Raw genomic sequence first — 137,089 nt, forward strand, 5'->3', positions numbered from 1 at the left:
TAAATAGCGCAGCCACACGAGAAGTGAATGGCAATTCGGCATTGTCGATTATGTCGATGATGGAGCGAACGAGAAAAGGCATGTACCCGTCGAGGAAGTTCGAGACGATTTCGAGCAAGAAGAGCGTTTCGTGAAGATACCCTCTCTTTTGGATGTTGGAGAGGAGGAGGGGGATAAGGGCAGGCATTGTCATGCGCATTTCCTGATAGACAGAGAGGAGCTGCTCCACAAGCGGGGCAATGAAGATGAAGTGTGTGTGCCACAGGCGCTGGATGAGGCTGAGGATGCGTCCAATGTGCTCCCTCATCTCCAGTTTGAGGTGCTTCACTAAAAGAATCAGATTATAGCAAACGTATTCATAGATGCCAGCACACTCATCCGAGTCAGCGATGCGGAAGAGGAGAGAGACCAACTGTGAGAGGAAGACAGCAACGGCTTCTGGGTGGGAGTCAACGTTGATGGCAACCACGCGCAGCAGCTCTCCCACACGGTCGACACTGCCATTTGCTCTCTGCTCTTCGATCTCTTGTAACAGCAGTGATAACACAGGTCGTGACACATCCCCCCTTTTCGGTCTGAGAAGGAGCATGGCTGTTGTGGGTGGGGCTGGTATCTGCTGTTGTTGTGGCTGTTGTGGTGGCTGTTGTGTCTGTTGTTGTTGTTGATTCTGCTGTTGATTCTGCTGCTGAGTAGCAGTGTTGTTGTTCTGTCCAGGTGCGTCAGACAAGACACGGTGGATCTCAAACTCTGTCTGTTGCGGATGGAGCACTTCTGCTGCATAGAGTGGGGAGATTGCACCAATAATGCCCAAAAGGTGGAGGGTCTCTCTGAACACAGGCAGAGAAGAGGAGTGCAACAAGGACATGATCGATTCCAAGAGTGTCTTGAATGTGCGATACGGAGTGACAACACGCCCAGATGCCCGCACAAGCAGCCCAAACGTCCTCAGCGCAGATTCGACCAAGAACGGCTGCTTCTGAGCAGCGTATGGAGTGAGGCAGGCGATGATGGGCAAGGCGAATGCCTCAAAGTGCTCATTGATGAGGAAGCCGGAAATGCGTGCGAGTTCACCAGTGATGTCAAGGGAGATGCAGATGAGCTCTGGCAAGCGGTAGTGGATGGGAGGAAGAAAAGAGGCGAGAATGGCTTTGATGTATACGACAGCTATGTCTGGGCAACTGCGGATAAGGTGGAAAACACGGAAAGCATACATACGCTTCAAGTCTGTGCTTCGATGAATGCAAAAGGAATCCAGGCTTTCATTGAGCAGACTTTGGAAGATTGGGTATATGGATGCACAGTTCTTGGTGGAGAGGCGAGAAAGAAGAGAAATGCATTGCAGACAAACTTCAGAGCTGCGGTCGTACAGCAGCGGGAAGATGAACGATATGAGGTTCGACTCGAGAGAGAGGAAGAAGTCATACTGGGAAGCGAGCGAACGGATGAGAGTGATGCGCACCTCTTCTTCGGGGTCAGTGGCCATCATAACGAGCAGTTTTTTGAGTACCTCCCTTGCCATTTCCGAATGCTTCCCATTCACTGGCGGCTTCTGCCCGGTTGTTATTACCAGCTTGCAGCACGCTTTTGCACATGCGATTCGGACATCGCGTGAGTGGTGAGAGAGATAAGGGCAGACAACATCGTGCAGATAGTGAATGAGATAGCGTTGGGAGAAGTCAAATTCAGAGAGAATGCGAAATGCCTCACAAATCTGGTCGGATGACGCCTCTTCGTTCATTAACGCTGGATGCTGTGGTTGGTGGGCAGATGAGGAGGATACAAGCATGCTCGATGCAGAAGCAGAAGCAGAGGAAGAGGAAGAGGAAGCAGAAACAGAGGAAGCAGAGGAAGATGCGAGTAGTGAAGCAAGCGTGCTTGGTGTTGTCACTGTGATTGCAGGTGAAGGCTGCTTATTATTGATGAAGAGCTGTTCAGTGGAGAGGGCGTAGCATCTGACGTCGGGCAGTTTCTTCACGTTGAAACCGGTGCGGCACATGACTATTGGAGGAGAGTTGCGGATTACGCAGAGGATGCACAGCTCGGTGTCGGGGGTGCTGTTGGAGGGGATGCAGATAACAGGGGAGATGGAAGAGGAAGAGGAGGAAGAGGATGAAGAAGAAGAGGCAGAGGAAGAAGAAGCAAAGGAAGTGACAGGTGCACGAGCAGAGGATCCGAGACGAGTGACTGGAAAAGAGACAGATGAAGGGACAGATATACGGGAGACAAGTGGCATGGCTTCATTCTTCTTCTTCTTCTGAGAAGCAGATGCTGGCACGAGGATTTCGTATTGTGCGATGAGCAGCCTTGTCTGGAAGGAAGGGAGGAGATGAGGAAACACGCTGCAGATGACGCTGATAGTGCGGCAGAATGCGGAAGATAAAGGGAGCTTGAACAATGACTCAAGGAAGGACTCTGACAGATCCATCTGAGTGCGCAGGCAGAGCAACATCTCGCACAAACAGTCAAGCACACACACGATGATAGAAGGGGATTTCGATGTCTTGATCGTCTTAGCCATCACATCAGTCAGCCCTTTCTTCAATGATCCAATAGACAGGCTGAGTGATGTATCTGAAGAGGGAAAGCTCGCCCGCTGGTTGGTGAGGTTCTTGATGAGGCGGGCAGCGATGGGGAAGGAGAGCTTCTGTGTCTCGTGGTCAGACTCGCAGCAGGCTACGACGGCGTTGATGCATCTGGGCAATGCTTTGGCCACACTGGAATGGTCCATCTTGACAAACGGGGGAAGAGTTGCGATTGTCGCCTGCCGAACAAGATTGTCTGTGTTCGACGTTGCATAGAACACAATCTCAAAAAAAGATTGGTATGTTGATAGAGTATTAAAACATTAACGAATAATTGAGATTATCCCAAAAGAATAAGGTATCTTCAAAATTGAAGAAGACACATACAATTTCAGAAACTTTCTGCTGCAGGAGTTGGCTGTACATCGTGTTGAGTGTAAGCATCTCTGCCACCTCCAACAGCAGCCCGTGGCTCTTCGCAATCTGCTTTGTAGACGACTTCTGTATCATCTCCAGTTCATTCAGACATTTCTCGAACTCGTCCTGAAAGAGATGGTGGTTACGCAGCATAAGTTGCCCGATGCACTCGCCGAAACAGCGTGCGGCTTCTGAGTGGAAAGCCAAGTCATCAGACTGCAGAATGCTCTGAAGAGATGGAGATGAAATGAAATGAAGAGGAAGTAGTTGAAAGTGGATTGTGGAATAGGATCAAAAATAAAAAAGAAGATATTGTTGTCATATGAGTTAATGTTGTTGAAATAGAAGAAAAGAGATGAAGGAAGGGAATTCCACAAATCATTCATATTAAAAATAAATGAAAATTGAATCATAATTATTTTTCAATGAAACGATTGATTCGTCAAAACCTTCATGATGCTTATTGTTTGTGGCAAATACTTCGCAAACTGCGCAGGTGATTGTCTTGAACATTCTTCCAACAAAAAAAGTGAAGATGAACATTTTCGTTTATCTTCTTTTTGTTTGAAATTCAGCTCCTGAGTTGAAGTGTTAGAAGATTTTGTTCTATTTGAAAAATTAATATATTAAGCATAAAAGAAAGTGGTAAAACCATTTCTTGATAACAAAAATTAAATTAGCCATACATAATTGATGCTTGTGTTTGGAAATAGTTTTCAAAATTTATAAAAGCTTCAGATACTAATTGGTCAATAAACTCTGCAGCTCCTAAAAAATTCTTTCCAATATTCGCTTTTATTTTTAAAAAGCATTCATTCAAATAAGATTAGAAAAGAAAGAAAAAGAAAAAGCATATGTAATTTAAAGGTTGATGCATGAAACTCATTTTTTCAATAAAAAATATTTATGCTGACCAATTACGTTTGCAGCTATTTTTGGAATTTCTTTTTGCGTTGAATATAATGAACTTCGCAAATAATCTTTGATCTTTGTGAATGAAAATGCAGCCATGTTAATAACCAAGTGTTCTTAAAACATGTATCATAAACATGAGAAAAGGTATCGAAAAACAAAACAGCATATTTTAAATATTTACTTTTAGCAATAGGTTTCAAAATTATAAATATCAACAACCGGTTGCAAGAATGCACGCAATATTAAAGTTTATGTTATTGGATTTTATAGAAGCCAAAATGACAGGTAGAAAGTCAAATGTTGGATGCTTGTTTAACAAATAGACAAAATTTATCAATAATTGAAATGAAATAAGAAATGAAATGTTGAAAATCAGTGAATCCATAAAAATATAAAAACACAAAATTGCAATTGCAATACCTCTCTTATAATTTTTTCAACTTCTTCGCGCATTTCCGGAAGAGAACTTAAAACCACCAAAATTTTCGTTTCTCAATAATTGAGAACACAAAACAAAACAATTACACCCCATTTTAACTGTCAAATGAACATTCTCTTTGCATTTTTCATCCATCAACAAAATATGTAATGGGTAATAATTTATAAATAAATAAGGGTGCTAATTATGATCCATAACACTTTCCATGTTTGAAACAAAAACGAAAATGAAAAAAACAATAGAATGGAGACTGCTCATCATTATATATAGTTTGTTCGTTCAATGAGAGGTGGTTAAGAGCTTCTTGATCATTCATTGAATATTTACGTTTTTTGGCTGTGATTATCGTGAATTTATTGATTTTGAAAAATTTTGAAAATATCGAGTTCAAATATATATATATGTGTGTGCATATTTGATTATTCAAATTAAATCAAGTATTTTCATATCACTGTATATATTTATTCAAAACATTGAAGATAGAAAAATTTGATAATTCTTTTCATACAGAAAAATTACGTTAGCTTTATTGGATCCTTCATTGATAAAAGATTGCTTTGTGAATTCTGGATTTATTTCATCACTTTTTTTTGAAAATTGTTATGCAATTTATTTTGATGCATTTTTTTAATTTTCAAAATCACAAAAAAAATATTCCCAAAAAAAAAAAAAAAAAATAAAATAAAATAAAATAAAATAGAACTATACTAAATTTATTTAAGTATTTCAATTTGAATATATTCAAAATAAAATATATCGATTTAATTCTATTTATCTGCAATCAAATCAGTTTTGATTGACTCAATTCATAATTCAGAAATTCGGGGATAATGATCATTTAAGAAGAAATAAAATAATGGTCAAAATTGTTATTAATAAATATTTATAAAAATATATCATGTCTCAAAATCCTTTATTATCAATTTTGGAACATTTAGAACAAAGAAATGCCATTCCAAATCAATATCATGATGAAGAAGATACAGTTCCTCGAAGTATTATTGACTTAGCATTAAAAAAATATGAAGACCCATCAATTGCATTTTTTCGACTGACGGGCTTTGCTCGTTCAGAATTCAACATTCTTTTATGTCTTCTTTCCGATTATTCACACCCACAACGAGGAAGAACAAAAGCAATTAATACTCTTGAAGAACAGCTCTTTTTACTTCTCAACTTTCTTCATCATGGATCTTGCACATTAACTCATCTTCTTGCAAAGCCAAGACATTCATCTCAAACATCAACAGTTCGTCTTCTTCATTCTTCTGTTGAAAAATTGAAAAATCAGCTTTCACAATTGTTCATTTCATTCAGACCTGAAAGAATAACAGGATTTGAAAATGTAGGTGTTGTTGTTGATTGCACTGTAATTCCAATTAATCGTCCAGGAGGAAAATTGGAATATGGAAAAAAATATTTCAGTGGAAAACATCACATGTATTGCGTAAAATCGGAGGTGGGTGTTAATCCCAGATTGGGAACAGTCAGCACTGTTAGTTCTGTGTACACAGGTTCAACTCATGACTTCACCATATTTAAGGATCATTATCCAACTTTCCAATCTCAACTTGGAGGAGCAAAAATTCTAGCAGATTCAGCATACATCGGTGCAAAGCCCGAACTAGAAGCGATTATAACAAAACCTGTTGGCACTCCAGAGTTGGCATCTCATAGAGTAGTTGTTGAAAGATTTTTTGGAAGGTTAAAAACTTTGTTTACAATTTTTCGCCGTCCGTTTGTTTTTGATGAATCGAAAGTTTCTGACTATTTTTTGGTTGCATGTTGTCTTGCAAATTTTCATATACTACATAACCCACTAACATTAAGAGATTCTGAAGCAAACAGTCGAATTTTGAACGATATTTTGAGGGAAAATGCTGAAAGGAAAGATGCAAAAAGAAAAGCGAATGAAAGATATATGGCCAAATTGAAGAATAGACTTAATCCTGGAACTTCCGTGGAACCCAACATTTCTATAAATTTCGAGGAAATAAGAGGCTTATTTTTCGTTCTTTTACCATTATTGAATTTTTCATTTTGTTAAAAAAACTTTTTTCCTTTTTCATTTAACCATATTAATTATTTTTTTGATTCTGTTATAGATCATTTAGATTTACAGAGGCAGCGAGCGAAAGAAAGAAGAATAAACGAAGTCCAGAAAATAACATGTGAAAGAAACGAGAAAAGAGCTGAAATTTTGGATAAAGAAAGACAAAAAGAAGATAATGAACAACAAAAATCAGATTGTTTACACTCCTGGCATCTTCCGATGCAATGGGACTCTGTAAATCTTTCTTCAGACGATTTAATTAATATTTTATCTTCGCAACCGTCATCTTCATCGATTTCTTCTGTTTCATCATCATCATCATCATCATCATCATCATCATCATCAACAAACTCAACAAACTCAACAAACTCAACAAACTCAACAAACTCAACAAACTCAACAAACTCAACAAATCCTTTTATATCATTTTTATCATCGTCTCCAAATTTTGAAACAATTCAATCTTCTTCTTTTTCGATCTTGGAAGATTCTCCTCGATCAGCATCAACAATATCATCTTCATCGTCAATTCCTTCATTAAATTCAACATCTTCAAATCAATCACCCTTTAAATCTCAAATGAACTCCGAGAACGAAAGAAGCTTTTCTTTTGGTTCTTTAGCTTCATTTGTAACTCCGTCTCAAGATAGAATACAATTTCCTGTTTTCAATTCACAATAAAATACGTTGAATCTTATTCTCAGTGCTTTTATATCTTCATATCATTCATTCATATTTAATGACATGTTTCAAATCATTCATAAATAACAATTATTCATATTTAACAATTTTTTTTTCTTTAAAAAAATTCTGATGTTTCAAAAAATTATGAATAAAAATCATATTAGTCCATATTGCAGTTTTGATGTTAAATCGAAGTGATATTCAAAAAACCAAAGTTGTAAAAGCTAAAACGAGATAAAAATAAATATATATTGTTGGTTTTTTTCTTTGGCACAATATACTTCGTTCACAAAAAATTGATTTTGTCCAGCTGATTCGATCCGAATCAGAAGCAGTTATTAAATTTGATAGTTAGCAAAAATATCGAAAAAAACATTAATAATAAGTTTAAAGAAAGTCTTAATACCCCAAAATGCAAATATCAAACTATAAAGGACAAACAAAATATTGTCGATCGAAAGTGGTATATAACAAAATTTGAAAGTGATCAAGATTCTGATTGAGTAAAATCATATTTGACTTAATCAAATCAAATTAATCCTTTCCAATTCACAATCACTCATTCTTTGCAAGTATCATAAATTGAAACGAAAAAGGTCTAATAAAAAAATAAAAACAGACAAACAGTTGAACAGCACATGAAGAAAATTAAAAATAAAAACTTTTTTCAATGTATTTATGTCTTTTTCCAATTTTTATTTCCTTTTCTTATCATTCCATTTCATTGCTTTTTTTAAATTTCTTTTAAAGAGAAAGCACACATGAGTATTATTTTTATTTTTTCTCTTGGAAATTTACAACAGAAGAATTTCCTGAGGTTCAGAATAGTTAATGCTATGGGTATATTTGAAATGCTTTTTTTCTATTTATTCTAATAGGAAAAGGTAAAGTTTTTATATGAATGAAGAAATTGTAAGTAAAACAAATGTATTAGTGATTGGCGATCATTTTGTTGGAAAAACTTCACTCATTTTGGCAATTGATGCAAAAGAATGTTCAACCATTGAAAGTGGTTTGCTATAATAAATTTCAAACAATCATAAATGTCTGTTCTTTTTATGAGATTTTCTGAAAAACATCAAAGAATTTAAAAACAATTTTCTAATTTGGAAGCTATTGATTGGAAAAGAATCAATTTTTTATTTTTACGAGAATTCCGATGAAAATTTTTCGATTTTAAGTCGGTGTGGTTATTTTATTCTTATTTTTTATGCAAAAGTCATCACTTATCGATATTTAAGCATTCTTCCTTTCATTGATATAATTTTGTTTCTTTTTGATTTTTCGAAAAAATCTTCTTTTGATTCATTGAATCAAAAATGGTTCAGCATTCTTGAAAAATCAAAAGAGTCTTCGTGCATTTGTTTTCTGGTTGGAACAAAAACAGACTTGGCTGAAATGTGTCAAGTTTCTCTGAAAGATGTTTGTAAATTTTTTCAATTTGTCTTTTATGAAAAAGAATATTTAGGCAATGACAATTACGAAGCAAAAAAAATTAAACTTTATTGAAGTTTCCGCTCTTGATAATTGCAATATACCGTTGCTGAAAATCTTTTTACTGAATGCTGCCAAAACATCTGAGCTTATGAAAGAAAAAAAAGGCACCATCGAAAAAATGCTGCTTGACTCGCAAAGTAGTGAAGAATACGAAGAAGATACTGAAGACAAAGAAGTAGATGATAGTTCTGAACCGCTTGTGATTAGAAAGATTAAGAAGAAAAAGAAAAAGAAAAAGAAAAATAGAATTGCAATTGAGCAAACTCCAAAAGAATTAATCCTTGTTGAAGAAACTGAAGACAATGACAACGACAACGACGATGCAGAAGAAGAAGAAAATGAGAAAAAAGCATACAGCAATAATGATGAAAACCTTGAAAAGGAGATTTCTAAAAGACCAGTTTTCGTGACAACTGCGAAAAAAATTTCAAACATTCAGCAAAACAAGGGAAAGAAACAAAGCTCACACAGAAATGCCAGTGATGCCAGAAGCAGTGTGCAGAAAAGTAACCAACCGGAGCAGACACAACAGATGGCAGAAGAGTCCAGTCTGAGCGATGGCTGTGAGTCAAGCGAGGAGAATTCTGAGGTGAGAAACGAGCCAACCAGCCAAATTAGCATTTTGAAGAGGAAGAATCGAAAAGAAAGGAAAGACGAGCTCGAAGAAGCATCGCAAATGGAGCTGGAAGAAGCGTTGATCCGACTGAAAATGAATATTGAAGAGTCATTTCAGAGAAATCCAGATGTTGTAACTTACAATAACGTTGCAAAAAACAATCTTCTTCACATTCCTCAAAATAAAATGAAGGAAAAGGAAAGCAATGCTGATTTAAAGTCAGAGCAAAAGCATTTGGATGAAGAGCCAAGCCAATCTCTCGATGAAACAGAGCAAGAAAAGCTGTTCAAATCAGGTCATTTGCTTCAAGGTGATGGAAACAGCCATCGTTCCATTGAAACTGCTTGCGATAGCAAAACAACAAAAACAGAGGAAATGCAAAGTGATAGCCAAGAAATAAGGAATATTCCCACAGCAACAACAAGCGAAGCAATCAGAGAAAAGGTTGGCTGCTTATACGAGAAAGAAAAAGAAGATGCTGTCGATGAAAGCAAACATGACACAGAAGCATCGACTGAAGCTGAAGAAAGCAAAAACAATAGAATTGCTAAGAAACCAAAACCAAAAGCGAAAGCTAGACAGATGAAGTCAAAAGATTCATCACAAGAAGCAGATGCAGTTGAAGAAGAGCTTCAAAAAGAAGAGACAGAAAATGAAGAAGATGACAATTTATCGATAAAGCAAGCTCAAAGCTTTAAAATGAGAGCAAAACCGAAATTATTATCAAAACAAAAGCCGAAACCCAACAAAAAGAAGCATTTAAAGAAAGGAGAGCAGTTAAACAGCGCAGACAGAAAACTTATTGAAGAAGAAAAGCAGCCAAAGAAGATGACATCTTTACCATTGCAAAAGCGCAAAAGGAAAGGAAAAAAACAAAAGTTATCAAACGACGCAGCAGAAGAAAACGAAGACACCACAGAAATTACTTACAGTTTTGAAAAGCAAAGAAATGACAAAGAGGAAGAGGATCCAGAAAATCAGGCTGAAGACGAGAAAATGGAAGAATTTGAGCTCTCAAGCGAAAGTTTTATAACATCAGATGTTTTTGCAACAGATGAGGAAAAAACAACTGAAGGAAGCAGACTTTGCTTGGATGCTGTGCTCAAAGAAGAAAAACCATGCGAAAATGCTGAGGATTCCATTGAACCGTTCAATGATTCAGGAGAATTGAGTGAATGTGAATGCAAAGAATCAGATGATGGCAAACATGTGGGAAATGCCTGTGATGCAGAAGAGCCACAAACAGAAGAGGGAATTTTCTGTTCAAAGGAATTCGAAGCCGCTGGTGAAGACGATGATTTGTCAGTTCATTTTCAATGTGATGTGAAAGAAAGCATGAACAGCGAAAGAGAATTCGAGAAGGCACAAGAAAGCAAAGATGGCCAAGAAGCATCTGAAGAGAAAGAAGAAGAAGATGATTTTGAGGAAGATTGCAGCTTGAAAGAAGTTAAACGAAAGAAGAAAAAGAAAAAGAAGAAGAAGAAGAAGAAGAGCCTTTTGAGCGAAAAAACAAATTGTGAAGAAGAACTGATTGGTCAAATAGTTGACAATGAAAATGACGATATTCCTGTTGAAAATGACTTGAAATCACAAGAAGAAAAAATGTTGAAAGCAAAAAAGAAGTCGAAAAAGAAGAAATTACTAAAAAAGAAAGCACGTTCCTTGAAAGAAAACGATCAGCTTTCAGAAAAAGAAGGAAAAGAGGGAAAAGAAAAGGATGAAAAAGAAGAAAAAGAAGAAAAAGAAGAAAACAATTGTGATGAAAAAGAATCTCAATCTCAAATTTGCAAAGAAAGCCAATTGTCAATCGCAAAACGAACAAGAAAAAAGAAAGCTCGCAAAAAGTCAGATTCGAATGTGATGCAGCAGCCAAATTCAGCTGATGGTCTGTTAACACAACTAAGTTCTCTGGATTTAACCTCGACTTCTTCACAACCATCAACGCCTTCATCAGTCAGAACACAACAACAACAGCAGCAGCAGCAGCAACCTCAACAAAAAAATACTCAACCTTCTTTTTCGTCGATCAGCCCATCGTTTTTCCTGACTCCGAATCTCCGAATATCGAAGTTCAGCCGCTACCCCAACGGAGCAGTCGTTCCAGTTGTTGATGTCCCGTTGGCGTCAATCAAAAGCAGCACGCCAATTTCTTTGAGAACAAAATGCCAGCTGAGAAACTCCTCGAAATCGTTGGCATCGCAGTCGCTTGTGGCAAGCAATTCTACCAGTGACAGCCGTTCGAGTGGATTCGCACAGCAATCATCTTCTGATTTTTCATTGGGAAATAATCAGCAAGAATGTGACATGCAAACTTCATGGCAAAGATTTGAAAAAGATCATATGCCAAATGAAGCGACAGGGAAAGATAAAACTGGAACAGAAACAAGAAAGAGCATATCTTTAAATGACTCACCTTCATCTTCAGCATCTGCTTCTGCATCTGTGTCTTCTTCTCAATCAACAGCCATTCCATCACCTTCTGTGCTTCCTTCGTGCTTTGATTCAGCCTCCTTGTCAACCATTCCTTCCGAATCAACAACAACTCCAACGACTCCAACAACCCCGACTCATTTTCCGAAATCATTTCACGGTTCATCTTCCTCTTCCTCTTCCTCTTCCTCTTCATATTCTAATCCAAGTTCCTCTTCCTCTCTCTCTTCATTCCGATTCAATTCATCATCATCATCACATACATCACATCCATCACATTCAACACACACACCATACTCGCCACACACCACACCAAAGCGCTCTTCACTTCAGCAGCGCCACACAATGCCGTCGCCGACTCCTCGTCTCACAACCATCTCCTCTGAAGTCATCAGAGCATCGATCAACCATCCAACTTTGTTCCGCGAGCCAAACGAAGGATATCGTGTCTCGTCAGCTGAGACATTCAGCAAAGAAGACAGCGAGTCTTCTGTTCTGCCTTCGTCGCCTGCTTCTTCAATGCTCAGAAACACTTCATCGTCATCATCTTCATCATCATCATCTTCTTCTTCATATTCTTCTTCTTCATTTTTTAATTCTTCTTCTTCAAATGAAACAAGCTCTTCACCCACTGGAAATCTTCTTTACAGCCCCTCACGCCTCCACAAGAGTTCCATTCAACGTTCATCGCTTTCTCCTTCAGAAGCTGCGATGGTTGCTTCTTTCTCGGAATCTCCCTCATCTCGCACACTTTCAATTGCACAGAGGACGAAAATGAGTAGAAAGGGGCATCTGCTCACTCCTGAAACTGACAGGTTTTCCTCTTTGAAGAATAAAAATGATGTCAATTCAAATAGAAATTTGCCTGTTTCATTGCAATCTCCATCATTATCACCATCTTCCTCTTCCTCCTCTTCTCTTTCTTCTTCTCCTACTCCTCTTCCTCCTCCTCAAAATTCGTCACTTTCTTCTGAAGTGTTTCAGTCTTCGCTTCAGTCAAGTCCTCATTCCGTGCCTTTCTTCCCTCCTTCTTTCAACATCTGGCGCCCTCGTCACTCGAAGATCTCAGCGACGCTGCTTCCTCCAACAAAAGGAGAAATAGTAGAAAGGCAAAAACTGATGAACAAGAAGAAAGGGAAGGGGAAAGGGAAGGGGAATTATTCATTGAATCCAACACAAATGAGTCAAATTGAGACTTCTTCTCTTCCCGAAGAAGGTTATAAACCGTTTCCTGAGCAATCAAGAGAAATGTTCAATGAAGAAGGCGATGATAAAGATGAAAAGGATATTTCAGATGAAAAGACAGAGAAAAATGAAACAGAAAATTCGAATGCTCAAAAGAAAGAGGAAGAAGGGGACGAAGGTCAAGACGAAGAAAAATTTGAAGAAAAAGAAGAAAGCGAAGAAGATGAAATAAAAGAAGAAGAAAATGATAATGAAGAAAATGAAGAAAAAGAGAATGTGGAAGAAGATGGCAACGAAGACGATGAAGGTGGAGAAGAAAAAGATAAAGAAGACACTGAACAAGAGTTAGCATCAAGACCAATGCCCAGTTCTGCATCCACAAAAACGATTTTTCAACCAAACGACACTCGAAACGCTGAAACATCACAAACACTCGAGAAACAATCAAAAATTACAGAAAGTGCAATAGCTTCTCCTTCAGCTAAGCCACAATTCTCTTTTTCTCATCTGTCACCCTCTTTGCTTCCTCCTGCTTTTCCATTCAGTCCTTCTTCTCACTCACAATCACTTCTTTCCTCTCCTTCTCGTTCTCTCTCTCCTTCTCCCTCTCTTCTTTTTTCTCCTTCTTCCTCTTCCTCTTCCTCTCTTCTTTCCTCTCCTTCCCTTGTGTTCTCTTCCGATCCGTATCCCTTTGTGCAGCCAAAGACGCGTGACGAGTGCATTGGATTTATCACCATTCAGCTGTCTGCTACGAGATCAACCACACTCCGCATCACAAAAAGCACTGACCCTGAATTCGCAGCACATTCGGTTGCGCAGACGTGGGGGCTGAAGCAGGCGGAACAGAATGTGCTGCTCGAAAATGTGAAGTTGATTAAAAGGAGATGGAAGGAGAAGGAGAATGGACAATTGGAGTTGAAGGAGGTTGGCGAAAATGAAAATGAGAGTAAGATTGATGATAAAATCGAGGAAAGCAAAGAAAGCAGAGAAAGTAGAGAAAGCAGAGAAAGCAAAGAAAGCAGAGAAAGCAATGATGAAATGTGTGAAGATTATAAAAGCATGGCGGAAAAATCTGTTTTTTGTGAACAAAAAAGCGATTCACAAAGCATTGTATCTGAATTTACCAATGAAAATTCGAGTTCTTCGAAGCAGAATCAAGCTGAAGAAGGGATGAGCGATGCATTGAAGACTCTTTCTTCGAATGAGACTTCTCCAATGCCTATTCAAACACCACCATTGCCATTGTTAGCAAAGCAGTCAGACGCTTCATCAGTCAAAACTCGCACTTCTTCCTCTTCCTCCTCTTCTTCAAAAGGCGCTCTTTTTTCGCTAAGTTTGTCGCTTCCAAATGGATTGACAGAAATTGTTCATGTCAAACCAACCGACACGCCGAGGTTTCATGCAACAAAAATTGCAGTGAAACATAAACTGACTAGCGAAGAAGAAGAGTCGATTGTATCTATCATAGATGGATATCTTGAATTGTGGGCAAATGCTTGCCTTTGAAAATTCATGAAATATTTCTTTTCATTCAGTTATATGTTGATCTTTTTCGTTGAACTGGCTTCAGTAAGTTTTATCTGACATTATTTAAATACAAATGAATATGAAAGCATTGCTTATGGAATGGAGTTTGCGAATTTTAAAAATGAAAGATGTTATTTTTTTGGATTAACAAGAATAAAAATACTTCTCATTTCTCCATATTTTAAATAATTTGTTTTCATTTTTCAAAATAAGTGAATTATTTTTTGTTCTCCAAATATTATGTTTTCCTATCAAAAGCAAATAACATTCTTTGTTATGAAGTAATTATAAAAAGTTGATAAGGAAAATTAACCTAAATGAAATTTGATAAAATAAAACTCAACAAAAGTTGTATGTGAATGACTGTCGAAAATCAAATTCAAATAAACATCCAAAGTTGCAGTTATAATATTACTTGAAAAATTGTTAAAAAAAAATGAGTCGGAAATGTTGTCGAGCAATTATTTCTTTCTCTCATTTTAAATGCTTCTTTCTTTAGAACATTTTATTCAAAGCTTTGGATTGAATAAATAAATGCAAATGTTTATTTTCTTTTTTGATGAAAAACACTTCATACATAAATTGGTATAGTTGATCATTAATGGAAGGTTTTCCTTTTTTATTGCGTTATGCAAGTTTTATAAACAATTTATTTTTTAATTATATTTATATAAATGCATTTTCAATATGTTTGCAACAAATGCTTTTTACGCAGATTCATCTTGGAGCCCTGAATTTGTCACGCTACTTCGTGAGACTGGAACAAGAGAGGAACTTGTTCAACTATTTTTACAATTTCTTGGTACTCAAACAAACTTATGTAACGTATTTATCCAACATAAAAAGAAAGAACTACTTGTTACAAACCTTGCTGACGTTCTTGAAATTGATCGAGCAAAAGCACAGGCTTTAGCCGATGCAATATTTGCTTTGGAACTCACACCAACTGGAGTTGATGAAGGTGTTATATTAGTCAAGAATTTGACAACTGCACTTTGTGGATCCGATGAATCTTTGATGATACTTCATTCAATGAAATTCCTAATGTATTTTCGAGACATTTCAAAATGCGCAAAGCGAACATGCCTTGACTCAAGACCATTATATAAAGCTTTGTGCAGAAAACTTCATACGTTTTCTGTCCAAGAAAAAGAACACATGATAGGCTTACTTATGGCAGTTCATGTAAGAGTTATCCAACGTCGTATGTTTCTTCTTGTTAATATTCTTTTTTTAACATAACTTTTTTGTGATTTTTCATAATATATATATATATTTAAGAATCAAATCAGGAGTTGGCTGCGGATTGTGATATAATTCCTGTTATTATTCACCTCATTAATAAACCCACTTCACCTCTTACTATCTTAAAACCTGCTTGTCATTCACTGAATAAACTTGTCGAAAGTGATGGTTTGAAATGCTGCGTAAACGTTTAATTTTGTAAAAATTTGAACTTTCCTTTGCTTTTGTTTTTCAAAATTTATTTTTTTTTTTAAATTCCTTATTTTGTTTTTGAAATTAAAGAACAAAATCGTAGCGTAGCTCTAAGCGAAAACGGAGTGAGCGTGATGATAGCGACTTTGAGCGCTTGGATGCCAACAGAACCTTCCATTGCAAGCGATGCCATGTTTGTGATGGGGTCGCTGCTTGAAGACAACAAAAAAGCGCAACAGCAGTTTCTCAGCGGAGGAGGTGTTTTATTGGCAACACAGGCAATGCAAAAGGCAAGCGAAGAAATCAAAATGACCCAAAAAAAAGAAAGCACTAAAGAAGACAAGAAGGAAAATGACAGCGAAAAAGAAGAAGAAGAAGCCAAAGTGACAGAGGAAAAAAGCGAGACACAATCGAATGAAACTGAAACAGATGCTCCGAAAGAAGAGGAAAAAGAAAAAGAAAGCGAAAGCGAAAACGAAAATTCCTCAGAAGAAAAAACATCAGAGGAAGAAAAAGCTGAACCTAAAACTGAAACCGAAACTGAAACAGAAGCCAAAGAGGAAGACAAAGCCGAAACTGAAGCCGAAACTGAAGCTAAACCCGAAGACGAAAAGAAGCCTGAGGCAGCACAAGAAGAGCAATCCGAACAAGATCTGAGCAAGTTCATTCCGAACATCGCTCTCCAGCTGCAGCGCTATCTTCTGATCTGTGCCTCGAGCTCCGTGCTGTCTTTGTTTGTGAGACAGGAAGGCGTGCTTTCCTCAGCCAACCAAACACAACTGGCAGAAATTGTGGCAAAGGCAGTCGATGTTGTGCGCCCGTTCCACCTGCCGTGTGTGGTTGAAGGAGATTTACATCCAACTTCATCATCATCATCATCATCATCCTCATCTACTGCTTCTGCTTCTGCTTCTTCCTCCTCTTCTTCTTCAACTTCTTCTGAAGCAACCACCGACGATGAGGATATTCTTGATGAAGACAGTGCGATGTCCTTCACTTTATCTGAGCGTGTGTCTCTTCAAATGCGCTGTGTCCTCTGCTTGTCTCTGCTCATCCAGCAGATCCACTCTTCCATCCTTCCGCTGCTCATCAGCCGCATCAAAGCCAACGCGTCCATTCAGCCAGGTCTCGCCATGGCGTCGCTGGAGGCGCTGCGCTTTGTGCTCTCCCCGCCAAAGACGGCTGAGGCGTATCGCTCGCTTATCCCCAGATTCATGTCTGCACTGTGGAGCGAGGGATCGAATGAGTCTGAAGGAGCTACTACTTCTTCTTCTTCATCTTCTGCGTCTGCGTCTGCTTCAAGCTCTTCCTCTCAGGAATCGTCTGCAGAAGGCAGTGAAGAGGCAGAGCAGCCGAAGAAGATTCTTCCTCTTCCGACATACGAAGCACTCTATTTGCTGTTTGTGAGAGAGAAAGGACTCGACGCCCTGTTCATGTGCCTTTCGGTCTTTGGCCTCCCATCTTCTCCTCTGTTTGATGCTGCACAATGCTTCTATCTGGATTCTTCATTGTTGACTTCATCTGCTTGCTCATCAGCATCAGCGTCTGCATCTTCTTCTTCTTCTTCTTCTGAATCATGCCATTCAGAAATATGTCTGAAAAGCAAGCGTTTCCCCACCCCCTTCCGTCCGCTGCGCCAAATAGCAGCGATTCTGCGTGGTTTGACCACCAAGCGTGAACACGCAGCACCGATGGCTGCAACAAGAGGATGCCCCTCAAAACTTCTGATGATCCTGTCAGAAATGGCTTCGTATGTGGAAGAAGAGGAGAAAGAGAAAGAGAAAGAGAAAGAAACAGAGGAGCAAGAACAGAGCAAGTGTATTGTTCCAATCAGCTATTCGTATTTGAACTCTGCGCTGGTTGATGTCAAGCTGGCTTTGATTGCTGTCTGTTTTGTGGACGACTTCATCAGCACAGCACATTTTGTGCACGAAGGCGGAACTGTCCCACTGGCTGGCCTGATCGAACGATGCACCAAACGCATTTGGGATCAAAGAAACAAACAGTGCAAAAAGGAATGCGAAGAAGACAAAGAAGAAGAGAAAAAAGAATGTGCCAAAGTGAAATGCGCATCAAACACCGCACTTTGTGGAGTGTTCACTATTTCCCTGCTGCATGCGCTTATTCAGCTGGGCATCACAGTCACTCGCCCATCGCTGGATGATGAGACGCTGCAGACGACTGTTACAAGCTCACAGAACTTGCTCATCACAAACGGATGCGTTGATATGCTGTCAGTGCTGGTGGCTGATTTCCCAGTGTTTGCATCAGAGAACGGAAAAGATGAAGAAGAGGAAGGGAAGAAGGAGGGAACAGATGAAGCAAACAAAGAGAGTTCAGAGGCTGAGAAAACAAATGCCTCGTCATCTGCATCAGCAAAAGATGAAGAATACTATGAAGATGAGAAGGAGCTTTTGAACGAATTGCAATTTGACCCACAATTGGAGCCATTGAACGAGATGTCTGCTGCTCTTCTGCAGCAGCTTGGGTCGAAATCGATGCCTTCGCTTATTGCAATCCTCCAGTTGCACAATAGAGACTGCAAGGAATGCAATGAAAATGGAGAAGAGAAAAAGAAACAAGGCTCTTCAAAGTGCTCGTGCGCTGAACAAGAAACAGAAAAGGGAGAAAGCTCAGCAGAACAAGAGCAAAGCGCCTCAGAAACTGTTGATTCATTTGATGATATTGGTGTCCAGGAGCAATTTGCTTCCTTTGTGGTTCCATCGCTTCCCAGCGAGATCCCATCTCCTTCTGAGTTGCTTCGTGCTGCTCCAATGGAAGCTCTATTGATGGTATTTCCAGGTGTCTTACACACACTCTCCACACTTCTGAGTGATGTTGTCACAAGAATCGCCTTTGTTCGCTTGGACGGTGTGAAAGTTCTGCTTTCATTGGCTGCTGCTCTGCCACCAGAACAGACACGGTTCATTCCACCTCTGCCTGTTCATCAAGCTATCGCTGGGTGGAGCACCTCGTTCTCCTCAACAGCCACACTCATCCCGTCATTCACTCCATCTTCAGCATCCGCTTCTTCATCTTCTGCGAGCTCTGGATCAGAAGCATCGTTCACTCCATCCTCAGAGAGCGCATCTTCAACGTCTGCACAGCCAAACACCAAAAAGTCCGTTGCATCAGCAGGAACTCGCATCCACCAGCTGTGTGCCTCACTGTTCGGTCTTCTCTCTGCACAGCTGATTCCTCCGCTGGTGTCACACTTGCGCAGCCTTCCTTCCACTCAGTCATTTTTGGATGCTGTTCTCCCTCTCTTCTTCATCGCCAAGTCTGCCCAGAACAACGCTACACACTCCTCTCTGATGATCTGCGGTGTGTCGCCTGTGTTGTGCAAGGGCCTGTGTGATGTATCAGACGCCTGCTACAGGAACGCTGTCTCACTGGCTGTGCCTGCATCTGCTGATCCAGCCACTTTCATTGACAGGAAGTACTCAACATTGTCGTTTGTGTGTGACACACTTCGCTCGCTCTCTGTGTTTACTCCATCTGTTCTGGATCATCTCGAGTCACACAATGGAATCTCAGCACTGTTCTCCTGCTTCTTGTCTCTTCCATCTCTTCCAAATGAAGATCTTTCTATTTCTTCATCCACCTTGCTTCAGATCGCCATCACCTCTGGCTCGTCCTCTCTGTCAGCCAGCGTCCAATCTGCTGCTGCATCCGCTGGAGGTGTGTCTTCACAGTTCACCACACCCGCCACCACACCAAAGTTTGGCGTTGGATTATCACCTCGCTTGAGCGTGAGAGGTAGATCGCAGCGTTCAGGTACACAGACACCGAATTCTCCTCTTGCAGCATCTCGCAGAAGACTCTCTGTTGCGCAAAGGGCAGACATCATGCGCCTTCCACAGAGTGTGTTTGGCGGCAATGCTGAGGGACAGATGACACAGCTGATGAGCACATCACTCACATTCCCTGGCGCATCATCTGAATTGCTGACTGCTCAGCTGGCTGCGTGCCACGTGGCTGCCTTGCTTTGCCGCTTTGGCTTGCGCTTGGCGCCGTTTGTGGTGAAGGAGCTGGAAGCAGAAGAAGCGAAATTCTCACAGACAACTCAGAATGGAGCGTACTATCTGCCCAGCAAGAACTTGATCTTCCTCTGCTTGATTCTGGCTGTGAATGCACTTCCTGCAGAACCACAGAAGCACTCTTTCTTATTCCCCTTGCTGCACTTTGTGTTTGCTACCATCAACAGATGCCGAGAAATCATCAATGCGGACTGTTCTGCCTCATCTTCCGAGGAGAATGGAAAGGAAACAACGTGTAAAAGAGAAGAACCGCGCGAGATTGTTCTGCTATGCTTTGATGTTGTGCATTTCCTGTATGCAAACGAAGGTGTTGTTGATGTGCTTCAGTCTGTCTCGCTGAATGCAAATGGACCAGAAGCGCTTATTCCGTTTGCTGCTGGTGCGTTTGCGTGTGTGGATTGCAAAGCGGGAAAAGAGGAAAAAACGGAGCCAGCTGAAAAAGAACAGGAGAAGCCAAAAGAAGAGGAAAAGAAGTGCGAAGAGAAAGAATGCGAATCAGACAAAGTGATTGAAGAGGAAAAGAAGGAGACAGAAAATGAAACTTCTGGTGAAGCATGTGAAAAAGAACCAGAACAGGAAAAAGAACAAGAAAAAGAGCCAGAGAATGAGCAAGAGAGCGAAAAGAGTCAAGCTGAAAAGGAGAAAGAAGAATGCTCTGCATCTTCATCTGCATCAGCTTCTGCTTCTGCCTCTTCTTCTGCTGCTGCTTCATCAACTTCTTCTGAATGCCGTGCGAAACCCACATTTAACTGCACCAGCTGCAACGAGCTGGTGACAAAGGCCTTTGAACTGCTCTGCTTCTTCCGCTCTTCAACTGTTGCACCTCTTCTGATGTGGATCCGCTCTCATCCTTTGGTCAGCGACGGCGTGCGTCTGAGAGAACTGGGCTGTGCTGTGCTCAACAAGATGCTCAGCATCGAAGCTGGCGAGGGAGACTTCGCTATTCGTTCTTTGTCTCCTCCACCTGCACGCAAGTACAGCAGTGCTGGTTATGGATTGGGCAGCTCCTCATTGTCTCCAGTTGGGTCGCCTTTGTCTGCTGGACGTGGATCAGAGTCGCCAATGGGCTCTCCCAACAGCATCTACCGCGGTGGATCAGCTGCACAAGTGAATGACACTCCACTCGATGTAGCTGTTGCAGCCAATGGCGGACTGAATGACATTGCAGAGACGCTTCTTGTTCCATTTGAGGATCTCAAGGCACTTTGCCACACGTCTGCTTCTTCAGCTGCTGAGTGCAAGCAAAGACCATCCGGCCTTCTCTTCAACCGGTTTGGCGCGCGCACCCTGGCTGCTCTGTTTACGTTGTTGCAGCGCCATTCAGTGCACAGCACAGAGACTGACAACAAAACACAGTGCGCAACGATCTTCAAGATGATTAATCAACATAAGAAGGATCAACAGTTCGAGAAGATGGCTATTGAGGCTGATGGCCCAGCAGCATTGCTTGCATATTCCACGTTCTTGTTCTCGTTGTGTGGAATTGGTGCTTCTTCTGCATCAGCATCGTCTTCTTCATCTTCATCTTCAGCAAATGCATCTGCTTCTGAATGCTCTTCTGATGCTCCCTTGAGTGCACCACCACAGCCAGAAGAGGAGATTGTGGAGTATTTGTCCTCTTCTCTCAGCATGCTTGCTGTGTTGGCGGCATCATCAGCGCCTGTCCAGGATGATCTGTGCAACAGCGGAGCTATTCTCACCCTTGTCACTTACACCAGCCATCTCAGTGCATTGAAAGCAGCTTCAGGAAATAAAGGTGATAAGACAAAGAAGAATGAAAAGAAAAATAATTCGATTGCAACTGATGCGATCTCAGAAGAGGAAGGATGCGTTATCAAAGAAGTGGACGAGACAGAAGAAGAGACAGAAGATAAAGATGACAACGACGATTCAGAAAAGGACGAAGAAGATACGTTTGACGACAACGAGTTTGTGGTGGAGCTGTTCAAGCAGAATCTTCTCTACCACATCAACGCCTCTCAGCTGCAGACATCACACAGAATGTCTCCGCACGGCTCATTGCGCTCACCGAACTCGATGCGTGCTGCCTCAAACACATCGCTCTTCTCTACTCATCGTTCATTCCTGTCGTCCATTTCCCCATCTTCTGTTCGCTCTGTCATCCTCTACGTGGCTGCTCTTTGCCAAGTGTGCGGTTCAAAGGCCATTGCATCTTCAATCGCCCTGATTTCGAACTCTGCCTCGTATGACACAAACTCCTCGTTCCTGTTCACTTTGGCTGACTGCAACGCATCTCGCATGCTGAGTGAGTATGCTGGACGCTGCAGTCTCCGCTTCTGCCTGTCATTCCTTGATGCGAGTGTGAATGGGGCAGAGGAGAAGATGGAGGCTGTCGGGAGAGGCGGAGGTGTGTCTGCTGCTGTTGCATCACTTGTGCAGGCAGCACAGACAGCTCATTGGAAGACGAAAGGATGGGAGAATGAGAAGGAACTGGCAAGAGAGGAAAGAGAGAGCAAAGCGAAAGGAGAAGAGGGAGATAAATGCGGAGCTGTGCAGGAAATGGAAGTGAAAGAGGATGCGGTAGAAGAAAAAATGATTGAGACCGAAGTCGAAGAAGAGGTTGAAGTCGAGACAGAAGAAGAAGTGGAAGAAGATGTTGAAAAGGAAGTGGAGAAAGAAGTGGAAGAAATGGTCGAGATGGAGGTGGAAGAGGAAGTTGAAGAGGAAGTTCCGGTTGAAAGCACTGAAGAAGAAAAGAAAGAAGAGGACGAAGAAGACGAAGAGAAGAAAGAGGAAGAAACAGAAGAAGGAGCAGAAGAGGAAAAGAAAGAAGAAGAGGAGGAAGCTAAAGAAGAAGTGAAAGAAGGTGAAGATGAAGAGAAGAAGGAAGGTGAAGATGAAACAGAAGAGAAGAAAGAAGACGAGACAGAGGAGGAAAAGGAGGAAAAGGAGGAAGGCGAGTCAGAAGAGAAGAAAGAAGAGGAAAAGAAAGAAGAAGAAGAAGAGAAAGAGGAAGAAGAGAAGAAAGATGAAGAAACAGAGGAAAAGAAAGAAGGCGAAGAGGAGAAAAAACCAGCAACAGAAAAGCGGATGGTCAAGAAAATGGTCAAAAAAATAGTTCCACAAAAGAAGATTGTGAAGGAAACAGTTGTTGTTAAGGAGAAAGTTATGAAGCCAGTCAAGAAAATGGAAAAGAAGATGGTTAAAAAGATGGTTCCTGCTCCAGAATCATCAGCTTCTTCATCATCTTCTCTTTCATCTTTTGAAGAACCAAAATCAGAACAGTCATCGTCTCTTCTCTCTCCTTTGGATGTCGCCTCGTCGCTTCAGCTGAGCTCTCTGCTGAGCCGCTTTGCGGAGGCGCCCAACAGAGCATGGGCAGACGAGATTTCATCGAGCAACGGTGTTATTTCTCTTCTAAGGACAGCCATTCGAATGGTGTGTGTCTCGGCAGACGCACCGAAGACAGCGCTGGTTGGTTTGTGTGACGAATCTGCTAATGAAAACGATGTGAAGAAAGGAGAAGAGGGAAGCAAGATGAAGGAAGAAGGCAAAGTTGAAGGAGGAGAAGGAGAAGAATTTGAGGAGGTTGAAGTTACCGAAGAGGTGGAAGAGGAAGAAGAGGTTGAGGAAGAGCAAGTTGTTGAAGAGGAGCAAGAAGTGATGGATGAGGAACACGAAGAAGAGATTGAAGAGGATGAAGAAGAGGAAGTGGAAGAAGAAGTAGAAAAGGAGATTGAGGAAGATGTGGAGGTTGAAGAAGAGGAAGAGGTAGAAGAAGACATATCAGCTGAGAGCGAAGAAAAAGAAGAAGAAGAGAAAGAGAAAGAGAAAGAGAAAGAAGAAGACGAGAAGAGCGAAGAAGAGAAGAAAGAAGGAGAGGAAGAGGAAAATAAAGAAGAAACAGAAGAAAAGAAAGAAGAGGACGAAGAAGACGAAGAGAAGAAAGAGGAAGAAACAGAAGAAGGAGCAGAAGAGGAAAAGAAAGAAGAAGAGGAGGAAGCTAAAGAAGAAGTGAAAGAAGGTGAAGATGAAGAGAAGAAGGAAGGTGAAGATGAAACAGAAGAGAAGAAAGAAGACGAGACAGAGGAGGAAAAGGAGGAAAAGGAGGAAGGCGAGTCAGAAGAGAAGAAAGAAGAAGAAGAGAAAGAGGAAGAAGAGAAGAAAGATGAAGAAACAGAGGAAAATAAAGAAGAAGATGAGGAGAAGAAAGAAGAAGCATCAGAAGAAGAGAAAGAAGCTGAAGACACAGAATCAACAGAAGAAGCAAAAACAGAAGAAAAGCCAACGAAGAGGATTGTCAAGAAGCTTGTGAAGAAGATTGTTCCACAAAAGAAGATTGTCAAAGAGATTGTCAAAGTTAAGAAGCCAACTGGACAGAAGAAGATTGTCAAAGTGAAAAAACCAATACTTGTCAAGAAGATGGTCCAAGTCACAAAAACAGTCAAAGTTACGAAGCCCGTCAAAAAGACAGTCACTCGCACTGAAAAACGCCCAATTCAAAAGAAGCCAGTGTCTCAGCCATCGCAACAAAAGAAAGTGGAGTTTGTCATTCCAGTGTGGAATCCCAAGGAAGAAGAACAGATAAATGCCTCACGCTGCACAGTTCGTGCTCTTTCTGCACTGATTGCAGTTGGCGACTCAGCTGCTTCAGTTGTTGCACCAACAGCAGCCGCCACAGCAATGAAGCTGGCTGCAGTTGACTCTGCAATTAAACAGGGGAAGATGTGTGAAGGTGTGATCAAGAAGAGAACAGAGCTGGAGTTGAGTGTGGCGACGTATGCGCTTTCTCAGATTGTCACACGTGCTGCTTCAGCACCAACGTCCTCTTCATCGAGTGGCTCTTCGTATGGACAGACTGGCCTTTCATCAACGATGGGCTCGCTGAGCCTCCGCTCTTCTCGCCGCTCGACCCACGCGGGATCAAACATTGGTGCACTCCTCTCTGCTTCTGCACTGGACACATCATCAATTGCACCTTTGCCATCAGCCATCGCAAACAAAATGAAAGGTGTTCTGGCGGCTGGCGCAGTCTCTGCACTCATTCAAGTGATCTCTGTCATCTTGCAGTACATCAACATCGAGCAACTTGTAAATGCACAAGCAGCACAGCAAAGTGGAAATTCGACTGAAGAAGTGAAAGAAGTTCTCGAAGCTCCACCAACCGCTGAAAGCGTCCAGAAACTTCTTGTTGCTGTCATGACGAATGTGATGTCTCCACTCAATGAAAGCGGGCCAACTGCATCGCCATATGGACCAGCCTTGTCCGCTTTGCGAGACTTGAAAAATGCAATCTTGCCATATCTTTCTTTTGAACCAGCGATGCTTCTGCCGTTCCCAGCTGACCAGATGCAGCTGACTTCAAATGTCTCCACACTCTCAATTGCGATTCCAGTTGCCACTCCAACACACCAAGCATTCTCGTGGGCATGTGATGCTCTCAACATCCTCCTCCGCTGCCCGCCGTTCCCCAACACAGCACGGTTGACAATCACCACTGGATTTGCCACACTTGCTGCAAGAAAGAGACTGCTTTCTCTCGCAGGAAGAGGAAGAACAGGCGCAGCCGATCCAGACCTCACAGCAAATATTGAAGCACTTCGTGATCACGGAGCGCAGGGAAGTGCTTTGCTGATGGACGGAATTGGTGATTGGTTGAGCGATAAAGAGTCCGAAGAAACTGGAAGCCCGAAGAAGTTAGGAGATCTAGAATTGAGTGATTCCAGCGCAATTAGTGAGGCTGCAGAGCCAGAGCCGATGTCAAAGATGGCAAGAAGTGGACTGAGCTTGGCAATCTCCATTCCACATCAAACGCCACACTGGTCTCCACTTAATGTTGATGGCAAGACTCGCTTCTCGGCTGTTGCACGTTGTCTGGCCATTGACTCAGATGAGGTTATCACTGCTGCCATCACAGCAGACGATGGTGTTTTGTGGCTGATGTCGCAGTCAGAGGAGCCAGAGCAAGCGTTTGTGGAAGATCTAGGCGACGATGTTCGATTTGTGGATGTGAAAGCAGGACACAGATTCTTCGTGGCAAAGACATCAGAAGGAGTTCTTGTGACATTTGGAAGCAACGAACACGGAGAGCTTGGCAGAGGAATGATTGACGAACAGGAAGCAGAGAGAGAGAAACAGAGAGCATCTGCAATCAAATTACTGGCTTCAAAGACTGCAGCTGGTGTGTATCCTCCATCTACTTCTCTCAGCATCGAGTCAGAACAGCACCAGAATCCATTTGAGACTGAAGAAGAGGACGAAGAGGAGCAGATGCTTCTTGAAGCAATTGAGCGCCGCTCGCGTCTTCTTCCATCGGCTGTGCAAACTGGAAGGATGAGATGGATGGATTGGGGTATTGTACGTGGCTTGGAAGGAGAAGTCATTCATCCTTCTTCTTCTGCTTCCTCCTCCTCTTCTGCTAGCGGTGTTCTTTCCTCAGTTTCTTCGACAGCATCACTTTCTTCTTCTCCGACGTCCTCTCTGTTGTCAACTGTATCTTCACCGATGGGTGGGCTTGGAGCTTCATCGTCTCTGGTTTCAACAACTACTCCCTCGCCAACATCGCCTAACATCCGTGATCGTACACTCTCTCCCTCAAAACCCAACCGCACTTTGTCCATTTCGTCTCGTCCTGCCATCAGCGGGAAGGTTATCTCATACTCATGCGGTGCCAGCCACGTAATTGCAGTGACAGATGCTGGACGTGTCTTTGCATGGGGCTTGAACGACAAAGGCCAGTTGGGTGTGAACGACTTCATATCACGTTCACAGCCTACAGAACTGACCGCTGCTTCTTTGCGCGACTTCTATCTTGCAGAGGAGCATCAGGAATTCCTAAAGAAGATCGAATCTGACGCTCGCGCGGAAGTTGATGCTGAGGAGAAGATCATTCGTGGTCAGCAGAACTCGCCGTTACTTCTTCGTGGCTTCAACACATCTTCGCCAAAGCAGCGCATCTCTTACACGCCTCGTGCTTCCACTACACTTGGGTCAACTGCTGGAAGCGAAAGACCGACCAGAACAGCTGCTGCAAAGAGAATGATGCCATATGGAATCTTTGGCCCACATCGCATCATCAACTGTGCTGCTGGTATCTCCCACTCTCTCTTCCTCACCACTTCTGGAGATGTGCTCGTCTGTGGAACAAACTTTGTGTGCCAGTTGGGTATCCCTTCAAAACTCTGCCCATCTGTCCTACCAATCCCAACAGCTTTGCCAAAGCTTTATTTCGACCACACTCCAGTTTCCGTTGTGGTTGCTGGCTCATTCCACTCTGCAGCCATCACCAACCACGGCGATCTCTACATTTGGGGCATGAACGACAAAGGCCAGGCCGGCATCCCATCAGAGCGAGCAGGCCATCTGCCGATGCCCACTCGCGTGCCGCTTGAGGTGTGTGCAGGTGAAACCATTGTCTCTGCTGCACTTTCACATTCAACAACTCTTGCCCTCACTGCATCTGGCAGACTGCTTGTGTGTGGCGATGGGAACATCATGGACTCCAACGCATCTAGCGCAGGGGCAGCCGGCAGCAACGGTCCATTCATAACTCGCACGTCATCGTTTGTGGATGGTACTTTGGATGTTCAAAAAGCTGCCGATAGTGCTATGGTTCGTGTTATGGGTGTAATTGCAAGTCGGTGCTGCATAAGCTTAATGATTGAATAACTTAATGAAAGATGGGAAAACAACATTTTTTTTTAAGGTTAATTTTTTTTATCAATGTGTTTTGAACTTTGTTCTTTGTTTAACTATCTAGCAACTCATAGCTTCTCTCTTCATTCTATTTTATAACTTCTAACCAAGATTCATTCATTCATTTCTAACAATGTACTGCTTTTTTTCAATTATTTTTCTGAAATTATAATCCCAAATGAAAACAAAAATAAAGTTAATTATGCATAGATTTTTTTTCTTCTTTTTATTTCTCGCTATCTAAAGAAAATTTAACTTCTTCGTCTTCGCAGCACTCCGTCCTTCCCTCACCAGTGAAATCAAGATCATCTGATCCATCTGAACTTTCATCTTCTGGTGGTGGAAGTAAACTTTGCATTTTTGAAACAAATTCAGAAGCTTTTATTGCTGAAATAGAATAAAAAAAATCAAAGCAGAAAAAAATGGTTGAAAGACGAATTATAAATATATTTTTAAAAAAATGCTATATTTATATCACTAAACCATTTTCTTTTGATAAAATAAACCAATATAAAGAAGGATCGTTTTTAATTGAAAGATCAGATGGAGACGACGATGTTTCCAAGTTTTCTTTTGGTTCGAACGCATTTTCTTTATTTTCTTCCTTCAAATGTGAATATGTTGGCACTACTTCTTCATCTTCACTTTCGTCATCGTTGAAAATTTGAATAAATAAAGCAGATTGAATTTCAATGTCTTCTTTTAAAACTCCTTGAAGACAAATGTTTGAATAAAAAATTGTTATTGGTTGAATGGTTGTGTGTGTCATTGCTCCGGAATTATCAACTGATTTGTGAAACCAGCACAATTTATCGTTTAATATTGTTAGACAACCTCTACCAATTTTAGATTCTCGATTTCCGTGGCAACATTCAACATCATCAAACTCTAACGAATTTATTGAATCTTTATTATCCAAACTCAATTCAGAGTAGGTATTTTTTTCTATTTCCATTTACGTTTTCATAGATTGGTAAAGATCAAATGACATTTTTCTTTTTGTGCTTGATCTCGTCTGCTACCGCATCGTTATTTGGGTCCAAACCATGGACCTTGGAAAATTATTTAGTTTCATCTTGGGATTTAAAGTTTTCAAAACAGAATTTGAAGACATCAGTTTGATATCAATTTTTCCGATTCTTATTTTTTATTTGTGTTTTTGTGCAAATGGGACCAAATTGTTATCATTTTTTTATTATTAACTTTTACAAAGGAAATTGAACCACTTGAATGGACAGCTAGAATTCGCCCTATCGGAAAAGAGGCTCAGACTTTTAATCTTTCAATCATAAACGTAAAGACAATGGAAAGTTTGTCAAAAAGATTGATACTGAAGCCTGCGAATAATCAGACTGTCGAGCTTTACATGAGCGATATACCATTTGCCTCAGAACAAAATAATGGTAAGGAAGGTCAGTCAGACGAAACAAGTTCTAATGGCGAAGAAGCAAAAGACGCAAAAGATGAAGAAGCAAAAGATGAGCTACAGCTTGAACCAGAATTGGTTCTTAATCTTACAGTTTCTCATTTTGCGGATGGTGATCTTTACTCAACCTTCATCAAACTTCCAAATGTTAATTCTGTTGCGCATTTAATTCTTCATCCAAATAACGTTTTCACAGTATATATTTTACCTTCAAGTAAAGTGCCCTCGGAGCAAGTTGAGAATCTTCAGCAACTCAGCGTCCATGTTGAAGATATTATTGGTTGTTTTGATGATTTAGATGAACAATCTGCATTTATTGTTACCGGAAATAAATTTGTTATTCAAAAACCAAATCCATTTAGTACTATGTTACCTCTTATAATGATGTTTGTGTTCAACTGAATTAAAGTTGAAGTTAATAATTTGTTTATTTTTATCAATTATTTTGCAAAACTTATTTATTTGATATTCATTTAGGATGGTAATGCAACATTTAACAAAAAAAATGCCAATGCCTCAACAAATGGCACAGGGAGCTGCAGCTCAGCAAGACGGGCAACCACGTCGCCAGCAAGCAACTGTTGAAGAAATAAATGATGATGAAGAAGGGGAAGAAGAGGAGGAAGGAGAAGAAGAGGACGAAGATAAAAAAGATGGAGATGAAAAAGATAAAGTTGATTAAATAAATTTACAAATGTTTTTTCAACAGCATTTCACTTCGCACATACATATTGAACAAAATAAAAGTTGAAGATATTACAATAATGCTCTCAATTTGTTTTGAGATATTTATTCATGTTATTACTTCTGAAAAATTGAAACGTAAAAAAGGAAAAGATAATTTTTTTTTTGCTTGGACAAAAAATAAATTTGAAAAATAGAAAGTTATTGTTGCATCATTTTCAGTTGCGGCAAATTAAAAGAATATCGGAACTTTCAAATTATGATTATTCTTGTTTCTATTGATTTCTTTTGTGTTTATAAAGTATACCTCTGTGACCTGACAAATAACTTGAAGCCTCGTCTGTCACAATAAAAAAAAAAATTTTTTTTTCATAAATTAATATAAAATAAACTATTGCTAAAACTTTTAAAGACTTTTCAAAGCACTATGGAAAAGATTTGTTGATAGCATCCGTAATATTTTGTCGATTTTTCTCTTTTGTCAGCTACCGTCAGTGACCGTCAGTGACTGTCAATGACAAATTGTGACAAAAATATTCCTCAACTGACATTTCGTGACAAATTAAATAAATATTGGGAACCTGATCATTTTATTTTTATTTTAATTTTTACAAAATAATAAGAATTATTTCATGAAGATTTTCAAATTAATTATTATAGTAATTAAGAATTATGAAATCATTATAAATAACCCTTTTTGACAAGTCATAAATATCTTGTCAGTCATTTTGTCATTTTTTCAATTTTCTTTTGTCATGTCACAGAGGTATATTATAAAGTATTGAAATGTGAAAAAAGTTGTCGGAAAACGTTAAAAAAACTTTCAATAATTTTTTATTAAAGCTGATCAAATGAAAATTTCTGCTTATTCATCAGAATAATTAGAAGCATCCTCTCCGTCATCAACGCTATTTGAATCTTCTTCTTTTTCATCATCACGCGGCCCATGCAGTATATCGTCAGCATCAGGAATTTCTTCATTTTCTGAAAAATCAATTTCTTCATCAGCAATAATGGATTTTTCTTCTGGAATAAAATGAATCATTTTTTGCAAAATATCAGCAAAACTTGGTTTAAGATTCCTTTGAACAAGCCACATGGATAAACAATCAGCAATGAATGTTTTCCTTACTCCATGCTTTGGAAAAAACGCTCTTCAATGACTCCACAACCCTTTAACGGAATTGGTGCAAGCACCTGTTTCTGGGTCTTTGAAGTTCCTTTTATGACAGACCGTTATATGTTCATAACCAATATCTTTCAGACAATTATAGCTTTTCCATTCATCACTAATAATTGTTGTGCCTGCTAATATCCTTTCTTGAATAATAGGGATCAATGTTTCTTTTTTCCTGTCTGGCACGATGATAACAAAATTTGTTCCAGCTCCTCCTCCTTCCTTCCTCTCAACTCCTCCGAAAATCCACAGCAAATCCTTCTTTCTTCCTCTTCCATATTTCCTTCTCCTCCAAACAGCCTCATCTATTTCGACGTATTTTCCTGGTCCTCCTAATTTCGGCATCGTTTCGTTCCAAATTTGTGTACACGCACCTCTCACAACGCTTGTCCAGTAACCAATAGTTGGATATGAAACACCCGTCAGCAAATGAATTTGTTTTAATCCAATTCCAATCCAATAGTATAATAGAATCTGCAAAACTATATTTATTGGTAGTTTCATTTTGGAAGATACGGAATTTTTAAATATTGAGGTTTTTTTTCGGCAAGTTTGACACCAAAGATATTTGTAACCTTCTGTTTCCTCCCTGATTCTCCTTTTGCTTCTGCATTTAGGGCAATCCTTGGTAGCGAACTCTTGAAAACGTTTGAAAAACCAATTCCACGTTTCTTCTTTATCATGGAAGATCATTTTCAATCGAAATACTGTTTGACTATTTTTTTCCTCTTCAGATCTTGCCATTAAACTTTTTTAATCATAAACCATAGATTAGAATTTTTTTGACTTTTCCATGTTTTTTTAAACTTCTAAAAAAGACTTTCCGTTAGCTGAAAATTTGCATATTGAATCAATATATAACGTAAATGACTTTCACTATTTTATTGTGCAAAATTGAGAGTTCCGATACACTTTCATTTTGCCTCAGTTGCATTGATCGTTATTATTTGACTTTTTCACAATAGTTCCCCTCTCATTGATGAAATATTCATAGTTTTTTTTTTGATATGGTTTATTCTTCTTTTATTTATTTTTGAATTCCTTTTGATCAAATTTTTAAGATGAATGCAATTGGAAAACTTTGTTTTTAATATGTGGAAAAAAACTAGAAAATATTTTTGAAACTTTTAGACTTTTTTTCACCAATATCTTTTTTTGCATTCAAACTGAATTTTTTCTGTTTTTGTTGAATTCCTGTTTCATTCCTGTTTCCATTAAGAATATCATCATATATATATATTGATGTTGTCGTTTCTTTCTTTTTGTCTTTACTTGAAAGAATTCTCTTCTTTTTAATGTTTTAAACCTTCTTTTTGTTGATGTGGTGATAAATCCGGCATAATGCTACTTAAAGGGTACCTAAAAAATTAAAAATAAGCTTTATGAAAAGGCTAAATGTTTTCGAGTGAACTATCATTAACACTCTTTGGTGTAGACTATATGATTAATTTATCATTTTTCTTTATTAGGGTATTCGTTCTCAAAAACAACTGTACCCTAATTGAAATTTTAATTAAATTTTTTTGATAAATTAATTAAATAACAATAAAAAACATTTTTAGGTTTATAAATTTGAATATTAGTGCTATTTGCAATTGTTAGGGTTGCTAAAAACTCAATTCAAGCATTGAAATGAGAATTGAAAAAAGCCTCATGAAAGTTATTATGTGAATAAAAAATCACTCAGTCATTTTTTGCTTTGATCAATTTGTTATAATAAATCTATTGTATTTATAATATCTTAACATTGTTTTTTTTAGCTATTTATTCATGGATTTAACGAAAAAAACGGGTACACTTAAAGTAGCATCTTGCCATAAATCCTGGAAATTATAGTGTGATCAGCTCAACATTATTTGTGGCAAAATTTTTCCAATTATAAAAAAAACTGGGAATTGTTCTAAACTTTTTCTACAATCTCTTCATTATAAATCAACCGAAACTACGCAAATAATTGCAGAAGAATTTAAAAAATTGAGAAAAATATTTGAAAGAGAAGAATGGAACAAAATTCATAAAGCAAAATATTTCGCCCCATTTTTAAACATCAGATCTTGATCATGTTTATCCTTGTGAAGTGGATGTGGTTGCTTTCTGTTTATTCAATCTCAAAAAAATATTGTGAAATCTGCTTCGAATAAAACGTGCAGACAAACTACAAAAACTTCAACCACTAAAAAAATCTCACAAAAACATGGATGTACAAAAAAATAGTCAAAAAATAAAAATATCTTCAAAACGTTGCTGGTATTAAAATAAGAACAAAACAAAAACAAACAAAACGAAAAAATGAAAATGAAATTTGATCCCCAACCAACAAAAACAGATTGCAACCATGAAAAAAAAAGGAATATGCAAAATATAAAAAGAAGAAAGTGAAAGAGAACTTCAGTGAAAGAACAGCATTCAATTATTGCTCCTCCCCAATTGTCACAATGATTGAAAATGGTGTTCAGCAAAAAAATCACAAAGTTAATACGAAACAAAACAAAATGCAATAATATTAATAATAAATACACAGCTCTAACAATTTGTTTGCCAATCCAATTCGCATTTTCTGCAATCTTTCAGAAGACCACAAGTCTCGAAAGATTCAATCCAAAATTCATGAACATACACACAAAACATCATACTCATTCAATTTGGTTTTCACTCCATTCCTTGAACAATCTCTCCGTTTTCAACTTCCAACTGAACTCTTCAAAAGAAAAAAAAAAATAAACAAATGACTTTATCAAATGCCTCGAAACATCCCGTTCTTCTCCACTCATCGAATCAACGAATCTCCACTCTCAGCTTCACTATCCCCACTTCCATCTCTATCCCCCGACCCAACCTCCAACCCAATCGCATCAGTCACTGTGACCATCACAGCCCCGGCCGGGAAGTGCCCAAACAGCTCCCGCTTCACATCCATCAGCCCTGGCCTCTCCTCTCCATTCTGCGACAAGCACGCTTTCACCCCCTTGCTCAGCTCGCATCCCTCAAGCTCCTCTGGCCCAGGCCTCTCCCCATTCGCAATCTTCTGCCCCGCCACCTCCGCCTCATACTCCCCAAACGGGATCTGGAGCGTCAGACACTCCCACGCCATCATCCCAATCGAAAACACCACCGACTTCTTTGTCGCTCCCATCTTCTTGTTCATCAGTAGCTCAGGTGCCTTCCACCTCAAACACTCTTTTTTGAAATCATCATCATCCTCAAACGCTGATGAAGGAAGAGAATCATCATCATCATTGTCACTGGCAGATGTCACAACGGTCGATGACGAGGTTGAGGATGAATCTGAATCTGAAGAAAAGTCGGAGTGCATCACAATACAAATGACCATGTGTTCTGAGAATAGAACAATATGAGGACTGAGATTGGAAAGAGATTGAAGAAAATTTTCCATCTCATCAAAGGAGTGAAGTGCGAGATTTGCCACCCAGAACAGGATTTGGGAAGCTGTCTGCTCCCTCTCCTGCAAACTCCCAATTGCCATCTCTTTTTTCTCATTTCTTCCATGAAGAAGCATGAACAATGAATCTCTTAAATCCACAATCAGCTTCTCATGAGGAGACGAGCAGGCCATTGCATCCACCAGATTCGACATTGATGATGTGGTGGGGCACAAATCCTCCCCTCGAACAAAAATTGAATCTGAATCAGTTGTTGAAGTGGATGAAATGGAAGGTGAAGGGGATCTCTTTCTCACCTCTTCTTCCTCAACCTTCTCCAATGCCCATTCAGGAATCTTATCTGAATCTTTCCCCAGAATGTATTCTGTGGATCCGCTTTCAGATAGAAGATGCTCAGATGACTCTGAATGCTGCATATTCGTATCATATATTCTCTTTTTCATTCTCTCATCATTCTTCCTCTCTGCCTCTCTCTCCGCTCTTCTCCATTGCTCCTCGGGAGACATCTCCATCGTAGTCATCTCAATCAGCTTCGGATCCTTTTTCACTGTGTCTTCCACAATGATTTCCAACTCCTCTGTTCTTCGCTTTTGTTTTCTCCATCGAACAGCCAAAACAACAGACACAATAAGCACAATCATGAGAATGATTGCCATGATGATCACAATGATCAGCCAAAATGATTTTTGATCTTTTCCTCCTTCAACAATCCTTTCGTTTCCATTTCCCTTTGTTTCACTTGCATTTTTCAGAACAAATGGATTTGTTGATGAAGGAGACTCTGCATTTCCAAAGAGGATGTGCACACTCACTTCTATTTCGTCTCCGCAATTGCAGAGGAGATCCTTTGCCACACTCCCTTCAATTTCTCTTTCTGATAAAAATCCATTTGAATCAAAATCATGCTTTTCGATCTCTTTCTCTTCTCCCTTCCTCTTCACAACTGAGAATGACAGATTACAAGGAACAAGAAGCATCCCTTTAAATGTCAGCTTCATTCTACCAGTTTCTTCTTTTGCTTCCACACACTCCAGAACAGGAATGAAGAATGATGAATCTCTCTCTGAAACAATCCCTTCAAAACTGCACCCATCATTCAACATCCAAAGTGAAGAGTGATCCTTCAATCCATCTCCTCCTTTCAAACTCAACACATTCAATGTTCCTGAATCTGAACAAATGATGTTTCTTCTCAGTGATGAATATCCTTCAATGGATGGATTATTGTTCAAAAACTCTCCTTTTTCAATATTCACATTTCCTCCACTCATTGTAATTCCACCATCTGGTGAAGTCGATATTGTTGTGTCTTTCATCACCACAGAACTCTTCACAACATCCACAAGAGATTCTAACCATCTGCACATCTCTTCTTTTGTATTCAAATTCTTTTCATTTCTTTCCTTTGTACTCCCATCAAAAATGCAATTGTCCATTTTCACATCCAAACAATCCTCCAATTTCATCAATTTCCCTTTTGTATTGTTTGTACTGACTCCACCCATTGTGCAATTTGTCAATTGCATTTCCTTTTTCATTGTCAAGCAAGATATCAACGATTCTTCATCTCCTTCAACTGTGATATTTTCAACCTTTAATTTGTCCATATTCAATTGACCACATTCAATAATTTCTATTAGAGAAGTTTTAATTGTTGAATTGCAAATCGTTAATGAATCGATCAATGATGGAAGAGAAGATGAAAGATGCAATGCAGATTCATGAAGCACAAGATTTGACGCTGTGCATCCATCAAGTTGCAATTCTCCTTTTTCCATTTTTATAATGTGAAATGGAATATTTGCAAATACTACATTTTCTCCATCCGCCGATTGTTTTGCAGTGAATGAACAATTCATCACTTCAAGAATCCCTCCTTTTTGTGACATCAGTGAATCATGTCGAGAATTGAAATTCGAATCAAACACAAAGTTCACTCTCAGCAATGAAACTGTTCCACTTGTTGTAATCAAAGCCTCTCTTGTTTTTTCAATCTCTGTTTCAACTTCAACTTCACACATCTCTCTGTTCTTTGAGCTCAAACTCATCTCCTCCAAATTCATCTCTTCACCAATCACACTCCCCTCAACAACGAACATTTGGCTAATGAAATTTGAAGTCAGATGCACCAGCCCATAATCAATCGAAGCACATGGAAGTGTGTTGGTTCCACACTGCCTCTCATTCGATCCATTCACTCTGCTCACAACAATTGTATCGCTCTGATGGATCGTCACAAAATCAATCAGATCTGTATCATTTGTGTGCTCACAACTATCAATTCCATATATCGCATTCATTCTGGTGTAACGGCCTTCTCGAAGATCAAATCGAAACTGGGTTTCATTGATCTGCGATGTGATGTTGAAGCATTCAATGAAAATGTCATTCCCCACACTTGCTGTGTTTGCGTTGAACTTCATCTCCATAAATGTGAAATTCAAATCTCCTCTTTCCTTTGTTGCCAGATACACCCCTCCTCCTCTTCCCGTGCTGTCGCTGCAGCTGCAATGGCTGATTGCTGAGTCAATCATATTCATCGATCCAGATGCACCCAATGTGAAGAATATTGCTCCTCCTTTTTCACTCAATTCTGCTTTGTCTTCTGTGATGTTACTCTCATTCACAACCAAACAAATCTTATTCTCACTCGCAGACTCCAAAATGCTCGCTCCATTGTCACTTCTCTTTACTCCTGAAAATGATGATTTGTTAATCTCAATATTTGTCCATTCTTCATCTTCTTCATTTATCTTCAATCTTTGTTCTGATTTCTTGGTTGACAAAATGCATCCTCCACTTTCATTCAACAATTCCACTCGAACATTCACCAAATGGCAAACAACTCCAGAATCGCGAATGGTAAATATACTGTTTCCAACATTGCACGATTCCATCGACAAATCATTCACTTTTACGCTTCCTCCAATCACATCCACAAACACACAATCATATCCATTGTTCACTTCTGCTTCTGAATGGAATGCACATCCAGTTATCACTAAATCTCCTTCTTTGTTTGAAATAATCGTTTTGGCTGAGTTGTCAAATCCAGATTTCAGTTGAAGTTGGATATTTATCAATTCAAGATGATTATCATTTTCCATGAAATATTCCAGTTGACTTCCAATTGCCTTTTCAAAATTCAATATTGCTTTTGTATCTTCTTCTCCCATCTTTACACTCTTTTTGATCTGATAATTGGACACATTGAATGAATCTCGAATAATTGTTGATCCTTCGATTTGTATTGTTTTCATTTCATCTCCCTCTTTCATGTTTTCCATCCCTTTCCACATCGTGAAGCATGGTTCTTCTTCACTTCCACAGCGTTCCACATCAAATCCACTCGATGAGATAAATATCTCAATTGAGCTGTACGGAACGAGGAACATGAATAAATCTTTTTCTTGATGAAAATCATCACTTCCAACAAACAAAGTCTTATCATCCTTCATTGATGAGTAATCAAACTTGAATGAGTCATTCGTCACAGAACTGTTGAAATCCTTTCCCAAAATGAACATATTCTTTCCAATATCTGCTTTGTTGCTATCAAACATTACACCTTCCAAAAGAAATGGTTTTTCAATCAAACAATTTTGACAATCCAAATACAAGAATCCTCCTTTTCCATTTGTTGTTAAAAGCGAACAAGAAGATGCATTTGTCGATTTGATCTCCAGTTTTTCATTCCCTTTCAAAATCACTTTTGTTGAACCTCCTTCACTGCTTCCAGTGTTCACAATATTTGTAAAGTTGCAGTCTTCAAGCAAAACAGAAGAAGACATCATCATTGGGGATTTGACAAACGAACAATCTGTCAGACTGCATTCTTTCAATGTGCAACTTCCGCTTGTTGTGGTTATCAAAGAGTATTGAATGATATCTGATGACTGATTTTCAAAGGAACAGTTTTTGAGTTGAAGAATCCCACTCGATGAAATCAACGAATTCATGTTTGACACAAATTGACTTGGAACCTGCAACTTCAAAGACAACAAGCTGAATGAAACTGTTGATGAAATAACAGATGAAGAAGATGCAGAATCTCCATTGATTGTCCCTTCAAAATAAACTGTCTTGTGTTTGATTTCATCTCCCTCATTCACACATCCATCAATTACAAGTGTATCTGTGAAAGAATAAATATCTTCAATTGTCCCTTCATCTTTAACTTTCATTTTCATTTCTCCTTCTGTCTCACTTCTGTCAATGTGGTCAATTCCACTTTTCATCGATTGACATGGGAATATTTCACTCCCACATCCCAATGTGTCATGCCCATCCTTCGACACAGACACAACCATCCACTTCAAAGAAACAAGAAACACTCGGAGATCCATTTCTCCATATTTCCCATCTTCCCCAACAAATGCATTCCCATCATCCTTATATTCCGCGCAATCAAATGCAAAACGCTCTGTATTCACAGTATTCACCAGATTGTTGCTCTTCACAAACATGTTCTTACCAATTGCTGCCCTGCATCCAGAAAACGATATTGACGAAAGTTGAAATCCTCCTTCATTCAGGCTGCAATCCAGATATATCCCTCCACCTCTTCCTCCGGAACTCGCATCCTCACTCACACAACAGTCGGAGAAGGTGGTGTTGCTCACTGAAAATGCATTGTCAGAGGCGGATGAGGCGAATGAGATGCATCCTCCATTGGTTGCAGTTTGTTGGTTCAGCTGTGATGAGTGGATGTTGACCATGGTGCAGTTGGTAATGGAGAGGGAGAGGGCAGGGGAGGTGGTAGAGGAGAGGACACAGCTGGCGGGGGTGGCAGTGGAGGTGATATCGGTGATGTTGGAGGAGTTGAGGGTGAGGGGAGCGGTGAGGGAGGTGAGGTGGAAGATGCTTTGGCTGTTGAGGGTGAGACTGGTGATTGCTGTGTGGTTGAGGGCGAGGGAGCCAGCAGTGAGGAAGAAGAGGGGGGTTGTGATTGATGATGAAGATGGAGTTGTTCCGGTGATGATGGTTGTGTTGAGGTTGAGGGAAGGGGAGTTTTGGGAGAGGTGGAAGAGGATGGGGGCGATTTGATTTGTGGAGTTGTGTGCGATGGCGAGGGCAGAGACTGTGAGAGAGCCCTGTGTTTGTTGGAAGAGGGCAGAAGTGGCAGATGGATCTGGTGAAGAAGATGCAGATGAAAATGATGAATATGATGAATATGATGATGATGACTGTGATGACTGTGAATGTGAGTTTGGTTGTTGAGGAATGCCACTGGATGCGATGGTTGTGGTAGTTGTGCTATTTCCTGTGATTTTTGTATTTGGTGCACGGAACGTGAGTGTCTGAGCTGGAGTGAAAGTGGAGAGGAGGAGAGTGAGGGAGGCATCGCTGAAGGGAGCAATGCATCCGAGTGCATACTCCATCGTGGCACATGGGTTTTGCTGTGTTTTGCCACAGGCATCGACATCATTTCCACCATTTGCAACGATTTTGTTCTGGTTGATGATTGGTAGCCAGCCATTATATTCAGCGTTGTCAGCAGTTCCATTATTCCACACTCTTTTTGTTGGAGCTGTTGAACCACATTGCTGGAAAGGAGATTGGGTGATTGCACTTCCGCTGAAGAACACATCATTTCCTTTGCCACTAGAAGCGGAATTACCATCAAAGAAGCAAAATACTATGAATTTTGTTCCATTCATCCAGACATGTGTTGATGCAATAAAAATTGCTGCCCCACAACTCGATGTAGGAGCTGTCAATTCATTATCAACAAATGAACACTCTTCGAGTAAAAAACTATTTGGCTTTTTGACTGGAGAATAATTAAATGTTAAAGAACCTGTTGAATCAACTCCTGAATTTGCAATACACTCACATTTTATAAATAAGAATTGTGCATTTTCTGGAATGCCACCAATCCCAAAATACCAACCTGTTCCAAAGGTGCTTGTTATTTTGCAATATTCAACTCTGTTTTCTTGGAACATCCAAACAGAAAATGATTGAGGGCTCCAAGCCGTTAGTGCTCCTCCATTTCCAGCTAAACAGCTTGTGAAATTGGATTTCGTGATGTTGATATTTAACGAATAATCAAAACATATCGCTCCTCCATGATCACTTGTTGAGCAATTATTAAATATGCATGATGCGATTGTGGAACTCGCATTCTTACAAAAAACATAAAGTGCACCTCCTGCAGAAGACGCACCATTTGAATCTTCCCATTCGCACCATTCGAAGCGATGGCTGTTCAGATCAAATGAATCCATTCTTTTCAGTTTCACTCTTTGAGATTCTGTTCCTTCATATATAACAGGATTATTCGGAGAAGAGCGAGTTTGATGGATGAAAGAAGCATTGAAGGTTGAGAGAGAAGTGGATGGACTGTTGAGGGAAGGGAGGATGGCACCATCAACTGGGTTGTGAGTGTGGATGAAGATGGTTGAGTGAATGGAAATTGATGAGTGAAGAGAGTGGAAGGGGATTGTGTTTGAATTGGTGTTGGTGGCAGTGGTTGTGGTGAATGAGTTGTGCTGGTGTGCGGTGTTTGTGGTGGTTGGGGTTGTTGTGGTGAATGTAGTGATTGAGTGTGAGGAAAGTAATGTTTGTGTTAAATGTGGTGAGAGAGAAGAGATGTTGGAGAAGAGCGTGCTTGAGAGATGGAGATTGAGGTGGATTTGGGGGTGAAGAGGGGAAGAAGGGGAAAAAAGGAAGGGCTGGTGGAAGGAGACGAAAGAGGAGAAAGAGGAGTGGGAGATGGAGAAGGAGGTGGAGACTGGGGAGTGAGAAGAAGAGAAGAGATAATTTGGGGTGGAGAAGAAGGGGAAGGAGAGAATGGCCGGTTGAGGGACGAGGAGGGAGAAGTTCGTGAGGGAGAGAGAGCTGTGTGCAGAGAGGAAGAGTGGGTGGTGTTTGTGATTGTGATTGTGGTGTGTGTGGATTTGGCAGGCAGAGGAGAAAATGGTGGCAGCTGAGTGCTTGTGGGCAGTGACAAACGCACAGCCGCTGAGAGGCACCATGGTGAGGTGGCTCACGCACAACGAGCTGTTGACGATAACAAGACTTGTTTCAGCACAACACAACCGGTTCCCAGCTGCATTCCCAATAACTTCCCTTCGAATGAAATAATTATTGTTATCCGCTCCTTTTTCATCTGATATATTGATCTCGCCTTTTGGCATCTCCTCATCGCATATTTGTTGAATATGCCTTTCTTCAATGCCTCTGCAACTGCAGCTGTAAGCAACCAGCAACAACAATGCAGCAAAATGGAATGCAGTTTTTATGCTGGTGGAGCACCTCACCATGGATGTGTATGGAAGAAAAAACGAAAATCAAAATTGCCTGCACCCCTTATTATTTTCTTTTCAAAGAAATTAAATATTTTGAAAAAGTGAAAGATCACTTCTAAAAAAATATTCCATATGTTATTCATATAAAAATATATATTTTAATTAATTTTATTTTTGTTTTTGATAACTTTTAAAATTGATATTTAAAAAATACTGAATTAAAAAATGGAAAGGATCGAAAAAGAAAATTTTCTGCAAATGATAACTTATAGCGGAAGCTCAAATTTTGTTAATTGTTTATTTTTTATTATTATCGTATATTGGATGATTTTTATTAGAAATTATGTTCGAAAAGTTAAAAAAAAAACTTTATGAATACACCATTTATTATTCAAATTTGGTAAACTTATTATTTGAAATTGGCCAACTTATTATTTAAAATAAATAAACTAATTATTCGATTTTGGTGAACTAATTATTCGAAATTGGTTAACTTCTATTTAAAATTAATAAATTTGAGTATTTTTTGAAAAAAAATTTTTTGTGAAAAATTGGTTTTTACTTAATATCGGAATGTGATTAAAATATAATATATTTTTTCATAATTTATTAAAAAAATGAGAACTTGAACCCCGAATTTTTTAATTTGTCAACAAACATGAAATTTTCTGATTTTTCTGAAAAAAATCATCATCATGATAATCGGATAATTTTTGAATTAATACACCTAACATTGTTTTATTATGAAAAAATCAATCATGAAACGTTATTTGAAATTGAAGATCTTAAGATAAACAATAAATAACAATAGAAGAATTCCGAAAATGCAATCATGGATTTATGAAATTGTGAAAAATATTGGAATTTTGTTAGAAAAATTGATTCAAAATTTTTTTCTTGGTTGAATTATGCATTATTAATCGATGTGAGGTGAATTCATTTGAAAATTATTCTATTTCCATGATGATGATTTTTTTTCTATAAAATTAGAAATTTTCATGTTTATTCACGAACAATAATATTCGAGGTTCAATTTCTCATCATTTTGATAAATAATAAAATGAAATAATATTTTAATCACTTTCCAACACTCAACCAAAAACCGATTTTTCTCAAAAAATTTTTTTATAAAAATACTCAATTTCATGAATTTCGAATAAGTTTTCCAATTTCAAAAAAAATGTTTTACTATTATGAATAATTAGTTTAACAACTTCGACTAATTGGGTGATTATTTTTGAAATCATAACTTTTTTCGGGATTTGCATAATTATGAAAATTTTATGAATTTGAAAACAAAATTTTTGTTGAAAAGTTTTGTTCATTTTATATAATCTTAATTCATAGTTTGATGTGAAAGAAAGACAGAAATGATATTAGATGGAGTTATTTCTTTTCTGTGTTCATTGACAAAAATGGAAAAGGAAAAATTTAAACAATAATATTAATCCGAATTATTTCTTCGAAGAAATATGATTTCGAAAATAATCACCCAATTTGTTAATTAATTAAGAATATGTAGTCGACCAATTTCGAATAATGAGTGGACAAAATTTGAACATTAAATGGTGTATATGGGTAATCATTTTTGAATTCGTATTCTCTCTATCAAATTTTCGGTTTGAATATTTGTTTAGAATATTCATAAAATAACACAAAAAAGTGTTGGATCTATTCAATGACGTTTCTGCTATTTTTTGGTATCAAACTCTTGCTTTTGTTGTTATTGATATGCATTCAACATTTAAATGAAAAATATTTAACTAATGACGAAAAACATTTGGATATAACTGATAATTTTTGAAATTACATTTTTTTATACATATTTTTCTGTACAAAAATTTCCTTTGAATAAAAATTAATCATCACTGAAGAGTGAAAAGGCTCAATAGAGAAATGTTTATCTTCATTTCAGCTGATTCACTTATTCTTAAAATATTTGTGATAAATAAAGCATTTGAATTCATAAGCTTCACGCAATGATAAACAGAATTTGAAAATACAACACACCGAAAAAAGAAATGATTTGAAAAAAAATCACCCATTTATTTTTCAAAATATTTCAGTTCAACTTGGTTATTGGATCATCTCCACTTTTAAAAACTTTATATGCATATTCTCCCTTTCTTTTTGAACAATTGTCACATAAAAAATTAAATAATATAAAATTAAATAAATGATGGCACCTTTTCCATTCCGCTATTGAAAGAATTATCCGCAAAAATTGGTAAAGAAAAGAGTGAAGGGCAAATGCATACTTAACGGCAATTTTAAAATTAATGAAAAAGCAGTTTATATATATAAAGCAAGTTATTTAGTGTATATATTATGAACAAAATAAGTGCGGAAACCATGATTTTTTGATTTTTGAAATCTATCGTTTTCACATATTTATGGGATTTTTGATCACTCAAAAATCAAAAATTTCATGGAAGAAGTGTCTGATTCAGACGATTCACTTGCTCTGCCTGGAAAACCTACAAACAAATTATTCAGATTGTTTCTCAATTCGGAGAAATCTGAAAAATGGATATTTTAGAAAAACATCAAAAACAAGCCAGAATGCAGAAGGCACAGAATTGAAATGGATTTACGGCGTTACTATGGGAAGATGATGTGGGTTTGCAGAAAATGCAGCAATTGGAAATCAGTTTGCAAGAAAACATCCTTTTATCGAAGCAGGATATAAATAAATGTGATTTTGTTAATTATCCTCTTTATTTGGAATGGTGCTAGTGAAAATTTTTGCTCGGAAATGTTGGGAATTCATAGGAACTCTGTTGCATATTGGTCATCTGTTATGAGGTGTTGCGCAATGGACATCATAAATCAGAATGAAACTATTCTTTGATGTTAAAACATTAGTGTTAAAATAGATGAATATGTTTAAAGGAGAAGAAAATAACATAGAGGAAAAAGAAAGAAACAAATGTTGGTCTTTGGTGCAGTGGAGCGAAAGAAAGATAAAATGGATGAAACAAAAAACTTTTTTGTCATGACTGTTCCAGACCGTTCAGTTTCGAAGTTGATTCCTATCATTCATAAGCACAATCTTCCGCATTCAACAATAATGTCAGATGAATGGAAGGCATATTCATCTCTTTCTCGTCTTGGACACAACCATCAAACAATGTTCCATAAAAGAAAATTTTATGATGAAGAAACTCACGCATGCACAAATACAATCGAAGGATTATGGAGCCATATGAGAAGATTTTTTCCTCCCCATGGAATTCGAGAAATATTTGTTGCTGATCAGTTTGCTTTTTGGATGATTAATAAGAGAAAGATTGTGACATTTAAAGTATTTGTATCAAAAATTATTTTCAACAAAGAAAAATAAACAGAAGAAGCTGAAGAAGATGAAGAAACAGAAGAAACTGAAGAAGAAATACCTGATTTAGATGATTTACTTATTTCTAATGACAGCGAAACAAGTGAAACCGATAATATTGACCCAGGCGATGGTTTATCTGCCTCTGAGTATTCAGAAAACTCATAAAGATAAACTTTTTCATTTTATTTTGATTTTTTATTTTGTTTTTTTTATTTTTTAGAAAAAAATTTGACCCATTTTCATAATTTTTGAAAAATTAAAATTTTATTTTAACGAACTTCCGCATGTTTTTATCTACTCAAAACATCACAAATGATGTTTATAAGCAATAATCAAACGAAACGTGCAAGAATTAGAAATTGCTGTTAAGTGTGCATATGCCGTCCAGAAAATAAAATATTTATTTTTATTGGGACAATAAAGAAAAATGAACAAATAGAATACAACCCTATTCATATACGTATCTATATTAAACAATAAGCTTTTTGTAACATGCTAACTTTTGATGAGAACTTATTGTTCTTGGATATACTTTACAATAATTTTTCTTAAAGTTACCGAGGGTTAATAAGAATTTTCATCCAAAAATGAATAAACCAATCTTTCTAATTCTAATTTTTTTTTATTTTTTCATTCATCTTTGACTTTGTTATCAATAATAATTTCTTTTATAAAATCATTATATCTTTAAAGCAAGGCTAACTCTCTTTCAGATTAAATTAAATTATGAAAAAAGGAATATACTCATCAAAAGATACACTCCTCGAATCATAGGTATCGAAGTGATAAAAAAATGACGCAAATGAACGAGTTTAAAAATCTGATATCATTGTGAAGTCTTAACTTTGATCTGTTATACAGCTTGTATCTCAGCTGCTTTCAAGATCATACAAAGAGAGTAAACCCAATAATCACTCCACAAGTTTTTCTTGTTAACATCCTCTTCATTCACTACTCAACTCTTCTTCCCTCAATCTCTTCTCCTTTTGTCATTCGAGGAATCAGAAGAATGGAAGACCAGAATCTGCGCCTTCCTTAACAATTGTCTCAAAGTATTGATAAATTGTTGTCACGGCAAGTAAGATACCAGTGCCTGAACCCATGGCTCCCAAAAAGTCCGCCAACACAGTCAGCAACCCAACGCACATACCTCCGAAAGATGCTGCAATGGGAATGTAACGATTCAATTCATGAACAGTCGATTGTTCACGATGTCCGGGGAAGAAAACTTGTTGTTGCTTCAATGTTTCCGCAACGTCCTTCGCTGATGAGCCAGAAACATCAATCCACAACCTTGAGAACAGAGCAGTAGTTCCCAACATGAAAACTATATACACAATAGCATGAAGGGGATCTCTGATAACATCGCCAAATGAACGAGGTGGAGAGATAAAATATACAAGTCCTCCTACTGGCGTCATCTGTGATGATCCTTCATTAGATTGCCATTCTCCGATCATTTTGATCAAGAAGCTTTTAGGAAGTGATTTGTACAGCATTTGAGATAAGAAATACACTAACGACACGAGTGATGACTGAAGGATGATTGGTGTATTTGAGGTGTAGAACAGTTTAATTGGATAAGAACCTTGATAGTTACGTGATTGACGATGCTTCAATGAAAGTTCGACGCGAACACCCTGGAAGTAAACAACTACCAAAAAGACTATAACCGTTGCAAGCAATGACGAGACGTTTGGCAAATGTTGACGAGTGAATGCTTCGGCAAGAGCTCTTCCTTTATCGGAACGCGTGATTAAAAGATGTATCAGAGCAATTATGCATCCCTCAAATTCAGTTCCTCTTCCATAGTTTGCAGTATTTGGAGAAAAGCATTGCCATACAATATTCTCGCAAATGTTTGTTGCAATAAACAAAGAAATACCGCTTCCTATTCCATATCCTTTCTGCAAGAATTCATCCTAAAATAAATAATTACATTATTTGTATTTAAAATAAAATATCATTTTTATCTAATTGCTTTAAAAAGCAAACCAATAGGGTAATAACAAGTCCTGAAACGCTCAACTGAACAACCAAAATAAAAGCGGTCCAGAATCCAATTTCTCTAACTGGTCCATACATTCCAGCCAGAACATATGCGAGTGCTTGCACAATGGTAAAAATTAATCCAGCTAATTTTTGAACTCCATTAAATAACGCTCGTTCGGATTTAACGCTTTGATCAACGTCAATCAGTTTTGTTCCGGCAAGCAATTGGATGATCATTCCCGATGTCACAATCGGTGAAATGCCAAGCTCCATCAATGTACCTGATGAAAGTTATTTAAATATTAAAATCATCAAAAAAGCGAATAATAAATAATAATTTAAATAATAATAGAATGTAAAAAAATCACAATATGAATGATTGAAATTATTATTACAATACATTCAACAAAGTCATGTCTATTTTCATTGAACACAATCTTAAATCTCCAAACGTACACGCGTCACACCTCTGTTTGATGCCATGATTGAACGCAACCAATAAAAAGGATCTGATCCTTTTGCTTTAGTAATTCCAACAAGTGGAATTCTTGAGTAAAGCAAAAACAGCAACAATGTCAGCAGAGTGTAAATTATTTTTTGCTTGAACGGTACCTGTACAATGAAAACAATACAAAGAAAAGTTTACAATGTAACGATAGGTACAGTCACCGAAAATTCCGGTTATAAAAGAAATGTCAAACAATTTTAACGGGCTGTGTCACTTCAGGCACAAATTGAACAAAAGGCTTGCAGAAATCAAGAAACTTTCCTTTATATACACAATATATATATAAAATTATCAATTCAATTCATAAGACAATCACATTCCAAACCCATCGCGTCTTTTTGATCAACCCTTATTTTGTCTTTTCAGTTTGAAAAGATGTCAATGGAATTTTTGTTGACAAATAAAATTCATACAACAATATGCAATAACTTATCTTTGTTAATAACATAATCACACTTTCAAAAAGGGAACCATCATATATATATTTTTATTTTTCTCTTATTTATTAATTTTTAAATATGTCTCAAATGCAATCACAAAAATCACCCAAAGATATTTTGCAATTAGTATTATCATATAAAGAAAGAGGAAAATCTGCTAAAGATTGTGTTGCTGAGTTAACCAACGATTTTGATGAAGATTATAAAACGGATAATCTTGAATCAGACAACATGCAAGATGATGCAGACGAAAACAATCTTATGAAATCCTTAGATAATTTATCAAAAAACATTAATGATAAAATTCATCAAGTTGTAGACGACGCTCAACACTCTCCGGAACACTCTGATAATAATTTACCTGCTCAACAACAATTGTCAAACATACTTGATAAGCTGTATTTTTTTATGACTTCTATATGCGTTATTCTTTTTGAGGTACTCTTCTTAATGTACAGTTTCTGTATCAAAAAAGAAAGCGGAATGGATTCACGCACAGTTATTTTAATGAATATATCATGCATGTTTTCATTAGTAAAGATATTTTCATTCTCCGCACAGATTTTTGAGCAGCTTACACACCACATCGTAAATCATGAGGCGAGACGAACTCTTTGGCCAGTTTACACATATCTGCTGTGTATCATAAATGACTTCATATCTATTAAAACAATTATTAGCTTGTACAAGCAGAAGCACCTCTATGAGAGCAGAATATTATTTAATCATAAGTTGCTCCAGATATTTAGAATTCTTGATATTTTGTTTAGCATAAAACAAATAAGGGATCTGGTTTGTTAGGTGAATTGTATTTTGTAGCATCACTTAAATTATTCAAACTCTCAGTTTAATAGAAATTATGAAAGTAGTCTATTGAAAAGAATTATTAAACGTTTGTCAGATGGGATTAGAAATCAATTACAGCTACGAAATGTTTCACTTCTGGAATTAAGAAAATGTTTGCCATCATCTTGTATTTTTCCATGATTTTAATTTTTTTTCATCATTACTCTTTTTAAAAATTTCCCCTTCATCTTTCTTCCAATGTATTTTTCTGAATTTATAATGACATTTATATATACATTTTTTCCTTTCCTCATAAAAAGTCTTTTTCGAAATGACATTTCATCTCATATTTCTTGTGATACTGTACAAGAAATTATATCCCACTCATTTCATTATCAAACATCCATTCCATTGGGCCAATTTATTGCTATACACCATTTTTATTTCAGATTTATTTGTGAGAATATCACTCTTAAGAATGAGATCTGGATTGGTCTGCGATTCTTTTTATCAATTTTTTTCAAACTGCTTTTTCCTTCTTATTTATTAATATGTTTTAGGAACCTTTATTGATTCCAGCTATCTTTTGCAAAGGCATACCTGGAACTGTCTTTGCTTCCATTATTTCATTTTTCTTATCGCTTATACCAGATTGGGAACCCGAATTGACGTTCCATCCCAGAGTTGCAAATGCTCCTCAACCCACTGTTCAAGTGAACGATGAAGTTCAGGAATGAATCCGCGAATATCTGAATATTTGTTGAACTTATTTCAATTCATTCACACTTGAATAGCTTGTCTCATCTTTCTCCTTCTTTTGAAACATTGTTGAATAATACCTTTTTTACACAAAGAAATAAAAAGGGTACATTAACTTTTTGTTTTGTTTGCGTGTGATTTTTTTTATTAAATTGAATAATATATTGATTTTTTAATAATTTATTTGTTGTGAATTTTAGAATAACTTTCAAGTCATTCCTCTTGAACCATGCTAAATTTTAATAAAAATAAAAAAAAGATTATGCGAAAATCAAATTCAAAAATTTTAACATACTATTTTTCTTTCATAAAAGTCATCTGCCTTACTTGTTCCAATATTTATTATTTTGGGGCATCCTTCCCTGTCTTTTTCTTGCATCGTGCATTCTTTGCAATAATATGCATCAGCAACACCAGGTCCACCACAAATTACGCATCTGCCAGCATATGATCCATAGTTGCATTCATCGCAAATATGAACCTAAATATCGAAAAATACGTTCAACACATTTTAAAAAAATATTTGTAAAACAAATACCAATGTAGTTGGTCTTGAGTATGAATCACAAATAACACAACGACCGTCACATCCTTCGCACAATCTCCCAATAGCCGTTCCAGTTTGTTTTCTGCAAAACATTAAATCTGGATGATGTTTCTATTTTGAAAGATTAAAAATTTGTTATGTCAACAAAACATCTACAATTAATTCAAAAGCATACAGCCATTTTCAATATAAATATATTTAATAAGAAAATTTGTGTTAACAAAATATATTACACATGTTTCTGATCAATTAATTCAATATCTTTGTTGATTTTCAAATATTCTGCATATGTTTGTGCTGTTTTCATTTCAATCAAACTTTTGCATCAATTAAGCAGAAATGTGATCTGAAAACTAATTTAAAACAGAACTTGAATTTTATTAAAAATTCATGACTAATACCCCAATTGGAAAATTTATTTTACCTCCAACAGAGGTCCAGACTTTGATTGAAAAAACAGCGCAATTTATTGCAGAAAAAGGAGCTTCATTCGAACAAAAACTTCTTGATGATCAAAAAGATAATCATCGTTTTGAATTTTTGAAACCCGAGTCTCAATATCATCAATTTTATGCGCACACGCTTCATCAAAAGATTGTCGAAGGAGGTATGAAAAATAGATTTATTTATTTGTATTTTTTACGAAATGATTTCTTCATTTTATATTTGATATCTGTTTTAAAGCTTACAAGAAAGCGGGGCTTGAATCTGAAATTGTCAAAAAAGACAAGCAAAAAGTTATTTATTTTTATTTTTATAGGTTTAACGAAGCTTGTTGTCATTTCATTTTTAGGAAAAGAAGACAAGTCACACTGTTGAAAGGGCAGCTCAAATTAGAAAAATTCCAAAGGAGGCACCCCCTCCATTTAGATTTGCTGTAGATCCTCCAAATCAAATCACTACTTTAGAATTGTTTGTTGTAAGTTTATTTTTTGACTTTATCAATATTATTTTTGATTGTGTTTTTTAGAGAACAAATAAAGTTAACTGCCTTGTTTGCTGCAAAAAATGGAATGCAATTCATTCAAAGCCTTCCAGAAAATGTTAAGGCAAGCCCTCAATTCGAATTTCTTCAGCCAAGCAGCACAAGGTACTTTTATTATCAGTCGCTAATTCAACAATACGAGATGTGTCTTCGCCCATCTCCAGAATGCCTCAAAAAAATAGACCTAGAAGCAGATTCAAAGTTTGCTTCTCAATTATTGTTCATTTAAAGAAAAGTTGATATTTTATTCCATTGTGAAAAAAATATTTTTTTTAATTTTAAATTTTAATTTTGAAATGAATGGTTATTTTTACAGATTCGCAATTTTTAAACGCATTCAAAAGCGAGCAGCGTGGGAGCGCTGGGCGGAAGAGACGAAGCAGCGGGACGCGCTTGCTGCGGAGGCAGAGCGAGACAACGAGGCTGCGCAGATTGATTGGCACGACTTTGTGGTTGTGGAGAGAGTTGTGTTTGACGACGACGAGGATGAGGATAAGGACAGGCAAAAAGAGAACAGCGGGCTTTTGAACTTGGGCGCTTCCACAGATGACCACAACGCACACATAGGTGTGAAATTTCAAGCTGACACAAATGTTTTGTGCATGAAGGCAATGACTGTTTCGATGAGCCTTCTTCTTCTTCTTCTATTTTTTTATTTAAAAAATCAATTGCGTTGTTTCGAATGCAAATTTATTATTTTATTTTATTAATATTTTCTTTCTTTCTTTTTAACATTTTTTTTAAAAAAAAAACACATAATTCTATCAACTGTATTCATTTCCCCCCCCTATTTTTCACAGATTTCCTCGCATCTTCACTCGGAGGAGCGTCTATTGAAGGGCCGACATTTCAGCTGGGGCACGGCCGAGACGAGTCAGAAGACGTCGATATGGACATGGACATTGAGGAAAACGACGAGCAGCACCAGACAACATCCACTTCACACCCACACACAGCCACATCATCATCATCTTCTTCTTCTTCATCTTCTGCTTCTTCTACTTCTGCTTCTTCTGCTGCAAATGCCACTCCTCTTTCGCGCGCCCACACGCTCGCAGCAGCAGCCGCTGCGTCGCTGCGGATGGTGGTGTGCTCGTTCTGCGGGAAGGAGATTCCGGAGTCAGAGATCGACCAGCACATCAAAATGGAGATGAGCGACAGCACAGCCAGGCAGAAGCGCATACAGGCAATGAACAAGACAAAGGCCCTCTCTGCCTCGACGGGGGACGAAATCGCCATCTCGCTCCAGCGCTTCGCAGAGCGCAGGCCGGATATCTTTTCGAGCACAGGGAAGGAAAGCGCAGAGGAAAAGGCAGCGAGAGAAGCGAAGCTTGCTGAGGAGAGGAGGATTGCACTGCAGAGAGAGGCTGGTGCCTGGGACGGAAGATTCGCTTCAAAGGCCACAGCCTCTTCAATTGCTCAATATCTTCCACAATCGTCTTCTTTCACTCCAGATAAGCAGTTTGGACCGCAGATGGATGAGCAGCAACAATATATGCAGGAACCTCAAAAAAGACTGTTTGGAGATGGAATTCATCAAAATGGAATGAATCCTCAGTTTTCAAATTTGAATATGTCCAAGCGTACAAGAACAGAATGATATATTTTGATTTAATAAATTTATTATTTATTTTTAAGTGTTTATTTTCAAGCATTTCAATAAAAAATTATCAGTTAATGATATTTTAAACTTTTTCATGGGATGATCAAAAGACAATTATTTTAATGTCTCATTTGAGGGATGAAGAAGATGAATCATTAAATTTACCAGAAGGGAAACAAGGCACGCATTAAGAATTTTATTTTTAGATTTATTATATATGTGCTTTCTTTGCAACAAATATGATACTCATATTTCATCGAAAAATATTTTTTAAAATTCAAAAGAGCGGATCATCGAATGTCCTTATATGGACACTATAAACAGATCAATTTTAAATTTTGATTTTGAAAAGTGTTGCTGTGTTACGTTATCTACAGTTAATGTTTATGCTTGTCTTGTGTGTGGAAAATATTTCCAAGGTTTGACACTATTTTTTGTTTATTAATTATTTTTTGTTTACTATTTTGTACAACAGGAAGAAGCGAAAAAACACCTGCCTACTCTCATTCGCTACAAGCGGAACATCATGTTTTTATGAATATGAAAACTTTGAAGGTTACATTTTTTTTTACATTTTTGGAAATTAAACTCTCTTATTTTTATACGATATTTAGGCTTATTGTCTTCCAGATGGATATGAAATCATTGACGATTCTTTGAATGATATCAAAGTTTGTTGCAAATCATTTCGATTATTTATCTTTTTAACTTCAAAAATATCTGTCAGAGAGTTATACGCCCCCAGTTCAATATCGCATACATAACAGGATTGGAAAATGACATTCGTACGTGTCGTGCGTTGGATGGAACATTGTTTTATCCAGGTTACGTTGGCTTAAACAATATTGATGGAAATGATCATGTTGCATGTGTAATTCATGTTTGAAATCTTTTTATTTCAAAATCCAATTGAAACAATCTTAATCATTTATATTGTTTGCAGGCATTAGGACAGATTCCCCTATTTCGGAATTTTTTCTTGGATAATGATGTCTTTCGAATTGTATGCACTTGAGCAATATCCAAAACCATTTCAATATTTTCAATTTTCCATGTTTTTTTTAATTTTAAATTTTTTGATAACAACTTCTTTGTCTCAACCAACGTATCGCAACATTCAGTTACATTCTCGGGCACAGCTTCCAGCGAGTGCACCCACACCTGAAGAAGCCGCGACTCGCCCTTCGCCCACCGTTGTATCACACGCCCTCTCAACGCTCCTGCGGCAGATGTGGTCTCCCTTCAACTTCAAGTCCCACGTCTCTGCCCAGACATTCATTCACCTCGTCTCTCTCTTCCAGCCGTCTCTGATCACTTCACACTCATCTTCAACTTCATCTTCATCTTCATCCTCTTCCTCTTCCAGCTCGTCTTCTCGTGCCTCTTCCGCTGGCTTTGCTGCGATGTCCTCATCGTCAATTGCTCGCTCCTCCATCGCAGCGTCGGCAGACGAGCACCATTCACTTCCCCGTGACGCCCTTCGCTTCTTGCTGTGGCTGCTCAGCATTGTTGACTCAGAATGTGGGGATGTTATTTCGCCACAGATGCAGCAGTCGTCCAAAGACGATTCTTCAAAACATCCAAATGAGAAGAAGAAGAAGAAGCAGGGTTTGTTGTTATTATTATCATTAAGGAATATTTCATTTTTTCCCACTTTGTTTAATGATAATAACAAATCAACTTTTTCTTCTGTGCGTTTGTCGTTGATTGTTGTTTAGGCATAATAAAGTCCAGCTTCCAAGGCTCATTGAAAATAATAACACAGACACCATCCTCCTCCTCCACCTCATCTTCACCAGAATCTCAATCATCGTCATCATCTCCTTCTTCTTCTCCCTCTTCTTCCTCCTCTCCCTCTTCCTCCTCCTCTTCATCAACTGACACTTCGACCAAAACCACACAACACAAGCCATTTTTAGTGCTCACCCTCGATCTCCCTCCCATCCCTCTCTTCCCAGTCGACGAGGACGACGAGGAGAGCCACAGCGGCGTGACGTCCACGCAGGCCGGCATTCAGCAGGTGCCTCTTCCCATTCTGCTGGAGAAGTACTCAGGCAAATTCATTCCTGTTGTCCCTGTGTCTGCTGTGGGGACGTCGGCTTCTCTTCCTCTCGCAGAAACACCCACGAGGTCAATGAAGATTACGAAGTTCCCTCCGTTTCTCATACTCCACTTCAACAGATTTATTAAGAACCAGTTTTTCTATGAAAAGAACCCGACGCTTGTGACTTTCCCGATTTCTGGGCTTAATTTGGCTGAATGTTTGATTAATTTTATTTTTTTAATCTTCAAATAATTTTTTTCATTAACATAATTATTATTTAGATGGACTGTGCAATGAACGAATTATATACGATTTAATAGCTTCAATATCACACGAGGGCTCAATTCAAGATGGTAAATATATTGTGCATGTTTATAAGCCAGTTTGTTCAAAAAGCTAATTAAATAATTTTTCACAATTTTCTTTTAAAAAAAATTAACTTTTGAATAGTCTGTAAAGCAATGGTTTTCGATTGAAGGACTTGTTGTTGAAGAAGTCTTGCCACAAACAGTTATGCTATCATCTGCCTTCATTCAGATATACCAAAAAAGACCTTTATGAAGAAAGAAAACTTTTTCGATTTGCGAAAAAGATTTATAAATCTTTTTTATTATAAATTTAATAAGATTAAAAATAATTGAAAATTTATTTGCATATTTAAAAATTCAAAATACTTTTCATTTTGATCACAACCATATTTTGATTATCAAAAACTGAATATAAAAGAAAAGCGTTGGAAAGATCAAATTTATCCTTGCGCTTGGGGCAATTGTTCGGCTATGATCTTGTTGAGCCTTACATATTGCTGGTTGAAAACTATACCCAATGCCCGCGGTACGACACGAAATGTGTCGGACTGCAATTTTTGGAAGCTGTCTTTCATGGCAGCATAAGCTTACGTTCTATCTGTTAATAGAAATTGCTTTGAATGAATCAATTTATTTTATTTAAAAAAAAAAATAATGATAATAATAAAGGAATTATCAATCAGAATAAACAAAATCTTTGTTGAAGTAAAGTAATAAAAACACTAACAGAAATTCTCAAGCAATTTTTTGTATAAGAATCAGAAGCGGATGTATCGTCATCTTTATAAATAATGTTTAATAACTGCTGAAGGACCAATGACACCCTGAAATGAATGTATGGGTGGATGGTATTTCTTTTTGTCCTCTCAGCAATTTTGAAGGTATTAACAGAAGATTGGTGAGTAAGATATATGTTTGAACGAGATGAAGAATTTGGTGGGAGAAGAATGAAGGGAAAAAGTGATATGAATGTCAGAAGGATCACGTTTTGAGACAGAAAAGGGGAGAATATGACTGAATGAATGGAGATATTGCCTGAAAAATGATGCATTTCGCTCCAAAATGGCCAAGTCACAATGTGAAATGCTGCCGGATTGTTGTTACTCAGCCAATTTAAGAGTGAGAACAGGCAAGTCGGACACAGAGTGTTGTGAAAGAGAGAAGAAACAGTCACGTTCTTTGCGTCCAGGCATCTTTGCATGCACTCACACGATTCTTGGAATAGAGTTGAAGGAGGGTTGATTGGCTGAGGAAGTGGACGATCCATTGAAGATTTATCCTTCTCTTTGGGTTTTAATAGCTCTGCTGGTATTGTTGGAGGAGCAACAAGAATTTCCAAGCTCACACCAGGCGGATTGAAAGAGTTGATAACGCCTCCTTCCCCAGACACCCTTCCTGCAACAGCTGACCCTCTGATAAATCTTGACTTGGCTTCCACAATTCTCTCTTTCGTCACTTTTTCATCGTTGCTCTGTTTGTCATCTTCTGTTGAATCAGCATTAATCTCTTCAATGAGAGGTCTTGTCTTCACAGTAATAGCTTCATCTTTTTTCTCATCTGACACAATTTTCTCTTCTTGTTTCAAGCTTTGCCTATCCGCAATTTCATTCAGCGTCTCTGCATCATACTCGAATATAAACTTTTCCCTCTCTGTCTTCTCATTCCTGCAGATGGCTCTTTTATTCGCTGTGATGTTGTCTTCACGCATCGGCCCGCCAGCCCACGTGAACAGCCTCTCATTGCAGAAGAGATGGAGCGAGCGAATGCGTTTTTGAACGAAAGGACACAGACGCTTTGAAAGAGGAAGAGAAGAAGCAGCACGCGAAGAGGAAGGAAGGCTGAGTGGGAAGTGTTCTTGGCAGTCGCAGAGTAAGATGGGGCAGTGTGTGCTGGATTGGGAAAGGGAAGAAGAAGAAGAAGAAGAAGAAGAAGAAGATAATGAGGAGGAGGAGGAAGAAGAAGAAGACAAAGAAGAAGAAACAGAAATAACTTTCAACACATTTCTATCCTTCCCTCTTCCTCTTCCTCTTCCCTTGCCTCTGCTAAGAGCTCCACAGTGCAGCGACGACGACGCCACCTCAAGGAACAGGATGTGCGAAGGGTGTGGAGGGATCTGCGGGTAGAACAACTTCTGTGTGAAGAGAGAGGAATTACTATGGATAGACTCAAGAAGAGACGCAGAGTCAGCCAGCTTCTCGTTCAGCAGCAGGAACAGGATATTCAGCAGAAATGCGACTGACTTGTCGGTCGAGGAAAGCGGAGGAGAAGAAGAGGAAGGGACGACAAGAAGAGGTTTCTTTGTCATTTTCAATGCTCCTCCACTTTCTTCTGTTGAATACATTTGCTCCTCTGTCATTTCACTTATCTCCCTCAATCTCTCTGATACTTCCATTGTTTCGTCTGGCACACTTGAAACATCACTCAGATCGGGTGAGTGAGCAGCCAGCAGTGCGAGAAGAACAGGAAGGAGCTCTTCTTTCAGGCGGGCGAGGACGAAGGAGCTGCAGCGAGTGATGAAATAGTTAAGCAATTGAGTGAGAGAGGAAGAATATTGAGAAGAAGAAGGAAGAGAAGAGAAGACAGAAGAAGAGGAGGGAGAAGAAGAAGATGATGATGATAAAGAAATTGATGATGAACCACTCATCACGCCCAACCCTCCCTGCCCTGCATCTCCACCTGACACAAAGACACCTCTAAACAGCAGAGAAAGAGGAAGAGCTCCTCCGTTGAGGTCACACCCAGTCTGCACTGCACCCGACAGCATCATCCTCAGCGTCGATATCATCGGTGCCCACAGCAAATGGACGCTGTTCAGAAAGAGAGGGTGATGCGGAGGCTCAATTATCTGCTCTGATGGTGATGGTGTTGATGAGCTTTTGGTTTGTTCTTGTTTTTCTTTTTCTTTTTCTTTTTCTTTTTCTTTTTCTTTTTCTTTTTCTTCCTCTTTGTTTCTTCTGCTTCTGATACTTCCACTGCTATTTCTACTGTTACTGCTGTTACTATTATTGCTATTGCTTTTATTGCTTCCATTTCCCTCTGGCAGATTCAGCTCCATCATCTGCAGCGCCCAATATGCCGTGCTCAGTGCTGCTCCTTTGCACCTCCCTTTCATCCTTCTGTTCCGATCGTCCTCTTCCATCTGCATCTGCCGCTCTGCTTCTTCCTCTTCTCTGCTCCTCTCTTTCTCCCACGGCTCTCTTCCCATCATGCCTTCATCTCTTCCTCCTCTTCCTCCTCTTCCTCTTCCTCCTTCTCCTTCTCCTTCTTCTCCTCTCAAAACCAACCTCTGTCTGCTGGATGACCAGCTCCCACAGAAAGGCACAGCCATCTTCACAACATGCCTTGCTATCGTCGTCAGCTCCACAAGAAGCGCATTGTGACGACAGAACTGCTTCACTGACTGCTCTTCGTCTGTGTCTTTGGAACTAGACGCGGCTAAGAGACGACGTTCTTCTTCTTCTTCGGATTCGTTGTCATCTTCTGATGCTTCTTCATCTGGTTCTTCTCCTTCTTTCTCTTTCTCTTTCTCTTTCTCCTTCTTTTTCCTCTTCTCTTTCTCCTTCTTTCTTCTTCTCTTCTTCTCCTCTCTCTCCTTCTCCTTCTCCATCACCCGCACACTGATGCATCTGGTGATTAATGCAGCAAACTTTGTGATTGACTGCAATGCTGACAGAATTGAGAAGACAATCGTGTGGCGCATTGAAAAGGGCACAGAAGAAGAAAGACGCTGTTTGGGAAGCAGAAAAGAGGAAAGCGGGAAGTTGCTTCGACGTCTGAATGAAGAAGAAGAAGAAGAAGAAGAGGGCATTAAGAAGGAAGAAGAGGAGAAAGAAGAAGAAGCTAATGAAGAAGAAGTAGAAGGCGAAAACGAAGGAAGTTGACTGAGAAGTGTCTGGAAGCAGTCACGCAGCAGAGGCACCATCACACCAAACGACGCATTCAAAGAAAATTTCTTCTTTTTCTTCTTCTTCTTCACTCCTCTTTCACTTCCTTCACTTCTTTCTCTACCTTCTTCTTTACTTCCTTCTTCACAGTCTTCTTCTTCTTGTTCTCCTTCTCCTTCCTTCAGATGCAGCTGAGGGTACAACACCGACGACTTCTCCATCAGAATCGCAAACACAAGTGCAATCACATGCGGAGCAGTGGCAATGTCCTCAGCAAGCGACGCATTGCGCAGCTCTGCCTGCCTTTGCTCAATGAACTTCTCTTTTATTTTCAGCTTCAGCCCCAATTTCTGCCTCTCCCGCTCTTTCTCCTTCGCTTTCTCCTCTGCCGCGTCCTGTTCTTTGCTGCTGCCTCCTTTTAATTCTGCTTCTTTTCTCGCTTTCTCCACTTCCCTTTTTAATCTGTTCTGCTCTTTCATCAGTCTCTTCCTCTCTCTCACTGCATTCTCCACTTCTCTTCGCTCAGCCTCAAAGCGAACAGCCGTGTCTGCTTGCTGGTCGAGTAAAGAAATGTTTAAAAGAGCACAGTCGGTTATGTAGTCGATGTTGGAGAGGAGGAAAGAGGAGAGGAGGGAGAGGAGGGAGGAATGGAGGGAGAGAGCAGATTGGATGGAAGAGCGGGGAGGAAGTGAAGGTGAAGGTGAGGGTGAAGGTGAAGGGAGGATGGATGAGGATTCTGAAGATGAAGGTGAAGGTGAAGAAGAAGAAGAAGAAGAAGAAGAGGAGGAGGAGGAGGCAGAAGAGTAAGATGAAGAAAATGATGATGACGACGATGAAGACGATGCATTCATACACAACTCCATCGCCTCTGTCATCTCCTGTTCGAGATGCGCCATCACCATCAGAGCAATAGAGCTTGCTTTCTTCACATGCTGCGTGCTCTTCTGTGCTGATGCCAGCGACAGGAAGAAGAAAAGAACCTGCTGTTTGTACTGCGAAAAGCGCTGGGCGAAGATGTTGAGGCAATCCTGTGGAGAACAAGTGACTTCTTCTACGTGGGATGCAAACATCATCTTCTTTCTGTTCATTAGCATCATGTCTTCTTCTTCATCTTCTTCTTCGTCTTCCTCCTCCTTATCATCATAATTACCTCTATCTCTTTCTCTATCTTCATCTTCATCCCTCTTCATCTGCTTCTCCACCCCCCTCACCACCACTTCATCTAACTGCATCAGCTGAGCAGAGCACAAACACAGAAGAGCATGAAAATGCTGCACGGAAGGCGCAAAGCCGTCGAGCCTGGTGAATGTGAGTGGATCTGCTGTGCGTGACAGAGTGGATGGAGTGATACGGCGCAAGGTGTCGAGAGTGAGGTCGAGGAGATCGCGGAGGTGGGATAGAGTGGTGGAGGAGAAGAGGGGGAGAGAGGAAGAAGAAGAAGAAGAAGAAGAAGCGATATAGTTTTGACCAGTTATTGATTGTTGAGTGTGCTTATCATCATCACCATCATTATCAGCATTAGATTTGCTGAACAAATATGACACAACGCCTGCAAACAGATACGGCAGTGCCACAAGAGCAGTGGCAGACTGCATCAGAATAGAGACAAGAGACTTGTTGCTGTGTGATGCTATCACGTCTTCCTCATCTTCTTCATCATCTTCTTCATCATCTTCAACCTCGTTTTCATCTTCATCTTTATTAATATTGATATCGAAACCTCCATCTGTATTTGTGCTTATATTGCCATTAATTTCAATAGAATTCACAATAACTGAATCTTCATTGCTTCTGCTAACTCCTTCATCGTCCGCTCCATTTCTTTTCTTTTTCTTTGCCTTTTTCTTTTTCTTTTGCATTGAGCTTCCGCCAATCAGATCAGAAGCAGCAGCATAGTCACTCGAAGGATCGTCCAATGAACTGACGGTTTCGCTCCAGCTGTCTGCCACAAGAGAATGCTTGTTGGCAAGCTCAACAAGCAAATCAACAAGAAAACGAAGCAGAAATCCTCCGTCTCCTAATGATGCCTCGTCAGCATAGCCAATGAACTCTGCTTCTGCTTCTTCTTCCTTTAATTCTTCCTTTAATTCTTCTTCTGCTTCTGTTTCTTCTTCTTCTCCATAAATAGACATCATTGACTTCTTCTTATCTCTCCTTCTCTTCCTCTCCTTCTCCTTCTCCTTCTCCCCCAAATGCTCGTCCATTGTGAGTGCAGCTATCCTTCCCAGTGTGAAGAAGAACAAAAGCACCGCATGCTGCAGCGAAGACACATTCGGAGTGGAAAACAGGCGCTGCAGGCGGCCAGAGGAAAGGAAAATGCCCAGCTCGGTCTGTGTTGTGGAGGAGCAGTGGAGGAACTGGACTTCAAAGACTGTGTAGCTCACGAAGGAGGAGAAGGAGGAGAAGGAGACAAGGGAAGAGAAAGAAGAAGAAGAAGAAGAGTTATTTTCCCTGGATTGATATGAGGATCTGGTTGTTGAGGGAAAGAAAGGGGAGTTCCATCCATATGCACCTTCTCTCAAAATGAGCTGGATGAACTCAGAAGAAGAGGAGGATTCAGAAGGAGAGGCGCTGGTGATGAAACTGGATGGGGTGGATGAGTTGTCTGAGGAAAGAGTGAGTGGCATTGCAGAAGAAGAAGAGGAGGAGAAGGATGAAGAAGAAAAAGAAGAAGTATTAGAAAATAATAGTGAGCTACCTGAATTCAATGGAACCATCCTTCTTTCGTCTATACCAGCTGGCAGAATAAGACTAGACGAGCCAACAGGCAGAATACGAGAGGGCTCTTCAGAAACAGAGGGAGAGGAAGCGCTTGTGAAATCACGTGATCCGAAGATGGAGTGTGAAGAAGACGAAGAAACTGTTTCGAGCAGAGAGAGGCAGATGGGAAGAAGAGCAGGAATGCACTTCTGGAGGAATGAGGAGATGGCGAACTGGTCGAGACGGAAGCTGCTGACTGAAATGTTGAATGGAGAAGAAGAAGAAGAAGAAGAAGAAGAAGAAGAAGAAGAACAAAATGATGAAGTTAATGAAGAAGCAAATGAAGAAAGTGACATGTCAGAATCTCGCTGATTGCCTGTAACTGACAGCAGAATCGAGAACACGGACAAATAATTCGTCAGCACGCGAACAGAAGCCAGCACATCATCCAGAGGCGCGGTCTGGTTCTGATAGGCGACAGACAGATAAGTCGTGATGCAATGCGGGAGAATGCCTGTGGAGATGTGCTGAGTGCGGTCGAGGAGCGAAGGTAGGAGAGAAGGGGTGGTTAAAACTGAAGTGTGTGGGCTGACAAACCACTTGTGCAAGAGGATACCTAAAGAGGCGGATGAGTACATGGAAATTGAGGCCTGTGTGTTGGATGATTCGTCTAAAGAGCGTTCGGAGGGGAAAACGAGCTTGAGATGGGACGTAGGTACTGTGCTTAATGCAACGGGTCCGGAAGGAGGCTGAGAAAGCAGAGGGATTGATAGCGAAGAGATGATGTCCAGTGAAATAGGAGAAGATGAGCTTGAAAGTGCTGCAGTGAGTTGGCTGTATAGGTCGTCTCCGCATTCGTTGAGGATGTATTCAAGAAGCAGAAGAACAATTGAGAAGGATGCTGAATGCTTTGGTTGAGGAGATTCTGGTGAATCAGAGTTGGCATTGGAATAGGCCATGGAATGATAAAAAGCAAACATCTTTTCACATGACATTAATAGCTTCCATGCACTCCATATCTTCATTTGCCGAATGGCTATATGATTGCTCTGAACATAGTGCTTTGAATGAAGGCTGATTTCAGATCCAAAAATTGTTTTGATTTGTTCATAGATATGATCGAAACTATTCAATAGCCATTGTTTGCTTTGAGAAAGAGACTCTTCATCCGAAACCTTGTGCTCTTCATCACGGCTTGGAACTGATTCATCACTCGAGATTCTAATTTTTTGTACGAATCGTTTAATAGCAGGATTTATCTCATTTCTAGATGTAAGATAAGTGTTTGAGAGATCGGAAAAGCAATGAGAAACAATTTCAGTCCATATACGTATTGAAGTTATTATGATTTTTGATCCAAGTTTGCTATCTCCATTGATCAAGGAACAAAGAGCAGTCGAAACACCAGGAAAAAAGTTCTTTGTTATTTTTATGTCAACCAAAGTATGGACATAATACAGGCACTCCAACGATCTCAGTTGCAATGACTTATTTTTCTCGTGCATAGAAAAATCGATAAGAATATAACTCATGTTTCCAAGTGCATTTATGACATTTTCTGGAATCTGTTCCGATTGTGAATGACGAAAGAGATTTCGAGCAATTGGATCTTGCAGATATAGTAATAATTTTTTTGTTGCGTCATCCTTCTCAATTTCTGATTGATTGTTTGATTTACACAAAGAAGAATAAACTTGAACGAAATCCGTCATTTTGAAATGATAACACAAATAAAGAAACTTTATTTTTTTTTTCTGAATTAACTTATACTATGGTAATTGAAGTTGCCTCTTTCACAACTCTTAATTGCAAAATTAAAAGAAATTCAGGGAAATAAATAATGGATCTTTTTTCAATGAATGGGTCGGAATATTAAATAATAGTTTCATAAGTTTCGTTATTCTTTGCACTTTGGAAAAAATCACAAATGAATCAATAAAAGATGGAGATAGTTTATTTCCCATATTTTGATTATTTATTATCATGGGGTTCCCAGCTATCGTATTTAACATCATAGATATCGTTATTGGCGCATACGTCGTGTTCGCTGGTATTTTCTGGATCATAATGTTGTTTATGAACGGATTTTTCTTTGGATGTATGCAGTTTTTTATTTTGATCATATTCAACAAATGTTTTGATCTCAGCATTCATTGGCTCTCTTTTCATGATCCTGTTTGGATTGATTATCATCGTGTACGTGTTATGGCAGCCCACGATAATCACTCAATACTTTGGTCTTGTTAATAGTTGGCTTGGATATGGATTGTTTATCCTTTAGTTTGTTAAGCGCAGTTTCTTTTTATATTTTATGAGAACTAACTATTTTTTTTCAATTAGCTTGGGTGTGGCTTCTTGGGGAAGCAATCACATCGTTGTGTGGATCATTGGAGCGCTCACTGTTGTGATGGGATTCATTTACATTATCTTGCACTTTGTTAAATGTGTGGACAAGCCAGGTCCACTTCTTGGAAAGAAGTAATTTTGAATTTATTTACAAATTCTTTATCGTACTTTTTTTCAATTTCGTTTTCACCACCCTATCAAATTTGTTTATTTTCAAATAAATTTATCCATTCCCTTTTTTAAAATTTGGAATAAAATGCCGTCGTGTATATGCAATGATTGATTATTATTTTTTAAAAGAAAGATAAAAACAAAAATTGAGAAAGAAACAACTGTAGATCATCCCATGAGAAAACATAACATGAACGATATTATAAATCATTCGAGTTCTAAATGTTGTGGAAGAATAACAAAGGTAAATAAATATCAAATTGGTCCTACTCTTGGAGAAGGAACATTCGGAAAGTTTTGAAACATCTTGCTGAACATTTTTCAGAATTTTTTATTCCTTAATATTTTTCAAGAGTTAAACAAGCACGTAATGTTTTTACTGGGGAAATAGTTGCCATGAAAATTCTTAACAAAGAACGCATTTTGAAAAGACGTATGGCTGATCAACTTAAGCGTGAGGTTGGATTTTTTATTTTTTTCATTATTAGAAGAAATTAAATATTCATTTGTAATATAATTTTAAGATATCACTCATGAAGAAATTGAGACATGAAAATGTTGTTCAATTAATCGAGGTCTTGACGAGCAAAACAAAGTTATAGTGAATTTTTAAGAAAAATCATTTTCAAACATCTGTTAAACTAATTTAGAATTTTTATTGTGCTTGAACTGGCAGTCGGTGGAGAGCTATTTCAAAAAATTGCACATGCGCAACATTTTACTGAGTCCATTGCAAGATATTACTTTCAACAATTAATTCAAGGAGTTGAATTTTGTCATGAATGCGGAATATGCCACAGGTATATGACATTGAAGTTCCTTCACAAAAATTTAATGATTAATTCATGATGATTTTGTTGCGTGACAGAGATTTGAAGCCTGAGAATCTTCTTCTGGATGATATGGGAAGGCTGAAAATTTCTGATTTTGGTCTTTGTGCACTTACCGGAAAAGATGACGTGTTACTACGCACTCAATGCGGAACTCCAAACTATACGGCTCCAGAGGTAATGAAATATTTTTGAAAAATTTGTGAAGTGCATCTTTTATTTAATTTTTTTTAGATATTATCAGGAAATCCCTATGATGGAAAACCAGCAGACGTGTGGAGTTGTGGAGTGATATTATTTGTGATGCTAGCTGGATGTGTGTTCAATGCATTTTAATAATTTCAATTTACATTACATTTTTTTCCTCCAAATTCATTCATATATATCTGACATTCCTCAATGATAATAACATCAATTTGAACAACAATCATTGTTTATGTCAAACATTTATTACTTTTTTCAATAACTTCAGATCTTCCCTTTGAAGAAAACGCGACCACTGAGCTCTTCAACAAAATCAAAAAGGCACAATACGAGTTCCCACCGTATTTCCCAGAAGCGCCAAAATGTTTATTTCTATTTTGTTTTGTTTTCTTCTTCTTTTTAAGAATTAATTGCAAATTTTAATCACATTCAATTTTATTGTAATTAATTTTTTATTATTTTCCCAATATATTTCCAATTAACCCCGTTCACAATTACAATGACAGCGCTCATCAAAGCCATTTTGGTTCCCGATCCTTCGAAGCGCCTGACCATTCCACAGATCAAAGAGCATCCTTGGTTTCGTGGCGAGCGACAAGACACTACAAGTCAGAATGTATCTTCGCTGCAAGTTTCAACTGGAATGGCTAACTCTGCTATCGGTTCATCTTCATCTTCATCATCTTCTTCTTATGCTCCTCCTCCTCCTTCTTCTTCTTCTTCTTCTACTTCTGCTCTTTCTTCCTCATCTGAATCAAGCAATCCCCCTTCCTTTGAATCCAGACCTGATCCCTCATTCCCTGTGTCCCATCCACTTATCTCCAAAGTGACTGATGCTGAAATGGCTGCAGCGTTCCAGCAGATCGACGAGGCCGACGTAAAATTCCGCGAAGGACTGAAAAAAGAAGGTGCAACAGCTCCTCATTCTTCCCCATGTCAATCTACACCTATTTTTACCTCGCCTTCTGTTCCTGCTTCAGTACAAAGCCCAGCTTCTTCTGTGATCCCAGGCAGAAGTCCTAAACGTTCCATGCCTTCATCTCGTGTGCTTGCTTCAGATGATCCTCACGCGTTGCAGTCTTCTTCTGCTGCTTCGACTTCTTTTGAAGTTCATTTATCTGAACCTCGTACCGCTCAAATGCTGCCAATTGATTCATTTCCAAAAGCACAGCCATGTTTCATGGGTTTTTCAAACAGCCCCCGTTTTTGTCCTTCTTCAAGACAAGGGCACAACTTCGCCACTACCTCGTCTCCTTCTTATCCTTCTCCTTCTTCTTCTTCTTCTGCTTCAGCCACCTCAACCACTGCTGCTCCTGTTGATTGTAGTCTCCAATTTCAATCTCCATATTTCCAACCTCCTTTTCCCCTTTCTTCTTCTCATGATCCTTCTGCTCTGCATCAAAGCGCTGTCCCCAAACCTGCTTCTATGAATGTCTTCGACCTCATCTCAGCAAGCGGTGCCCTCGACATCTCACCAATTCTGAAAGAACCCAGAAAAAAGAAGAGCAAAGAATCACTGGACGACTTCAGCCTGCCCAGTGAGACGATTTTTTCATGTGCTTCGAGTGTCCCTGCATATTATGCATACTTCATCGGCAGCGGCAGCATTCCTTTGTTTCCTTCGGACTCTTTGTCTGGATTGCCTGGATTGCCTGCATTGTCTTCTTCTTCTGCAGCAGGCAGTGACTCTCTTCTTTGCAGAAAGCGCATCCCAATCACAGCAGACATCATCATGCAGCGTGTGGCAGACGAGCTGGTGAAGTTTTCACAGAGCGAAGTGAAGCTGTCAGCGCACTCGCCGTTCAAAGTGCGGTTTGCGATGCCCGGCGCGGCTGGGGCGATGACGGCAACGGTGGAGCTGCTGCGGGCGGCGGAGCAGGTGTTTCTGGTGGAGGTGCGGAGAGGGCGAGGGGGCGTGCTGGACTTTATGCGGTGGTATAGGCAGCTCCGCATCGGGCTGGGCGACATTGCACCGTTCGACGGAGAGGAAGCGGGTGGGCTGGTGAAGGGGGTGTGCGAGTCTGGTGTGGGTGCTTCAGAGGGGAAGTATATGCATCCAGCATGTCCTGTGCAGGCTGTGGATCGTGTGCCGTATGAACATACAGCAGCGGCGTCTGATGTGGCGCTTGCTTCGTGTCAGCACCCGTCGCCTTCTGCTCCTTCTCGTTCGGTGCATCACATGCCATAAATGTTGATAATTATAAGAATTAGATGAATTTTTTCTTGCAGCCGCAAGAATTTTATAAAGAGAAATTTCTCTGTTTGAAAAGACGATTGTCTGCCATTCTTCTTTCTGTGTGTGCTTTTTTAGTTTTGCCTTCAGTCATTTACACGCATTTGAATATTGTCTCATTTTTGCTTTTAAAAAATAAATATCGTTCTTTTTCTTTCTCTCTTTCGATTTTGTTTGAAAGATTGTTGTATTTTGCTTATATTATTTATGTAATGTTTGCATTTCTGACTGTTTGAAATGTTTGTCTTGATTGCATCTGTCGTTTCATTAACCCTGTTTTTGTTCAAAAGATTGTTTCATTGTTTTATTTCTCCGAACCTTTCGTTTTTTTTTTCTTTCTTTCCGTTCATTGGCTTTGTCTCAATTTAAGTACTACCTATCTCTTCTTTGTTATTGCGTCTTATTTTTCTTTATTCTTTATTTATTTTTTTCTTTATCTTTTAATTTTTACTTTTATTTTATTTTATTGTTGTTAATTGTTTTTTAAGATCTTGTCAAGCATTTTTAGTTCGACGCGGCTTCTTTGTGTGGCCTTTGTGTGTTTTATTCTATCTCTCTGTATTTCAATCCAATCTGCAAATCTGCGCTGCGTTGAAAAAGAATCGCTTGGATTGGAATTATTCATCGCTTTATGTAACTCCACAAAATATAAGAAAATTAATAAGAAGTGATGCTTTTTTTTTTATTTATTTTTCTTTAGGTGAAGTTAAATCAAAACAAAAAAATGAAAGGCAAAAGTTATAAAAAATCAAAAGAAGAAGTGAAGAAATGAATAAAACGAACAAATTACATTTGACACAATGTGACGTTCTACTCCTCTTTGTTGTGCTTTGAATATGAAGAATCTTTTGGAGTCTCTCCAAGCTCGTCTGGTGATTGAACAGAAAACGCACAGCATATTGTCAGTCCAGCAGCAACCATCACGATCAACAACACAAGAAGTCCTTGGAAAATGGCAGAGCTCATCAACAGCCCGTTCTTTATTGGATCCTTTTGAAATGCATTCATTTGAATAAAAAAAAATTGTTCGTTTAAAAATAAATTTTGATATTAATATTGTATTTAAGTTTGCGCAATTTAGCATATTCAAACAATGGTTACTGCATTGCCCAGATAGTAGGCGTCAAAGCTTTGGCAAGTTTCTGTGATTTTGCTTAAATAGTCACTTAAGTCATTTACTGAAAGTTGAATTAATGAACGTTATTTATGAATAATAATTCAAAAGTACAAATTTCCATTTTTTTTGAAAAAGTAACATTGATTTTGTGGTGATTAAAATTGTAATTATTGACACACTATGTAATTCATTGAGATCTTCACCTTGAACATAATCCATCATGATAATGTGAATGGATCCGTTATGATTCACAGAAAATGAAGAGTCAATTGAAATGGAAGTTGTCTGCATCACTTTCTTTGCTGAAATGCATAAATCTCCAGCTTTTGAAATAAAGTTTAAAAACCAAACACAGAATAACTAAAACTTCAAACTTTGATTTCGGCAGTACAGATTAATCTGTTTAAAGTCGGCTTTTGAATCATTATCCGAGTGTGGTAGTGCGTTAAGAATGGAACGAGATTTTTCGTTCATAGAAATTTGTGATGTGAGATGAATGGACGATGCTTTTGGAGCAACTTTCTGAAGAAAGTATAATTATATAAAAATACTCAATTCCAAAATATTTGTCTAAAAAATAAATAGCATACGGATAATTCGACTTCGCTCAGCAATACAGCTGGTATCTTTCAAATTCATAAAAAATATTAATCAACAACGTTCATCAAGCAAATACAAACTTGTGGTTCAATAAATAAAAATATGTCGTGTTTCACATTTGCCTTTGTATAATTTTCGATTTTTGTTTTTAAATCTTGTGAGATAGAAGAGAAAAATTCGTTCTGCTGAATTGGTTCCAATGATTCCGAAATTTGTTTTGAGTTGCTTGGACTGGAAAACGTAAATTGTACAGCTGCTTGATATTCGGTCATTGCATATTTAAAATGAATGAAATAAATTAAAAAATTCCACAAAAACAGCATTTAAAATCTTTTTTGCGAAAAATTGGTGATCTTTAACCTATAAGTACAGTCTTTTCAGATTGATCCAAATACATAAATATTTATAAGAAAATGGCGAACATGGGAGCTGCGGAGCCAAAAGTATTGTTCAGGATATCTATGATCCTTCTTGTATTAGGGTTTCTGTTTTATTTAGGCTACACACTTTTCCCTGAGCCAAGTTTGTATTTTTGTCTCAATTTATGAAATGTGCGTATCTGTAATTTTTCTTTTTCTTTTTAACCATTCGTTCAACATCAAGATCAAGTTGTGAAAAATAATTCCCCAAAAAGCTAAGTTATTGGCATTTTTCAGTTTTCCAACGTATAAATAGCACTCCTTTTTCTAAGAGATTACAAATCTCTCTTTATTTTAGTGGTGACATTCACTTTTTATATATGATTGATGAAGTGATGAAGTGGAGGAAAAATAAAATTATTCTTAATATTTCTTTTCTCACTACACAATTAAAACTGCATTCACGCAGCCATCATTTTCTGGATGATTTGTGATCTGCGCATATTTTCCTGGTCAATGTAAATAATATTAAGAGTAAAAATCAACAAAATTCGTCATTTTGTTATTTGAGAAAAAAATTGTAAAACAGAGATAAATTTCATCTTCATTTAAAAGATTCAAACCCCAAATGACTTTCCCAGATTGTGTAACAAGTGAAAGTTCACTGACGTTAACTTCAATAATTGTTCCTTTTGTAAGAATACCCAAAGAAGTGTACAATGGAGAAGAAGGGTTTTTCTTAACACCAAGAATATCAAGTTGAAATGTCGTTTTAAGTTCTGGATGTGTAACGTTAGCTTTTTTGAACCTTAGTGCCATTGGACGAATAAAGCGTTCGTATTTAGGTGGTTTTCTTGTGAAATCTTGACCAACAAATGTGGGCTTTGTAACAACACGTTTCCACATGCTCTCTATCAAAATACGTATATGCAATGACAAAAAATTAAAAAAATTAAAAATTAACTGTTATATATTGATGTTTTAAAAGCAAACTTCTTCTTTTTCCTGTCTTTAAAACACGGAACATTTCCTGATCTGAAATTGCTTTTACAGATTGGATTGGCATCGACCACTTTCCAGCCTTTTCTTTACGCAACTGTTTCAAAGTATTACTCAAAACTTTACTGCGAGTAACTTCTTCTCTATCCAAAAGATAAGCGGGAAGGGCTTCTTCGTTTGGAGGAGCAGAATGTTCAACTTGTTTTTCAGTTGTAACTTTAATTCTAAAGATTAAAAATATTGGCATAACGATTTCTCAATTTAATAAATATTGTTCAAACTTTTTGCGCAGAGTTGCTTTTTCCTTATAACGTTTTTGATTATAAAGCTTCGCTCTGATCCCGTGAACAGTTTTTGCGAATTTTGCCTGCTTATGGATTTCACGAGCAGCTTTCTTTCGTCTATATGTTTAGATAACAAATGGAAATGATAGAAATGTGTTAGTATATAATATTTCAACATTATTAAATCCAGAAAACTAAAAAGATCTAACTTTCTTTCCTCATGATCAAGACGCAGTCCTTTTCGTTTTTTGTGCAATTCATAATAATCTCCTTGTGCCTATATGCATGTGCATATAAAATGATTAAAAAAACAATTTACATGATTATGAAAAACGCTAAGATACCATTTCTGTTGATCAAATTTACCGATATATAAATATCTTGAAATAATAAAACAAGATTTCTTCTTTGTTTCATAATTTTTAAAATAAATTTTTTTTAAAAATCGCATGCTGAGTTGAAAAATGAAAAGACTAACCATAAACAAAAATTTATATTTATTTGTCAAAAGCCAAAAGATTAAGATTAAAGACATAATTATCAATTGGCAATCATGATGTATCTCATACAATTATTATTGTCGCCCCAAATGAAGATAACAGCCATCTATTTGTTATTGTTGTTGTTTTTCGGATTCTTTTCTCAAGTTATATGCTTTATTCATGACTACATTTTATTTATGCCTGCTGAGTTTGCTTTTCATTTTTGTTTGCAAAAAAAATTATTCGTTTGATTATTTCAAAAAGCTGTTGTTATGACTATTTTTTTATATGGGAATTATTTACTGGACTTTTCAGTTCTCCAACCATTTACAAAGCATTTTTCATGGCTGTGCTTGTTTTATTTTCAGGAAGGGTGACGGAGCCTCAACTTGGAACGAAAAATTATCTGCTACATGTTGTATTTCTTGGAATTGTTTCGAATTATGCAATTGTGATGATTTCACTTTTTATATTATGGATTGGAAACCCTACACTCTTGTTTGTATTGTTCTTTGTAATTATGTGTATCCTGCTTATTATGACTTTCATTTCAGATATACTGATTTTTCAGGCTCCTATTCAATTGCTTTTGGAACAATTGCATTTTTGGCAATTAAACACTCAGATCAGCCAATTTTTGAAGGAAAATCATTTTTACAAAAAGTAACTTATAATGTATGTTCAGTAGTTATTTTTTAAATCATATTTCGATTATTGTTATATAAATCTGCATATTTTTCATTAAACAGGACTTCTTTTTTATTTCACTGCTTTTGACTTTGCCTCTTTCGGTTCACGAAGAATTGTTCGTCGTTCCTATTTTTGCTTTTGTATCTCCTCTCGTTGTTGCTGTGCTTATTGCTATCTTTCCAGAACGATATAATCAGCCAAAAAATGTTTCTTTGTGGAGAATAATAAAATCTTCCTATCATTTTCCATCAGTTACTCATTTAAGATCATTTTTTCAAAATACAGAGTGATTTGCATTGTTGAAAGAATAATTGCGTTTTGTATTTTATTCATTTCAACTAAAATTTTATGGTTTGTTTTGCGACAGCGAATAATTATTCACATCATTATTTATTTGGGGAAAAATTAAACTTAGAAAGGAAAGTTGAAAAAACAAACAAACAAATTACATTAATTTTTAAATATGCAAATTTTTTAAAGACATCAAAGAATAAACAACAACATACACTCAACAGAATTGATTATATTTAACATCACGCAATAAATCAATCCGCAAATGATTTGTAAGAAAATAACAAGCACAACAAATATTTTGTATTACCCTTCTTTCGATTTCGTTTTCTGTGAAAAAGTCAGTATATGGTCTATGATCTGCGATGCCACTTCAGACTTTGAGCATTTCTCAATTTTTTTAATACCATCGTTCCAGATCATTGTGATTTCATTTTCATCGCTTCCAAACGTTAATTCTTTTTTAGACACGTCATTCGCACAAATCAAGTCCAGTTTTTTCTTTTCCAGCTTAATTCTCGCATATTCTTCAACACGCTCTGTTTCAGCTGCAAAGCCAACAACAAACGGCCGACGAGTTGTTAGAGAAGCCACACTCTTCACAATATCAGGATTTTTAACAAGTCTCAATGTCATAATGTCATCCGCTATAACTTCAGAGGTTTGCGATGGTACCGATGAAGAAGATGTCTCGACTCCTTCACTTTTCTTAATTTTTTGTGTAGAAACATGCTCAGGTCGGAAATCTGAAACTGCTGCACATGAAATAAATACATTAACGTCGTTATCTGTTTCAATAATTTTATGAACTGCTTCGTGCATTTCCAGTGCTGTAACAACATCAATTCTTTTCACTCCAACAGGAGTCTCAAGCGTAACAGGACCAGAAATTAGTGTCACTTTTGCTCCCTTTGAGCGTGCAGCTGCTGCAAGCGCAAACCCCATTTTCCCTGAACTTCTATTACTTATGTATCTTACTGGATCAATCGCTTCTTGCGTTGGGCCTGCTGTTATCAAAATGTGAAATGGATTTAATTCCGAAATAGAATTAAAATAATTTTCCACATTCTTAACAAGTTCTCCTGGCTCAAGCATGCGTCCAATGCCAATATCACCGCTTCCAAGACGTCCCTTCTCGGGTCCCCAAATTAAAATGTTTCTTTTTTTCAAAGTCAACAAGTTTTCTTGTGTTGCTGGCGCTCCATACATTTGGAAATGCATGGATGGAGCTACAGCAATTTGCGATGGAGTCGCAAGGCACACGCAAGTCAATAGATCATCTCCCATTCCGCTTGCCAGACGAGCTAGAAAATCCGCTGTAGCAGGAGCAATAAGAATAATGTCAGCCCATTTTCCAAGTGCAATGTGTCCAATGGATCCCGGAGTTGATCTATCAAAAATGTTGTCTTCAACGGGGAAATGTGTAACAGCCTGCATTTGGCCTGAAGTTACCAGTTTCTCAGAGTTAGGAGTCATCACAGCTCTCACTTCTGCTCCAAGAGCTTCGAGCATTCGAGCAAGCTCTGGGCATTTTGAAGCAGCAAGTCCCGCTGTTATTCCCAAAACAATGTGTTTTCCTTTCAAGATATTCTTTTTATCCATAACAGCAATTCTATTTTTCCCACAATTAATTTTTTTAAGAAAAAATCTTTGAAAAAATAGGATTTTTTATAAACACATTTCAGTTGAATGATTATTTTTTCTTAACAAATTGCATTTTCAACAAGACCTTTGTGACAGAACGACATTATTTTTTCTGCTTTATAAGTCGAACGACACTAGACCTATTTTTGTTAGAATCAATAAATTCAAATATGTTAACTAATCCTTTGCGACAATTAAATTTTTTGTGAATTGAGTCGGTCGAATTTGCAAAAGAATGTCGACAAACTTCTAATTAACAAGAACAAATTGTTTTTTGATTATAAACTTTTTTCAGAAATAAATAATTGTCAATTATTCATTTTTTTTTATTTTAATATATATTCCTACATTTTTTCCTCCATTGTTTTGATTGTTCTGATGTCTAATTAAATAAAGGGATGGATCAAAATGCTTTTCCTGAAATAGCTCCATCAGGCTTGGTTTGCACTCTGTTAATCAGTGGATAAACTGTGTGTTCTTTGTTAATCTGCAATCTTGATCAAAAATCGTCTTTGTCTTTCTATTTTCGTTTAATTATTCAAATAAGATATACTTATAATTTTTTCTCTATTGTTCTGCACAATTGTTTTATCACAAGATAAATAAAGTAATTTTTTCAAATTTATCTTTGAAATTGGTTGAATAGTGTTTTTTAATCTTCAAATTTACAAATATGTTTATCTGAAAGTTTATCTTGATATAATTTCATTGAATTAAGTTTTGTTTAATGATTTTCTTATAATAATTGTTTCATTTCCAAATATAATTGTATATTATTAACTTATTTTTTATCATTACAAGGATTTAGTCTAACTTAATTCTTGTTATTATATTTTTTTTACAAACAATAGAAACACTTTTCAAAAAATCAGTGAGCTTTCAGTTGCTGACTCCTTTTTCAAATTTCTGATATTCCAGAATAAGTAATATTAATAAAATGGTTTGAAAAGTCAATTGATTGTGAATTTCTCGTTCTTTGTAAAAGACAGAAATTTCGATCAAGCTTGGTAATGAAAAATTAAAACAAGAAGATATATATGTTGATTTGGGAAAGTGTAAAAAAAAATATATTGCATTGACTATGTCGTATGTGCTTCAAATTTTTTATTTGTTAACTGTTGGTTGAAAGAAGGCTTTTTTTTAAGATTTTAGGGTCAGACAATATATAAGTTTTTGATCAAAAGAGTGGCGTCCAAAGCCGATTGTGTGGTAGCGATGGAGATGATGCTGGAAAAGTTTCAAAAGAGAAAGGAGGACAAAGTGGAAGAGAAAAATAATGAATGGATCGTAGAGAATATGTGAGAATAATGTTAAATATTCAGAGACATCAGAACATCTGTTGAGTGAAATTTTCTCAACAGAAGATATTTTGGGGAATAACTCGGATTAGATCAAAGAATGGGTATTGGAAAAGGAAGAAGATGATGATGAAACAAGAAAGAGAACACCATCGCCATCTATTTCATCCACTTCAACCACAGACACTTCAGACACAGATACAACTTTTGTTCGATCAGAGAGTCTGTGCCCCTCTACTTCATCGATGTCAAACTTGGTGGATGCAATGGCATGTTCTTCGCCTCATGAGAAGCTGATTGTGGATCTGAGGGATTCGCTGTTCATGCTGCTGCATGGGTGGTACAAGAAGAAGGAGATGGCGATTGGGACTGTGGAGGAGTGGATGGCGACAGGGGCGCAGATCCTGTTTTGGGTGGGGAATGTGGCGTTGCACTCGCTTGAAGACGAGGAAGATGAACTTCCCTCTTTGCCGAACCTGAGTCCGCACATTGTGCTGTTTTCAGAGCACATGGTGATCTGTATTGTACTCTACTCGGACTTCTCATCAGACTCAGATACCTCATCTGCATCATCCACCTCCGCCATTGTCACATCTTCCTCTGATTGCTCAGCGTTCAACAAGAATGGAGAAACATACAGTTGCCTTCATCAGCATTTGAGGGAACAGACAATCAATTTGAGAGTTTGCGGTGGATGGCACCGGAGTTGCTGGAGGGGAGGAAGAAGCATTCAACAAAGAAGTCGGTTGTGTTTTCGATGGGGATGATGCTGCAGGAGTGTGTGGAGCTGGCAATCCCGTTTGGGGGTGTGAAACAGGTTGCTGGAGATACGATTCGGAGAAAAACCAAAGAAGATAGTAACTGATGAGCCGTTTCTTGAGATGGTTGCGAGATAACAGAGGGAACTGATATTTCAAAATAATGAACAACGTCAAAAAAGTTATGTCATTTTCAACAGTTATCAAGAAGATTTACAATATTTTCTTTATTAATTTATTGTTATTGTTATTTATTATTAATTTGTATCAATAACAGTACACCTTTTATATTAACATGACATGTCCTGGTGAATTTTCTTTTTTGGTGAAATTATCGAGTTAGAGACATGTTTTCCAATCTTTCTTTTGAACTTGGAGAAGTTCTAATTTTTTTTAATTTTGCTTTCTGACATTAATTTTTATTCAATTGTTCTCACACATTGAAAACAATAATTGCACATATATATATACGTCAATAAACAATTGAAACATATTGCGAAGATAAATTCACAAAAATAACAAAACTGAATGAACAAATGTGTTCTTTGTTGCAAATAAACGTTCGTTTGATTTGGTGATATGAAAAAATACAATATCTCAGAAAATACATGGCTCACAGCAATTATTATCAGTTTTAAAAATCACTTGTCATTCAGAAGAATGAAAAATGTTCGAATTCGAAACGAATGTTCCACGAACATTGTTGAACGCATCGATTTGGATGAATAGCAAGTGAAAGCTAAGAAGATTATTTAAATCAAATAAATAAATATATATTCAAGCATTCATTCACAATCTTCAGATGATTCAATAAAAAAAATTAAGCATGCCTTGTTTTTGTAACTCATTTGTCTTCTTTTTTATTGCTTTATGCTTAAATTGATGTTAAATAAAAAAAGTCAATATAAAAACAATTAATAAGGAAAAAATTCCAAACATTGTTAAAAAAACTGCAATATTTTGAAGGCATTATTATCAGGTTTCACACATTTCTCAGAACTCATCACTGAAAAGTGAAAGGATTGCTTTTGCTATCAAATCTTTTATCTTAAAAAAGGTCCTTTATAAAAGAAGCAATGCGTTAAGTGTTTCTGGTGAAAACGAGTCCCTTCTGTCTCCAATAATTTGTCTTAAGCGAGAGAAAATTCTCTCACAAGATGCTTCGCTACAGGGAAACATTGTTAAAGAATAGCAAATATTGGCAAAAATTGTTGGAATAATTCCTTGCTTGCTGATTTCAGAATAGAAAACTTGAGAATTATAATGTTCCACGTGCAGAGAGTCGTCCAGAAAAATTGAAGAAAAGAATGCTTTGAGGCTCTCAATATAGCAAGAAGCTTTCAGACATGAAATTTTTAGAAGATAATCATTGAATGCTGACTTTAATCTGAGAAACCAATCCATGCTGATTGTTTGTTGGATTTTGAATAGAGATTTCTTGATTTGTTCTGCTGACATTGTGCAATCAATGACTGAAAATTCATTTGCGCCAAGTTCTTCAACGTCTTTGTCATCTTCTGAAGTGTTTTCGACATTATCTGAGCATTTGTCTTCATCTTTTTTTGTTGAATTTTATTGCATGTCATGATCTTCAAGTTGTTATTGGTTTTTTCTTGTTTCGTAAAATGATGACTCTTGCTCACTTCTAACACAGAAAGGAGAATGAACCTCGATTTCATCATCAGCTGCATTATTTTCTGCTTGAATAATGCCTGCTTCATCGAAATCAATATCATAGAGGTTTTCATCTTCATTTGAAATTGCTTCTTTTTCAATAAGTGAATTTTCTGTCAAAAGAGTTAATAAATGTAGTAAACTGTTGTTTGGTGTATAGATTGGTGAAGTCGATGATATGGAGTGCAAATCTTTTGGCAGCGGCTGAAATTGAACTTGTGTTTCAGTAATTGCGTCTGCTATTTTATCTTTTTCTAGGCTTATAAATTGGAGAGCAGAATAAAAAGTCTCAACCGATAACGAAGAAGAGAATATTGGATGAGGAAATTTTGTTGGAAAATTAGTTTTTTCACTCTTTGAAAAAATGAAAGCGCATATTGTTTGTCTGTAAAAAATCCATTTTCGCTGTTCTTATCTTCCATTACATGAGAAAATGTTCGTAACTTTTTCTGTTGATTCTTTGTAAGCACAGAATTTGGGATTTCTTTTGAAGGACAAAGAAAGACAGAGTCACTTGGCTTAATATCTTTTGTGGATTGAATTGATGAACCGCAACGCATCCTTTGAATTTGAGTTTGATCTGAATCCTTTGAAAATGCAGATGAACATTTGAACAGCCTGTATTTTTCTTTCAATTTCATAAGTTCTGTTGAATAAAACTTTGAAAGCAAACCGTTTCTATATTCAAGAATACCAATTGGAGTTAAGGAATGAGCCAAAGCGATTTGATCTCCTCGTTCTTTCCCTAAAAATGAATTGAACAGTTGGATAACAATAAAGCAAACTCCATATTGCCAATCGGGTGAAGAAAATTCCTCAAGATCTTGCAACCATATGTATTGTGCAATGGATTTCAGAACATTGGGAAACACATCGCCAAGTTTTGTTTCATCGTTTTCAAAAAATAACTGCAGTTGTTTCAGAGGTGCAAGTAATAATTCACATCGGATCACATCATCAATTTTTTCTTTGGATAAAAAATTTGTAAATGACGCATTGTGAAGATTTTTTGTTATAAAACAACATATTTCGAAAAGACAAAGCCACCTCGTTTCTATGAAAGAGGGGCATTTCCGTAAAAACGGGTTCTTTGTTGATGATTTTCTTGTTAACTTTGAAAATGATGTAATTTCTTCCTTTAATTGAACGAAAAATGAATAATCCTTTAAAAGGCGTATGACAATTAGATTGATTAAGTGGTTACAACAGTAAACAAATATCGGTGAAATTTTCTTCGGTGTTTCTTCGTCTGAGCACAACTTCGAATGATCTGCAAAGCTTTGAATTGCGAGTTTTTGTGGAAGCAAGCCGTCCGTGCAAAAACAGCGCACTTCTCCTTTCAAATTCGAAACTTTTACAATAATATCACTAGCCAGATAGAAATAATCAGTGGTTGTGAAACATGCCTTTTCAATTTTCCAGAAAAATGGAGATGCCTTTGTCTGCAACGGAACAATTGTGATGACAGTGTATTTTTTTCCAGCAACTATCCCTCCGTCCATCATTACGGCAACCATTGAATTGAATATTTTTGAATTTCGTTCAGAAATTCTTTTCTTTCCTTCTTCTTGATTAAGTGCTGTCAGCTTTCTATATGTGAGAGAAGGAAATATGGTTGTAGGTGAAAGAGATGGATTATGTTGAGATACAATAATTAATGAAGATATAAATTTATTAAATTCATTGGAGTAAGCAGAAAGAAAAGCAATGTTGCAATGACCAATTAAATGTAAATATTGCTCAACCAACGAATCAAATTGAAAATGAGTTGGAACAATTTTCTTTGCTGACGCTTCAGACAATCTTGAAGATGGATGAAACTTGAAATATGGTAAAATTGTTGATGCAGTTGTCAATGCGCATCGATGATTCACAACTTTATCGCATCCTTTTCGTCCGGAGGTGGCACAATTGATTCCTTGTTTGCTTTTTGGACACAAGAAATAAATATGTCCATCTTTTTTAAGAGATCCATCTGTCTTGACAGGAGTATATGCCAGCCAAAGCTTTCCATTACATGTTTCAAAATGAATCTTTCCAATTTCTTCTCCAGTATTGTTTGGGTGTTTGTAGACTTGTTTTAAAGCAGAAAAATGCAAATTAATCTGAGTGATATTTAATAAGAAACATACAATTTCCGCCATTGGATGATTTTGTTCTTATTAATTCCACGAAAGTGCATTCATTGTTCTATAATTCCTCAACTTTTCTTTCAAACGCTTCAAGCTGCAAAGATGAATCATATTTAAAAAATAAATAATTACACATGCTGGGATAAAATGAGATTGCCAAACAATATTTTTCGCTGACATGCATTTTTGTAATTCAATAGGCATTTCTTTGATAAAGTCATTTTTAGTCATTTAACTCATTTTTCAAATGATCTCGACAAACCGACTGATCTCAACAGACGGACTGATCTAGACATGATCAAGTCGAAAAGATCTGTCGATTCGTCAAAAAAAATATTTTTGCATTTTCATGTTTTATTATTCATTTTTGTTATTCATAAAATAAAATAGAGCTAAATAATTTTTTGTAATAAATTGTTTTCCAATTCTTCAAATTTTCCAAATTAATGATTCTTAAAAAAGTTTCGAAATTCATTGTCGGTCAAATTGTCAAATCAATTTGACAGAGTCTGTATGTCGCAAAGGCATGAAAAAAGGTTTCAAACCAAATGAGCTTGTTAAACAAAAACTGATAAATTTTAATTTTTTTTTAATAAACCTTTTTGAGGCCAATTGGAATTTTATTTTGGATTCAAATAAAGAATGCTTTTATTCTGAAATAACGTAAGTTAATATTCCACACTGAACTTTTTGTTTCATTGCAACTTCTTGTAACAATTATTACCCTCATATCTTCAAGATTTTATAAATTCAGTCGTTGATCTGATTCATATAGATGAAAACTTCTGAAAGCATTTCTTCTTATCCCTTCCACAGATTAATTGCCTCATCTGATTACTGCCAGCTTTCATCGCCTTCAAAAAAATTTGATACAAAAAAGAAATATTCAGTTTCGTGGAAGATTGCAGTGTGATCGCATGCTATCTCCAATGGGAGCTTGGGAAAGTTGAATGGCTGATTTGAAGGCAAAGCACCAAATTGGTGAATCGGGTCTGCCTTCGATTATATGTCTAAATATTTTTGAAAAGTTCATTTTGTATAATTTTCAAATGAAATAAAAATTACAAACATAGATCAAAATTCTGTTAAGACTTACGTAACTTCGCTTAAATTGAAGTAATAACATTGTCAAGGTTTTGTTTTCATGACAGAAAATTTTCACAAATGGCAACAGAAATTTGATCGAAATATGAAATTTTACCTTTATTTGGAAATTAAACAAAACAAATTTTTCAAAAAAATTTAGACATATGGGTGATTCTTTTTGAAAAGTCGCAAATGTTTAATTTTCAAATAAATTAAAATTTTCATATTTAACTCAAATTTTCGTTAACATACACCAAACTTCACCAACAAGGTATCTATTTCTGGATAATGCTATTTCATTCGTTCCATAGAAGAATCGTGAGTGGGAACAAAAATTTGATTAAAACAAAAAATATTTTATTTATATGAAAATTAAACATTTGCGAATTTTCAAAAAGAATTACCCATATAACAAAAAAACTTTTCAACAAAAATTTTGTTTTCGAATTCAAAAATTTTTCATAATAATGCACATCCCGAAAAAAGTTATGATTTCAAAAATAATCACCCAATTAGTCGAAGTTGTTAAACTAATTATTCATAATAGTAAAACTTTTTTTTTGAGATTGGAAAACTTATTCGAAATTCATAAAATTAAGTATTTTTATAAAAAATTATTTTGTGTAAATCGGTTTTTGGTTGAGTGTTGGAAAGTGATTAATATATTATATCATTTAATTATTTATCAAAATGATGAGAAATTGAACCTCGAATATTATTGTTCGTGAATAAACATAAAATTTTCTAATTTTTTAGTAAAAAAATCATCATCATGGAAATAGAATAATTTTCAAACGAATTCATTTCACATCGATTAATAATGCATAATTCAACCAAGAAAAAAATTTTGAATCAATTTTTCTAACAAAATTCCAATATTTTTCACAATTTCATAAATTCATAAATGCATTTTCGGAATTCTTCTATTGTTATTTATTGTTTATCTTAAGATCTTCAATTTCAAATAACGTTTCATGATTGATTTTTTCATAATAAAACAATGTTAGGTGTATTAATTCAAAAATTATCCGATTATCATGATGATGATTTTTTTCAGAAAAATCAGAAAATTTCATGTTTGTTGACAAATTAAAAAATTCGGGGTTCAAGTTCTCATTTTTTTAATAAATAACGAAAAAATATATAATATTTTAATCACATTCAGATATTAAGTAAAAACCAATTTTTCACAAAAAATTTTTTTTCAAAAAATACTCAAATTTATTAATTTCGAAAAAGAAGTTAACCAATTTCGAATAATTAGTTCACCAAAATCGAATAATAAATGGTGTATTCATAAAGTTTTTTTTTTTAACTTTTCGAACCTAATTTCTAATAAAAATCATCCAATATACGATAATATTAAAAAATAAACAATTAACAAAATTTGAGCTTCCGCTATAAGTTATCATTTGCAGAAAATTTTCTTTTTCGATCCTTTCCATTTAAATAATCAGCATTTTTTAAATAACAATTCTTAAAGTCCTCAAAAACAAAAATAAAATTAATTCAAATATATATTTTTATATGAATAGCATATGGAATATTTTATTGATGTGATCTTTCACTTTTCCATGCATTCAATTTCTCTTGAGATAAAATAATAAGGGGTGCAGGCAATTTTGATTTTCGTTTTTTTCTTCCATACACATCCATGGTGAGGTGCTCCACCAGCATAAAAACTGCATTCCATTTTGCTGCATTGTTGTTGCTGGTTGCTCGCATCTGCAGTTGCAGAGGCATTGAAGAAATGCAAATTCAACAAATATGCGATGAGGAGATGCAGAAAGGCGAGATCAACATATCAGATGAAAAAGTAACGAATAGCAATAATTATCCCATTCGAAGGGAAGTGATTGGGAATGCAGCTGGCAACCGGTTGTGTTGTGCTGAAACAAGTCTTGTTATCGTCAACAGCACGTTGTGCGTGAGCCACCTCACCATGGTGCCTCTCAGCGGCTGTGCGTTTGTCACTGCCCACAAGCGCTCAGCTGCCACCATTTTCTCCTCTGCCTGCCAAATCCACACACACCACAATCACAATCACAAGCACCCCCCACTCTTCCTCTCTGCACACAGCTCTCTCTCACTCACGAACTTCTCCCTCCTTATCCCTCAACCGGCCATCCTCTCCTCCCCCCTCTTCTCCACCCCAAATTATCTCTTCTCTTCTTCCCACTCCCCAGTCTCCACCTCCTTCTTCATCTCCCACTCCTCTTTCTCCTCTTTCGTCTCCCTTCATCAGCCCTTCCTTTTTTCCCCTTCTTCCCCTCTCCACCCCCAAATCCACCTCAATCTCCATCTCTCAAGCACACTCTTCTCCAATATCTCTTCTCTCTCACCACATTTAGCACAAACACCACTTTCCTCACACTCACTCACTCCATTCACCGCCACAACCACAATCACCACAAACACCACACACCAGCACAACTCATTCACCACAACCACTGCCACCAACACCAATTCAAACACAATCCCCTTCCACTCTCTTCACTCATCAATTTCCATTCACTCAACCATCTTCATCCACACTCACAACCCAGTTGATGGTGCCATCCTCCCTTCCATCAACAGTCCATCCACTTCCCTTTCAGCCTTCAACTCTTCTTTCCTCCACCAAACTCGCTCTTTAGCAAATGCTGCTAAAGTGTATATCGGAAACGAAACTGATAGAAAAATACCAGGAAGATTGTCTGATTTTGATCTGAGCAGCCATTGCTTCGAATGGTGTGAATGGGAAGATTCAGACAGTGGAGATGATTGGGGTGGTGCGCTTCTAGTAAATTGCACAAATGCTAATCTCACAATTACTTCTTGTTCATTCAATAAATGTTCATCCAATGGAGAAGGAGGAGCGTTATATTGTTATTTTTTGTCAAAAGTTAACATTTTAAAATCAAATTTCACAAACTGTTCAGCATATCATGGAGGGGCAGCTGAAGTGTACGGACCGCAATCCAATTGTGTTTGGACGTTTGTAGAAAATAAAGTGGAAAGTTGCTCAATTACAAATTGGTGTGGAACTGGTTGGTATTTTGCTCTTGGAAATACTCCAACAAACGGTCAATTCTTGTTCACCAAATGCAACTGCATTGCAAACTCGGGCTACGATTCTTCTGGTGCTCTTACATTTCGTTATCCTCCAAATAATAAACCGAGACTATTTTTAATTAATGACTGCCTATTTATAAAAAACAAATTGAAAAATACATCTTCATCTTATGGAGGTGCTGCAATCTACTGTAATCTAACTTTCACTTGGATGAGCGGAATGAAATTCATCACTTTTTGCTTCTTTGATGGTAATTCCGCTTCTAGTGGCAAAGGAAATGATGTGTTCTTCAGCGGAAGTGCAATCACCCAATCTCCTTTCCAGCAATGTGGTTCAACAACTCCAACAAAAAGAGTGTGGAATAATGGAACTGCTGACAACGCTGAATATAATTGCTGGCTACCAATCATCAACCAGAACAAAATCGTTGCAAATGGTGGAAATGATGTCGATGCCTGTGGCAAAACACAGCAAAGCCCATGTGCCACCGTAGAGTATGCACTCGGATGCATTGCTCCCTTCAGCGATGCCTCCCTCACTCTCCTCCTCTCCACTTTCACTCCAGCTCAGACACTCACGTTCCGTGCACCAAATACAAAAATCACAGGAAATAGCACAACTGCCACCACCATCGCCTCCAGTGGAATTCCCCAACCAACTTATTCTTCCTCTCCATCATTTTTATCATCCTCTTCACCAGATCCATCTATCTCTTCTGCCCTCTTCGCCCAAACCCAGGGATCACTTACAGTCTCTGCCCTCGCCATCTCCCACAACTCCACAAATCAAATCACCACCATCCTCTTCCACCTCTCCGAAAACTCCCCTTCCCTCAACCTCAACACAACCACCATCACCGGAACAACCTCCATAACAATAAAAACTCCGCTCTTCTTCCTCACTGCTGGCTCCCTCACCCTCAACCACACAGCAATCACCAGTTTCACCCTCAACAGCCAAAGCATCTTCCACCTCACCTCCCTCACAGCACCCCTCACCCTCAACTCCTCCAACATCACCCACATCACCTCCACAGCCACCCCCGCCAGCTGTGTCCTCTCCTCTGCCACTTCCCCTGCCCTCTCCCTCTCCCTCACCAACTGCACCATGACCAATATCGCCTCTCGACAGCTGAACCAAAATACTGCCACAGATGGCGGATGCATCTCATTCGCCTCATCCGCCTCTGACAATGCATTTTCGGTGAGCAACACCACCTTCTCCAGCTGCTGTGTGAGTGAGGATGCCAGCGCTGGAGGAAGAGGAGGAGGAATATATTTGGATTGCAGTTTGAATGAAGGAGGATTTCAACTTTCGTCAATATCGTTTTCTGGATGCTCGGCAACGATTGGGAAGAACATGTTTGTAAAGAGCAGCAATCTGGTGAATACTGTGAATACAGAGCGTCTTGCAATTGTTAACACAGATTACGAGGATGATGGGAATGCATTTGTTGGGGAAGATGGGAAATATGGAGAAATGGATCTCCGAGTGTTTCTTGTTTCTTTGAAGTGGATGGTTGTGTCTGTGTCGAAGGATGGGCATGACACATTGGGATGTGGGAGTGAAATATTCCCATGTCAATCGATGAAAAGTGGAATTGACCACATTGACAGAAGCGAGGCAGAAGGAGAAAGGAAAGTGAATGTGAGAGATGATGGAACAATGGAAGATGCTTGTTTGTTTTCAAAAGCCATTGTGATTGATGGGTGTGTGAATGAGGGAGATGATGTGAAGCACAGACTTGTTCATTTTGAGGAGACTATCAAAGGGGATTCTGCATCGTCTTCATCTGTTATTTCATCAAGCAACTCGCTCATTTTGTTGTCTTTGAAGTTGCAGGTTCCAAGTCAATTTGTGTCAAACATGAATTCGTTGATTTCATCGAGTGGGATTCTTCAACTCAAAAACTGTTCCTTTGAAAATCAGTCATTAGATATCATTCAATACTCTTTGATAACCACAACAAGTGGAAGTTGCACATTGAAAGAATGCAGTTTGACAGATTGTTCATTTGTCGAATGCCCATTGGAGATGAATTCTTCTGTTTTTATTGAAGACTGCAACTTAATAAATATTGTGAACACCGGAAGCAGTGAAGGAGGTTCAGCAAAAGTGATTTTGAAAGGGAATGAAAAACTGGAGATCAAATCGACAAATGCATCTTCTTGTTCGCTTTTAACAACAAATGGAAAAGGAGGATTCTTGTATCTTGATTGTCAAAATTGTTTGAATGAAACACCATTTCTTTTGGAAGGTGTAACATTTGAGAACAACAAAGCAGATATTGGAAAGAATATGTTCATTTTGGGAAAGGATTTCAACAGTTCTGTGACGAATGACTCATTCAAGTTTGATTACTCATCAATGAAGGATGATAAGACTTTGTTTGTAGGAAGTGACAATTTTTATCAAGAAAAGGATTTATTCATGTTTCTGATTACATACAGCTCATTTGAGATATTTATCTCATTGAGTGGATTTGATGTGGAACGCTGTGGAAGTGAGGAAGAACCATGCTTCACAATGTGGAAAGGGATGGAAAACATGGAAAAGGGAAATGAAATGAAAACAATTCAGATTGAAGGATCAACAATTATTCGAGATTCATTCAACGTGTCCAATTATCAGATCAAAAAGAGTGTAAAGATGGGAGAAGAAGATACAAAAGCAATATTGAATATTGAAAAGGCAATTGAAACTCAGCTGGAATATTTCATGGAAAATGATAATCATCTTGAATTGACAAATATCCTACTCCAACTGAAATCTGGATTTGACAATTCAGCCAAAACAATTATTTCAAACAAAGAAGGAGATTTAGTGATAACTGGATGTGCATTCCATTCAGAGGCTGGAGTGAACAATGGATTTGATTGTGTGTTTGTGGATGCGATTGGAGGCGGTGTGGAAGTGAATGATTTGTCGATGGAATCGTGCAATGTTGGAAACAGTATATTTACCATTCGCGATTCTGGAGTTGTTTGCCATTTGGTGAATGTTCGAGTGGAATTGTTGAATGAAAGTGGAGGATGCATTTTGTCAATCAAGAAATCTGAGTCAGGATCAAAATTGAAAAACAAAAATGAGAAAATAAATCTTCAAATTGAGAAATCATCATTTTCAGGAGTAAAGAGAAGTGACAATGGAGCGAGCATTTTGGAGTCTGCGAGTGAGAATAAGATTTGTTTGGTTGTGAATGAGAGTAACATCACAGAAGACAAAGCAGATACAAGTGAAAAAGGAGGGGCGATATTCTTCACATTGGGTGCATCTGGATCAATGAAGATGATTGACTCAACAATCAGCCATTGCGGCTGCAGCGAAAGCAGGGGAAGAGGAGGAGGAGTTCATCTGGCAACAAAGGAAAGAGGAGAATTGGATTTCGCATTTGTGGGGATGAAGTTCAGTGCAAACACAGCAAGTGTGGGGAATGATATTTTCATTGAATGCTTTAACATCACATCGCAGATCAATGAAACCCAGTTTCGATTTGATCTTCGAGAAGGCCATTACACCAGAATGAATGCGATATATGGAATTGATAGTTGTGAGCACACAGATGATACAGATCTGATTGATTTTGTGACGATCCATCAGAGCGATACAATTGTTGTGAGCAGCGTGAATGGATCGAATGAGAGACAATGTGGAACAAGCACACTTCCATGTGCTTCGATTGATTATGGACTGATGCATCTGACTTCAGATTTCATGAGCCAAATGATTGTTATCGGAGAGAGCGTGATTGGTGAAGAGATAAATCTGAAAGAAATGGGCCTAAGTTCGAAGAACAGAGAGATGTGTGAAGTTGAATTTGAAACAGAGATTGAAAAAACAAAGGAATCTTTGATGAAAACAACTGGAACAGTTTCATTGCTGAGAGTGAACTTTGTGTTTGATCCAAATTTCATCTCTTCTCACAAATCATTGATATCTCCAGAGGGAGGGATTCTTGAAGTGATGAATTGCTCATTCGCTTCAAAACAATTGACAGAAGAAGGAAGTATTTCTTTTACTGAAATTCCATTTCACATTATTAATGTAGAAAAAGGAGAATTACAACTTGATGGATGCTCAATATCAAATCTCATTCTTCATGAATCAGCGTTATATCTTTCATCTTCTCTTCCATCAGTGATTTATTTATTAACGATTTGCAATTCAACAATTAAAACTTCTTTGATAGATCTTAATGAATGTGGACAATTAACAATTAAAGATTTCAAAACAGAAAATATCACTGTTGAAGGAAATGAAGAATCATTGATATCTTGCTTGACAATGAAAAAGACGATGCAGTTAACGAATTGCACAATGGGCGGAGTCAGTACAAACAATGCAAAGGGGAAATTGATGAAATTGGAGGATTGTTTGGATGTGAAAATGGACAGTTGCATTTTCGAAGGAAATTCAAAAGAAAGAAATGAGAAGAAGTTGAATATGGAAGAAGAGATATGCAGATGGGATGGATCTTTAGTGGATATTGTGAAGAGTTCTGTGGTGATGAAAGACACAACAATCTCGAATTCACCAAAAGGTGGAATATCAATGAGTGGAGGAAATGTGATTATTGAAATGGGGTTGTTTGAGAATAATAATCCATCAATTGAAAATTATCCATCGTTGAGAAGAAATATCATTTGTTCAGATTCAGGAACATTGAATGTGATGAGTTTGAAAGGAGGAGATGGATTGGAAAGAAACACATCTCTTTGGATGCTGAATGGTGGGTGCAACTTTGAAGGGATTGTTTCAGAAAGGGATTCATCATTCTTCATTCCTGTGCTGGAAAGTGTGGAAGCAAAAGAAGAAACTGGTAGAATGAAACTGACATTCAAAGGAATGCTTCTTGTTCCATGCAATCTATCATTCGCAGTTGTGAAGCGAAAGGGAGAAGAGAAAGAGATTGAAAAACATGATTTTGATTCAAATGGGTTTTTGTCAGAAAGAGAAGCAGAAGGAAGTGCGGGAAAAGATCTCATCAACAGTTGTGGAGACGAAATAGAAGTGAGTGCATGTATTTTATTTGGGAATGCTTATTCTCCTTCATCAACAAATCCATTTGTTCTGAAAAATGCAAGTGAAACAAAGGGAAATGGAGATGGAAGGATTGTTGAAGGAGGAAAAGATCAAAAATCATTTTGGCTGATCATTGTGATCATCATGGCAATCATTCTCATGATTGTGCTTATTGTGTCTGTTGTTTTGGCTGTTCGATGGAGAAAACAAAAGCGAAGAACAGAGGAGTTGGAAATCGTTGTGGAAGACACAGTGAGGAAGGATCCGAAGTTGATTGAGATGACAACGATGGAGATGTCTCCCGAGGAGCAATGGCGAAGGGCGGAGAGGGAAGCTGAAAAGAAGAATGAAGAGAGGATCAAGAAGAGGGTGTATGCGAAAAGCTTGGGACACTCAGAGTCATCAGAGCATCTTCTCTCTGAGAGTGGATCAACTGAATACATTCTGGGAAGAGACTCAGATAAGATTCCTGATTGGGCATTGGAAAAGGAGGAGGAAGAGACGAGAAAGAGAACTCCATCGCCATCTATTTCATCAACTTCATCCACTTCAACGACAGACACAGAATCCACATTTGTTCGTGGGGAGGACTTGTGTCCAACCACATCATCAATGTCGAATCTGGTGGATGCAATGGCCTGCTCCTCGCCTCATGAGAAGCTGATTGTGGATTTAAGAGATTCATTGTTCATGCTTCTTCATGGAAGAAATGAGAAAAAAGAGATGGCAATTGGGAGTTTGCAGGAGAGGGAGCAGACAGCTTCCCAAATCCTGTTCTGGGTGGCAAATCTCGCACTTCACTCCTTTGATGAGATGGAAAATTTTCTTCAATCTCTTTCCAATCTCAGTCCTCATATTGTTCTATTCTCAGAACACATGGTCATTTGTATTGTGATGCACTCCGACTTTTCTTCAGATTCAGATTCATCCTCAACCTCGTCATCGACCGTTGTGACATCTGCCAGTGACAATGATGATGATGATTCTCTTCCTTCATCAGCGTTTGAGGATGATGATGATTTCAAAAAAGAGTGTTTGAGGTGGAAGGCACCTGAGCTACTGATGAACAAGAAGATGGGAGCGACAAAGAAGTCGGTGGTGTTTTCGATTGGGATGATGGCGTGGGAGTGTCTGACGCTCCAGATCCCGTTTGGGGAGTATGAGGCGGAGGTGGCGGGGCAGAAGATTGCGAATGGGGAGAGGCCTGGGCCAGAGGAGCTTGAGGGATGCGAGCTGAGCAAGGGGGTGAAAGCGTGCTTGTCGCAGAATGGAGAGGAGAGGCCAGGGCTGATGGATGTGAAGCGGGAGCTGTTTGGGCACTTCCCGGCCGGGGCTGTGATGGTCACAGTGACTGATGCGATTGGGTTGGAGGTTGGGTCGGGGGATAGAGATGGAAGTGGGGATAGTGAAGCTGAGAGTGGAGATTCGTTGATTCGATGAGTGGAAACGGTCTGAATGTTTCGAGGTATTTGATAAAGACATTTGTGCATTTTTTTTCCTTTTGAAGAGTTCAGTTGGAAGTTAAAACAGAAGGATTTACTTTGGAAATGGAGTGAAAAGCAAATTGAATGAGTCTGATGTTTTGAATGTGTGTTCATGAATTTTGGATTGAATCTTTCGAGACTTGTGGTCTTCTGAAAGATTGCAGAAAATGCGAATTGGATTGGCAAACAAATTGTTAGAGCTGTGTTTTATTATTATTATAATTATTATAATTATTAATTTTATTTTGTTTCATATTGACTTTGTGATTTTTTTGCTGAGCACCATTTTCAATCATTGTGACAATTGGGGAGGAGCAATAATTGAATGCTGTTCTTTCATTGAAGTTCTCTTTCACTTTCTTCTTTTTGTATTTCACATATTCCTTTTTTTTTTCATGGTCGCAATCTGTTTTTGTTGGTTGGGGAAGAAATTTCATTTTTTCGTTTTGTTTGTTTTTGTTTTATTCTTATTTTAATACCAGCAACGATTTGAAGATATTCTAATTTTTTGATAATTCATTTTGTATATCCATGTTTTTGTGAAAATTTTTGGTAATGATAGAAATTTTTGTATTTTGTCTGCATGTTTTATTCGAAGCAGATTTCTCAATATTTTTTTGAGATTGAACAAACAGAAATTATGAATATTTAAACAAAAAAGAGTTTTGGATGATATAAGTGTTAGAAGAGAAAATACACCATTTTTCATCTTTTTTCCTTTCTTGAATTTCGCAATTATCCCATGATTCCAACGTTGAAACAAAATGTCCTTTGAGTTTGTTGAGCCAAAAACTTTATATTTGCGTGAAAAGTTTATGAATAGAATCTTGAAATGTTTCAAAATTCTTGCATTTATGAAAAAAATAACAACTGTTCGAAACATTTTCTCAGTCTTATCATGATAAGTCTAACATTACCATGTTTAACAATACAGAAATTTCTTGAAACTGAGAAAAATATTGGTAAAAAATGAGATTAACAAAATTCATTAAGCAAAATTATTGGTTCCATATGATACCAAAAAAATAAGCCAAATTCTGTACATACATGTCATTTAACAGCATGTTAATATTAACAACCGAGCGTTTTATATTCTATTGAAAAGACAGTTCCTTCTTGAACAATAATAATTTATCATGTTTGAATTTTCCATTCCAAAAAGTTGAAAAAACTTTTTTTCGTAGTTTAAAAAGATGCAACAATTTGAATTGTATGAAATATTGATATAACATCAAAAATTTAGAATATTTTCGAAAAAATAATAAGAATTGCACACCCTTAACAAATACAATATATTTTATTTTTTTTCATCGTTGCGAAAGGGAACAAATTTTGTGTTACATTAGACGAACATAAGATGGAAAATGAAAATGAAGCTCAAAAAACAGAAAATAAAGAATTGACGATAACTCGTGAGAAGACGCAAGTCGGGGAAGAAAATGACAATGTGGATGTTCAACAAGAAAAAGAAACAGAAAAACCATTTGGAAAATTAATGCCACTTGAATACAAAGTTAAAATATTTTTTAGTGATTTATTTTTAACACTGTGTCATTACTCTTTCTTATTTTTTTTATAACAGAATTCTGATTTAATTCCTCTTGTACGAAAGAAAATTATTTTTCAAAGAGGTGAAGATCCAGATAAAAAAATTTATTCAATAACAGATGATGCTCAGATTATCCATCTTGGAAACAATATGAGAGTAAGCGGTAATCATTTTTTTATTGAATATGTTGGAGGGGATGAATGGACGATCACTGATACAAGTACAAATGGGACATTTCTTAATGGAGATAGAATCACAAAAAATGAACCAACAAGTTTGTCTTTATGTTTCTTAATTTAAAAAAAGCTAACACTTATAAGAGTTGAAACAAAACGATATAATTGGAGCTCTGAAGCCAATCAAACAAGCGAAACTTCAGGACAATTCATTATTAACAAAATGGATGTTTATTTTAGAAAATGATAATAATGATGTCAAAACACAGGAAGAAAAGACTGAAACGAATGATAAAGAGAAATCAGCTGCTGAAACGGCAGCAACCTCTACATCTTTACCAACATCTTCTCCACCTCCTTCTGCACAGGACAACAAATCTGCAAAGTTGCAAGCTGAGCTCGAGTGCAGCATCTGCGGACAGGTAATGTACAATTGCGTATCGACCATTCCTTGCCTTCATAGTGCTTGCGCATTCTGCCTTTCTGCGTGGCTTAAGAAAAATCGCGATAAATGCCCAACATGCAGAGGGAAGATCGATTACATCGTACGAAACCATAAAGTTAGATCACTTATTGACGCATATTTGGCTATGAATCCAGCCGAAAAACGTCCACAAGAAGAGATTGACGAAATGGAAAAAGACAACACTTTAACAGAAGAAGTTGTATGTGAAAAAATTTTCGACAGCAATTATTTGCAAAATAAGTATTTTATTTTTCTGATAGCTTATTTTATTGTCTTTGTTGATATCTTTTTTTATTGCTCTTGTTATGTTTTGTGTTAAATGGTATTTTAATGATGAATGCTTTTTCTACCAAATTCTCATTAAATATTACTTGTTTTTTTCAAAACTGATATATTCCGTTTATTATCAAATTCATAAAATGACCTCAGCTTCGTGAACTTGAAGACAAGAAGCATATGAAAAAGCGGAGGCGCCACGATGATTATTCAGACAGCGAAGATAGCTACGATTCTGAGGAAGAATATTCTGACGATGATGGAAATGGCAGAGTCCAAGTGCAGTGCAGGCAATGCTTGGCTCCAGGCCCTGATGGCTTTCAGTGCCCGCCCGCATTAATCGCAGAGCACAACCTCTGTTCCAACTGCTTCCAGTATTTCCCGCGCCGTAACCCCGCTACTACTCCTGGACTGGCGCCATCTGAGTGTGCTTTCTGCCACCGGATCTATTGCAATCTCTACTGGGGCTGCCACGGGCCAATGGGTGCGTCTTCGTTCCGCCTGCTGCGCGACCACGAGGTGGCCGTGCTTCCGAAAAAATGCATCCTGAACAACGAAACAGAGACAACAAACATCGAAAAGATTGTCATCCACCGCAAAACGACGTTGACTGCAACATGGAAGGAGATCGCGAACTTGCTTGACAACGATGCTGGCTGGGCAAATGTGGTGGATGCACTCACAACAGTCGCAATCAAAGGCGACACCCCGTGCTGCAACGCATGCTTCACGCGGATACTTCCGCCACTGTTTCTGAAATGGCGAGAGAGTTTGGATAAGGCCACGCTGCCAGACGAGATCAAGAATAAGCCTGACTGCTATTATGGAAAGAACTGCCGCACGCAGATGCACAATGACGGACACGCGCAGAAGTACAACCATATCTGCGATCAGAAGCGGTTTTAACGGAGACTGTTCTTAAGGTGCTTGCTACCACTTCGCCACATCGCACGAAAATACTGTTGACATTTGAAGAGGAATAATTTTACTCTTTTTTTTTAATATAAAATCCATTGAAAAGAAGGTAATTTGAAGAGAAGCAGAGTGTATTTTTGTTGTTTTTTTCAAGATGTGTGATATTTTTCTTTTTCATCCAACTCATAAAAACACAATTACAATACTTTTTATTTATATTTTAAATCTTGAAACTTAAAAGTTGAAATACAAGCTAATAGAAAAAAAAAATCACAAGATTCTCTTTCAATTCATAGCATCATTCATTCTTTTTTGAATCTGAACTACTTGCTAATTTGCACAATTCAAGGCTTTTGTCCCACAACCACTTGGCAACTGAAGGGTCACGAGATCCTAAAGGAAAAAACATTGTTAGAAAAAAAGGGAAGATAAAGAAAGCATTTCGACGCAACAGCAAAGAAAATTATTAGCAAAAGAAAATGAATATCATAATTCACAACTTAAAATAATGATTCAAAAATTATTTCAAACGTTTCGTTCTCCAAGCTGGTTTTAGCCAGGGTCCTATAAAAACAGTTGATGCCACTTCAGAAGAAGCTGGTGAGGTGACCGATGCTTCGTCTGTTGGCACCTCTGTTTCGGTGACTGTGGCAATGTGAGATGAATCTGATGCAGAAAACGCACTTGAAGAACTTTCAAGCTGCGATGGAGAAGAACTAGAAGAAGAAGAAGAAGATGATGATGATGACGAAGCTGAAGGACCTGCGGTAGAAATCGAGTCAGCTGCTTTTGGTAGCCAAAGAGATGGATTAGCGATCAGATGCAAGGCGGGCTTTGCTGCGTTTGAAGATGACATAAAAAGAAGAGATGTTGCAAAACGAATAGGCTTCGAAGCCCATGCTATCCATTTGGGTAATCTGATTTATCACACAAACAAAAAACCGTAACTTTTGGTGATGTTTCATAATTTTTATTAAAACATACATCGAAAAAATATTGGTGTCTGCGATGCCAGGATGAACTGCAGCTGCATAAACTCCACTCTCATTCATTCTTCTATTGAATTCATCCGTGAAGTATAATAGCTCTAGCTTACTCTTTGAATATGCTGCCATTCCGCTATAGTAAGTCTCAGAATTGTAATCTTCGATTGATCTGGGAAAATAATGCATTACTGAGGACGTGTTAATCACAATAGACGGATGAGATGCTTTCAAAACATCTAAAAGAAGTTGAGTCAACAAAAAATGTCCGAGATAATTGACTTGAAAATGTGACTCAAAGCCGTCATCTGTGTGATGTTTCTCGGGAGAAAAATCGAGGATTCCCGCATTATTTACGAGAATGTGAAGAGGATATCCTTTCTTCTTATACGCATCTGCGCACAATTTGATAGAATTAAATGATGTTAAATCCAATTTTATTACGTCCACATTTTTATTGTTATAAAGTTTGCTGTACTCCTCTGCTAGCTTCTGACCAACTTCAATATTTCTGCAAGCTGTTAAAAAGAATTAGAAATGCGAAAACAATAAAGGTATACCAAAAGTTACGTGATATCCTTCTTTTATAAGTTCTTCAACAATTTTTTGTCCAATTCCATGAGTACATCCTGTAACCATCACATATTTTGCTGAACTTCGAGAATTTTTTTCCATTTACTTTAAAGCTAATTACCCTTTGTGTATCTTTTGAAAATATTTTTTGTATAATCACAAATAGCACAATGGAAAAGAAAATAAATTCAATTACGGGCATGAAAAAATAGAACATAACAAAATAATCAGAAAACGAATAAAATTCCAAGTGATATGAAAAACATTTAGATGGAAACGCGATGTGACACTAGTATTGGTATAGAATCAAGTACGACGACAAAATGGATGATTAAAACAACAATTAATTCAATAAAAGTGAATAAAACAAAATAAGTATACGATTTAAAAAGAAATATAATGAAAGAAATCACATAAAAAACAATGGTCAACAACATGATAACAAATATGTAAGTTTATTATTTCTGTTGTTTCTCCTTAAAAATAAAATTAGAGATAAAAACATTTTGCATAAAAACACACAAGAAATAATGAGAACAATAGAAATGAAATCTCCGTCAACGCAAAACAAACAACGATTTGTCTTTATTTGAACACAGTTGCAATTTCTCTTTTCATTCTTTTTTTGTCTCTTTCTCTGCTCTTGTTTTCAGTTGCTCTTACTAATAGTTCATTTCCTATCTCTTTGTCTTTCTCTTCCCGAATACTTTGCCTTATACTCGTCTCTTCCTTCTCTTCCACTTCTTCCATCTCTTCCATCTCTTCCATCTCTGTAATCTCTGCTGCTCCTGGCGCCTCTTCCAACGCTCCCATCCTCTTCCTCTACCTCACCACTATCACTCTCATAGCTGTCTTCAGACACTGCTGAATTGTGTGTGTGCATGCGATATCTGCTGCTGTGTGCTGAACGAGTGGCTGGCTGCCTTGATGACTTGTGCCGTGGTGTGGTGTTAGAAGAGAACGAGCCAGAAACATGGCGAGAAGAAGAAGAAGAAGAAGACGATGAAGGATTCTTCCGGGCCAACCGCGCAGACGATGATAGACGCTGCCTATCTTTGCGGGTGTGCTGCTCATCCTCCTTCTCATATCTCTTTCTGCCAGCGTCAAAGTCCTCCTCTTCTGCACTGTCGCTTCTATCTGAGGGGCTCTCGCTGTATCCGTGGCGCCTGGACAGCTTCGACAGCTGAGGTGTTCTGGGAGAGTCGCGGCGGTATGAACTGCCTTGGGACGATCGCTCACGTGGAGAAGAGGACTTGTAGGGTGATTCTCTTGAATGATGTCTTTCTTTTGGAGGTCTTCTATCTCTTTCTCTATCTCTATCACGTTCTCTGTCAGCATCTCTTGCTCTGTCATTTGGCTGTTCTCTGCGATAATCTCTGTCTCTGTCTCTGTCTCTGTCTCTGTCTCTTTCCCTCTCTCTTTCCCTGTCTCTATCTCTATCTCTGCCTCTGCTCCGAGCTCTGTTGTCTTCGGAGTTCCAATCTTCTTCTTCTTCTTCTTCATGTCGAGTCCTGTCATATGATGCATCTCTATCTCTGTTATATCCTCTTTCTCTCTCACGTCTCTCTCTTTCTTCTCTCTCCCTTTCCCTTTCTCTTTCCATCTCCTTTTCTTTCTCTATACGTGCTCTTTCTTCTGCCTCTGCTCGTTCTGCCTCCATAATCATTTTTCTTTCCCGCTCCCTCTCCAAGTTATATACTCTTTCCCTTTCTCTCCTCTCCTCCAACGTCTCTTCATATTCCATATAATCACTCGCTCTTAAGGAAGACGACCGCAAAGCTGGTGATACAGCACTCACATCAATTGGAAGCCCAGTATTTTCGTCTATCATCATACTGTCTTCATCTTCCTCTCCAATCAAAATGCTCTCTGTGTTGATTGGAACAGCGCTTTTCCCTTTCGCCCTGAGTGACTGTGCAAGTGTCTGCTTCAGCAGGAGCTGCTGCTTCAGTGCCACTTCTTTCTCTTTTGCTGCTCTTTCCTTCTCAATCGCCAAGTCTCTCTCCTTCTGCAGCAATTGGAGTTCTCTTTCTCGCTCTTCTCTTCTTAGCTTCTCGCGCACTGCTTCTTCCAGCTGCCTCGCCATCTCCTTCTGCTTCTCCTCTTCCTCTTTCCTCTTCTTCTCCAACTCCTCCAATAATCTTTTCCTCTCCTCTTCCTCTGCTTTCAGCTTCCTCTCTCTCTCTTCTTTCTCTCTCTGGATGCGTTCTCTTTCATCTGCTCGGATTCTCTCTTCTTCCAATCTCCTCTCTTCCATCTGTCTCTCAAGCTCTGCTCTGATCTTCTCTTCCCGCAGCCTTTCTTCCTCTCTCTTCATCTCTTCCTCTTTCCTCTTCTCCTCTTCCTTCTTTCTTTCCTCTTCTTTCCTCCTCTCTTCTTCAAGGCGCCTTTCTTCTTCTAATCTCCTTTCTTCCTCTTTCCTCCGTGCTTCTTCCTTCTCCTTCTCTTCCTGCAGCCTCTTCTCTTCTTCCCTCTTCTTCTCCAAATTTCTAATCCATTCTTCTTCAAACCTCTTTTGCTCTTCTTTTCTTCTTTCCTCTTCTTTCTTCTTTTCTTCTTCTCTTCTCTTCTCTTCCTCTTTTCTCCTTTCTTCCTCCTTCCTCCTCTCCTCTTCTCTCCTTTGCTCCTCTTTCTTCTTCTCCTCTTCCAGCTTCTTCAGTTCTTCATCCAATCTTTCCTTGATAATCCTCTCTCTCTCTCTCTCTTCCTCTATCTGCAGCTGCTGCAACAACTGCGACTGCTCATTGTCGCTGTCTGACTGCGAAGCATTCGACATCAAGTCGTCTTTCTTCAGCTCATTCTCTTCCGCATTGTGTCTGCTTCTCAGTTCCCTTAGCCTTCTTCTCTCCAACCGCCGCTCCGCTTTCGCTCTTTCTTCTTTCTCTCTCTCAAACGCTTCCCGCTCGCGCTCTATTTGCAGCTCTTTCTCTCTCTCTGCTCTTTTCCTTTCTTTTTCCCTTCTCTTTTCTTCTGCTTTCTTTTCTCTTTCTCTCTTCTGCGACTCCTTCTCCTTTTCTCTCAACACCTCTCTTTCTTCTGCAGTCACAATCGTCCACTTGTTCTGCACAGGCTTTCCGTCAGAGGTTGCCACCACTCTCACAAGCTGTGCCCATCCTTTGCCCAACAGGCGCTGGCAACGCGGCTTCACAATGCAGCCATTCAATGCCTCGTGGTGTATCAGACGGCGCTGCATCTCCTTCGCTTCTTCCTCTACAAACATCCTCTTCAATTGAATTTCTTTCTGTTGGTTCTCTTGCAAAATCTCTTCTTTTCTGTCTTCTTTCTTCCTCTTCTTTGATTTTTTGTCCTGCTCTCCCATGTCCATGCATCTTCCGATGCCCTGTTCGCCATCAGAAGCCAAAGGATCTGCTGTAAGCCACTGCATCAAAAACTTGTGCTTCTCTTCTTTTGCTTTCTTCATTTCTGCATCCCATTCGCTATCGTCAATCTCGTCGTTGATAAGCAGCGTCATCTTCTTGTTGTCAGCAAAGCTCACTGGAACAGCCACAAACGGAGCAGCTTCCTTTTCTGCCTCCAAATCGAACTCTGTTATTGCTGCCTGCTGCTCCTTCATCTCAATCTGTCGCTGCCTCACCAGCTCTTTGAACTCGTTGCTGTTCTCGTCAACCTCATCCCACTCCACAAACACTTCATAATGCAGCGGATCCAGCTGGTTTTCTTCGATGTCCTCCTCTTCATCTGCGTCGATCATGTGCGACACAAGAATGTCCAATGTCTCTTCGCTCAGCGGTGCATTCAGATTGATGTTCTGCACATTGAACTCCTCTGTGCTGTCAAATGTGATGCCCATGTCCAGCAAAAAGTCTTCAATTGCATCTGCGTCATCATCATCATCCACATCGCTATCAATCTCCAAAGGCACAGACACAACCGTCGACAGCTCTTCGTCTTCCTCCTCACGACGCAGTCTATCTTCTCTCGCCTGCTCACGCTGCACCCTCCTTTCCTCTCTCCTCTTCCTCCGAAGATCCAAGCTCTCTTTGAACTCTGCCAATTTGTCCTTCAGCTCCCGCTTCTTCTCTTCTCTCTTTCGGATCATACGTTCTTCACGTGTTCTTCTAATGCTCGCCCTCTTCTCCCTCACCCATGTCCGAGCCTCTTCTGTCCATGATGCAAGTATGTCTGCCTCTTTCTTCACATTAAGTGTCTCCACTGCTTCACCAAACTTCTTCGTGCACTGATACAGCAGCTGCTGTGGTGTCATCACAACATCGCAGAATGTTAAGTTGTCTGGAGGAATCAGCAACGGTACATCAAACATGTTGTATACAACATGAATACGCTGGTCTTCTCCCTCTTTCGTTCCATCGCCAAACGAAAGCGAAAACAGGCTTTCTGTCTCACTGCGCAGCTGATCTGAAGGCGGTGAACGACGCGACAAAGGTGATATTTGACGTGTTTGCGATTTTTTGCCCAGTTTGGAATCAGCCAATTGCATCCACAGAGGCTGTGCAGGCTTGTTGAGGATGACTTGTGAATATGTGGAGTTGACAAGTGTAACAACCACATCAGAAAACAGTATTCTGTTCTGCACACGCAGCACTTTCTTTCTGTTCAGGATTTTCTTCCTCAGCTGTGCATAGATCTGCTTGTATGTCTCTATCATCCTTGATTGGAATGTCTCATCCACTTTGCTTCGCAGGCCAAGTTTTTCTTCTCTCTCTCTTTCTCTCTCGCTCTCCTTCCATTGTTGCTCATCCTTGGCAAGTTCCTGGTCTTCTTTTTCATCTTCAGCTGATGAAGCATATTGCAAGAACTGCTCTGCTGGATCAGCTGCTGCTTCATCTGGCGGCTGCTCGTCTGACAGCTGATTGGGCTGAGACAGCTCCATGTCCATGTGCACCTCCTTCATATACTCTGTGATGTATTCATACTTGCTGGGATCTTCCTTCGCTAGGGCTGTTCCCACCTGCTTGTACATCCGCTTCATCTTCGCAAGCTCTGCATCGTCGTCTGCTCGAGGCGCAAATGGAATGAATGGACGAAGCAAGTCGATAAATGCTGCAATGTGCTCAACAGCATCTTCTGTGTGCACAAGCTCTGCTCGTGAAAGAGTGATGCGAAGTGTTTCACACACAGGCACCATCTGGATGGGTGGATAAGCTGCCTCGCTGTTCTCTCCCATGCTCATCTGGTAATGCGATGCGTACATTGATGACGTAGTGGCTGAGTTGAATGAGTGTGGAGTTGCTGGATAGTTTGCAGGGCGTGGAGTTGGTGGAACAGACGCCAGTGGAACATTCACTTTTTCTCCTTCAATGAACGGAATGGGCATTGTGGCGCTGCGGCGAGGCAGTAAGACAGACACAACAACCGAAACAGGGTCGAGATTGGGGTTAAATCTGGGTGTTTCTGAAATGACGTGAGTTCCGCTAATTCCGCGAGGAGACACGACAGGCACGCGGGACTGAGCTCTCAGCAGCACAGACGGTGTGCTTGGCTGAGGGAATGGAGATCGCATTGATGAGAATCCAGAGCGCATAGTTGGGTAGAGTCCTCCTTTGATAGAAGGAGTGGAGCCAGGTGTGGAGTATGGCGTGAATGACTGTGCGTGGAGTGTTGAAGCACGGCGAAGTTTGGAAGCAGAGGCGGAGGAAGCAGAATAAGCAGATGAAGAGTTCTCTGCGTATGTTTCTTCGACCTGGTTGTGGTGGATTGCGCAAATGAACTGGTTGGCTGCATCAAGTTGCTCGATGGCGTGAGCAGAGTTTGTTGTTTGGAAGGGTGCCATTGTGAAATTGAAGAGAACATGACGGAGTGACGGCAGCTCCTCTTCCATCGACAGAATTGGCACATCGCTGAGGATGTTGAAGGTCATTTCTTTGATCAAGTTCAGCGTCTTCTTCTTCAGCTGCTCTTCTGTTTCGGTTCTTTTGATTGGATCAGACTGCTGTGAATCAGAAATATACATGCGCTTCTTCAGATCATCGTCTTTCCCGCTTTCTGTGTTGTAGTTCTTTGCAAAGTGTGTTCTTGTCTTCAGAATGCTTCCAATCTTCCGGCTATACTGCGCGAACAGCGAGTCTGCAATGTCTTGCTGGCTACCAGTGAATGAAGCAGAGAACGATGTTTCGGTAGCTGTTGTTGTTGATGAAGGAGACAAAGTAGAAGTGGATGCTTGCAAAGAAGAAGAGGAGGAAGATGAAGAAGTACCCTCTGAACTGTTCTTCTTATTCAGTCCAAACAGCGAAGGTAGTTCATCTTTCCACTCACTTGGGAGTGCCTCCTCTTTAGCTTCTGTATTCTGTGCTTGTGTTGAGTTTCCGTTTGGCTGAACAAGCGATGTCTCTCTTGTCACCAATGGAGCAGAACGCAGATCCATCGAAGACGACTTCACAGTAAACATTGCCGAGAATGTTGGTGTCCAACCAACAGACACAGCCACTTTGTCCAGAATGGCTGTCAGCGGAAGAGGAGACTCACAATGATCCAGCTGTGCTATCACAAAGCGTGTGAAGGTTAAAGTGCACACATACGAAGGTGCCACAACAGGAACTGTGAACTTCGGCTGGTGTGGCTGTCTCACTGCACTTCGTCGAGACACAAACGATGTGACATCAGAATAAAGACTCATCGAATCAAACGAGCTGACATATGACTTCAGCTTTCGTACAGATCGTCCATCGTCCATGATGCCAAAGCCAGCCTGCGATGTGAGTTCGTCCATTTCACTCAGCACCGTTGAGCGCTGTGTCCTGATTTCGTCATTGGCTGCTGATCCTCTCTCATCTTCCTCGTTCTCGTTCGGCTGCTCCTGTGCCTGCAGATACTCTGTTATCATCTCAACATATTCCCCAAGAATCCGATGAGAAACGTGGAACCGTGACACACATGTATCCAAAGTGCTGCTTTCGTTAAGTGCCACCATCAGAGAATCTCTTTCTCTCCTGATTTCCTCTCGGCTCAGTGTTTGCTCTGTGCTGTGCTGGCCATCTGATCGCTGTGATGTGTTTGCATCTTCGTCGTCAACTTCATTGTCGTTTGCCAGCTCTGTTTCAGGATCTGGTTGCTCAGGCCACACAGACCGTACTTTCAGATAGCATCCGCAAACATAAACAGCCTCTTCCTTCGCAGTGAATGCGTTGGATGCCATTCCTGCATCTATCGATGCCAGTTCTCTGTATTGTAGCATTGTCATCAAAAGTGCCTTCCTGACTTCGATTTCTCCTTCGATACGTGCATCCTCTGCAGACATAGGGTTTCCGCTGCTCAATGCCATATTCCGCAGACTCTCGCTGTCCCACACTTTGTCAATGCTGATGGCATTCAGCCCTGCTGCTCTGATTCCCTTTGCTCCGGTTCTGCTGTGTTCCGCAGTTAGCCGAAGAGCTCTGTCAACCTGCTGGCTGACTGTAAGTGGAGATGTGAACGACAACCTGCATCCAATCTCCCTCTCAAGCAGATGATGCAGATGCCGAGGAAGAGAAGAAGCCGGCAGTGGCAATGCAGCTCTGAGGTATGCAACAGAAGAAGGATCAATCTGTTCTTCAATTGCAGTTACTGTGTATGTTGCCAGAGTGAAGCAGGATGTGATTGACGGATCGGGTGATATAACAAATGAAGGCAAGTGTGCTTGGATGGTTGTTTGTGGCTGAGACAGGCAGCGATGAGGATGGTTGATGGAGAGAACAGTGAGTGAAGATACACCAGTAACTGAGCCAATCTGTTTTGTTATCCAAGTCTTTGCAGAGGTTGTTGCGCTGATTGTGAGTCCAGATTGCATCGTGCCATGGAACACTCTTCCGATGTGGAATGAACCCAGCACTGCACCTTCGAGTACAGAGGAATATAATGAAGAGAACAACAACTCAAATGGAGGAAGTGCAATTGTGAAGCATGGGTTGCCTGCAGACCGATATGTCTTCTTGAACTTGTCGTCTGTTGTAATCTTCAGTGTTGCACTATTAGTCAGTGAGACAGTCACCAAAGAAAGAGCCGACGCATTGGTGAGAACAAGAGGGCTCATTCTGTGTTGCATTGATCCTTCTGCTTGTGCAGTGAATGAGTGCACTTTTCTGTCAAATGCGCTTTCTCTGATTATGTCAAGTGAAGTTGACATTGAAAGCAGAGATTTCAAAGTGGATGGAGCAAAGACTGCTGATACAGATGCCAGTTCAACAGCAATTGGTGCCTTTCCAGGAGATTTGCTCTGCACATCTGATTTTGTTGGGAAGTTAATGAAGAACTGTTGTGATGGATCAGTAAATGCAACACTCACAGCTTTGATTGTCGAAGTAGAGCAGAACTCATTTGGTGGGATGAATGTCAGTGATGAGCCGATATCGTAGTCAGGAATTGTGAGCAGTCCCGTCTCTGTTTCTGCATTGCCTGAGGAAGACCTGAATGTTCTGGTTGATCTGGCTGAAGGAAGAGGAGTGGCTCGCATGGTGCCGAAAGTTCCACCAGCATACATTGAAGCGTTGGAAGGTGCATATGTCTGTTGTGGCTTTGCTGTTGCTGATGGGTCTGATACATTAATCTCCAACTCCTTCAGATTGACTGACATTTGTGCAAGTGCAACTTTTGGATTCTTCTTGAGGATAACGTCAGTCGAAAGAGAAGTGACCAGAAAGACCAGCCTTGCTCCCACTTTTGTTTCCACTTCATCCTCTTCAGCAGGTGCTTGCCCAAACCACGTGTTATCTTCGTTATCCAGATCATCCTGCAGATCATCGTCGATCTCGTTGCCGTTGTGTGAGGCAAGTGCAGAAGTGTACTGTGCTGTTGAGTCGTACTGGTATCCGCTCTGAATCATCGTGTATGTTGTGCCAGTAATATACGCACTGCGGGAAACGATTGAACCAACAAAAGAGCTGATTTCAACAGAGATGCAAAGCGATGTGGGCTGTGATGTGAATGTTGGCTGATATGACGCTTGAGCTGTCTGACTGTCACGGTTGTGCCTTGAAACAGCATTTGGTGACCCATTTGGCTGAATTCTCTGTGTGTTGAGCGAGTCTTCCATGTTTGTCTTTGGCAGGCTTCTGGAGAAGCGATGAACAAGTGTGACAGCATCGATATGATCCTGAACAAGATGCGCCATAAACGAGAGAATCGGCAGCGACACTTCAAATTGAGGAAGCGGGCGTTCAGACAGATCAGACGGGAATGAGACAGATGAGAAGCCGTCTGATGCAGCGCCTTGCTCGTGATTGAATGAGCGTGTGAATCCCTCAGCCTGTGTCAATGGATTATCCAGTGCCATGTCTTGTCCTGACTCTGACATCTCTTGTGGCTCTGGCTGCAATGACACTCGCAACGAGCGATGTGGGGCAGAAAGCGGACTGTCTGTTCTGAATGAGGAATACACAACTGTCAGAAGTGGAATGTTCAGAGCGGATTCGTTGAATGAATGAGAATCATGTGTTGACCCGTTCTTCTTTGAAGGGAATGTGACGATGGATGACTGCAGCGGAGGAGCAGAGCGTTGTCTCAGTTTGAACACAGACGAAGACGAAGATGAAACAGATGCTTTCTTTTGTGGTCCACAGAACACTGCGGGCATCTGCTTCACATATGGATGGAGGGCGGGAACAGCCTGTGAAGATGTTATGATAGACACACTTTTCAAGGAAGAAGACGAAGAAGAGAAGATTCTCTTGACCTTCATCGCAGAGTTAGCAGAATTAGAATTAGAGTTAGAAGAAGATGTGGATGTGGATGAGGATGAGGATGAAGAAGAGCAAGAACAAGAAGCGGTTGAAGTTTCATTCATTTCTTGCTGTTGAATTGAAGATGGCTTGTCAGTTGCAACACAGATACCGCAAAATGTGGCTTCTCTGATGTGCAAGAGAGCAGACGTTGGAATAGCAGTGGCAGTAAACGATGACACAGATGAGAGCAATGCAGAGGCAGCTTCCATGTTCTTCATCACAGTGCGGAAGTTCAGGTGCTTGTTAGACACATTTGCACGCGAAAACCCAGATTCGAACCCGAAGCAGATTTCGGTTGCGCTCAGCTTGCAGGAAAGAGAGGAAGAGAGAGAGATACGCAACAGAGAAGACAACAAAGTTGGTGCAGTCGAGTTCTCTTTTGCCTTTTCCATCTGTCTGCTGCTTCTGTTTGACAAGAACTGTGGCGGATGCATTGTCTTTCCGATGTTCAGTGCGAGGCAGAGTGTTTGTGCAACAGTTGCCCATCGTGTGTAATCGAGTGGAGCACAAGAGACACGTGGATCAGCTGCTGATGCGCGCAGTGCAACCAGACTGAGCAGAGGAGGTGTTAATGGAGCAGGCGTCTTTGTTGGACGGGACATGAGATAGAGAAGAGAGATAGGGTCAGAATCAAGCTGGGTGAATCCTGGTGGCAAGAAAGTTCCAGTGGCTTTTTGTTTGGACAATGAAGACAAGAACAAGAAGTCTGGCTGGAACACAGCTGTAGCCGTGACAGAAGATGCAGAGAAGAGTTGAGTTGTGGGGAATGGACGATACAGAAGCGAAAGATCCTTCAAAGTAAATGAGAAAGATATCAGAGACGAAAACGGAGAAGTTCCAGTTATCTGTTGATCATTCTGTTTTGAGTTAGCTTCTCTTTCTTTGTCTTGTTTGCCATTTTGCAAAGCAGATGAAGCAGAAAGAATTGTGAATGGAATTGCACTCTGTGTTCCTGTAAACGATGAGATAGGAGTCGATAAAGGCTCCACAAACTGTATTTGTGAAGAAGCACTTGCATTCGATGCCATCAACCCTTCATCGTTTGATATATCTGACTCCGTTTGTTTTCTGCTGGCTGCATCAGCTGCAGACGGAGGATGCACAACCACAGCTACATTCACATTGTGTGTGATCAGCGAGCAAAGAGGAGGCAGCGCAGAGTCTGCCACAACTGACGATAAAACAGGTTCCACAAATGACCCTGGCACTGTATTGTCGACGACTCCTTGCCTTTTGTTCCAACCACATTTCTCTCTCTCGTTCTTTTCAATGCACGTGATGAAGAGATGGTGAGCATCGTGCTCTTCTTTGTGTCTGATCATCTGTGTGCTCTCTCTCGTCAACCAGGCACCACGATATGCATCAAATCTCGGGTGATACAATTCTTCATCTGTGCTGTCATCGTCTTCGCTGCTGTTCTTATCGCTCTCATCATCATCGGAATAGTCACTCTCTCCTTCGCTGATGCTCATCTCTTCATCGTCAGACTTGTCGTCTGTTGAAGATAAAAGTCCAGAAATTCTTCTGGATCCTCTGTCTGAATGCGTGCTATCACTTTCCTCGTTCTTCTCTATTCCTTGTGATGGATTTCTCGACTCATACTGCTCTGCCAGTTGCTGTCTCTGCAGCACTTTCTCCTTCTGCCTGCGATCAAACACGAAATCTGTCACAGACAACACAATGCTCTTTGCAATGTGCGAGCGGCGCAAGCGAGTGGTGAAGGCGCTTTCAGTAAGATAAGCAGCACAGTGTGTGATAGACAAGGCAAAAGTGATTGGTGCAGGCTCTTTCCCTTTCGCTGCAAGGAGATCGTTCTGAATGAGAGTGTGCAAATAAGCAGAGGTGAAACGATTAGCAGGCGAGCCTTGGTTGGAGGCGGTCAATGGAGATGATGTGATGAATGATGATATTAGCGTCAAATGCTCAGAAAGCGGCTTGTTCAGTTCCAGTTCAGATGGAATGAAAGCTTCAACAGAATCAGCAGATACTTTCACAATGATGCTGTTGTGTTGTGCAGTTGAGCCAGAAATAGACGCATTAAGTGCCATCTCCCTCTGCTTGCCTTCCCAAGAAATGACTGTTTGTTCGATGTTCTGCAGAGTGTCAGCATCTGAATGAGGCTGTTCCATCTCTGAGAGTGTGAGTGATGGCAAGATGGCACATGGTTGAGGCGGCTGCTGTGGATGCACAGGCGTCCGGCTATGGAGCTGAGAGGCAAACATTGCTCTTGTTGGATGCACAGGTGGATCGGTTGCACTTTTTGTGCGGTTGATATCTTCGATGATTGTTCGCTGTGCCTCAGAGATTATCGGAATGAGCGCGTCTGTCTCTTTCTCCACGTTTGCCGAGAGCGACAGAGCAAACGAGACGTCTTGCAATGAGAAGAATGGCTCAGCTTCTGAGTCAGTCACAGCTGTTCGCATAGCTTTGCCTCCTTCTCCAATCACTTCGGATTCTTCTGTGAACTGAATCAGCGATCCGTTTCTGAGAGGTGATTGATTCATTCCGTCTTTGGCTCTTTTCTGCTGGTCTTCGTTGTTGTCGTCCAGCATGTAAACAAGCAGGCTCTTCGGTGAATAGCGATGCACCAGAACTTTTCTGAACAGGATCTTTCGAAGAGGCTCCGTCGACTCTTCATCTGCAGCATGCCAATCGCTCTGTCTGTCCACAGCCACACTTGAGCGAGAAAGGCCAGGTGAAAGAAGGGACACAGACATTGCATCTGCTTGCACAGGTGAATTGAGCAAGCTTTTTGGTGACGACAAAGCAGAAGCGAACGGAGAATTTGCGCTTTGGGTCAGCTTGCGTCTCATTGCGCTGGAGCTGATGAAAGGAGTGGACAAAGCGCCAGTGAACTTCTTCATCTGAACTGTGACGATTGTAAGCTTTTGGTCTTCTTCTTCAGTTAAATACTTTGCAGACTTGATGATTGGAGCAATAGAAGAGGAGGAAGCAGATGAAGACGAAGTCGATGAAGAAGCAGAAGAGGAAGAAGCAGGAGAACCAGAACTTTGTTCTTTTTTAGCTTTATCCTGGCTGCTCTGCTGCTTCTTTCTCTTTCCAGCTTGTTGTGATACAGGAGATAGAGGAGTTGACTGTACTTCCTCAGTCCATCTTAAAGTAGTCACAACTCTTTCACACTCAACACACGGGAACAGATATCCAAGTGCAGATGACAGCTGCTGGGCAAATGAAGGGGATGTGGTGAGTGCAAATGGCTGTGGAAGAACTAACTGAGGCGTCAAATGATAGCGATGGAAGGAATGTCGCAGCAACATGGCTTCTCTGCGATTGTTCAAGATATCCTGAAGGTTCCTTCCTTTCCTTCCTTCTTCGACACTGCCGCTGCCAGAACTGCCAATCTGACTGTTATCAATCAGAACATTGCACTGGTTGGTTTCGAACAACTTGTACTCTTCCAACACAACAGAAACATGCGACACATCAATAGACGATGTAATTCCTGATTTGACAATGTCAAAAGATCCCACAGATATTTGAAGTGGTGGTTGTCCAACAGCAAACGACGACACTTTCAGTGAACCTGTCTTCACATCCATGCTCATTGAGCTCGATGGAGAAGCAGGTGCAGGCAATGACAGATGCAACATTGGAGCAGAGAACAAGTAGACAGCATCGCGCGAATTATCCCACTGCTTCCTCCACTCTTTGCACACAGCAACACTCGCTGCACTCAGAGCTACGTCAGCTGCGCCCACAACAGCAGTGACAGAGAGGTTGTAGTACATCAGACGCGGCTTCATCGTCAGCTTCGCTTTTGGCGCAGTGAAGTCGACAGGGACAATGCTGCTAACACAGCTGGAGGGCATCGAAGTTGGGGCAGTGAATGAAAAGGTGCCTTCAGTTGCTGCAAGAGTGAACAGTGTGATGTGTCTGTATGTCTGCTTCCCTCTGTTCTTCTGGTACTGAAGCAGAGAATATGGAGTGAATGGAGCTGCAGAAACAGCAACAGACAAGCCTCTTGGCATCGACACGGTTGTTGAGTAGAACACAGAGGGAGATGTTATCAGCACGCCTGGTGTTGCCTGTGTGAGAGAAGGAGAGATTCTTCCCTTTCTGCTGACAACTGGAATCGTCGAATGTTGGATGTGAAGCGCAGGCACTGTGATTCTCAGAGGAGGCAGAGGATGTCTCTTCACAACTGTTTCAGAGGAAGGATAGTCGTATTGAGTGGTGCTTGCAATGTCATGGGCAGCAGAGGCACATGTGTATGAGCTGCCAGTGACAGGATACAGAGCGATGCTCACTCCCTTTGAGAACAGAAGACTCACTTTCACAGAACTGAGGATTATTTGAGATTCGCTTGAGGATTCTGACTCGACAACATAAGGAGTTGCAATGGCGAGAGGCGATGTTGCTTGCTGAGTTATTGGTTCTTCTGACAATTGCTTTAGCACAGGCATCTCTGTTCCATAGCGATAACCACATTTACCATCTGTGAGTGCCTGCAATGTTGTCTCCTTCAACGCAGCCCATCCGCCTGAAACAAGATCAGCCACGTCTGATGCAATGGCAAGTGTGCGCACGATTGTTGAGAGAGTGTCGTGGAGGATGACTGTGTTAGACACGACTAAATCAACATCCAGCATACAAAAGCCAACTGGATGCATCTGAGGCAATGCGCGCTGTGAAAGCAAAGGAGAAGGCGAAGTGATTGAGCTGCCAGCTGGTCCAGATGAAACAAACGGTGGAATGGAGAAGAAAACAGAGAATGAAGTGAAGGGAACGCGGATGCTGGCTGACTCAGGGTTCTTGGCTCCTTCCAGATTCTCAACGTATTTGCTATCCTGATTGACATAACCGAATGTGACATCGTCAACCGACTTGTCAAATTCTGATGCGCGTGACCGAAACGCTCCTCTTTTTCTGTCTCTTTTCCTGCCGAATGTGTCGTCTGGTGTGAACGTAAACACGAAAATCGATGAAAACGATGCAGACATCGATGCCACATTGGGTTGCAATTCGTCATGGAATGCTTCTTCCTCCTCTCCTCTGATCATTCCACTCGTATCCTCTTGCCTTCCCAGCCAGCTCTTCTTGCCCCATCCTTCCGCTCCGTCGGGCGGATCATCGTCTGGTGAGATGGCGTCTTCATTGAGATCAACCACATACCCCAGCGACCCAGTCACCATCGTCACACACACATTGGGTATATACACATCCACAATTGGTGGTTCTCCTTCTGGTTCAAAGTCATCGTCTTCATCTTCATCGGGAATCAGCTTCGTTGTGTTCTCGTCTTCGTCAATATCGTCCTCTGCATCTTTTCTCTTTACGCTGTCAAACACCCGAAGCGACACAGCAGCCACACGAATTATGCACTCCACATTTGAAGAAGATAGGAAAGCAGCAATTCTCTCTTGAATTGAATGATGTGAATCGGCTTCATCGTTACTGCCTCCTCCTTCTTCGAATCCTGCACTAAATGGATCGTCGTCAGCGGTTGTGTCTTTGATCCAGTTGGAAAGAGAGACAAATGGAAGAGTGAGAGGCGAGAAGGAAGAAACAGAAAGAGGAAGGTAATCTTCCATTGAAAGTTGGCAGAACAATGTGGTTGTGGAAATGGCAATTGCAACGCCCTTTCGCGATTCTGAGGCTCCAACAGCAGAATCGAACAAGTTGTCCAGATGAGAATCTGATGCTGATCTGCCCATCAAACCTGAGCCAGAAGCAGAACCAGAAGAAGAAGATGATGTTGAAGATGATGTTGAAGTGGAGAAGAATGATAGTGAAGAGCTCTGCCCATCGCCCAGTTCGTCTTCTTTTCCCGATTCAACAGGAACAGTCAGCGTGACGTGTGTTGAGAACGTCTCCACAGCCAGCAGCGTCCCTTTCAGTTCTCCTCTTGTAAGCACTGCGAAGAATGCATCCATCCTCTTCTTGATAGGATGGTTCAGCCCAAAACGTGCTTTTGCGTGTGGATGTACTGACTGGTTGGTCCGGTCTTCGTCGTCGATGTCGCAGCCAACTGGGTAGAGATACTCGTTCGGCAGCACATACAAGTCAAACGGATCATACGCTCGCTCTTTCTCATCGTCCTCGTCATTGTCGATCCGATCTTCCATCCTGTCAAAGGAGCTGCTTCCATTCCCATTGACATCTCCTCCTCTTCTTTCTCCTTCAAACTCATCATCACCAATCTTGTCCTGCATTCCCATCAAATAATCTCTGTTCCCAGTGGTCATCTTTCTCCTCGGTGTGCTTCGTCCCCATTCGTCAACTCTTCCACGTCTTCTCGCTCGATACTTCTGTCGCATTTCCATTGAAGACTCTTCACTTTCATCCTCCTCTTCATCTTCATCGTCCTCACTGCTTGAGTCGTCTTCACTCAAATATGACAAGTCATCATACTCTCCATCGTCCATCTGCCTGCGTCGTTCGTTCTCTTCTTCTTCTCCAGTCAATGAAGACTCTTCCCCCATTACTCCAATCTCTCTCATCAGCCTCATCTCTACTGAAGCATCTGTGATACGCGATGGATAAGGTGCAAGACAGCGGAAAGGTAAAACAGGAGGAAGTTTCCCATTCAGCAGGGCTGATTGAGGAGATGGCTGCAGAGAATGAGGAGCAGACATACCAGAACGCCCTGAAGGTGATGAAGATACAGAAGACATCGAAGAAAACGCGCGGTGGCCTTTCGCAGCACCTGCACCAGCATTAGCGTTGCCAGCAGCACCAATAGAAGCAGCAGAGACAGCTGTACTTGGAGCGAGTCCAGTGGCTGGATAAGCAGAATGAGTGGTTATATGAGACAAAAAGCCCGAAGACTGCGCTGTCAGTCGGGTGAGTGAGGGAGGAAGGAACACGAACTGGTGGAGGAGGAAGTCGCAGTGGTACACGCGGGTCAGCGGGGCAACAGAGAATGCTGCTTTCTCCATCAGCGGCTCAGGCTTCGCGCTTGAAGGGCGGCGGCTGAAGAAGCGGAGAGAAGAGGAAGGAGACATCCGCTGCTCGTCAGTGGCAAAGAGAGGAGAACCAAATGTGCGCCCTTTCCGCTCGAATTCTTCAGAATCTCCCAGTTGTGAATAGCCTGCACCGTAAAAAGCGCTATCGTCTCCAAAATCAGCAAACGGGTCGACTTCTCCGCTGGTGTTGTAGCCGTATTCGTTCTCATCATATTCATCTGCTCTTTCTTCAGACACTCCTGTGTCGGAATCGCTTTTCGTGCTGACGTTGTTTTCACTGTTTTCTCCTTCTGTGAAGAAAGCATTGTCAATGTCTGAGGCATCGTTTCCTTGTTCCAGCATGAAGTCCAATTTGGTAATCAAAAACATCGCTGTGTTCTTTGAAGAGCTCACAGACGATCTCACCTGCTCAATCCACTGTGCCACTGCGCCAGCTGCTGCCGAGATCGTTCCAGTCTTCTTCCTCTGCCCCATCGGCAGCCCAGCTGTTGTGTGTGTTCCGATAGATGCCATCGAAGGTGATGCAGTCAGCACAGGTGTCAGAGCAGGCGTAGAGGGATATCCCAAAGCAGGCGAGCCCAGCGCTGCTGGTGATGGAGATGATAACCTCATTGCAATAGAAGGGCGTCTGGGAGAAGAGGAGTCAGCATCTCCACCTGAGAAACGAGGCGCCAAGGGAACTTTTGCTTCAGAGGAGAGGAGAGTGATGTAGTTCAGCTGGCACTCGACGACTGAAGGCTGCAGACGGAATTGCGTGCGCTTCCAGAAGGATGCCATTGAATGAGAAGATGAATGCTCTTCGGGCTGCATGTTTTGCATTGACAGATTCGATTCTGAAGAAGAAGAAGACGATGATGATGAAGATGATGATGAAGCAGAAGAGAAAAACACAGTTGATTGAACAGGCTCCACTCTTTCATCAACTGTGGGCTGCCGCGATTTTGTAGCTAAGTTCCCGACGATCGCTGCGTCGAACGACTCGAAGCTTGTTTTGATGACAGACTCAGAATATGAAACAGGAACCTGCTGCCTCTGCGACTGCTGCGAAAGAAGCGATTTCCTTGGCTGGCTGGCGCTGCTCGTATCACCACCTGCCATCTGAGCAAGCGCGTTTTTCATCTCTGCAACTGCCTCTTCCTCTTCTTCGTCTTCCGCTTCCGCAAACAGACGCTGCTCAGATTTGTATTCGAATGCTCCGTGCTCCACATTCAGCAGTGTCTTTAAACGTGTCAAAACAGAAATGATCAGCTCCTCCTGGTCTTCGTCGTGCTCTGCGTCTGTGTGCCTGAGCGGATTGCCGTCTCTTTTCAGATCGTGCTGTCTCAACGTTGTCAGAGACTTCAACTGCACTTGGTCTAAAACGCAGTTGATTGACTTTGCCGCGAACGTTAAAGTATGACTGCCTTGATTAAGTATATCTGATTGTGAATTGACATCTTCTTCCGTCCAACGGATTTTGGGATTTGTCGAACGGAACATCATTTCCTTTGTGTTGTTCAAGAGATATAATGGAAATGGCATTCGCTTCGCTGATTTATGTGAAAACGCTTGATCAAGTACCTTTGAGACGCACAGTTGTATTAATGGAGAAACCCATTCCGAAAATCTTTTGAGGAGCATAGATCGGATTTGAGTTTGAGATTTGTTATGAATTGCGCTTGCAATTGGAACTTCGGCTTTTGTTGGATTTGATGATTTTCCTGATAAAGATCTTGTAACTTCGATTGAAGGATCAACAAGAGTAAGGTTGTATGAAATCTGACATGGCTTGTTTTTCAAATATTGTAAAAAGAATATAATTGTTCTCATGACTCCAACTTTCACGGAAACACTCTTAAATTTACATGTTGTTTGATATTCATCTTTCTGAAAATTATTCATCAAAAAATTTCAAATAGAAAGCATATGCATTCAATAAAATTTTCAATTTATCAAGCAAAAATAAAAAAAAAAAGCAACCTTCACTGTGAATGACAATGAGTTGATCGAAGTTGATTCACATGAAGCTGCAGACAAATGTAATTCTGGATTTTGCTTTTGATAATACTGATATATTGAAGAAAGTAACTGATTACTGTAGCAATTGAGAAAATAAAAAATTAGATAACGAATAAAAATATGAAATAAATAACAAATTACCTCATCTCTTTAAGGAAGAGCAGCAAAGCAACAAATGCTCCCACAACTAATAGTGTTAATCCAAGAGTTATAAGGGCATGAAATGAGATGCTTTGCATTTCTTTTGCTGTTTGTCTTTAAGTCTCAAATCACAGATTAAATACAGACTAGTAAAGGGTCATTCCGATCAATGCAATTATTTATTGAATTTGTTTTATGAATAATTTGATAAATGCTCTCATAATAATACAAAATAGTTTTGAGTTATAGTTATTTTTTTGAGAAATTTACAAAAATACGAAAAGAATATAAATAAAATTTTTTCTGAATTAATAACATGAATTGGAAGCAACAGCGAAAGGTGATTGCACTCTTTTAAATAATATTCCACAGCATTTACGAAAGTGAATTGAAAGTTGGAGACACTCTGCAGATAGATGGTCCGTACTCATCATACTGCGCTTTTGTGTGGACAAGTGAGGCGAACTGCCCCGACTGAGCCAGAATCGATCCACCGAAATACACAGCATTCCTCTGGAAATGATGTGAAATCACTTTTGTCTCAATGGGCGTGGGTGCGACTCCAGATTTGCGTTCGTGCTCAGCAAGACGCTTTGTGACGATGGCACTGACATCTTTCTGAAGACGCTTATCAAAGTGCTTGAAGAGAGTTGAGCCACCTGAAAATGAAAAGAGAGAAATTATAGCGGTGAAAAATGAAAATATTTAAAATTTTCAAAAATCCAAAATAGAAAAATGCGTTACAAAATAATTAGTATTTTATAAAAAATATTAATATTAATTTTAATTTTCTGAAAATTTCAGGTATTTTTGAAGTATTATTCATACCAGACAATACAATGTTTGAGTACAGCGCTCTTCTGCAATCGACAGGAGCTGTCTGGATGGCTGTGTCAACCAAGACGGGAAGTGGTGTTGTGTGTTGGGTTGAGTATATCTCTGGGTTGAAGAAGATCTCTGGAGCAAGGAACCTTTCATATCCAATATCTATTGAATAGGGCTGAATTGTTGGTAATTATTGTTAAAAACCAAATGTTACAGTATATTTTTTAAAAGCTCTTATTCAAATCTATGAAGCATACTTTCTTTGTCACGCTGTGTACACCCTCATATTTCTTAAAGTAATCCTGCGGATGTGCATCCCACTTCTCGTACTCACGAACCATATGGTTAGCAACATAACAATAGTTTTCCTGTTATCATTGGGGGAGGCGATTAATGAGAAATCGATAAATTTGTTTAATTTGAATTATTATTATATTTGACGATTTCTGCACACTTTAATATTCCTTGCAATTTGCATGGCTTCATCTGATGGAAGTGCTGGCTCGCGATCACGAATCATTTCGAGAATGAATTTGGTGAAGTCGCTTCCTGCAATTGGAATGTGTTTGATGGCAGATGGAATGACTGCACCGTCAGACTTTAATTATTGTGAAAAAAAGAGTGTTCGTATTTTGCAAGATATTAAAAAATAATATGAACATACGACAGGAATAATATGTGTAACACCATCACCAGAATCAACAACAGTTCCAGTTAAATCCTGTGAAGTTTGATTCTTTGACAGCCATGTTGCGCAAATTGCAAGAACAGCTTGAACAGCGATATACATTCCTTTAACGTTGAACGTTTCAAACATAATCTCTGCGAGATATTCTCTGTTTTCTGGGGAGTTAAGAGGAGGTTCAGTCTGAAAGAGTTTTGAAATATCAAATGCAAATAACATAAAAAAGTGTGTATCAATTATAAAAGGATAAATGCAACAGTTAATTAACTAGAAAAAATGAAAAAGAAAAAAGTCATACAAGCATCACGTTATAATCTTCGGGATTAAGGCGGAGGTATTTGTAAAAGCATTGCTCATAAAATTTTTCCATATGATCCCAGTTGCTGACAATACCATGAGACATAAATTTCTCTGATGGATACGCTTTTGAATTTGTAACTGCTTCATCACCAATGAGAAAATCAAGTTCCTCTAATCCAGTTTTCTTTGTAATCGTTGAAGAGAGCTTTTGATCTCTGATGCCAATGACCGAAGGAATCACATACTGAGGCGTTGCATTTGGAGCAACACCCATCTTTGTGTATCCGGTACCAACATCAATAATAGCAACTTTGTCAGTCATTTTTATTTATAGATATTTGCTAAAAAATGTTCCTTTGATCTGAGATGATGAACAATTATACTTCTGATCAAATCATTGTAGCTGGTTTTGAGCGATGGTAAAGCAAAGAAGATTAAAGTTTCGGGAGAGAACCATTGAAGAAAAGCTTACAATGAGTCCATTCCAAAAATGGAAAAAATATCGAATCTTTCCTTGGAAATTTTTTCTTCATGTTGTAACTTGGATTTTTATTGTTGTTGAGATTGCACTTCCAGTGTATTTAATTGATCCGCATGTTGCAGCTTACAATGAATATTTTGATCAACTTTTTATGCCAGAGTTTGCAATTCTTATTGTGATTTTTCATTTTTCATAATAACCTATTTTCTATGCTATTTGAATGAAATTTGATAGCGACTACAAACGACTCGATTCGCGCGATCAAGATTTTGATATTTTTAGTATTGAAGATTTTATGAATTCTTTAACAAAAACCACAGATTCATTTTTTAATTGGGCAGAGTTTGCATTTTATTCGCTTAATTTTCTTCAATTGTTTAAAAATATATACACATTTTGAAATTGCATTTGTTTGTGTTTAATTTTGAAATATTTTTCTCAACTTTTTTTTGTTGTTTTATTCATGAAAAACTATTTTTACAAATTAGTGATTCGATGGATTTGTATTTTCCAATTGGAAATGGAGCAGAAGCCTCTTATAGATTTTATAAGAACATGGGAGATTTGAATGAAACAAAAACATTTGATCGTGCTCGTGAAACACATCATTATATATTGACAAAAGAGAATCCGCTTGGACCATTCCAGTCAGAGGAAGACAGGATTGCAGCAATCAGACGAATGGACTATTATGAGGTCGTTATTTCTTTTTCTGCATACTACCCAGGCTGGGCAGGAGGAATGGCACGTGATGATTGGAAATTAACTGTGTGCTTCAAACATGATTAATTTGTATTTTGAATACAATATTTTTTTTTCATTTTGTTGAATTAAAACGATTTATTGCTCATAACATGAAACATATCATTTTCCCGCTCGTTTTATTGACTAACAACCAAAAACCAGTACAAGTATGACTTTTCAAAGCACGGATGCGTTACGTTGACGCCTAATTATCTTCGAACCCCTCGATCAATATGTTTGCTGTTTTTTTTTTTTTTTTTTTTTTTATTGCTTATACGATTATTTTCTTTCTTTCTTTCTTTTTTCCTCTTCTTCCTTCAACTCGCATTAATTTTTGTTACCATCATTCTATTCCCCCCCCTCAATATTTACTAAACAACTTGCTCCACCTCCCCTCCTCCTCCTCCCCCATTATCATCTTCTATTTCATTTCCTTCACAGTGGCTGGCGACATCATCCAGCTAGTCGTCGCCATCCTCCTCGTGGGCCTCTCCATCGCCTCCATCGCGCTGATATTCAAAGCCTTCTATGTGTCCTACGCCATCCTCACTGAGACGAAGCGCCTGTACATCGCCGAGTACGAGGCCGGGCGCATCGATCTGCCCTGGAAGAAGATCCCGTTCAAGGCCAAGACTCACTTCTTCGACGGCTGGCACGCCTTCAACCTGGTTGGGCAGCTGGCTGTGCTGGGAGGTGCGCTAATGGACGTGCTGACGCTCTGCCGGGTGACGCCTGCACTGACCGTCATGTACGTCTTCCAGGGCATTGCGGGGTTGTTCACGTCGATCTACTGGATCCGCTGGCTCGAGTGGTCGAAGAAGTACTACCTGCTCATCCACGCCCTCCGCATCGCCCTCCCCGTCTGCTTCCGCTTCCTCGCAGGGGCCATTCCAATCTACATCGGCTTCTCTGTGATGGCAGTGGCGCTTTTCTCTGACAAGAGCGAGAAGTTTGAGAACCTGCTGCAGTCGATGGTGACGCTGTTTGCGCTGATGAACGGGGATGTGGTGCTGGAGGTGTTTGACGACGTGTATTCGGCAGAGCCGGTTGTATCGCAGGTGTTTCTGTTCCTGTTCATCCTCTTCTTCATCACGGTTGTGCTCAACATCTTCATCTCGATCATCGAGGAGTCGTATCATTCGGCGAAGAGGCAGACGTTTCCTGAATTGTATGCAGAGGAAGAGGAGAAAGAGAAAGAGAAGGAGAAGGAGGAGAAAGATAAAGAGAAGAAGAAAGAAGAAGAAGGTAGTAAAAAGAAAGGAGAAGAAGGAGAAGGAGATGAAGAGGAAATGAAAGAATTGGAAGCAAACAAACATTTGAGTTACAAAGAAAGAAGAGCCAAAGAAAGAGAGTTGGCTAAATTGAGAAGGAAAAAGAGAAGAGAAAATAGAAAAGCAGAATTGAAGACTTCATCAGGAAAAGATGAAGATGAGTCTTCCTCTTCCAGTTCTTCTTCTTCCTCATCTTCCTCCTCCTCGTCTTCCTCTTCCTCATCTTCTTCCTCTTCCTCCTCCTCATCATCTTCTTCTTCTTCCTCTTCTTCTACTTCCTCTTCTTCTTCTCACTCATCTAAGCATCCACCAATGGATCCTTCTGCCAAGCCAAAATCTCTGATAACCAAACCTGTCTCTCCTTCTGCCTCGCCAATTCTGAAATTCACACCTCAATCATCATCTCTATCGCAAGCTTCGCTTTATCCTTATCCTTACAACTCATCAGATTCCTCTTCCTCTTCAACTTCAACTTCAATTTCAATTTCAATTTCATCCTCTTCGACTTCTCCTTCTTCCTCCTCCTCCTCATCATCATCTTCATCTTCTTCTTCTTCTTCTTCTTCTTCTTCTTCTTCTTCCTCTTCCTCTTCTTCCTCTTCTTTCTCTTCTTCCTCTTCTTCCTCTTCTCCTTCTCCTTCTCCCGTTCCTTCCAAATCTGTGTCTCCGTTTTCTCCCTCCAGCTTCTCCACTCCTCCACCTGATATTATTGCTGCTGAGAACCAAAAAGCTGCAGCCACATCCTTATTGTCATCATCTTCTTCTTCTTCCTCTTCTTCTTCACATTCAATTCCATCTTCTGCTTCTTCTGCTCTTCCCATCTTCGCTCCTTCTCCCCTCGCTCTGTCTTCTTACTCATCTGCAGAACAAGAAAATAACCTTCCTGATTCATCATCATCATCCTCCTCCTCCTCCTCTTCTTCTTCTTCTTCTTTTCCTTCTTCTGTTGCTGCTTCTGTTGCAGATATATCCAGTTCTGTTCTCTCTGCCACGGGGCAGCTGGTGATTGAAGACTCAACGACTTCACAAACTCTTGTCCCGCCTTCTGTGCCTATTGGCGGCAGTACTCAGACTTCTTCTGCAAAGGGAGATGGAAATACAAGCTCTTCTTCATCATCTTCTTCCTCCTCTTCTTCCTCTTCTTCTTCCTCTTCCTCAACTCCATCTGCCAGCGACGACATCGCCCTCTCCTCTGTCCCTGCCTCCTCTCTGATGTACATGCTCACCCCTCGTTCTCCACTTGATGCTCCATCCAAAAAGATCCGCTCAACCATCGCTAAGACAGGTGCTACACCAACTGCGTCAAGTCCTCTTGTTTCTCTCTCTGCGTCTGCGTCGGCTGCTGCCATTGCTTCTTCTTCTTCTTCTTCTTCTTTTTCTTCTTCTCCCCACCCGACTGCCCCTGCGCTGCACTCCAGGCAGAACTCACAGACGCCGTCCAGAAACTCCCTCCAGCCAGCTCTCAACACACTCACCACACTCGCTTCTTCTGTCACAAGTTCATCGTCTTCTTCTTTCTCTTCCTCTTCTTCTTCCTCCTCTTCTTCATCGTCTTCTCTTTCTCTTTCTCCTTCTCCTCTTCCCATTCAAGCCAACACTGCCGCAACACCTGCTGTGTCATTTGTGCGCTCCACACTCTCCTCTTCTGCAATGGCTGCTCCTGTCATCCCCATCTCCTCTGTCTCCTCCACCTCTTCTTTAGCTGCCTCTCTTTCATCTGCCATCGCCCCGTCCTCGCCAGCCCCTGCCTCCATCCCCATTTCACAACCGGCTGCTCCTTATTCTCCTTCTGTGAGTCCTCTTCCTTCTTCCTCTTTTGCTCTTTCTCTTTCTCCTTCTCCTTCACAAGCACCTTCATCAACATCTTCTTCCCGATCTGTTAATTCTGATACAGGCGCGCTTCTGCTGTCGTTTGCGCGGTTCAACAGAAGAGAAGGCGGAGCACAATCTGCCCAGCCGTCTTCAGCTTCGCCTCTTTCTCTGTCGAGTTCACAGACTGCTTTTGGGAGAGCGTCTTCACGTTCTTCGTCTCCTTCTTCTTCTGCTTCTTCTATTGCTTCTTCCTCTGTTTCATCAGTTTCTCCTTCCACAGCTTCTTCTTCTTCTTCTTCTATTTTATCTCCTCCTCCAGTCACCCAGCTCATTGCCTCTCCTATTCAACATCATTCTCCTCCTCATTTCACACCTTCATCTCCTCAGATAGCTCCTCCAAAGCAACCACAACTGCCTTCTTCTTCTCCTTCTCCTCCTTCTCCTCCTTCTAATTCATTACAGATTTCTTCTTCTTCTTCTTCTTCTGTCTGTTCTGTTGCCCAGCCGAATGCGCTGAGTGAGATGGAGGCGCAACACAGGCAGATGATGGCTGCAATGGAGATGAGGATGAAGCAGATGGAAGAAGAACTCATCCAGAGCCTAGAAAATGAAGAAGATGAGGAAGAAGAAGAAGAAGACAATGATAATGGAAATGGAAATGGAAATGGAGAAGGTGAGGGCGAGGGTAAGAGGAAAGATATTAGTGATAAATAGAAAAAGCGATGTTAAGCATAAAATCTATATTGAATGTCTGTGTGAATTGATTTGAATAGGATTTTGAAGTGTGTCTTATTTCCTTGTTTTTGACTTGTTCGTTTGTTATTTTTGGTGATCCGTTTTTTGAGCGTTTTATTTTGTTCAAGCAAACTCCCACTTTTTCATATTTTCTGTCTGAAAAACGAAATGTTAAGATTTTTTTCGTTATGTTTCGTTTTGCTTATACATAATTGCATTTCAGTAATCTTTGATGAAAAGTTTTGATTTATTCTACTCGCGGAGTGGTGAATGATTTATGCTTTTATGTTGAATTTCAATGATATAATAATAATTTTATAAAGTGCAATTGGCATTTTAAAAAATGAATTATTCAAATAAAAACGTAAATAATTCGCATCTTAAAAAAGTTATTTTTTTACAAGTTATAAAATGTTTTTTTTTTTTTTTTTTTTTTTTTTTTTTTTTTTTTTTTTTTTTTTTTTTCTAACAAAGAAAAAAGAGTTGAAAATCCGAATAATGACATTTTGATTTTATTGTCTAATTACAAAAAATTATATTTTTGTAAATACTTCAAATTTAGATTCAAGTTTTTTTAAAACGAATAACATTTAATACCGAGAAGAGTCATGCAAAGAATAAGATATTATTTAAAATGTATTTTTTGTGATTTTGAAACATTTTTGAAAACTGTTTATCTTCCTTTAACAAAAGCGATAATTGTTATATAACCGTGATCGAAAAGAATATATTAAAAGGTGATTTTGTTGTTAATAAGAAGTTTATGCTTATTGAAATTATTTCGGAAATAATTTTTTTATTGTTGTTGCTTTGAGTGCATTCTGCTACTTTCAATGCCGCATTCTCATGAAAGAAGAATTAGAATTATTTATGAAGCAATTCTTTTACTGTTTACCTTCGAAATGTGCATAATTAACTTCTGATACACCGAAATATAGGTATTTGTTTTATACAAATTGCATTTTAACTGGAACTTTTTTGCATTATTTAACAATTTTTTTATGATTAAAAGAATTTTATAAACAAATAAAAAATTATTTTTCACCAAGTACTATCAATAAATCGCAACTTTAGTGGCTTTCTTGTTTTCAAAAGGAAGTTGCAAAGTTGTGCTTTATTTTTTGTTTTTCCTTTCAGTTATTGGATTGAACAATAATGATGCAAAATTATGAAACATAAAATGTGGTTTGATATAACTGTTTTTATCATTTAAAATAATCTCATTTATCTCTTTTAGCAAAATACAACATGATGAATGGATTTTAAAAATAAAAGGGAATCAAAACAGATATTTGAAGAATGGAAACTTTGAAATTGGTTTCATCATTTTACATAGAAATACTTTGAAACTTTTTTAATTGCACTTTATGTGGTTTTAAAGCAACATTAATATAACACATTCTAAATTTTTTGATGGCAATGCTGATCAAAATTTGATCTTGATAATATTTTCTGGGGAAAGGAACTTCCATGCTTGTTATCGTTGCTGCATGCCTCATAACTCAAATTATTTACGCAAACTACCATTTGACAAGATACGATGATTATTCCGTTTCTTTATTGAAAAAGTACCATTTCTCAAATGATAAATGCAGCAATAACAATTGGAATGGACCTTTGAGATTTCATGGAAATATTTCATATCAAAGTGATAAATTGAATATCAGCAGCACCATTAATGGAAGAATCTGTTTGAATAACTCAACGGTAAGTCTTTTTTCTATATGTCATTTTCAACACCAGGGCAAAGAAATATTCTGGTTAAAAAAATGTTCAAGAATTAATGCTTACAGTTGCTCAATCTCACTATTAGGAAAAAACTCGAATTGTGTATTTTCCTGTCTAGGTGGCTTTATTAATTTGAATAATATTTCAATAATCTCACTTTCAAGAATGAACTACTTTGCCGGAATGGTTTCGTCCATACTCAAAAATCGTCATTCACATGATGTTTTGTGGATTTCTCTGAAATTCTGTTTGTTCGATTCATTGAATATTGACAGCTCATCGTGCTTTCTTGGCAAGTCTGAAGGAGTTTTTTCAAACATAGATAGCTGTTCTTTTTGTAATATATCTAGAAATACAAGTTCAAATTACAAAAGAAAATTGAGCAATTCATGCAATTTCTTCTCTGTCTTTGTCAAATGTTCAATATTTAACAGAATTTTAGACGCCGATTACAGTTCAGTTTATTCTCTTCCGACTCAAACGTTTTATAGTTTCAATTCTTCTTTCTTCGCTTCAAAAGAGATTCACACTCCATCCAATGGATCTCTAAATGAATTTTCTACTGGAACTGTGGTTGCTGAATCAACAGTTTTTTCTTCTATAACTGCGTCAAGAATGGGTTTGGCAATGTATGTTAGTGGGAATGCCACTTTGAATATTTCAAAGTGTGTTTTCTTGGATTTGAACTCAACAATTGAAAGTGGTCAAGGTGGAGCTGTTAAACAAGAAGGTAGCGGAAGGCACGAAGTGACTGAAAGCAACTTTTCAAACTGTTTTTCAACTCAGTGGGGTGGTGGGATCCGTGTTGAATCAGATGGAGTTCAAATTATATCATATTGTATTTTTGAAAACTGTCAATCAAAACATTATTGCTGTGTTTGTTGGACTCCAAAAGCAAGTGGTTCAATATTTCAAAATAATAAATTGGTTCTGTCAAAAGGAAATGTGCCAGATTCTGAATCTGGTACACTTGGAATAAGGGAGCCATCAGTAAAGATTTTAATAAGTAATTGCCTTTTTTGGAAGAATCATATGCCAACAAGTTCAGCAGGGATTGCATTCACGATTGGATGTCGGACAAATGAGGTTGCTGAAATATCATTCTGCTTTTTTGATAACAATACAGTGGATAATGATTCTAAAGGTTGTGACATTTTTGCTCAACCATTCTTTATTTCAACTGTTATCTCTTCGGCCTTTCGATTGTGTTACTCGTCAAGCATTTCTGAAAAAAGAGTAGTAATTGGCACAACGAATTACCCTGAGATACTACCAAATATTCCAAATTCATTTACTGAGTTGTATGTTGTTGGTGATGGATTAGATCACGATTCATGTGGAATGGAGCTGTTTCCATGCAAAACCATTTCAAAAGCAATAGAACTTAGAACAATTCACTCAATTTCAGTTGGAAAAGGGAACTTCAAAGAAGGTGAAATTGAAGTGGGAAATTTTACAATTAGAATGAACGGTGATTCAAAAAATTCCAGTTTCATTATGGCAAAGAGCATTTCAAGAGGATTTTGGCTATTTCATGTTATGTGTGGAAAGCTTGAAGCGACTGATTATACAATAATTCACAGTTCTTCTGAAAGTCATTCAGATTCGTCACTTGTTGTTATCAATGGAAATGGAAATGTATCTTTTGTTGATTGCATTTTTACTGCGGAGGATCACCAAAAAAGAGTATTTGAGGCTCCTCAAATGAAGATAGAAGGAGGAGAATTAAATTTCGTAAATGTTGTTGTCAAGAATTTTCATTCAAATGAAGCATTCATTTTGTTAACATCGTGTTCGTGCATGCTCTTTTCAAATGTGAATGCTAGAGAGATACATAGGACAAGTGGAAATGGAAGTTTTGCCGAAATGGAAATCAGTTCTTCCTCAAAAGTTGCAATGAACAATGCAACAATTGAAAATTGTGCCTGTGATGATGGAAATGGAGGAGGAGCATTTATTTTGATTAATAATAATGGTGAGTTAACAATTGGCAACGAATCGTTGGTCTCATTTGCATCATGTAGCGTTCCAGGTGATGATGAGAAAAAAGGAAAGGGAGGGGGCCTTTTTTTGAGTTGCGGAGATGAAGGAAATAACTTTTTAATGAATTCTATTGAGTACAACAATTGTTTTGGCTGGATTGGAAAAAGTCTTTTTGTATGCTCTAAGAATTTGGGCTTAGTAATAAATGAGATCCATTTTCCAAAATGGACATGGTTTGAAAACAGTACGGAGAATGAATCAACTGGTTTCGAAGATGATAATAAAAGGCTTGCAATACCGCTCTATTTGTTCTTTGTGAACCCATTTCCAACGCCAGCATTCATTGGAGGAGGGATGAGCGTTGACCATAGTGGGTGTGGATTTGAAAAGTTTCCATGTGCAACAATTAATCATGCTGTTAACCTTAGGTTTGGAAGTTTGAAAAGAGAAATTGCACTAAATGAAGGATTTACTCTGTCTGAAACATTGGAGATGAAAGTGAATGAATGGATTGTTTCATGCTTGAAAAAAGACACTGTAATTTCTGTGGACCTATTATCTATCCAGAATGTAACAACAGCAATAAACATTAAAAATAATACCATCATGAACAATATCAGTTTTAGTATAAATAAATTATCAATTTCTTTAATAATGATTATCACTTGTTCAAGCGGAACTCTTTATCTGAATAACTGCACAGCTGGCCTAAGCGCAGAATTTGAAATAGGCAATGAGAGAGATTTTTGTTTCATTTGTATCATAAATGGATCGTTAGTGATGAATCAATTTGCAACAAACGGTTTCATACAAACAGATCAACGTTCATTAATCGAAAGGAACTCCTTTTTAGGATGTGTAGAATGTATAGATTGCTCTTTTGCAGGGATCAAGAAGTTAAGAGGAAATGGAGGCTGCATCACGAGCGAATGCTGCTTGATTGAAAATTTTGTGAATGAAAGAACTATAGCAATAGAAGGATGCAATTTTAGTGAATGTTATTCTGGAGAAGATAATGCCAAAGGAGGAGGAATTTATATTGAACTTTGTGCAAATGAAAAGGCCATTATTAACGGTACGGGAGCGTTTGATGGATGTTTCGCGGGAAATGATGAAAAGAAAGGCGGTAAAGGAGGAGGTATTATGGTAAAAATTATGGATACAGAAAATCTAATATTCAAAGTCAACAAAGGAGTATCATTTTCAAAAGAAATTACAAACAAGGCAAAATATGGGAAAGATATTTTTGTTGAATGCAATCGAGGAATATTCCTTGAACAAGTTGTTAACAAGACATCATTTGGTTTCCATGATTCTTTTAAAATTCCGTTTGATGAAAAAATGGAAAGTGGAAGTGAGGATGGAAATGAGGCTTTTATTATTCCATTATTTGTGTTTTTAAATCAAATAGATTCAAAAATTGTTGCAAATGGGAGTGGTGTGGATTATCCTCATTGTGGATTTTTGTCATTTCCTTGCCATTCTATTTCTTATTGCTTTGATGAAAGAATAACCCACGATTTAAGTGAGATAGACGTTATGGCACCTTCATCAATTTATCACGAGTTATCAATCCCTTTATATCCGATTTGTATTAAATCAACAAAATTCATTTCTGGAGAAGAGAAAATGGAAGTGAATGTGACGGATGAAGGAGAAGCAACAAAAGACAGCTTCATCGAATGTTCTTCTTCTTTTCTTATTGAGTCTCTGGCACTTGTGCTTAAGGATTCTTTTAATCCTCAAAGATGTGCATTTATTCATTCCATATCTTCGATCAAAATGATAGATTGTTCGTTTAATTTAGTTTCTGTTGATGTTGTTCCACAGATATTTTTCAGTTTGCTTTTTGTAACTGGAGGAGATATTACATTGCAGGAGTTAGTCATAAATGAGGAGATTGTATTCTTGCAGGCTTCTCCAATCACAATTGAAAACGGAAACAAAATTGAAATCAAAATGAGTCAGATTTTCGATTTAAAAAGAGAATCAGGAAATGGGGGTTGTTTGTATGTCAAAGGGAAGAGTGGAATTGAGCCTTGCTTGTTAATAAGCAATTGCTCTATGAAATCAATTTGTGAAGGCGGAAATAAACTTAAGGGAGGAGGTATCTTCATTTGTTTGGAGAAAGATGTGTTTTTTGAGATGAATGATGTGATGTTTTCTTGTTGCAAGGTACCAAAAGATGGTGGGGAAGAAAAAGGAAGAGGTGTAGGAGGAGGACTATTTCTTGATATTTCTGATGAAGTGAACATATTTGAACTTAAAAAGTTGAATTTTGAAAATTGTGATGCATGGAAAGGTAAACAAGTGTTTTTGTCAGCAAAGAATCTGAAACCAATTGTAAATAAGGATCATTTCGTGTGGGAATTAAAAGCTGATGAATTGAAAAAAATGGATGAAATGAATGGATGGGAAAGATCCACATCTGATGAGCAATTTGTAATTCCTCTTGTTGTATATTTGTGGAATAACTTCAGTAACACTGGATTTATTGATGGTGAAAGAGGAAACGATTTTAGTGAATGTGGATACAAAGAAGTTCCTTGTCAAACAGTCGATAAACTTATCCACCTTCGATATTCTCATTCCCTTTCACATCCTTCAGCTTCATCTTATATACGTATAAAAAACTTTTCATCTGTCAATTTTGAAATTTCTTTCGAAGATTATCCACCATTAAATGCAAATCAATCTGTTTCATTTGTGGGAGAAATAAGCCAAACTTCTGTATTGATAAGTGAGGGGGATGCGAATTCTGAATCAATGATTTCATCTTCAATTATTCTCTCTTTTATTAACATTTCATTCATCCTTCCTGAAACATTTTTATATCACTATTCATTGATTCAATCGTCAGCAAGTTCTTCACAAACGTCTGTATCATCATCTTTTGTTGAGCTCAAGCTCATTAATATTTCGTTTCAATCTAATTTTTCATCTCAAAAAATCAACTACACCATTATTGAAGTTGAAGACGGAAATTTACTCGTTGAAGATTGTACTTTTTCATTTTCAATTTTCCAGTTTCCATTTATTCATCTTTCTCCAAGTGTCGACGAGATCTTGCTGCTCAAACTATCTGTTTCTTATTCAAATATTTCAAGCAGCAGTATAATTGCCTATTCATTTTCTGATGCAAAGAAAATGGATATGAATTCATTTTATTATTTGCCCGAAGCAACCGATAATTGCGGCTTCTTCAATATTACGCAGTCATCTTTTGATAATATTATTCGCACTGAAAAAGGGTCAACAATTATTTGTTTTGATTTGAATCAAAAAATGAAGATCACTATTCAGAATTGCTCATTCAAAAAATGTGTAAGTGAGATGAGTGAGGAAGGAGGAGCAATGCTTATTCAATTAAATGATAATGAGTGTTTTTTGCATTTGTCATCTTGCTCAGTTTTTCAATGTGCATGCTCAAAAACTAATGGAAGAGGTGGAGGAATGATGTTTGATTTCTCTAAACTTTATAATCCATCTTCTTCTTCACATTTGCATCTTCCTCTCAAGTTGGAAAATATCAAATTCATAATCAACGATGCATTTGTTGGAAAAGATGTTTTTATTCTATGTAAATCTATAGAACAGCAGGTCAATGAAACTTTATTTTTGCTGGATTATTCTCAAGATTGCTTTAAATCAAACTATTCAATTTGTGGGTCGGATGATATTTCTACGGATGTGGATCTTCTTCCCTTCATCACATTTCTTTTTGCATCCCAAATATTCGTATCTCTCACATCTGTGGACACACGCCAATGTGGATTACAGAATAATCCATGTCGCAGTATTTCGAATGCAATTACTCATATTCAACATGAATTATTTAATGCAATTATTATTAATGTGTCTTCCATTCTTCTTTCTCACGCATATATTTCTGATATATCCATCAAATCCATTGCAAAAACCCAGGCAATTATCCACTTTAATAATTCAATATCACAAACAGGAAATGAAAAAAGTGTTATTGAAACAACAAATGATTGTGCAGTTGAAAGATGTCAATTTTCTTTTGATTTACGTTTTGAAACTGACTTTCCATCAATTTTGCGCCAATTAAATGGATCGTTAGAAATATCAAGCTGTGCTTTTTTAACTTCTGATCGAGCACTTGTTATTAATTCAACATTAATAGAAATTGATAGTGGAGAGTTGAACATTGAGAAACTTTTGCTGGCGATGATCAATGTTACCCAGAGTTTATTTTTGCTTCGAGCTGAATCAGTCATAAGGATCGAAAATCTAAAAATAAATTCTGTTTTCTCAAATCGTGATTCCTTTTTTTTAGAAAGAGGAGCGCAAGCTTCATTTGAAAAAATGTTTGTTGAAAATTGCACAACTGACTCTGGCAGTATTATATATGTGATTAATGGAAGTGACGAGTTAACTGAGAAAGGAAAAGAAACAAATTATGGATGTTTCAATACGACCATATCTTCTTTCACCGATATATATGTTTCAGGTTTAGGGAAAAGTGTAATCGACATGCGGACAAATGAAATGCCAATAATCGTTTCAAATTGTTCATTTCAAGATTGTTCCTCAAATAGAATGAAGGGAAGCATCGTGCAATTAACTGATTGTCATAATGTGACAATTCAGCAGTGTTATTTTGATCATTTGAAAACAAATTTCAATAAGCCAAATGATAATTCAAAACAAAGACAAATAAATGAAGTTTGCCGATGGAACGGATCAGCAGTGGATGCAACGAACAGTGAATTAACATTTAAGGATACTACCATCGCAAATTTTAGAGACGGTGGATTATCATTATCCACTGGCACTATGACAATCGAGAAAGGGGAGTTTTTGAGCAACAATCCATTCATTGAAAAATATCCATCAGTGAGAAGAAACATCATTTGTTCAGATTCTGGAACATTGACCATTTCCAGCTTGAAAGGTGGAGATGGAGTGATGCTAAATTCTTCGGTTTGGATTTTGGATGGTGGGTGCACTCTCGGAGGGATCGCAGGAGAAAGGGAATCGCCTTTCTTCATTCCCAAATTGGAAGACGTTTCTGCGAATGAGAATGGCAGCAACATTGTTATGAAATTCAATGGAAAGCTTCTTCTTCCATGTGATTTGTCATTCAGACTTTTGTATAAAACAGGGGATGTGGAGTTGGTTGAGACATATCCTTTTGAGGAAGACAGTTTTGTATCAGAAACTGAAGTGATTGGAACAATTCAATCAGATAATATTTCAAAGATTGCAGATGAAACAGAGGTGTCTGTGATGATAGTGTTTGGAAAGCAATTGGCTTCCACTCCTTCACAGATTCTGAAGAACAAAAGCGAATCTCGGATAAATGGAAATGAAAGGATTGTTGAAGGAGGAAAAGAACAAAAATCATTTTGGCCGATCATTGTGATCATCATGGCAATCATTCTCATGATTGTGCTCATTGTATCAATAATTGCTACAGTTCGATGGAGAAAACAAAAGAGAAGAACAGAGGAATTGGAAGTGATTGTGGAAGACACAGTGAGGAAGGATCCGAAGGCATTTGAGATGGTGACGATGGAGATGTCTCTAGAGGAGCAGTGGAGGAGAGCAGAGAGGGAAGCTGAAAAGAAGAATGAAGAAAAGATAAAGAAGAGAGTTTATGAGAAAAGCTTGGGGCATTCAGAATCATCAGAACATTTGCTGAGCGAAAGTGGATCGACTGAATACATTCTGGGAAAAGATTCAGACAAGATTCCAGATTGGGCATTTGAAAAGGTTGATGAAAAGGAAGAAGAAGAAGAAGAGACAAGAAAGAGAACACTTTCTCCTTCCATTTCATCAACTTCAACAACAGACTCAGATTCCACTTTTGTTCGAGGGGAGGATCTGTGTCCAACCACATCATCCATGTCGAACTTGGTGGATGCGATGGCATGTTCTTCGCCTCATGAGAAGCTGATTGTGGACTTGAGGGATTCGCTGTTCATGTTGCTGCATGGAAGGAATGAGAAGAAAGAGATGGCAATAGGAAGTTTGCAGGAAAGAGAGCAAACAGCTTCCCAGATCCTGTTCTGGGTGGCTAATCTTGCGCTCCACTCATTTGATGAAATGGAAAATTCTCTTCAATCTCTTGCCAATCTGAGTCCGCACATTGTGTTGTTCTCAGAACATATGGTCATTTGTATTGTGATGCACTCCGACTTCTCATCTGACCATGATTCAGATTCTTCGTCTATTTCTTCATCAACTGTTGTCTCATCCGCCAGTGATGATGATGATGACTCTCTTCCCTCATCAGCTTTTGAGGATGAGGATGACTTAAGGAAAGAGTGTTTGAGGTGGAAGGCGCCAGAGCTGCTGATGAACAAGAAGATGGGTGCAACAAAGGAGTCAGTGGCATTCTCAATTGGGATGATGCTGTGGGAGTGTCTGACACTCCAGCTCCCTTTTGGAGACTATCCGGCAGAGGTGTCAGGGCAGAAGATAGTGAATGGTGAAAGACCGGACCTAAGAAAAGTGTTGGAATCTTCATACACAGATGTGCTGCATCGCACTTTTTCTCCTCAGCCAGACAGCCGTACAACACTGATTGAGATGAAAAGAGAGTTTATTCAGCGTTTCCCAGCAGGTGCTGTGATGCTCACAATCTCGGATGCCATTGATTTCGAGAACGAAAGCGAAGACATGGGAAGTGATGTTATAGACTCAATACCTATGTCAAATGGCAGTTGAATTTAATCTTTATTTTGTTGAACAACATCATACAAAATTTAAAAATACTTTAATGAGAAGATAATGGCAAAACTTGTATCTCTTTGAAGATGAATGGTCAAGCAATGTCATTGTAGATCAATTAAGCTTTCTTTATGGATTCAGATAATGAAAGAGATCAAAAAAACTTAAATTTGATGAAAAAGGACAAAAATAGATGAAGAGAAATCAAGACATTGATTCAGATATGTTAGTTTTTATATTTCTGTAAAATGTATTCTTTTTTTCTTTCAAAAATTTTTATTAATTAAAAATTAATCTTCACTTCTCTCTCAAAGAGAGAGCATTGCAGTATCAAACAAGTTATACAACAATTCTAATATTAATTTATTGAATTCAGTTGAGTTAAAAAAAGAAAGAATAGTTATATTGTTATGTCTTTGGTATTTGCCAAAGCTGTGAATTGTTCAAATTTTTCGAAAAAAAAAAAAAAAAAAAAAAACATAAAAAAAAAAAAAAAAAAAAAAAAAAAAAAAAAAAAAAAATTAATAATAATAATAATAATAATAATAATAATAAAATGTTGGACACTTTCAATTTCTGTGGACAGTGGCATTATCTCAACAACTGTTGATAATTGTATTTTGACAATTAATCCAATTATTCCCTCAATGAATATGAACAAATAAAACATACAGAAATGAATCAACTTGCTCTGCAGAATTTTGAAAAAAAACATTTTTAATTTTCGGAGAAACCCTAAGAAAAAAAATTCTCCGAGTTTCTCCGAATATTAAAAATGTTTTTTTTCAAAATTCTGCAGAGCAAGTTGATTCATTTCTGTATGTTTTATTTGTTCATATTCATTGAGGGAATAATTGGATTAATTGTCAAAATACAATTATCAACAGTTGTTGAGATAATGCCACTGTCCACAGTTATTGAAAGTGTCTACCATTATTGACACTAACAATACTCAAGATTTTTTATTCTTTAATACAGTCTAAACAGGATATAATCACGTCGAATATAATCACATTCATTTATAGTCACATTTTTCGATGCACCGACAATTATGGCCTTTTTTCCTATCATTTCCCATCGCAAATAATCACAGAGCTAAATATATATAATCACATTTTTTATTATAATGAGTTCATTTTTCAATGAAAAATCTATTTTTCGATCAAAAATTCTAATTTTATGATTTTTCAAAAATGTGCTCAAAAAAGTCAAAATAATGTGTATTTTTAATCAAAATTTTTGATTTTTTGATTTTTCAGAATTATGTTTAAACTAGTCAAACTGACATTAGCATGCATAAAAAAGTGTTATTTCAATTGAAAAATGGGTTTTGATGAAGAATTTTCAAAAATGAAAATATTGACCCAAAATTAATTAATTAATTAATTAATTTTTATTTTTTTCTGTGTTGAGCAGCATAGTATATTATCACAATCGGATATAGTCACAAAAAGTTGTGCAAAACCCGATGTGATCATATCCGGTTTAGACTGTGTTCTATTTTTATAAATAAGTGAAAATTTTTGAAAAATCACCACAGATCAAAAAGTGATACCATTATATTATTATTTTGAAATATTCTTTCATTCTAAAATGCTTTGAGCTCGTTTTATCGATGGAAAAAAACCACATTCGAACATTCCATGATAATGTTTGTAAACAAAAATGAAATTTGAATTTTTATTGCATATTTTGATCAAAATAAATTATGATTTTTTTGAAATAAACTCATGCAAGAAGATTTGAATTTTCGAAGAAAACCTGTTCATAGCCTTTTTTAAGGATAAAGTGATTTTTCAAAGGACGGTAATTGTGGTGCGTTTCAATTGATTAGGTTCTATATTTTTTTGACATTTTGTGTATTTCGGATGGATTGAAATATTTATCGTTGAACATTTTCCTTCACCGTTTAATTTTTGGAAGGAAAATCAACACTGATAATTGATTTCGCAATTTTACCAAAAATCCGCATCTCAAACATGAAAATTTACAATAACAATTAACAGAATAGTTCGAATTTGTTGTCTCAGCTTCTTTTTCTTCCTTGTCAATTTTTTATTTGAATGAAGCTTGTGTGGTTTTTTGAATTGAAGTTGCACCAAGGATAGGAAATAAACGATTTTTTGGAGCAGAAGGGAAGCGAAGACGAGTAGGATAGGTTTTATTGGTAGAACAGAGAAATATTTGAAGTTGGAGAAGAAAGTTTGCGAAGAATGATCATTATTAAAAGATATAGGTTTGCCACTTTTTTCAATGTTCTTTTTTATATATTATTTTTTTATGAAATTAGATTGTTTTGCAGGAACATTTTATGCCAATGAATGAACACAGAATATGAAAGAAAGGATATAAAATGCATTAAAGAAGTCAGAAAACAGCAATCGAAGGGGCGCATATGGAAATGAGCAGGTGCAAAATATAAATGAAATGAAATGAAGATTTTTTTTTTGAAGGTTTTGGAAGACATATACGACGAATCTTGTTAAAAGCCGAAAATGAGATCAAGGAATTGATGACACATCAGAAGAAGAAATTTGGCAAATAATTGAGAAGATGTTTGTAAGAAATTTGAATGAAAGAGAAAATTTGAATGAAAAGGAAGAAAAAATGAAAAATGAAAATAGAAATTTGAGGGATGATTGAAGATGAGTCAAGAGAACGGACAAAAAGAAAGAAGAAGAAGAAGAAGAATGAAAAGAAGAAGATGGAAAAGAGGCGATTGCGATGGAAATGAAGGAGGAGAAATGGAAGGATGGATCACACCGGATGCACACGCAAAGGACAGCCGCAAATTGTTGATTGCCAATTATTTGCAATTCAGAGGATGTTTGTTCTGTGCCAAAGAAGCAGATACTGCTGATGCATGACAACACATTGACTCCTCCCTCCTTCCCTCACTCTGCCGTGCCATCGCTTGTGAAGCAGCTGCACACTCTGCACATTCCCCAGCAGCACCACAAAGCAGATTGGACGTCCCACCTCGTTTGCTCTGCAGCTGCCGCCCCACGAGCTGCACCAGCATCATCACCATCCGGAACGGCACGCACTGCTGAATGCGCAGCATCAACACTTCGATTCAGCACTGCACCAGCTAGCACCACCGAAAGCACCTGCACCTGATCATCCAGCGCTGGCTGACTGTCTTCACAACCGAGCTGTTCTGTGACAGGAATGGAGGAGATCTGCAGTTAGCAGCATCACACACATCTGGATGTGTCAGATGCAGTGTGAAGAAATCATTGCTCAGGAACGCCTCCAGCGCAGACGCAAACGACTGCAGACAGCAGCTAGACAGTCAGTTACGTACTAGGAAGATGCGCAACAACAGTGCATGTCGCATCTGCGGATTGCACACACACAAAAGACACTCTTTCTTCGAGAATGTGAACCCTCTGCATACTGTCCCTGGCGATGATGACGATGTTGATGATGAAGTCGATGGGGCGCCATTGTATATCGCATCATACAGCGCCTTCATGGCCTCCTTCCGCTTCTCTGCATCAGCCATGTTGTAGTTCTTCAAATACCTCAGAAACACATACGCGTTGACCTCTCCCTTCACCGAATAAAATCACTTAGACACCCCAAAAAACATCTTGATCTTCTTTTCCAATGCCCCTTCAAGCACCGTGTTGAATGACATCAAAAATGACAGCTCATTTCAAGAAAAATCCTCCAATGCAAACACATTAAATGGCTATATCAAAAGAAAGAACTTCCGGAACAGCTCCAATCCGTTGATCATATCCAACCGCGCTGTTTCGCTCTTCTTCTGCTCCGCATGGTTCTCCCATGGACACATATACACAAAATCTCCAAACCTCCCAGTCGGAAGCACAATCCCCGCCTACCCAAGACTTTCCCCGCTTTTATATGTCATGATCTTGTCTCCGTATATCCCTCGTATCTTCTGTATTGTTCACTCTAGCAACAATTGCAGCACTGACAACAGCAAATTCAGCGGACGCTGCACAGATACAGACGATTGTAGCTGGTGTATCATCTGAAGTACATGTACTGTTTCAAGCTCCACCTGCGTCAGCTACTCAGAATCAGTTTTCATCAGCCGCTCCATCACCGTCTCCAGTGCTGGCAGAACCACCACAGATGCCCCAGACAACCCTGTCCACGTTCAACCCTGTGACTTCTCAGGCCACTTCGACTCTTCCCGCTCTTTCTTCGGATCGTCGTGCGGTGACAGCGGAATCTCAGACAGCGCTATCGCACTCTTTCTTTTGCCTTTTCATCATCATCCCCATCATTTCCACATTTTTATCTGCTCCATCTTTCCTGCCCATGCTAAAGTTCACATCTCCACCTGCTCCTCCATCTTCTTCACTTGCCCAACAAGCTAATGCACTGTCTCTTGATTCTTCACCTTCATTTTCGTTAGTTCCACCTTTTTTTCTACAAGTGCTGCATACTGCTTTTCAATTTCCTTATTGTTCAGCTCCTTCTGCTTGCTTATCGTCTGCTCCGGAACTTATGACAGCACCATCTGCATCTTCCTTTCATTCTTCATTTTGCTCATCTTCTGCCGTACAGTTGCATCTGCTCTTCCACCTCCGCAAACACTCTTTCGCCTTCCGCTGTTTCCTTCTCCCACATCACTCACCTCGCTCCCCACTTTCACAACAACCCTCTTCCTACTCGTGTCTGGCCCAAGCAAAAAAGCGATGTCATCCCTGATGATCTCTGTTAACTTCTCCTGGCACTTTTCGCACAGCCCCAACGGCAGAATCAATGACTCCGAAGACTGAACCACCCCATTATACACACAAATTAATGAAGAAGATATGGAAATTGTAACCCCCGACCAGCCAGTTTCCACTTTCCACCATACTCACCACCCCTCCTTGCTGAGCCCATCACTTCTTCTCCTTCCCCTGCTTCACCTGCATCACCTCTGCGTTGTGCTCCTCGCTCAGCTCCAAAATCTTCTTCTTCTTCAGGATTATTTCGTTCTTCTCCTGCAGCTGCTCTGCCAGCCCGCTCAACAGATTCGCCTCCTTTTCCTTTCCAACTTCTTCTTCTTTTCCTTCTTCCAGCGCCGCTTGCGCAATCGCTGCTGGTGACAGAACCACATCTTCCATCTTTGACCACCCTGACTCCAGCGCCTTTCCATCACTCCTCTCTTCCACTTCGTACACTGCAATCCCTCGCCCCATCACTTTATCATCCAGCTTCACCATTGCAAGCCACGAGTTCAATGATCGTGATACCAGCAGCGCTATCGCCATATCTGCAGTGACGGGTTATGCAGATCGTTGATTAACGGGAACGCAGTCACATCAACCGTTGCAAAAATCCTCTTGCACCACGACTTCGTTCCCGCTGACTCCGCAAGAGAAGGAAGCGTCTCCATCAGTAGAACAGAAACCATCGTCGAAAGCGAAACGATATAACCTTGCAGCGTCTGCAGCGACCAAGGAAATTGATTCTTTTGATTTGAATACACACGAGATGCTTCAGGCACCACAATCTGCATCCGTCTCTCGATAACTTCTTTCGCTGCTACAAAAATGAATGAAGCTGCTGGAACCAACGCATCAAAAGGGATGAACACTGGAGCCGATAATTATCCTGATGACTGCACATTTACAGCTGCCTTATTTTCTTAACTTCATTGCCTTCGCACTGCCAAAGCACATCTATGTTCTTCATAAATTGAAGAATCTAAAGAAAGTTCATATAAATGAAACAGCTGACTGAGCTATGAATGATACTAAAATGAAAAAAAATATGAGTCATTCATTTTTTCTTTGTAATTGCATTCTTCAAACCAAATCATAGACTTTACATATCGATCATTAATAACATTAGTTTTTGTATTAAAATACCTTGTTTTTCAATTGTATAACTTTTATTGAACAGAAATAAACATTTATTCATTTTTACACGCTTCATATTAATTCTTCAATAGTGTCAAAGCTGAAAAATTGTTAAATTAAACATTCAAAAATCTCCGGATATAAAACAAATATAAAATAAATTCGTTTGCAAATAGAGATTATATTGATAATAATAGTTATATCACACACATATATAAGTGAAACTCGTTTTATTGAAAAATTAGCATAGAAAAATTCAAGTTAAATACATTGCAGTTTTATTACTGCAAAAAATACAAATAAACTT

At 38.7% G+C, this 137,089-nt stretch overlaps 29 protein-coding genes across 29 annotated transcripts in view; 13 read left to right on the forward strand and 16 right to left on the reverse strand.

The window, feature by feature from the left end:
- Window positions 1–4,386, reverse strand: part of MONOS_15383 (mechanistic Target of Rapamycin B(MTOR B)) — a gene marked incomplete at both ends in the record, with an annotated part of 10,819 nt that extends 6,433 nt beyond the window's left edge. Inside the window, 8 exons of the mRNA XM_067868254.1 lie at window positions 1–2,806; window positions 2,910–3,167; window positions 3,389–3,545; window positions 3,626–3,707; window positions 3,854–3,967; window positions 4,074–4,161; window positions 4,275–4,320; window positions 4,382–4,386. The exon at window positions 1–2,806 is cut by the window's left edge and continues 1,578 nt beyond it. Coding sequence (XP_067729291.1) covers window positions 1–2,806; window positions 2,910–3,167; window positions 3,389–3,545; window positions 3,626–3,707; window positions 3,854–3,967; window positions 4,074–4,161; window positions 4,275–4,320; window positions 4,382–4,386 — 3,556 coding nt within the window. The remainder of the gene's footprint in view (window positions 2,807–2,909; window positions 3,168–3,388; window positions 3,546–3,625; window positions 3,708–3,853; window positions 3,968–4,073; window positions 4,162–4,274; window positions 4,321–4,381) is intronic.
- Window positions 4,387–7,886: 3,500 nt separating this feature from the next.
- MONOS_13571 (Rab, unspecified Rab-like protein) lies at window positions 7,887–14,542 on the forward strand. The gene is made up of 4 exons (XM_067866285.1): window positions 7,887–8,042; window positions 8,094–8,214; window positions 8,272–8,452; window positions 8,499–14,542. Exons 1-4 carry the CDS (start codon window positions 7,928–7,930, stop codon window positions 14,262–14,264), a joined length of 6,183 nt encoding a protein of 2,060 aa, XP_067729292.1. The 5' UTR covers window positions 7,887–7,927; the 3' UTR covers window positions 14,265–14,542.
- A 335-nt stretch (window positions 14,543–14,877) lies between these two features.
- Window positions 14,878–27,627, forward strand: MONOS_13572 (putative secretion-regulating guanine nucleotide exchange factor). Its single transcript, XM_067866286.1, has 5 exons — window positions 14,878–14,893; window positions 15,001–15,489; window positions 15,567–15,698; window positions 15,813–21,604; window positions 22,343–27,627. The coding sequence occupies exons 1-5, from the start codon at window positions 14,887–14,889 to the stop codon at window positions 27,389–27,391; spliced, it is 11,469 nt and encodes a 3,822-aa protein (XP_067729293.1). The 5' UTR covers window positions 14,878–14,886; the 3' UTR covers window positions 27,392–27,627.
- Window positions 27,628–27,629: 2 nt separating this feature from the next.
- MONOS_17450 (uncharacterized protein) lies at window positions 27,630–28,390 on the reverse strand. Its single transcript, XM_067870372.1, has 2 exons — window positions 27,902–28,390; window positions 27,630–27,805 (listed from the first exon to the last, which is right to left on the reverse strand). The coding sequence occupies exons 1-2, from the start codon at window positions 28,371–28,373 to the stop codon at window positions 27,645–27,647; spliced, it is 633 nt and encodes a 210-aa protein (XP_067729294.1). The 5' UTR covers window positions 28,374–28,390; the 3' UTR covers window positions 27,630–27,644.
- A 3-nt stretch (window positions 28,391–28,393) lies between these two features.
- Window positions 28,394–29,985, forward strand: MONOS_13573 (uncharacterized protein). Its single transcript, XM_067866287.1, has 3 exons — window positions 28,394–28,534; window positions 28,632–29,230; window positions 29,322–29,985. Exons 1-3 carry the CDS (start codon window positions 28,403–28,405, stop codon window positions 29,524–29,526), a joined length of 936 nt encoding a protein of 311 aa, XP_067729295.1. The 5' UTR covers window positions 28,394–28,402; the 3' UTR covers window positions 29,527–29,985.
- A 408-nt stretch (window positions 29,986–30,393) lies between these two features.
- On the reverse strand, window positions 30,394–30,627 carry MONOS_13574 (uncharacterized protein; the record flags this gene model as incomplete). Its single annotated transcript, XM_067866288.1, has 1 exon — window positions 30,394–30,627. The coding sequence occupies one exon, from the start codon at window positions 30,625–30,627 to the stop codon at window positions 30,394–30,396; it is 234 nt and encodes a 77-aa protein (XP_067729296.1).
- Window positions 30,628–30,684: 57 nt separating this feature from the next.
- Window positions 30,685–31,209, reverse strand: MONOS_13575 (putative Uncharacterized transposase-like protein; the record flags this gene model as incomplete). Its single annotated transcript, XM_067866289.1, has 1 exon — window positions 30,685–31,209. One exon carries the CDS (start codon window positions 31,207–31,209, stop codon window positions 30,685–30,687), a length of 525 nt encoding a protein of 174 aa, XP_067729297.1.
- Window positions 31,210–32,749: 1,540 nt separating this feature from the next.
- Window positions 32,750–40,054, reverse strand: MONOS_17451 (uncharacterized protein; the record flags this gene model as incomplete). Its single annotated transcript, XM_067870373.1, has 2 exons — window positions 32,750–39,710; window positions 39,996–40,054. The coding sequence occupies 2 exons, from the start codon at window positions 40,052–40,054 to the stop codon at window positions 33,473–33,475; spliced, it is 6,297 nt and encodes a 2,098-aa protein (XP_067729298.1). The 3' UTR covers window positions 32,750–33,472.
- A 672-nt stretch (window positions 40,055–40,726) lies between these two features.
- On the forward strand, window positions 40,727–41,041 carry MONOS_2418 (uncharacterized protein; the record flags this gene model as incomplete). The annotated part of the gene is made up of 1 exon (XM_067872337.1): window positions 40,727–41,041. The coding sequence occupies one exon, from the start codon at window positions 40,727–40,729 to the stop codon at window positions 41,039–41,041; it is 315 nt and encodes a 104-aa protein (XP_067729299.1).
- Window positions 41,042–45,365: 4,324 nt separating this feature from the next.
- On the reverse strand, window positions 45,366–47,536 carry MONOS_2417 (putative Secretory protein 61 A (Sec61A)). Its single transcript, XM_067872336.1, has 5 exons — window positions 47,522–47,536; window positions 47,390–47,457; window positions 47,156–47,300; window positions 46,692–46,969; window positions 45,366–46,618 (listed from the first exon to the last, which is right to left on the reverse strand). Exons 1-5 carry the CDS (start codon window positions 47,523–47,525, stop codon window positions 45,698–45,700), a joined length of 1,416 nt encoding a protein of 471 aa, XP_067729300.1. The 5' UTR covers window positions 47,526–47,536; the 3' UTR covers window positions 45,366–45,697.
- Window positions 47,537–49,297: 1,761 nt separating this feature from the next.
- MONOS_2416 (putative PHD finger-like domain-containing protein 5A) lies at window positions 49,298–49,909 on the reverse strand (the record flags this gene model as incomplete). Its single annotated transcript, XM_067872335.1, has 4 exons — window positions 49,298–49,413; window positions 49,477–49,662; window positions 49,720–49,839; window positions 49,904–49,909. 4 exons carry the CDS (start codon window positions 49,907–49,909, stop codon window positions 49,390–49,392), a joined length of 336 nt encoding a protein of 111 aa, XP_067729301.1. The 3' UTR covers window positions 49,298–49,389.
- Window positions 49,910–50,083: 174 nt separating this feature from the next.
- On the forward strand, window positions 50,084–52,394 carry MONOS_16829 (Splicing factor 3A subunit 1). Its single transcript, XM_067869702.1, has 6 exons — window positions 50,084–50,335; window positions 50,413–50,465; window positions 50,522–50,640; window positions 50,699–50,914; window positions 51,030–51,280; window positions 51,514–52,394. The coding sequence occupies exons 1-6, from the start codon at window positions 50,119–50,121 to the stop codon at window positions 52,311–52,313; spliced, it is 1,656 nt and encodes a 551-aa protein (XP_067729302.1). The 5' UTR covers window positions 50,084–50,118; the 3' UTR covers window positions 52,314–52,394.
- A 44-nt stretch (window positions 52,395–52,438) lies between these two features.
- On the forward strand, window positions 52,439–55,090 carry MONOS_2415 (U4/U6.U5 tri-snRNP-associated protein 2; the record flags this gene model as incomplete). The annotated part of the gene is made up of 10 exons (XM_067872334.1): window positions 52,439–52,496; window positions 52,601–52,735; window positions 52,792–52,871; window positions 52,931–52,987; window positions 53,044–53,196; window positions 53,260–53,319; window positions 53,438–53,924; window positions 54,035–54,577; window positions 54,642–54,742; window positions 54,811–55,090. 10 exons carry the CDS (start codon window positions 52,439–52,441, stop codon window positions 54,919–54,921), a joined length of 1,785 nt encoding a protein of 594 aa, XP_067729303.1. The 3' UTR covers window positions 54,922–55,090.
- A 165-nt stretch (window positions 55,091–55,255) lies between these two features.
- Window positions 55,256–63,085, reverse strand: MONOS_2414 (uncharacterized protein; the record flags this gene model as incomplete). Its single annotated transcript, XM_067872333.1, has 2 exons — window positions 55,396–63,085; window positions 55,256–55,282 (listed from the first exon to the last, which is right to left on the reverse strand). The coding sequence occupies exons 1-2, from the start codon at window positions 62,962–62,964 to the stop codon at window positions 55,256–55,258; spliced, it is 7,596 nt and encodes a 2,531-aa protein (XP_067729304.1). The 5' UTR covers window positions 62,965–63,085.
- A 150-nt stretch (window positions 63,086–63,235) lies between these two features.
- MONOS_2413 (uncharacterized protein) lies at window positions 63,236–63,734 on the forward strand (the record flags this gene model as incomplete). The annotated part of the gene is made up of 3 exons (XM_067872332.1): window positions 63,236–63,302; window positions 63,400–63,532; window positions 63,593–63,734. The coding sequence occupies 3 exons, from the start codon at window positions 63,236–63,238 to the stop codon at window positions 63,732–63,734; spliced, it is 342 nt and encodes a 113-aa protein (XP_067729305.1).
- A 30-nt stretch (window positions 63,735–63,764) lies between these two features.
- MONOS_2412 (putative CBL-interacting serine/threonine-protein kinase 8) lies at window positions 63,765–67,703 on the forward strand. The gene is made up of 9 exons (XM_067872331.1): window positions 63,765–63,862; window positions 63,899–64,063; window positions 64,123–64,228; window positions 64,294–64,364; window positions 64,420–64,569; window positions 64,638–64,776; window positions 64,834–64,915; window positions 65,072–65,167; window positions 65,310–67,703. The coding sequence occupies exons 1-9, from the start codon at window positions 63,855–63,857 to the stop codon at window positions 66,989–66,991; spliced, it is 2,499 nt and encodes an 832-aa protein (XP_067729306.1). The 5' UTR covers window positions 63,765–63,854; the 3' UTR covers window positions 66,992–67,703.
- Window positions 67,701–69,110, reverse strand: MONOS_2411 (uncharacterized protein). Its single transcript, XM_067872330.1, has 6 exons — window positions 68,834–69,110; window positions 68,744–68,779; window positions 68,528–68,675; window positions 68,333–68,476; window positions 68,129–68,214; window positions 67,701–68,026 (listed from the first exon to the last, which is right to left on the reverse strand). Exons 1-6 carry the CDS (start codon window positions 69,074–69,076, stop codon window positions 67,847–67,849), a joined length of 837 nt encoding a protein of 278 aa, XP_067729307.1. The 5' UTR covers window positions 69,077–69,110; the 3' UTR covers window positions 67,701–67,846.
- A 348-nt stretch (window positions 69,111–69,458) lies between these two features.
- MONOS_2410 (putative ribosome biogenesis protein N) lies at window positions 69,459–70,742 on the reverse strand (the record flags this gene model as incomplete). Its single annotated transcript, XM_067872329.1, has 6 exons — window positions 69,459–69,621; window positions 69,736–70,023; window positions 70,106–70,335; window positions 70,393–70,512; window positions 70,605–70,672; window positions 70,740–70,742. The coding sequence occupies 6 exons, from the start codon at window positions 70,740–70,742 to the stop codon at window positions 69,554–69,556; spliced, it is 777 nt and encodes a 258-aa protein (XP_067729308.1). The 3' UTR covers window positions 69,459–69,553.
- Window positions 70,743–71,866: 1,124 nt separating this feature from the next.
- MONOS_2409 (Bifunctional phosphopantothenoylcysteine decarboxylase/phosphopantothenate synthase) lies at window positions 71,867–73,600 on the reverse strand. Its single transcript, XM_067872327.1, has one exon. The coding sequence runs from the start codon at window positions 73,458–73,460 to the stop codon at window positions 72,165–72,167; it is 1,296 nt and encodes a 431-aa protein (XP_067729309.1). The 5' UTR covers window positions 73,461–73,600; the 3' UTR covers window positions 71,867–72,164.
- Window positions 73,601–75,045: 1,445 nt separating this feature from the next.
- On the forward strand, window positions 75,046–75,567 carry MONOS_2408 (uncharacterized protein; the record flags this gene model as incomplete). Its single annotated transcript, XM_067872326.1, has 1 exon — window positions 75,046–75,567. The coding sequence occupies one exon, from the start codon at window positions 75,046–75,048 to the stop codon at window positions 75,565–75,567; it is 522 nt and encodes a 173-aa protein (XP_067729310.1).
- A 6,716-nt stretch (window positions 75,568–82,283) lies between these two features.
- MONOS_2407 (uncharacterized protein) lies at window positions 82,284–82,752 on the reverse strand (the record flags this gene model as incomplete). The annotated part of the gene is made up of 2 exons (XM_067872325.1): window positions 82,284–82,463; window positions 82,549–82,752. The coding sequence occupies 2 exons, from the start codon at window positions 82,750–82,752 to the stop codon at window positions 82,284–82,286; spliced, it is 384 nt and encodes a 127-aa protein (XP_067729311.1).
- A 337-nt stretch (window positions 82,753–83,089) lies between these two features.
- Window positions 83,090–90,083, forward strand: MONOS_2406 (uncharacterized protein; the record flags this gene model as incomplete). Its single annotated transcript, XM_067872324.1, has 3 exons — window positions 83,090–83,102; window positions 83,372–89,141; window positions 90,035–90,083. 3 exons carry the CDS (start codon window positions 83,090–83,092, stop codon window positions 90,081–90,083), a joined length of 5,832 nt encoding a protein of 1,943 aa, XP_067729312.1.
- A 1,211-nt stretch (window positions 90,084–91,294) lies between these two features.
- Window positions 91,295–93,645, forward strand: MONOS_2405 (putative E3 ubiquitin-protein ligase CHFR). Its single transcript, XM_067872323.1, has 4 exons — window positions 91,295–91,524; window positions 91,594–91,834; window positions 91,881–92,401; window positions 92,632–93,645. The coding sequence occupies exons 1-4, from the start codon at window positions 91,369–91,371 to the stop codon at window positions 93,382–93,384; spliced, it is 1,671 nt and encodes a 556-aa protein (XP_067729313.1). The 5' UTR covers window positions 91,295–91,368; the 3' UTR covers window positions 93,385–93,645.
- Window positions 93,646–93,691: 46 nt separating this feature from the next.
- On the reverse strand, window positions 93,692–95,051 carry MONOS_2404 (putative Retinol dehydrogenase 13; the record flags this gene model as incomplete). The annotated part of the gene is made up of 4 exons (XM_067872322.1): window positions 93,692–93,786; window positions 93,925–94,310; window positions 94,378–94,771; window positions 94,937–95,051. 4 exons carry the CDS (start codon window positions 95,049–95,051, stop codon window positions 93,692–93,694), a joined length of 990 nt encoding a protein of 329 aa, XP_067729314.1.
- A 27-nt stretch (window positions 95,052–95,078) lies between these two features.
- MONOS_2401fu2402fu2403 (putative actin binding protein) lies at window positions 95,079–115,820 on the reverse strand (the record flags this gene model as incomplete). Its single annotated transcript, XM_067872321.1, has 9 exons — window positions 95,079–113,415; window positions 113,509–113,623; window positions 113,689–113,802; window positions 114,125–114,347; window positions 114,517–114,688; window positions 114,771–114,881; window positions 114,968–115,111; window positions 115,178–115,381; window positions 115,497–115,820. 9 exons carry the CDS (start codon window positions 115,818–115,820, stop codon window positions 95,620–95,622), a joined length of 19,203 nt encoding a protein of 6,400 aa, XP_067729315.1. The 3' UTR covers window positions 95,079–95,619.
- Window positions 115,821–115,885: 65 nt separating this feature from the next.
- Window positions 115,886–120,929, forward strand: MONOS_2400 (uncharacterized protein). Its single transcript, XM_067872320.1, has 5 exons — window positions 115,886–116,138; window positions 116,214–116,321; window positions 116,468–116,747; window positions 116,886–116,958; window positions 117,165–120,929. Exons 1-5 carry the CDS (start codon window positions 115,915–115,917, stop codon window positions 120,518–120,520), a joined length of 4,041 nt encoding a protein of 1,346 aa, XP_067729316.1. The 5' UTR covers window positions 115,886–115,914; the 3' UTR covers window positions 120,521–120,929.
- Window positions 120,930–128,581: 7,652 nt separating this feature from the next.
- MONOS_2399 (uncharacterized protein) lies at window positions 128,582–131,472 on the forward strand (the record flags this gene model as incomplete). Its single annotated transcript, XM_067872317.1, has 1 exon — window positions 128,582–131,472. One exon carries the CDS (start codon window positions 128,582–128,584, stop codon window positions 130,946–130,948), a length of 2,367 nt encoding a protein of 788 aa, XP_067729317.1. The 3' UTR covers window positions 130,949–131,472.
- A 2,373-nt stretch (window positions 131,473–133,845) lies between these two features.
- On the reverse strand, window positions 133,846–134,459 carry MONOS_2398 (uncharacterized protein; the record flags this gene model as incomplete). The annotated part of the gene is made up of 2 exons (XM_067872316.1): window positions 133,846–134,133; window positions 134,352–134,459. The coding sequence occupies 2 exons, from the start codon at window positions 134,457–134,459 to the stop codon at window positions 133,846–133,848; spliced, it is 396 nt and encodes a 131-aa protein (XP_067729318.1).
- A 927-nt stretch (window positions 134,460–135,386) lies between these two features.
- On the reverse strand, window positions 135,387–136,439 carry MONOS_2397 (uncharacterized protein; the record flags this gene model as incomplete). The annotated part of the gene is made up of 3 exons (XM_067872315.1): window positions 135,387–135,707; window positions 135,847–136,193; window positions 136,358–136,439. The coding sequence occupies 3 exons, from the start codon at window positions 136,437–136,439 to the stop codon at window positions 135,435–135,437; spliced, it is 702 nt and encodes a 233-aa protein (XP_067729319.1). The 3' UTR covers window positions 135,387–135,434.
- Window positions 136,440–137,089: the final 650 nt, after the last annotated feature.

Source organism: Monocercomonoides exilis (genome assembly GCF_001643675.1).
Source record: "Monocercomonoides exilis strain PA203 chromosome Unknown scaffold17-1647472, whole genome shotgun sequence".
Lineage (NCBI taxonomy): Eukaryota > Preaxostyla > Oxymonadida > Polymastigidae > Monocercomonoides > Monocercomonoides exilis.

Bases quoted from the DNA above. Each gene is read 5' to 3' on its own strand.
- MONOS_2405 (XM_067872323.1), top strand. From the start codon at position 91,369: ATGGAAAATGAAAATGAAGCTCAAAAAACAGAAAATAAAGAATTGACG. The intron at 91,525-91,593 runs GTTAAAATATTT...TTTTTATAACAG, and splicing joins TAATGCCACTTGAATACAAA to AATTCTGATTTAATTCCTCT. The intron at 91,835-91,880 runs GTTTGTCTTTAT...AACACTTATAAG, and splicing joins CACAAAAAATGAACCAACAA to AGTTGAAACAAAACGATATA.
- MONOS_2411 (XM_067872330.1), bottom strand. From the start codon at position 69,076: ATGCTGTTTTTGTGGAATTTTTTAATTTATTTCATTCATTTTAAATAT. The intron at 68,780-68,833 runs GTTTGTATTTGC...TGAATTTGAAAG, and splicing joins TTTTATTTATTGAACCACAA to ATACCAGCTGTATTGCTGAG. The intron at 68,215-68,332 runs GTGTGTCAATAA...TTCAACTTTCAG, and splicing joins AGATCTCAATGAATTACATA to TAAATGACTTAAGTGACTAT.
- MONOS_2417 (XM_067872336.1), bottom strand. The intron at 47,301-47,389 runs GTTTGACATTTC...TTCATTGTACAG, and splicing joins TGACACAGCCCGTTAAAATT to GTACCGTTCAAGCAAAAAAT. The intron at 46,970-47,155 runs GTGTGACGCGTG...AACTTTCATCAG, and splicing joins AATCATGGCATCAAACAGAG to GTACATTGATGGAGCTTGGC.
- MONOS_2400 (XM_067872320.1), top strand. From the start codon at position 115,915: ATGGTAAAGCAAAGAAGATTAAAGTTTCGGGAGAGAACCATTGAAGAA. The intron at 116,139-116,213 runs GTTTGCAATTCT...GAAATTTGATAG, and splicing joins GATCAACTTTTTATGCCAGA to CGACTACAAACGACTCGATT. The intron at 116,959-117,164 runs GTTTGCTGTTTT...TTTCCTTCACAG, and splicing joins TCGAACCCCTCGATCAATAT to TGGCTGGCGACATCATCCAG.
- MONOS_13571 (XM_067866285.1), top strand. From the start codon at position 7,928: ATGAATGAAGAAATTGTAAGTAAAACAAATGTATTAGTGATTGGCGAT. The intron at 8,215-8,271 runs GTGTGGTTATTT...TCGATATTTAAG, and splicing joins AATTTTTCGATTTTAAGTCG to CATTCTTCCTTTCATTGATA. The intron at 8,453-8,498 runs GTTTGTAAATTT...AAGAATATTTAG, and splicing joins GTCAAGTTTCTCTGAAAGAT to GCAATGACAATTACGAAGCA.
- MONOS_16829 (XM_067869702.1), top strand. From the start codon at position 50,119: ATGACTAATACCCCAATTGGAAAATTTATTTTACCTCCAACAGAGGTC. The intron at 50,336-50,412 runs GTATGAAAAATA...TCTGTTTTAAAG, and splicing joins TCAAAAGATTGTCGAAGGAG to CTTACAAGAAAGCGGGGCTT. The intron at 50,466-50,521 runs GTTATTTATTTT...TTTCATTTTTAG, and splicing joins TCAAAAAAGACAAGCAAAAA to GAAAAGAAGACAAGTCACAC.
- MONOS_2412 (XM_067872331.1), top strand. The intron at 64,365-64,419 runs GTTATAGTGAAT...AAACTAATTTAG, and splicing joins GTCTTGACGAGCAAAACAAA to AATTTTTATTGTGCTTGAAC. The intron at 64,570-64,637 runs GTATATGACATT...GTTGCGTGACAG, and splicing joins GAATGCGGAATATGCCACAG to AGATTTGAAGCCTGAGAATC.
- MONOS_13572 (XM_067866286.1), top strand. The intron at 15,699-15,812 runs GTTTGAAATGCT...TTGAAATTAAAG, and splicing joins TAAACTTGTCGAAAGTGATG to AACAAAATCGTAGCGTAGCT. The intron at 21,605-22,342 runs GTGGACGAGACA...GTCGAAGAAGAG, and splicing joins AAGGATGCGTTATCAAAGAA to GTTGAAGTCGAGACAGAAGA.
- MONOS_13573 (XM_067866287.1), top strand. From the start codon at position 28,403: ATGACATTTTTCTTTTTGTGCTTGATCTCGTCTGCTACCGCATCGTTA. The intron at 28,535-28,631 runs GTTTGATATCAA...ACTTTTACAAAG, and splicing joins AACAGAATTTGAAGACATCA to GAAATTGAACCACTTGAATG. The intron at 29,231-29,321 runs GTTTGTGTTCAA...ATATTCATTTAG, and splicing joins ATGTTACCTCTTATAATGAT to GATGGTAATGCAACATTTAA.
- MONOS_2409 (XM_067872327.1), bottom strand. From the start codon at position 73,460: ATGGATAAAAAGAATATCTTGAAAGGAAAACACATTGTTTTGGGAATA.
- MONOS_17450 (XM_067870372.1), bottom strand. From the start codon at position 28,373: ATGGAAATAGAAAAAAATACCTACTCTGAATTGAGTTTGGATAATAAA. The intron at 27,806-27,901 runs GTTTAGTGATAT...ATTCTATTTCAG, and splicing joins TATTTTATCAAAAGAAAATG to CAATAAAAGCTTCTGAATTT.